This window comes from Spea bombifrons, chromosome 3 (assembly GCF_027358695.1).
Source record: "Spea bombifrons isolate aSpeBom1 chromosome 3, aSpeBom1.2.pri, whole genome shotgun sequence".
NCBI classification, from domain to species: Eukaryota; Metazoa; Chordata; class Amphibia; order Anura; family Pelobatidae; genus Spea; species Spea bombifrons.
The window spans coordinates 54,295,991-54,419,103 of record NC_071089.1 but is presented as its reverse complement, the minus strand read 5'-3'; the positions used below and the strand labels follow the sequence as shown (position 1 = coordinate 54,419,103).

General features: G+C 39.1%; 4 protein-coding genes across 5 annotated transcripts in view; all 4 read right to left on the bottom strand.

The window, feature by feature from the left end:
* TULP4 (TUB like protein 4) overlaps nucleotides 1-12,681 on the bottom strand; it is a 103,776-nt gene extending 91,095 nt beyond the window's left edge. For both annotated transcript variants that reach the window (XM_053460230.1, XM_053460231.1), the window contains exon 1: nucleotides 12,584-12,681. The gene's annotated coding sequence lies outside the window, so the exon portion shown is untranslated. The remainder of the gene's footprint in view (nucleotides 1-12,583) is intronic.
* Nucleotides 12,682-28,019: 15,338 nt separating this feature from the next.
* Nucleotides 28,020-66,245, bottom strand: SERAC1 (serine active site containing 1). Its single transcript, XM_053460858.1, has 17 exons — nucleotides 66,138-66,245; nucleotides 44,474-44,568; nucleotides 42,998-43,034; nucleotides 42,137-42,273; nucleotides 41,036-41,128; nucleotides 40,584-40,715; nucleotides 40,127-40,248; nucleotides 39,680-39,808; nucleotides 39,171-39,284; nucleotides 38,619-38,781; nucleotides 38,247-38,397; nucleotides 36,608-36,746; nucleotides 36,046-36,146; nucleotides 34,574-34,671; nucleotides 32,920-33,102; nucleotides 32,455-32,598; nucleotides 28,020-28,229 (listed from the first exon to the last, which is right to left on the bottom strand). Exons 2-17 carry the CDS (start codon nucleotides 44,559-44,561, stop codon nucleotides 28,090-28,092), a joined length of 1,971 nt encoding a protein of 656 aa, XP_053316833.1. The 5' UTR covers nucleotides 44,562-44,568; nucleotides 66,138-66,245; the 3' UTR covers nucleotides 28,020-28,089.
* GTF2H5 (general transcription factor IIH subunit 5) lies at nucleotides 58,519-66,275 on the bottom strand. Its single transcript, XM_053460866.1, has 3 exons — nucleotides 66,138-66,275; nucleotides 60,099-60,210; nucleotides 58,519-58,894 (listed from the first exon to the last, which is right to left on the bottom strand). The coding sequence occupies exons 2-3, from the start codon at nucleotides 60,131-60,133 to the stop codon at nucleotides 58,714-58,716; spliced, it is 216 nt and encodes a 71-aa protein (XP_053316841.1). The 5' UTR covers nucleotides 60,134-60,210; nucleotides 66,138-66,275; the 3' UTR covers nucleotides 58,519-58,713.
* A 1,249-nt stretch (nucleotides 66,276-67,524) lies between these two features.
* SYNJ2 (synaptojanin 2) lies at nucleotides 67,525-111,154 on the bottom strand. Its single transcript, XM_053460857.1, has 27 exons — nucleotides 110,956-111,154; nucleotides 103,093-103,179; nucleotides 99,497-99,770; nucleotides 97,804-98,029; nucleotides 93,771-93,854; nucleotides 91,752-91,813; nucleotides 90,934-91,030; nucleotides 90,471-90,643; nucleotides 88,539-88,620; nucleotides 84,242-84,394; nucleotides 83,995-84,160; nucleotides 83,457-83,648; nucleotides 82,934-83,018; nucleotides 82,161-82,301; nucleotides 81,307-81,499; nucleotides 80,451-80,609; nucleotides 79,085-79,241; nucleotides 77,179-77,296; nucleotides 75,873-76,091; nucleotides 75,541-75,619; nucleotides 75,083-75,251; nucleotides 74,606-74,773; nucleotides 73,257-73,379; nucleotides 72,807-72,871; nucleotides 70,793-70,901; nucleotides 69,543-69,742; nucleotides 67,525-68,946 (listed from the first exon to the last, which is right to left on the bottom strand). Exons 1-27 carry the CDS (start codon nucleotides 111,077-111,079, stop codon nucleotides 67,849-67,851), a joined length of 4,803 nt encoding a protein of 1,600 aa, XP_053316832.1. The 5' UTR covers nucleotides 111,080-111,154; the 3' UTR covers nucleotides 67,525-67,848.
* Between the last annotated feature and the right edge of the window lie 11,959 nt (nucleotides 111,155-123,113).

The window sequence follows — 123,113 nt, the reverse complement described above, 5'->3', positions numbered from 1 at the left end:
ATAGGGAGTAACTGTATTTTGCATTTGTGGGATCTGTAATGCTTGCATTACTCACGCCTGTTTTACTGAACTCAGAATTTTACTTTCAAACACTGCTTAGCATCTGTCAGTCATTGGTTCTAGGCATCTACATGTGCTGGTACATGTGTGTTCACACGCTCTCAATGTATTCTCCCGTTACACCGGGTTTGCTTGCGCACACTAGGTTGCATTCGAGGCTAGGGCGCTGTGTTCCAAAGAAGAGGGGCAATATTTAGTTCTGGGTTTTTTTTTTTAACTACATTGTAAATATTACCGTATTTGCTCGATTATAAGACGAGGTTTTTTTCAGAGCAAATGCTCTGAAAAATACCCCTCGTCTTATAATCGAGGTAGTCTTCTAATTAGACCTCAAAAAAATGTCTGCTGGGGCCAGGCTGCTTACCGGTGCTTTGGTCCCGATCAGCGTCTCTTCTATTAGCAGCAGGAAGCTAGCAGAGTGTCACATAATTCTGCCTCCCCCTCCTTCCTCTGGGGGCGGGGCCAGAGAAGTTGCTCGCACAGCCGGGCCCCTGCAGAAGTCTGCGAGTGGGAGATCTGCAGTTCAGCTAAGGGGGTGGGGGGGTTTGAGTGTGTGTGTATGTGTGATTAATGGAATGAATGAGTATTTAAATGTTTGTGAATGAGTGTGTGTGTGATAGCATGGATGTGTAAGGGGGGGGGGGGTGGTAGCATGGCATAGGGAGGCTGTACTCAAACTCCTATCATCCCTAGGTTCCTGCATGTACTGGCTGCCTTGGCTTGATAGGAGTTTGATTGCTGTTAGCAGTTTATATATATATATATATACCTCCAGAAATGCCTTTTAACCCCCTATATGCCACTCTGGCATATAGGGGGTTAAAAGGCATATCATGGGGCAGAATGGCATATAGGAGGGCATAAGACATGTCTGGAGGCAGAGTGGCAACCTTGGGGGCAGATGTGCAAAACTGGGGGGGCAGGTTGGCAAATAAAAGGAAATAAAAAAATATATATATTTCTCAATCATAGCTTTTATTAAATATGAAAAAAAATGTTTACATGAATTGATATTTACTAGTAAAACTTTTTTTCCTATAGGGTAGTCTTATATTCAGGCTTTTTGTTTTTTTCCTAAATTAATATTTAGATTTTGGGGGGTCGTCTTATAATCAGGGTCGTCTTATAATCGAGCAAATACGGTATTTACCATATTTATTTAAAAAAAAAAAAAACACCTTTCTTTAAGTTCTTTGAGTCCCAGGAGTCTCCTTCCTACATCAGTTTTTTTCTTTTGAAAATATAAATTTATACATATGAAATTGTGTGAGGGTGTGTGTTTCTGCTTATATATATGTGTGTAATATATATATACACATAATATATATAGAGAGAGGCTTTGACGTGTGTGTGTGTGTGGGGGGGTATTAGAACGCATGATCCCAGCATGAAAGCATTAGAGAAAGCAAAGCAAATGTGGTGAGGGCTCAATTTCACTATGTATGGCATATATGGTTGGCTCCTAGGTGTAACTGGCCAACAATACATCGCATACATAGTTGGCATTCAAACGATCGGATTTCTTAGCCCCTCTCTTCTATATGAAATTATAGTCCTTGCCTAAAGACGAAATGCCTTTTTGCTCAGTAGGTGACTTTGACATTTGTTAAGGTCCTGTAGGAGGGGGACTATTACATAAATATATATTTTACAAAAAAAACTCATACAAAACTAAATAACATTTTTACAGTTCTACAATCTTCTCCAATATACTATTTGGGTGAAGTGTCATTTTTAACATAAATAATATTCTCTAATGAGTCATGGACTTCTGCGAATGCCTACACACCATGTGGCTCATTTGTCTATTTATGGCAGTCATTGTGGGGAGCGAAATAGTAAACTGGGGAGTTGATGCAAATATTGTCAATAGGATTTTGGAATGACAACTGAATCGAGTTCTGCCACCGGTGCCAGCTTCCCTCATGTGAACTAGTTAATTTATTTTAAACTGAGTATGTGCATTGAAAATCAAAAAGCACAAGCCAATATTCATTTTTATTGCTAAAATGGGAAGGTGACAATTACCTTTTTTAATTACATTTTATGGACAGCTGCTACTGTAACAGATGAAAGGTCAAAATATTTTTAGCAAATGATTACATGACTTATACAGCATATGAACAAAAGTATGTGGAAACCCCTCCTAATTTTTGAGTTCTCGTGTTTCAGCCACAGCCATTGCTAACAGGTTTATAAAATCAAGCCACAAAGAGGTAGACTACAAACACTCCCAGAGTTGGGTCACTGAGTGCTGAAGCGCATACAAATCGCCTGTCCTCTGTAGCATCACTCAGTACAGGAGTTCCAAACTACATCTGGAAGCAACATCAGCACAAGCACTGTGCATCAAGAGTTTCAAGAATTGGGTTTCCATTGCCAAGCAGCTGCATGCAAGCTGAAGATCACCATCTGCAAGTCTGAAGGACGAATATGGGTTTGGTGGATGCCAGGAGAACGCTACCTACTGTAAAGTTTGGTGGGCGCGGGATAATGGTCTGGGGCTATTTCTCAAGACTTGAGCTTGTCCCCTTTGTTCCAGGGAAGGATTGATGGTAATGCTACAGTGTACAAAGACATTGTAGACAGTTGTATGCTTCCGGCTTTGTAGCACCAGTTTGGGGAAAGCCTTTTCCTGTTCCAGCATGACTGTGCCCCATTGGCACAAAGCAAAATTCATAAAGACTTGGTTTGATGAGTTTGGTGGGGGGGGGGCGTGAGTAGCCTGCACAGAGCCCTGAACCTAACCTCACGGAACACCTTCTGGGTGAACTGGAATGCCAATTGTGAGCCAGGACTTTTTGTCCCACATCAGTGCCTCACAAATGTTCTTCTGACTGAATGGGCCCAAACTCCCACAGACACACTCCAAGATCTTGTGGAAAAAGTGAAGGCTGCTATAGCTGCAAAGGGAGGGGGCAACTCCATATTAACACCCATGGTTTTGGAATGGGTTGGCCAACAAGCTCATATACAGTAGCATGAAAAAGTAAGTGAACCCTTTGGAATTACCAGCATTTATGTATAAATTGGTCTTAAAATATATGATCTTCATCTAACTTACAATAATGAACAAACACAATCTGTTTTAACAACACAAATTATAGTATTGTCCTGGTCCATATTGAACACATCATTCAAACATTCACAGTGAGGTTTCGAAAAAGTACGCAAACCTCTAGGCTAATCATTTTAACAAGGTAATCGGGAGTCCCATCAATGAACTGGATAGGAGGTGTGTTTTTGAGCTACTTTGACATAAAAAAAAAATTTCAATTTGCTATTCTCAAGAAGCATCTGCTGATCTGAAGCATGCCTCACAAAAATAATTTTTATAAAACCTACAATCAAGAATTGTGGATTTGCATAAAACTGATTCATAAAAATGATTCCAAAGTAATGTTCAAGAGTTTACATATTCATCAATCCACAGTTAGACAAATTGTCTATAAATGGAGACAATTTACTACTGTGGCTACTCACTAGAAGCTGTCCCCAGCCAAGATGACTCCAAGGCACATTGCAGAATGCTGAATGAGGTAAAAAAAAAAACAATACTAGTGTAACAGCTAAAGGCTTGAAGAAATCATTGGAACTGGTTGTTCATGAGACTACCATACGCAAAACATTAAACAGGCATGAAGGAAGCTGTTGCTCTCCAGATAACATTGTTGCGTGTCTGACATTTGCCAAACAGCACCTTGACACTCCACAATGCTACTGGGAAAATATTTTGTGGACTGTTAAGACTAAGGTTGAATTTTTCGGGAACAACCCTCAGCACTATGTATGGTGTATAAAGGACAACACATACCCACATGAAAACATCATGCCAATGGTGAACTACAGCGGAGGGAGCATCACGCTTTGCTGTCTCGGGCCAGGACAGCTTTCCCTCAAGTGAACGATGAATTCCCACGTTTATCAAGGTATCATGATAATGTCAGGATGGCTGCACGCAAGATAATGTCAGGATGGCTGCACGCCAGCTGAAGCCCAGCAGAGGTTGGTTGGTGTAGCAGAACAATGATCCTAAACGTCTACTACAGAATGGTTTCAAAATCAGAAAATCTGCCTTTTAGAGCGGACCAGTCATATATTAAATATTCTAAGTGTTTCTGACTTATGGGAAGTGATGACTCATTCGTCTTAATGCAATGTACAATGTCCTTTCCTCCCAGAACACATTCTTTATATATATTTCTGAGTAAAAGAAATCAAGTATAAATTTTGTATTGTTTACCACGTTTTCCTCATATAAGCCAAACATATCAAAAACTACCCCCACCTCCTTAGTACATGTATTATCTTGTTGATACATACAAGTAGACTGCACACCAAACCCTTGTATTGGACAGTACACAACATAACTAACAAGATGAGATTCAACGCCATTATTAAGAAAAGACATTGAACATCATCATTCTTGCTTACAGTCTTACCAGCCTGTAATTTTTGTTTGTTTTTAAGAAACTAAAATAGATATTTCCTCCTCCATGCAGACAAGCTGAACTCAATATGTATCAGCTGCCAAAATGTATTTTCGGTAATAGCTGTAAGCAATTCTATCTAGAATTCCACTACATATGACATCTGTAGTTTGTATTCTATGTATCAGATATGTAGCTGGCACTGTGAGGATTAATAGGTTCCTTTTCTTTTTGACTGCAACATCCCATTGTCAAACAGATGCTACTTGGATTAGTTGCACATACCTTGACTTGCACTAACATTTTATTAAACGTGCTGTCCTACCTACTGCTGCATACAATGCCATTCTTAGTGCCCGCAGAACGCCCAAGCCCTTCCCAGAAATAATTCCTCAATTATGTAATATTTTACTTCATCCATCATTTTTTCCCCAGGAACTGAAAAGGCTCCTTAAACATTTTTTGAAATCATTAAAATTTCAAAGAACAAATGTTATGATGTGTTAGCATGCTAGGTAATACAATTAACGTTTTGTCTAGGTGGAACAGTACCTTGGCTACACACCACAACATCTGACGTTATGCCTGTATCAACATGGATGAACATTCATAAAGCCTAAAAAAACATGGTTTTTGAATAAATAAATTGATTCTTATCACTGTTACCATCCAAATAACTTTCAAATACGTGGTGTCACCCTTCCAAGTGCTTCAGGGGATTCTGCACACCCCCAACCAAAGCATGTGTCCCTTTGACTGTCCACTCAACTAATTTCAATATAGGAGATCTTCTGACATAAGATATATTTACCACCAATCAGCGGAAAGAATCGTCAAACCACAGAGGAGGCAGGGGGCTGCAGCTTCAACTAAAAGATTTTTTTTTTTTTTTTAATTATGCATATTGAAAACTTACAAGGTACCGTATTTGCTTGAATATAAGACAAGGTTTTTTTTGTTTTCTTTTTTAGAGAAAATAGTCTGAAAAATACCCCTTGTCTTATATTCAAGGTCGTTTTATAATCTGAGCTCAAACAGAAGTATGACTATAAGACTAAGATCCAGATCACCCACAGCGCTGCAGCTGACCTGGATCCTTCTGTCTGGAAGCCTGTGAAATACTGTGTGATGCGCGCAGACAACCTCCACTTCTGCCCAGCCGGGTAGCAGCGGAGGTTGTCTACACACATCACAGACATTCATCGGCTGCCCTCACTAGACACCAGGGAGTCCGCAGCACAGGTGACAAGTCTGGACATGCATTGGTAAGTCGGGGGGGGGCATATAGGAGGTATAAGGTATATCAAGGAGGTAAAGTGGCATATAAGGGGGTATAAGGCATATCTTGGGGGGGGGAGTGGCAACCCGGGGGCAGATTGGGAAATAAAAGGAAATTTGTTAAAAAACAAGAAATGCATTTTTCTCAATCATGGTTTTTAGTAAATCTAAAAACATACTTTATATGTGAATTAATATTTAGAATTAACCTGTTTTCTTATAGGGTAGTCTTATATTCAGGCTTTTTTTCTAAATGAATATTAAAATTTGGGAGGGGTCGTCTTATAATCAAATACAGTAATTGATGTATTGCTTTCTGATGTCTCCACTGCTTGATAAATATTATTGAAATGGCCGCAATATTGTTATTAATTACGTTGAGTACATGCAACATGCACATAACAAGCCTGATAAAGTCAGTAAAAGTGAATCTTAAGATTTTGACCACACATAAAGACCATGGGATCCATCTAAAAAGCTTCAGAACCTTCACCCGATAGCTGTGATTTCAAGATGTACAAGATGCACTCTGATACAATCTCCCGTTTCTCAGAAAAGCATTAAGCAGAATGACCTATACCCTATAAGTCTTGTAGGCAGTTATCCCATATTCACATGGAAACAGAATATCATGCGTGGTACTTTTTTTCTTTTTTGTAATTTAAGTAATTCATTCCCGCATAAAGCTGAAAATGATGTCGCTAGAGTTGGACTTTGCTGGCAACAGAAGAGATAGGTATACAAAAAAAGGTTTGGGTTATGAATACATAAATAAATGTGATTACATCTGTTAATGTGCTATAGATATTTTTATTTGGTCACACTTCTAGTTTCAGTTTACGTCATTCCTACTACATATACAAAACTTGCCAGAACTACAAGAGAACATCCAGTAGGCTACCAGATTATCTAGATAACATTTGGGTCTGATTATTGATCATCTTTAGAAAGTCAATATAGTTAAATTCACTGTTGCACCAAGCAATCTTCATGTTAAACAACAAAAAAATTAATGTGTAGGTCTTGTCCCCACCTGCCTGAAATCTGAGAAGTGATCCAATGAGAAATATAGCTTGTAAGCTTAAAACCTTGCAGACAGGTGTGAGGTCATATGTTCGCAAAGAACAAGCTCAGTCAGCAAGTTTGATGTGCTTGTATTTCTTAGGTTTGGTTTGCTTTGCTTCATGAGTATCACAGCCTACCCAGATATTCCTGTAAAATTGCATGTACCGTACAGCTGAGTAATCCATTCTAACAAAGCTGGTTGTAGACCACCTTTTCAATAGAAAGAATGCTACCAAAATGTTATGTAAGAAAATATGGGTCTAACTACAGTTGGGAGTAGTAAAATACAGAAAGCTGTACGGAAACATGTTTATTTGTATGGCAATTTATAGAAGCTGGGGCAATTACACATAATATACTACATTTCTCCATGTGGTACAGCTGTAACGAGCTCTTACTGGACTTGTGCATCCGGATTCGTAGGAACTGCAATTTTAATAAAATATAGTGTGTGTGTGTATAAATATATATAATATATTTAGGCAATGCGTACAAAACGTGGAGGGACCCACGTAAATTAAGCACAGAGCTTCAAGATTTTAGTTCATGTTTCATTGGTTCTTTACGCTCACCTACTCTCTCATTCAAGCTCTCGCACATTCTCATTCACTCTCTCTCTCTCATGTTTTTTTCTCTCCATGCCACACAGCTCCGTTTCTGATCTTGCATCTTCTGTCTTCTTCCGCTGCTCAGAAAAGTCTTCGTTCTTCGTCCACGTCTCCATGGATAACAGGACACGACCAAAATTTGAAAACAAATGGACCCAAAACGAAACAAAAAAATGTGTCCAAATCGTTGTTGGTCCATCTGCACAAGTCTAGTTTTTACCTCCTTAGCATAGCATATATATTTAATTCTGATTATGGAACGCAAGCACATAATTTAAAATATCTTTTTTTGCTACTTCAATATGCATTAAGCCTTTAACAATAAGTATGTTAAAAGAATGTATTTTGCGTGTTTTTGATGATTTGTTTTAGAAAGCAATTGATATTCAATGATGAATAAAACATACTTTTATACAATCGTCCATACATTTGACTGCAGCACGTAAGAGTTTGCAGGCTCGTCATCATTCAGTGAGTTGAGATGAAAGTCATTAACGTCACAAAGCATTATGGAAGGTTAATCCAAGCAAGAAGGGCTAAACTGACCCTTTTCTATTGTTAGTTAACTCAGCGGGATGACACAGACTTAATCTACATTTTCCTATGTAACATGCAGGGCCATGTAAGGGCCTTTTTCACAAAAGCAATTTGACCTTCAAAATACATGATTAATTTGTTGAGCTGGTGAAGTATTTAGATTGACCTGCAGCCTAAAGGAGTAACATGCATGTGTGGTTCTTTTTGGCTGGAGGAAGCAAAGTCCCCCCCCCTAAATCCTTTAATTTGTTTTTAGTTATAACACACATTCAGCAACATCAAGAGATGAAAGGAGGATACCATGCACATCGTGGGTTCTAGAAAAACATCCCAGAACATCAGCAAGTAGATCTGCATGACATGATCAGTGAAGCAATGATCCTACAACTGGCAAACCATACTATTTCATTACATAACAATATTCAATTCAGAAATAAAACAAAATAAGAGAGGTAACCCTACATTTCGATATGTCGGTATGGCTTGTCATTTGTTTCCATACACAGAGAATCTGGGGGTGGCAACAACTGTATGAGGGCTACCACAAAGCAAGCTGTACTAATGGGGAATAACCGGAACCAATGTCAACAAGATACACTGAAGAAGACACCACGGAGCAGCTAAGTACATGCACTGGAAGCTCAATACGGAACCATTGAGCCAAGGGAGTTAGGATATTCCTCTAGGAATCATGACGATTTTGGGAATTGCAGATTTTGGCTAACTGGTGGCAATGGCTCTCTATGCCTAGCACAAACTTAAAGGATACTTTGTTTTCACAGGTTAATAAGAATTACCTGGATAAGGTATATCTGATATCATTTTACCTGTCACCTCCCTACAAAGGGCTTTGATTTGGTCATTCAAAGTCTGCACAATTGGACAAATGCGTAGGTACATAAATCAGTGTGTATTTCAAATGCATATGAGTTGAGGTAGTGTGGCATACCACTTAAAGAGACACTCCAGCCATCATATGCACTCTAATCCATAAAATAGCTGAATGGCCCCTTTAAATTCTACTACCCACAGCTATTTTCCTTGAAGGAGATGTGCATGGCCAAACACATTTCCCTGCCTGATACACTTACTGCCATTTAGAGCCCCATGCGCAGAAAGGAGAGCTTTACTGCCACTGATTGGCTGCTAGAAAAATTGTCGGACCATGGAGGAGGAAGGTAGCTGCAGCACCAAGTCTGCAGCTTCTGCTTCAGGTAAGTGTTTTTTTGGATTTTCATTTTTAAAGTGCTTCTTTAATGGGGCTGTTTTTGAAGAATTGGTTTTGTGAGTCACACAAACGGGGACCTTGAAATGTTCTGAGAAACACCATCCTCGGGATCCTTCTCCTATTTTAATATGGGAGACTGCTAGATCAGAAATGCTAAACTTTGCGGTATAAACCTTCTAGAAAACTGAACCAGTCATTCAAATTTATAACAAATAATAAATAAAAAAAAAGAGTGATCTTTGGGCATAAGGTCTGACCGAGGGGAATCGGGCAAAACTCTGCAGCAGCAGAGACAATGAGGACTATGGGAAGGGCCATAGATTGCCGTTAGGAAACAAATGCAGATAAAATAACTTGCAATTGCAATAGTGCAATGCTGCTGCATTAGATTACAAAGTAAAAAAGGGACAGTTTAATAATGTCTCTGACAATGAAAGAAGGCAGCACATCAGCAAGCAGAAATATGCTGGAGCTTACTGAAGGTAGGTATACATCGAGGAAGGAGATTTGGTCTGCAGAAAACACATCTCTTGCACACAAAATAGCTGCTGGGTGGGGAAGGGACAATGCATTTGGAAAAACTAAACCATGGAAATGGACCATGCAGCTATCATACGCATTTAAGTGCCCCTTTACTGACAACATAAAATGTATAAAAATCAACTTGTGCATTGCTATCGTACACAATAATAATGGTGGCTAAGGTTAGAAACTCCAACATCATGTTGTTTATCTTAAAATGTACTGTTTCCTCCCTTTTTCAACCTACAAATTAAAAAATAGCAAAGCAGATTTGCTTACGCTTTATTTCTAATTTGTCTTCTCATACAGAATATTCATTAGCTTTCATTTTTTGCACAAAAATAATAAAACGTGTGATTACAAAAAACGTGCCTGTGTTTATTTTAATTTTTTTCATGATTTATTATTCCCAAGAGAAGATTACAAAGCTCAAACCTATATTAAATGAATGTGGTAAACTTGTTAAAACATAGACCTGATTAACAAACAAGCATTTTTCATTTTTTTCTGGAAAATATCTTGCTTTTTTTTCTGTAATTCTGAAACACTGAATAACTGATGTAATAATCTACAAAAACATTATTCCAAATTTACAATCCATACTAACAAATCAGGACACCTCACCCAATCTGTGAGTTCATACAGACTGTTGTGCTGTATGCTACTTGTTGTGCCCTGTCTACCCATTGTACAGCTCTATGGAATATGATGGTGCTATATAAAATAATAATAAAAAAATAATAATACAACCACAGAAAACAAAGATGTAAAGAGACTTGTAACAAATATACATACACACACATGGACTGTGAAAACGTATTAAGAGGTTGCGGAAAGTCAACCGGATTAACTGTCTGATGTCTGAATTCTGTAACATATCATGTTCAAATCCATTTAGACATCCTGATGGAAGCCATACAAATACAGAGACAAAACACCCAATGCTGTTTTAGCATCAAGCATGTTAAGGGTACCTGCCCAGTACTATATCTTCTGATAAGGTGGCACTCATACCTACTACCAACATTACAACGAAAGACCTTGTAGCAACTTATTAAACATAAAAAGGCACCAACATGGTTTATGGTTTCATCAGCAGCCAATGTGAGGCTATGGCTTCATTGATAGTGTTACCCCTTAGAAGAATAGAAGTGGGGCCATTCTATTGCAGGGATAGTCAACTGGAAATCTCCTGACTTCCCACTAGACGCCTGGTCCTACAGAAATCGGAGGGCTCACGGAGAACCGTGAAGGAAGAGCTCAGAAGTCAACTGTTGGCCTCTCTCATCATTGTGATAAAGAAAAGGATAATGTGACTTTATCGTGACTTTTTTTGGTCACAAAGTACCCAAGTATTTAAGTGTCCTATATGGCTTGCCGCACGTTACACGAAGCATTTCGAGATTAATGACTGCTTGTCATTTTGTGGCCAGCTTGGAGCTTAAGCAACACAGCCATGTGAGCACCCAACCCTGAAATGGCTGTTTTTGTGAGTTATCTTTTTCATTCTCTGAACCTTTCAGGTTAGCACAAAAAAACAAAGCACATAAGAACGCTACAAACCTTGTGGGGATTGTTTATGTATACATAGGGATCCTCCTTTTGTTCATGGTAATCCTTTACACAATAGTAACAATACAAATAGATCAACCCAAATAAGGCAAGAAAAACCATGTCACAAAGGAGAAAAAAAAAACAATTAAAAATATGTGCATCACAAGCAGATGAAAATTTATAGCCGTAATAAGAGGTTTTATATTCTTGTTTCAGACAAAGGGCTTAGATTTAAGTCCCGCCAACGGTGTCATTGTTAGGTAAGTAAATTTGTCACTCTGCGCTCCCGTTATTACACACACATTGCGAGCAGAACGAAGAAGAATAAAGACTGAATACAGATCCACAGAAAACCTAAACATGCCTGATTTCCACCCTGTGTTAGCATTTTTTTTGTCACCTTGGCTATAATCATTGAAGGAAAGTCCTGACATTTAACAAAAAACTGCGAGGTCAAAGCCACATTTTGTCAAACAGTGATGTTAAGTAGCCGTTCCTTTAGCCATGAATTAACGTACACAAAAGTCAGGTTAACTCATCATCGCCACGGAACCTGTAGGTAGTAGTGACTTCACTAGCAACACAATAAAGTGACACTTCCCTTCCCTCGACGAAAAAAAAAATGCGATATCCTGGTTTTTCCAGCGATACAGAAAACATTCCCAATCCTTGCCATCATTCGCCTGATGGTGGGCTACACACACACATTTCTGCATGTCCAAGAGTGACATTATTACATCATCAGTTTGCCGGTGACCTGCTGGACTAGGGCACTGAAGGTAAGAGCAGTCTTTATCCAGATAACAATGCATATTATGTTCCCAGCAGCCTTACATGGGCTCCCTCCATTAGACTATATGCAGATACTATGTTGCCTTTACGTTTAAGCACACATTGACATGTTAATGTATACAATAATATATATATATATATTTTACACACATATATATATATATATATATATATTCCCGATGCCTGTGTTTTTTTAATGATGTATGAACGTGTTGCAGGGAACCCCCCAAGCTGCACAATTCTCCTTTTGAGCATTACTCATGGAGCCATGGTTTGCATTATAATTGGCGTACAGTGAAGGGGATAGGGAAGCAGCCTTCACAAATGCATCAATCCACGCACACAATTGCACGGCTAGACGCTGCTGCTGCCACATTACCACAGCAGATACCAATGAGAGAATGAACCGATCCCTTGTCTCTGGCTTACATCTCTCAAGCACGACAATGAAGCGACCACCGGCATGGCCAATGGTCCACACGTCCACCCATACATGTTTTGCACCTTACCTCTGCAGAAGATCTCCTCAGCCTGTCTTGTGCCTTCTATGCAGGGCCTATTTCTCCTCCTAGTCTCCCTCCCTCCATCCCACTGGGCACGTGATCCGTGTCACATGACTCCTCTTCCCAAGCCTTCCTCCTGCTCCCGGCTGTCTGTCACTTCCCTCCACCCGCCTTCTCTGCCAGCCCTCGTTCGTTGTGTGAATGTAAAAGGAGACATGATGGAAGGGGCTGCTGTCTCCCGGCAGACAGGCTGTGCTCCTGCCATTGCATACAGCCAAAGCCCCACCTCAGGGCACTGGAAGCCTTGCAATCACTGGCGGGTTGAAAATATTGGTATTTTACTCTCCACTAATAAATAGTACATCTCCCATGGCACAAATAAAAGCTTATGTATGAAACCTAGGCTGTGCCATTCTTACATTTCACACAAGGTCACAGTAGGTAAAAACTCTTTCTCCTGTGAAATATATATATATATATATATATATATATATAGTTGACAGTTCATATACCATGTGAATAATGCAATGCCTTAGTTACACCCCTGGGCTTTTTTCACATTTGTTTAGCTGTAATATATAATAATATATAATATTACATATAATATATTAATAAGGGAATACATATAAGACTTTGTTTGCTTTCCAAGCATACTAAGACTAAGGCAACAAGAGTTATTCTTTAACAAAAGTCACCCGGCGCTCGCCATACAGCTCTATTGTAATAAACGATATAAACAGGGTGATTCCAGTTATGAAGATGCATCCAATACAGCACCACCTACATTCATAAAATGTTGGGGTAGGGCATAGATGAGCGACCTGACTATTGGCCTGCCTGGTTGGAGTGGGTCTACACTTCACCAAAATATCACCAAAAGCTTCTTGGCATAACTGTGAAGTGTTCAGGTTACACCTGGAGTCTCCGAGTCGTTTTCCTCCTTTTCCAGACAGAGAAGTGGAGTTTGGCCGTGCCTTTTCCCTGCCCACTTCCCCTCTTACTCTTCGGCCACCTAAGACTGTGAATTTCGCCAGGTATGGTCATTGTTTTTTATAGGGCAAAAACTGGAGGGTGTCTATCCCTCCAACTAAACTTCCTGGTCTCTAAATGATTGTTCATTTCCAATAAGTGAACTCTTAAGTTTCTTGTTGTTGATTGGTTTAGGTAGCCTTGAGAAGGGAGATAATTTAAGGGCAGTAAATTTATTAGATAATGCTGGATGTGTCAGATTTTACCATGACTTAGCTTTGCTGCGGTAAAAGAAATCTCCAAAACGAATTCCTAATAGAATATATATATATCATTATGACCACCTGCCTAATTTAGTGTAGGTCTCCCTTTTGCTACCAAAACAGCCTTGATCCATCAAGGCATGGACTCCACTAGACCTCTGAAGGTGTGCTGGGGTATCTGACACCAAGACATCAGCAGCAGACTCTTTAAGTCCTGTAAGTTGAGAGGTGTAGTCTCCATGGATGCATCGTGGAGCCTTGTGTTCTTCAGGTAAGTGACGCACACACACCCAGCCATTCACATGACTTTAAAGAAAATGTGATTCATCAGACGAAGCCACCTTCCTTCCAATGGACTGTGTGTTCTGACACCTTTCTATCAGAACCAGCATTAACTTTTTCAGCAATTTAAGCTACAGTAGCACTTCTGTTGGATTTGACCACGCAGACCAGCCTTCAACCCCCCCACACACATGCATCAATGAGCCTAGGCTGCCCATGACCCTGTTGCCGGTTCACCGCTTTTCCTTCCTTGGACCAGTTTTGAAAGATACTGACCACTGCAGAACAGGAACACCTCACAAGAGCTGCATTTTTGGAGATGCTCAGACCCTAGTCGTCTAGCAATCACAATTTGGCCCTTGTCAAAGTCACTCAGATCCTTACGCTTGCCCATTTTTCCTGCTTCTTTGAGGTTGAAATGTTCACTTGCTGCCTAATATATCCCACCCACTGACAGGTGCCATGATGACAAGATTAATATTCATTTTACCTGTCAGTGGTCATTATGTTATGGCTGATCGGTGTATATAAATGTAAGTAACACACTGTTTCTAGAAATTCATTTATTTATTAAAAAAAGCTTCCAGTTACATTTTTTCTTCAATATATTTATGTTACAAGGTATAGGATCTTCATATTACAACATAGACTTTTATCTAGCTAATTGTGGAGGTCTCATTAAGCTGCCTTTAACATGCCACTAACACAGGGAAAATAAGATGCCACATATACAGCAGAAACAATTGGTGAAAAAATGAATTAATCAGCTAAGGAAGGTTAAAAGGCAATAGCAGAGTAGAAACTCATGGGACATGTCAGATTAGTTATACCAATTCTGTATTGTCTCTTGTGCTTTTTTTTCTGTGCTATATGTATACTAGCATGTCTCCCTAGACAGTGTTTATTTCTATAGCTAATGGTACAGAGTAGCCATGGCAAGTCTTTAAAGATCAGGGATATTAAATGTCACCCAGGGTGACATTTTTTTTTTTTTTTTTTCTTTCCTTGCAGACACAGGGCGGGTTGGGAGGGAGGATATAAATTTGTGAATACTGTCTATTTGGTTTTATTGTATTTATTAATTTGATAAAAGAAATAAAGAGTAAACAATGAAAAAAAAAAAAAATGTCACCCAGGGTATGAATATTTGGCCAGAAGTGTTTCATAGAGAAATGCCAAAGATATGAGCTTTGCACTCAAATGGCTAGGGTTGGCAGCAGGGAATTGTAAGTTTCAAGGAAGGTTAAACATTAAGAAGATGTTGTTTAGAAACAAACAAATGGGATAATAGCGACAAGCCCCAGCTCTATCAATATTTTTTCCTATTTGACAGTAAAAAAAAACAAGTTGCCACTTATCATGAACAACACTGGCATCGAGGATGATCATGGAGATAAAATATTATACACTAGACTAATAATTTTAAAGCATAAAGGTTCCCCGGGTACATTGTGTTAATGTTCAACAATGAATCACATGGAAAAGTGCAGTCGATACAAGGTGTTTTATATTTTTATTATAGTTCATAATCAGAATCAAGTTCTCTGCATGTGAGCTGAAAATAAAACTATATGACGGTATATGCTGTAAATAAATACTTGATATGTGTTTTTCCATTGAGATGTGACGTTAGATGTAGCTAGTAATAGCTATGAATGGGGGCTATGAAACCTTTGCAGTTCCCAGAACATCTACGGTATATATTATTTTAATGCTGCTCTTAAAAGCCATTGCATTATGTGTCATATGATAAAAGCGTATACACAAATCTCAATCACAGTTCTCTGAGAGCTCTGAAGATTCTGATGATAAGACACAATGATTACCACATGATACACATCACTAGCCCATTTTTGTTAGTTTTCATATTTAGAAAAAGTGACTGTACACATGTAACAACCCCACTTAAAGCATAAGTAGAACTAACCACAGTCCCTAAGATCAGCCACATCCAGGAACAGGGTAGTCTTTACATATACTATGTCACCAAAAATATGTGCAAACCTGACCATCACATCTATATGAGCTTGTAGGACATCCCATTCCAAAACCATGGGCATTAATATGGAGTCCTATCGCCCCCCCCCACTCACACACACAGCTTTAACAGTTTCCCACAAGATTTTGGAGTGTACTTGTGGGAATCTGTGCATTTATGAGGTCAGCCACTGATGTTGGACGAGAAGGCCTTGCTTGCAATTGGCATTAAAAGTCATGACAAAAGTGTTCATTGGCACCAGTTTGGGGTGATCCAGAGGGAGCAACGTCAATCTTGCGGTACCAATGGAGAGCACAGGGTCCGGAGATGTTATGGTCCAAAAAGCGACGTGATCCGTCGGAAACTTCCCAGGGAATACTCGGTAGCCGGGCCAGTGTTCCGTAGCCGCGGCTGGGTAAACCCTGGTCCTAAAGATTGGTAATAAAACCAGGGTTCCCAAACAAGCTCCCTCTCCATAACCACCATTGAGTGTTGTCCACCACAAACTTAATGTAACCTCTAAAGAGCGACGTGGTGGGACAAAGGGCATCCGTGGTGACGCAGTTCCAATTGTTGTCAGGCATCACCGCCACTGTACAGTTCCATAGATTTGAAGCAAGGTCTCGGTCAGGCACGTTTCTTGGCTTGTAGAGCCCCCATAGCCAGCTAGTTCATGGGAGTCTGGTTAGGGCAGACCAGACAGGAATCCACCAGTGCCCCCCTCCCAAACTGAAGCATACCCCTATGTGTCCTCAGCCTCAGGGGGTTACCGTGACAGTGGTATTCTATGACAGTCCCACATTTATTGTCACCAAGCTCTTTAGTCAGGGCCGGCCGAAGACTTAACGCCGCCTGGGACGAAGTTTAAAGCGCCGAAGTTTAAAGTTTAATTGCCCCAGTCTGCCCCATTATAGGGCCGGCCCTGTCTTTAGTATGACTTCAGATATAATTTGCTGGATTCATATATTTTGAATGTTTAATAAAAACAGAATCGCTCGCAACCTTTTTTTAAAAAAAAATCTGATATGTTACATTCAGAAGTGATAGTTGACAACAATATTTTGAGTTATACCTTGATTTCTCTCTGTGTTATTATAAGGAGTATGTTTGAAAACTATACAGAACAGAATATACCTGTCACATTCTGCCCAGGCTGTGGAGCTGCATATCTCAATCTTGCTATAGTTTCTCTGTTTTGCTTCAATCCATTCCTGGATTTCCGTATGCTCTGTTCTGATCGTCCATTCCTTGCTTCTAGTTCTGCTCTTTGCTCCAGCTCTGTTTCCTTTATAAGGTGTGCCCCACCCGTTATGTTTGTCTCAGTCTGCAGTCTAAAGGTATGTCTTATTGCTATGTGTTTGGGTTTCATGTTTGGTGAGTTTCGTACCTCTGCAAGTAGGCTTTAGCGTTAGTGGTGGGCTAAGCATACTATAGCCATAAGATGTGACGGAATCTCCAATAGTTATATAGTCCTAGGTTAGTTCCTGTATGTATGTGTGTCAGTCTGTGATGTAACTTGTGGGGTGTCCTCACCCGTCCCGTCCTGTTGTGTATCCCCGGTACAGGGGTGTCCTGTCCCGTTCATGTATGATCTTGAGTATTCCTTGTCTTGTTCCATGTAGTGCCCTGTATCATGTATATCTTGTCTGTTATGTTTCTTGCCTGGTCTCCCTATCCCTTGCTCGCTATGTTTCAGCTATTACTCTGCTTAGCTACCACACTCCCAGCCTGCAGCATCCCGCACAAGAGTCTAGTGCTATGTCTCATGCCTGTTCCAGGGTGCATGCAGGATTTATCGTCGTTCTGGACAACATCCGCTTCTGTATCAGAGCGCTGGTATGTGGCTGCACAACCCTAGATACTCACCACCCGGGTGAGTGCCGTTGCCCTGCACAAGGCCCTGTCCTGAGACTCCACTACTGCATATCGAACTCCTGAACTCGATCTTTGGGTGCGCTGGGTCATTACAGTAGTCTGTAAGGACCCAGTTCCTGACAATACCTCTGGATAGCCAGCATGAATAATGGTGAATCAGGAATAGTGCTGGATAAAAGTCTGTACTTTTACTTTACTGTTAGTTTTACTTTTATTCATAAAACCTTCTATGGGTACTCGGGAACGGGAATTTATTTGAGAGACTCAACTAGATCCAAGATACAAAATAAAATTTTAGCCCTGTCTGTGCACAAAATTTTAAGGTGAAATCAGCACCATAAACTTTGCATTAGTTTCTGATTGTTCCTGTTTGTATCATATTTAATTCAGTTACTTAGTGAAGCACTTGATTTTAATTTACATAAATTAAGCTTTGCCCTATCTCTGCCAATCTTCTACCTGTTTCACAGGCTGTAGGCCACATAGGTTACCTACTTGGTAATCATGAATACATAATCTGAAATATTGGATGCTTACATTTTTCTTAAACGCTAAATATTTTTGAAATTGATATTCTTGTGGCGGGCATCATAAGAGGGGCTGCTGGCCAGAGCATATAGACTGTCACCTACTAGACACGATATTGTGTTTCTGCAAGAGTTTTCATAATTACAAACATTATTATAAACTTGAAAATAAATCATTACTTGAAATAATAAATGCTTTATTGTCAACGTGTCACATGTGCATCACACCACTTTTTTTTTTGTAGTTTTTTTTTTTTGCTTGGCTATATTCTTCTATTCACCTTTTAGATGGCCAGCTACCTATGCGAGACATGGTTAGAAAAAAGGGTTATAGTTCCAAGCATGCAGCAATCATTGACATTTCTTTTCTGCTGTGTAGTAGAATTTTACTTGCTCCCAGTGGATGTCTTTAATAGTACGGTCAAGACCTCCATTAAAAAGGAAAATAAACATTTAACACGTTAACAGTAAATGTGAGGCTTCCTCTGAGAGAAAGGACAACTATGCTTATCAGTCATAGATCAATCGGCAGCGTCTCTTACTATAAAAAAAAAAAAAATGCAATATTATGTTACTAATATGTCTGCTTGCTACCATGGTAACAAATGCTGGCAGGAAAAAAAACGCCAGCATGCAATAGAAAAAATGTGACATCATAGGTGACCCATCATCCATACATTTATATTCCAAATACAAAAAAGGACTGATGACTTTTTGTTGTCCAGAGGTGCACAAATGTTGTGAGTATCTGTGTTTTCTTCCTATATTTGGTTTCTTTGGCATGATTATGGACCTTCTATAATGTGTACTTAACTGTATCATATTGTTTACTGTCACCTGTTACATGGCCTGCCTCTGCAATCTACACCCCAGGGAGCTTCCCAGAGTGTCTTTGTGAAGGTGTGGGTTAGCCACACACGCAGAGGTGGGGCAAGACTAGCCCCAGAAGTGTGTGGAAAGTAACCATGGCCAAGCATCACTCCTCTGCCTAGAGAAAGAAGAGCTCACAGGAAAGCAGGGCTTTGCTCTAGGACTCTGGGTCAAACCCAGAGAGTTCCCAGATATAGTGATCTACATGTAGATACAAATTCTTTTGGGGATATAATAGAGGGAAAAGACATTTTTGGAGGTGGTTGTAGTTTTACTTCTATATCTTGTTATGTAATGCATGTGTGTGTATGTATGCGTGTGTATATATCTCCACGTGAAAATGAAAGTACACCCTCTTTGAATTCTATGGTTTTATGTATCAGGACATAACAACAATCATCTGGTCCTTAGCAGGTCTAAAAATTAGTTAAATACAACCTCAGCTAAACAACATCACATGACATATTACACCGTGTCATGTTGGAGGGGGGATGATTTGGGCTTGTTTTGCAGCCACAGGACCTTGCAGTCATTGAGTTGACCATGAACTCCTCTGTATACCAAAGTATAGATTCGACAGCTAAAACCTGGCCGAAATTGGGTCATGCAACAGGATAATGATCCCAAGCACACCAAAAAATATTCAACAGAATGGCTGAAAAAGAAAAGAATCAAGGTGTTGAAATGGCCCAATCAAAGTCCAGACCTCAACCTGAATGAAATGCTGTGGTGGGACCTTAAGAAAACTGCGCGTTAACAAATGCTCACAAACCTCAAATGAACTGAAGTAATGATGTAAAGAGAGGGGCCAAAATTCCTCCACGAAGATGTTAGCGACCAATATACAGAAAATGATTACTTCAAGTTATGGCTGCTAAAGGTGACATTTCATAACCTTGATCATATGAAAAACTTCACACCCACCCACCAAAAAGGAAGAAAAAAGTACAATGCAAACCCAGCCGCTGGGTTGGGGATCTAAGCCAGCTGCCCAGCCTTTCTGGGGATCACAGGTGGCGACCACAGTCCCATCCGCCTGTATGGGATACATGTCCCCCAGTGCTTGTTTTGTACATTCCTCTGGTGAGGGAGGGCAGAGGCCAGCTGCACTCTGTCCTGAAGAAAGCTCTTCTATGGGGTTGCAGGGACCCCCAGTGCTGGTAGAGAGGGGACATCCGGCCTCTCTCCTGTTGCCAATACTTCTGCTGGGGTGGTCTGAGATGGCACTGCGGTCAGACTCGGGAACAAGGGGAAGGAATGGGCACTGAGACTAGCAGCACTCTGCCTTGATGCCAGCACTTCTGCTGCGGAGTGGTTATCGGGCCAACTGCCCAATATTCCGGGGACCCAGGTGTGGAGACCACAGTCCCATCCACCACTCGTGGGTTAACATCCTTAGATTAAAGTTCAATTAAATGCCCACACTCTGTAACCTCCGATGCAAGTGTTTCTGCTGGCACTTTGCCACAGAGGGAAGTGGGCAGAGACCAGCAGTACTCTGCCTTGATGCCAGCGCTTCTGCTGGTGCCATAATATCCTCTGGCTCTGGGGCAGTCCACCAAACGCGGCTATCGGTATGCCCTAACCAGCTGCCGCTCTTCCATGACCAGATAAATCCAAATCAGGTCTCAGCTCTGGGACTTCTCAAAGACCAAGCATAGCATCTCTGTATTCTCCAATGTCTTCCAGAGCCCCCTTCACTGCCGAATTCAAAGAAATCAGTGAGGCTCTGCCACAACAATCCAGGGCCGTCAAAATCATAAATGCCAACGGTGTCGCTGAAATGCCTCGATCACGAGACATTCAGGGACACCAAACTCCCACCCAGGGATGCGCTGTGACCGCTCCAGAGATCGGTTACAACCACCACTGAGAGTGATTTTGCCACTCGCAGGATGGCGGCGGTGGCGGCGGCGGCGGCATTTAAAAAAAAAAAAAAAAAAACAAGTTGAAAAGAGTTCTCGGGAGTGTCTTTCCAGACCCTCCTGAGAATCTGGCTCCACTTGCAGGTTGAATACAGGTACTGCATTCGATCATGCAAGTCAATGGAGCCCAGCTTTCTAATCACAGTGTGATTAGTAAAATAAAGAAAAAATAACAATAAAGAAAAAAAAGAAATAGTAAAATGTAAAAATAATTTCCCACTGATGTCACCATCATGGGAACCTTCAAGTTCCAAAAACATGTAAATTAAAATATATATATATATAAAAATATTTTTATGAGCAAGTCCTAAAATTAGCGCTTTACCTTAAAACAATTCTCGCATGGAAAGAGTTAAAATGAGGTGTCTACTTTTAAAAAAATGTATGATTTGACAGGGTCAATTGAATTGGCCAGGTTCAACAATGTCCCAATTAACACCGGGGGAAGGATGACCACAAGTCTAATTTTAAAAAATGCACCCCAAATGTGGCCTTTTAGCTCCCCAAAAACCGCAGTGGGGTATCACTGTACTCAGGAGATGTTGCTGAACACATTTTGTGGTGTTGTGTGACAGTGACATATACCAAGAGCTGTAAATTCATACCTAAAGTACACGTGTGGGGAAAAATACAAAAAAATACTACTGCAAACGTTGCTGGTGGTAAAAGGTGTGCATGCAAAGAGTTAAAATACCAGCATTTGAAATACCCTGGGGTGTCTAGTTTTCAAAAATATATGGTTTTATAGGGCACGCTGATATGGACAGGCTCAAAGATGTACCAAATAGGGTAAATAATATGATACAATCAAAACAATGTCATCTAAAGAACGCCTTTCTTGTCCTGAAAAAAAAATAACTTGTGTGGGTTCAGTAAACGGTTGAGAATAAAATTACAGCTAAACACGAGCAGTGCAGAAATGTAAAAACGGCCATTGTCATGAAGGGGTTAAGGAAGGATGAGTGTCATTGACAACAGGATTTTTACATACCAATATCCAGGTGTGCTTTCACATCCATTTAAGTTTGTCTTTGATGTTTTTAGGAATACTGTGTATTTATACAATTATATGGATGCACTGTGGGATGTATGCTTATTAATGCCGTGACATTCTAGTAGGAACTCCACAGGAGTCATTTAGTTGATTCATCATGAACATAACAGATACTGATCAAGTAACGTTTGTCGGGATAAATGTGTAGGATAAAAAGGGCTGTGATCATTTACAATTTTTTGTGCAACTTTTTAAACCTGCTTTGATAATTACGATGTGGGACTGGCTTAGTGTTTAAAGGAATAGTCTAGTCTAATTTGTTTTTTAAATGCATACTGTAAACATTCCAAGTATCCCTGTTTGGGAGCCATGTCCTTCTTTTTCTAGCCCCATAAAAAGTATTTGTTAAGACCTGCCATCCTGCAACACTTCATTAAAAAAAGTGTCCATCTTTGGCTATTTCAAATGTTTGGAGGTGTGATAACTGGAGTTAGAAAATGAAACTTCTGTTATGTTGTCCTCTTGAATACACCTACTGAAATAGAAAAGGAAGTGTAAGCAGGAAGTATACTTAAGTACACTTCATGCACATGCTCTGTAGCTAAGCTCCCATTGAAATCAATAGGGTCAGTTGCATCCACTCGCACATCTCCAAGTTTTTGAGCATGTGTGTTTATTGTTAGTATTTATCACTTTAATTGGTGGATTGAATAGGAAAGGACAAACGTAAGATCCAGTAAGGTGCAGGGCACCACCTTTGACGATAGCTAATGTGATTTAACCCCTTAGTATTAAGAGTATATTGTCCCATAAAACTTGGAGCTTTTTTCACATTTTACCATATTCTTGTTCAACCATGATTCCCCTTTTTAATTTTTGTACTCCAACCATTTATGTTGGGCTTACTTTTTATATCTATAGTCCCACAAACTGGGAATATATCACATAATATAAAGAAAAGATATATTTACAAAATGTAATTTTCTCCATTACTTTGATATAGTAAGTGTACCATATGTATGTAGTTGTAAATGAAGGTAGACTGCATATGCTGAAGGCAAATATTAACTAGGAGTAGCCTGGGATCATTGAGAAAACAGCTTGTTACTCCTTCACCCTCTGCCATGTCTCAGATGTTAAGACTTATCCCTTGGGCCTGAAGGTTTTCAGATGCTGCTTCATCTGCCGAAGCCAAAGCTTTTCTCCAGTAATACTTTACAGTAAGGACCCTAGTCCCTGAACAAAGTGATTCTTGCCTGCAAATGGCAAAGCACATAGTTATTTAGACACATTTGTTGCACGTCAAGATGTAGTTATAGGGCTCATCCAACAGTAAATGAAAAGGCAGCTGCTGAAGCTGTCATGCTGAGATACTCAATAGTACTGTCACAAAAAATTACCGCTGTGGACATAGCTGAAATAGTCTTCAGGACATCAGACCATCCAGAAAGTAAGTCCTTTTCTACCTGCTGAAGCCCCTTCCACTTTCGGTTGGTGTCCACCAAGGTTCAGTCCTTGGCCCTCTGCTGTTCTCTCTTTTATACTTCCTCTCTTGGCAAACTAATCAACTCATTTGGCCTCCAGTATCATCTATATGCAGATGATACCCAAATCTACCTATCTTCTCCTGATCTCTCTCCATCTCTCATGTCCCGGATCACCAGCTGCTTGTCTGCTATTTCTTCATGGATGTCACAACACTACCTGAAACTTAATCTTTCTAAAACGGAACTCATTATCTTCCCTCCCTCCATCTCCACTCCACTACCTGAATTCTCTATCACCATTAACAACACAACTATCTCTCCTACTAACCAGGCCCGATGCCTTGGGGTCATCCTTGACTCAAACCTCTCCTTCATCCCTCACATTCAGTCCCTCGCCAGATCCTGCCGCCTGCACCTAAAAAACATCTCTCGTATCCGCCCATTCCTCACCCAAGAATCCACAAAAACTCTGGTTCATTCACTTATCATTTCCCGTCTTGACTACTGCAACACTCTTCTGGTTGGCATTCCACTGTCTCGACTCTCTCCTCTACAGTCTATCCTAAATGCCGCTGCTAGGCTCATCTTCCTTGCACGTCGCTCCTCTTCTGCTTCCCCCCTCTGTGAAACCCTCCACTGGCTACCGATTACCTTTAGAATTAAATTTAAGATCCTGGTTCTGACATATAAGGCCATCCACAATACTGCTCCTCCGTACATTTCTGACCTCATTAGCAAATACTCTCCTACTCGATCCCTACGTTCCTCCCATGGGCTAAGGCTCTCCACCTCACTCGTCACCTCTTCCTTTTCCCGTCTACAAGATTTCACTCGAGCTGCCCCATATCTCTGGAATCTGCTCCCAAGGAACCTTCAGAATTCACCCTCCCTCCCGACATTCAAGAAACATCTAAAAACCCACTTCTTCAGAGAAGCATACCATCTTAGCTGCTAGAACATCCTTGTCATCGATACTCCCACCACAATACCTCTCACCCTTTCTCTATGCCTTATGTTTATCACCCCATTTTCCCTCTAGATTGTAAGCTTGCGAGCAGGGCTCTCTCCACCAAATGTATCGGTTTGTCTTAGTCTGTCAATTCTTGTCTTGTCATATCCCTTGAATTTATGTATTGTATTAAGCGCTGCGTAAACTGTTGGCGCTATATAAATAAAAGATAATAATAATAATAATATTTGACAAAACGTGTCACGGAAGCAGAGGTGGTGCAAGCTTAAAGCTAGGTGTAAATGCCTCAAAGGGTCTGTGCAGGGCTCCCTTTGCCTTACCACTGCAACATTAACCTTAGATAAAGCCCACAATTTCATGCGCTCTCCATAAAGGAAAATTAAGCCTAAATGTATTTTCCCCTTCACTTTTTGCAGAGAGGGTGTCATGAACAAGAACATTTTTAGCATTCCTGGAATGCCCGTGAAAGGATCCTCACTTAGTTTTGGGCTTTGATTCCACTTATGCACATAATGTAGAATTGAGCTTGCCAACTTCCACAATAAGCAGAAAAAGATTCTTCCATGATTTCACCTTGCGATGAGTTTCATCGTACAATGCTTTAAGGATCCATGGTGGATGAGGGTTCCTCTTTAAAAAGTATTTGTGTCCTGTAGACAGCAAGGGTGCTGAGTAGATGGCTGGGAAGAGGCTGTCAGAGACTAAATGAGGGAGTGAGCTTGGATTGTAGCTCTAACTTCATCCCTTGCATTAAATCAGACATAGAAGAATGACAGATGGAAGAAAACGCACGCATATTGCTTGGCCATGCTACACGAAGCCTTAGAGCAACCCTGTGCTTGTACAGAATGAACAACTGCCTGAACCAGTGGATACATGGTCACAAAACAAGGACTCTAAGAACCCAGGAACATGCTAGCCCTCCAAGATATCAGAGGAATTGTCCTACTTTCCTGCCCAGGACAGATACAATTTTGCAAGCATGGACCAGAAGATTTCTCCCTCATACACAGACCCAATGCAGAGGGTAAGCCATGTCCTACTGGGTATACATGGATACAGTTCCCACCAGGGAGCATAATTAAAAAAAGGAAAGAGAGAAGGCCATTCCTACCTGGTAGGACAGGAAAGACACATGGGGTAGAGTGGACAGGCTTTCATACATTTCTTTTTCCTGTCCTAACTGCCTCTGAGGAGGAGTATACTGTTACCATCAGTTATTAGCAAAATATGCATTTCTCCAGAGATTGCAGTGGTTTGTGCTTAGTTTTAAAGATTGACCCAGTTTTTATAGTATATTTTTGATAAATGTCAGTTACTATGAAGAGTTTACCAAGAAGTTTGCCATTCCACCTTTGCTATTTTATTAAAAAGTAACTGGAAGCAATAAGATATCTTTTTACCTTTGTGAACTTGCAAGTTCCGTTTTTTTTAAACGATTTGAGCAACTGATAAAACTGATAAATATTAAATATGTTCATTCTCGAACCTTTTTAATATTACACACAACTGAATAACGTCACATTTACACTGATCAGCCATAACATTATGAACACCTGCCTAATATTGTGCAGGTCTCCCTTTTGCTGCCAGAACAGTCTTGACCTGTTGTGGCATGGACTACACTAGACATTTGAAGGTGTGATGTGGTATTTGGCAACAAGACGTTAGCAGCAGATCCTTTAAGTCCTGTAAGTTGCGGAGGTGGGACCTCCATGGATGCATCCTGCTGCCATGTGTTCTCCAGGTAAGCGACGCACACACATCCAGCCATCCACGTGATTCACAAGAAAATGTGATTCATCAGACCAGGCCACCTTCTTCAATTGCTCCATAGTCCAGTTGTTACGCTTACATGCATAAGAGCTTTCAGCAGTGGACAGGGAACATCATGGGCACCCTGACTGCCTGTGGCTACGCAGCCCTATATTCAACTAACTTCGATGCACTGTGTGTTCTGACACCATTCTATCAGAACCAGCATCAACTTTTTCAGCAATTTGTAGCTTGTCTGTTGGATTTTAATAACATGAGCCAGACTTTGTCCCCAACATGCTTCAATGAGCCTTGCCCGCCCATGACCCTGTCACCACTTTTCCTTCCTTGTACCACTTTTGGTCCTGACCACTGCAGACCGGGAACACCCTATAAGAGCAAGAGTTTTGGAGATGCTCTGACCCAGTTGTCTAGCCATCACAATTTGGCCCTTGTCAAAGTCGCTTATGCTAGCCCATTTTCCTGCTTCAAACACATCAACTTTGAGGACGAAATGTTCACTTGCTGCCTAATATAACAAACCAACTGACAGGTGCCATGATAACAAGATTATCAGTGGTCATAATGTTATGGCTGTTTGGTGTATGTCACAAGTATAACCACAGTTGGTTCCTGCAGCATAATCACAGAGAAAGTGACACATTATCTGAAAATAAAAGTGCTCTCTTTTAGTTGACTGAAAGGTTCAAATATATGCTGTGAACTGTAATATTGAAGCCCGCATTCCATTACAAAGTGATATTCTCACCGTTATGCCCATGTCCCACCTATGCCTCATCCACAAAACCTATTTAATTTAATGTAAATGAGGCACTTGTGCTTGTACTTTGATAACAGCCCTTTGGCAGGGGTACTGAAATAAGTCATGGCCTTCTTATGGCTCCAATGACCCGATAATGTGGTGACATGCAAAAATAATTTTGTAGCAGTGGGCTATGGATGTCATTGCCAACAAAAGGAATGTTAAGTTTCTATAAATGGAATGATATGATAAAGGTATTTAACAATGTAAAACATATTTTTATACATTACGTTTCAATGTGAACATTTATGCAAACTGGTACCGGCAGGAAATGGATTATCACATATATGTATATGCTCTGGTTAAAATCCATATTAAACTACCACAGATTTGTAAATTTTTTCCACTAAGGGACCCTGGAAAAGTAAGACTGTGTTTTAAATGTATTACCATTATAGGGTGCTTTACAGTATAACACAATCACTAATAAAATCAGTAGAGAAATAGCCATTATGACATCACCGGCTTATTACCATTACTTAACACTAAACAAGGAGAAAAGGTATAATAATGCAGTGTGCAGTACATGCTAATGTATCCACCTAACTAGTTCTATGATGTCATTAGGAGCTGAAATAAAGTAATATTATTGGTGAAATAAAGAGCTGATTTGAATCACATGACACCTTGGCATGTTAAAATAAACATAATACATGTGCATGGTTGACATGACATATTATAGATTAATGTGTTGACATGACATATTAACAAAGTGTTAAATATATTTAGTTTAATGATTTGGATAAATAACACCAAACAATTATGTGGGGAATTTAATCCTAAAGTTTGACTGATCATTGTTTCTCAAAGTTTGTCTTCAAGGAATCACTGATAAACTGTAAAGTACGCTGGTAGATATAAGAGTCTCTGCTCTTTGGCTTGCAAATGTTGAGATGGTTTACTTCCACAGGAATAAGGTCACCGATGCCCAAATCTAAAAAAAAATGAAATAGAGAGTATTTAAAATTCATCTTTTGATATTTTATTTATTTACATTCCAAACGTAGACACAAGTGGTAGCAATGTACCAATCAGTACCGTTTGACATATTTTACACAGGAAAATAACTAAAATCATTAATCTTGGCATAAACTTATACAACAACAAAGTAACACATCAGGTCATATATATACATATAACAAAATATTACATTTCTGCAATGGCAAACAAGTTCAACATGTATTTATTATAGTTCTTACAGTATAACAAAGTGGTGAAAGCATTTTATCATAGATAAAAAAGGTCACTATATGACCAAAAGTATGTGGACACCTCTCCATCACACCTACAGTATATGAGCTTGTTGGACATCCCATTCCAAAATCATGGGCATCGATATGGAGGCGCCCCTTAATCGCAACTATAACAACCTTCACTCTTCTTGGAAGGTTTTCTACAAGATTCTGGAGTATGTCTGTGAGAATGTGTGCCCATTCAGGCAAATTAGTATTTGTGAGGTCAGGCACTGATGTTGGTCAAGAAGGCCTGGCTCGCAGTTGGTCTTCCAGTTTATCCCAAAGTGTTCAGTGGGGTTAAGACCAAGGCCTTTGTAAGGGCCACTCCAGTCCCTCCACACCAAACTCGTTAAACCATATCTTTATGGATCTTGCTTTGTACACAATCGTGTACATGTCTGTTTATGCTATGGCATTAACATTATTATTTTTTTATATAGTTATTATTAACTTTTTACTGAAACTAATGGGCCTAGTCCAAACCCTGAAAATCAGTCCCAGACCATTATCCCTCCCCTACCAAACTTTACAGTAGGCACTATGCATTCAGGTAGCATTCTCCTTCCAGATAGTGAAGCGTGATTCATCACTCCATAGAATATTGTTCCACTGCTCCAGGGTCAAATGGCAGTGTGCATTACACTATTCCATCTGACGCTTGGTCTTGTGGATAGTGATCTTCGGCTTGAGTGCAGCTGCTCAGCCATGGAAACCCATTCCATGAAGCTCCCGATGCATGTTTGTGTGGATGTTGCTTCCAGATGCAGTTTGGAACTCTGCAGTGAGCGATGCTACAAATTACAGTCGATTTTTACGCACCACATGTCTTAGTGCTTAATTTTTTTACGCATAGGTGGGTGTGGCTGAAACACACTCAATAATTGGGAGGGGTGGCCACATACTTTTAGTCATATAGTGTGTCTGCAACCTACACACTGGCTGTCCCTGTTACATACTATATGTGTGAATTTTACCACATCATTTACAAGATGTGAGGATACTGTTGTCAGTTATAAATAACCTTTTGCAATTGCTTAAACTGTTCTTACTCATCCCTTACAAAGAGAATACAGATAGAAGTATCATGTTAGAGGCAACCCAATACTGAAAACACAAAAGTAGAACTTTTAAAAAAAATAAAAATTGACTGTGTTGAAAAAGAATGAGAGCCGCTCAATAGACATTATCTCCAACCGGCATATACTTATTCTACAATCCTTTATTTCCAGCTGAGGCAAACATTAAAACTTTAGAGCTAAATCACATTCACACTCTTTGAAATAGATGAGCTATAGTTTTTGAGTGTTTGTGAGCTGTGTATGCCTCGTAATGTGCTATGACTGCACCTAAGACTTCTGTTGTAAGTGCACCTTCAACAGGACTCTTGGATTCATAACTCAGGGCCGTAAGAAGGGTGAGGCGAGAGAGGCACTTGCCGCCCGATCAGCAGCTGCAGCCTCCAAGACTGGTTGGGGAAGATGACGGATCTCTCTAACCAGCTCAACAGGGCCCCATGGTGAATCACATTGCTGCCAGCACAAAGCTCCTAAAGAACAGTAGCGTATCTATAGGGGAGGGGTCAAGCAGAAAGGCCACCTCCCCATGGCCGGTCTTCTGGGAACTGCCGAGACAACTGCATGATTGTGCTCTCCCAAACCAGCCCTGCTCATCAGGCGACCCCGGGGGCAGTGCGCACCCAGGCACCATCAGCGCTGGTCTGGGGAGGAGGTGTCCGATGAGCAGGGCTGGTTGGGGAGATCACAATCCCCCTCTAACTGGCCCAACATTAGGGAGCGTGAGGTCTGTCAATTCAGACCACGGCTTCCGCACTCCCTAATCACTACGAGCCGGCAAATGATGCAGAGCCCTGGGATATGACCTCACCCTGGCGCTCTGCATCAATAGCCAGTGCATAGTAATGTAAAGCCGAGGCCTGGAGTGACAGACCTCGCGCTCCCACCACAGGATGGAAGATAGAAGATCATGGATGATGGAAAAGTAAGAGATGGGGAGAAAGGGGTGTAAGGGCTGTGTATATGTATGTGTGCTTGTAAGCTGGTGTGTGTGTGGGCAGTGTGTATGTGTGTGTGGGCAGTGTGTGTTTATGGGCAGTGTGTGTTTATGGGCAGTGTGTGTGTAAGAGCAGTGTAGGTATTTGTGTGTTTGTAAGCTGGTGTGTGTGTAAAGGCAAGGGTGTGTAAGGGCAGTGTATGTGTATATGCGTGTTAATGGGCAGGTGTGTGTAAAGGCAATGTGTGTGTTTTTAAGCTGGTGTGTGTATGGGCAGTGTGTGTGTAAGAGCAGTGTAGGTATTTGTATGTAAAGGCAGGGTTGTGTAAGGGTATTTGTGTAAAGGCAGGGTTGTGTAAGGGCAGTGCATGTGTGTATGTGTGTTTTTATGTGCAATCGTGTGTAAGGGCAGTGTATGTCAGAACCCGACCCGCAGCCACTCACCTGAGAACCCACAGGTCGGTTCTCTCCCGCATCCACGCTGATCCGGCTGGCGCGCGTTTAGCCCTGCCCCCTTTTTTCTCCGTCGCTGTGAGGCTGTCAGCTGCGCGCGCTCCCGATGACGTCATCAGCCCGGGAACATTTAATCTCCATCTTCGCCACTGCTCGTTGCTTGATATATTTTCTCTGCAGTTCCAGTTTCGTGAGTTCCTATTTCCTGATTATTACTTCGGCTTGTTTAAACGAACTTTGCTACTTTTCTGGAGACCCTGACCTCGGCTTGTTTCCTGGATTTCGAGCACGATTTCCTAAACGGTGCTCTCTTGAGGCACGATCACCTAAACAGCGCTCTCTGGATTTTTTGCTGCATCTCCGTATTCTAGGTCAGTCTACCTTTTCCTGCATACCGGAATTCTCTTATATTCTCCCTCACATTACATCAAGCCAGCTAAGGAGCCCGCAGGATTATATGACGCCATATCTGCCCCCACTCAGAAGGTTGCAGCGCTATCACAGTCCGTTCAAAATGGAAGGGGCCATAGCATCTGAACCGCAAATGATTCTCCCAGATGAATTCTCCCAGATAAATCACTCAGGTGACAGAAAGAAAAAATGGCGCAGAATAACCCTGGGAGCCCCGGGAATGGATGGACGTCATTGTCCCTACGATTGTGCAGGTAAGTCTTAACACCAGAAAGAACACAAGGGGAATGAATAAATTAGTGAGTAAATGTATAAGTGTGTGCAAGTATGGATTTGAATGTGTAAGTGGCAAAGGTAGGGTGTAGAAATGGCACAGACAGGCTGTTTGGGACACCAATGGCACAGGCAGGCTTTTTGGGGGGCAGAAATGGCACAGGCAGACTGTGTGGGGGAAATGGCACATGCAGTCTGTTTCTTGGAAATGTCACAGGTAGGCTGGGGGCAGAAACGGCACAGGCATGCTGTTTGGGGGCAGAAGTAGCACAGGTAGGCTGTTTAGTTCTCTTTGGTTTTAATAATAAGGTGGTATTCTGTTATCACTAAGCAACAATTTAATATAATTTTAAAAATAATTATTTATAGCTATTTGGAAGGCAAATAGTATGACACAGATAGGTATGGGCACAAGAGCTCGACCATGCTATAAGATATATGGGGCTGGTGTCCAAATATTTTCAGGGCTGCTTTTCATTCCCAGTCCGGCCCTGTATGTCATCAAACATGACACTTTTTTTGCACCTCTGGTGTACTCACATTTGAGGGCTACAAGTTGCATTACACGTTTCATCATTCTGGCTGAGGGTCATGGGATTTGTAGCTTTTCATTAGCATGGATTAGCAATTTTTTCCTGCATGCTAGTCAGCTGATCTTACAATACTTGAGCTGCCAACATGCAGTCTATTTCAATGCTGTAGGAAGCCTCTGTATGTTACTGCAAATGTGAGGCTTTTCCCTTTATATATTATAAATTAATGAATGAAATTACTTACCAGCTGATTCTAATGGCACAACATGCAGTTTCATCATACTGCTCACTCGTGTTGGCAATGTCTCCACAAAACTTATGATTTTAAGGTCTTTATTTTTAGCAAACTGCAGGAACTCATCATTTAGTTCTTTTAGCGCAGGAGAATCTAAAAAGTAAAATAAATACGTAAAAAAAGATGTATATGATATTATTAAATCATGACTGGACAAAATACCTTATTTTAATTAGTGTGCCCTACTCGGCCAGAATTAAAGGTGTATTCATTAATTCTGCAGTTTAGCAGAACTTAAACTTGTCAAAATCAGTTCTAACAAAATTACATAAAAATATCTCACAATTCTTCCATTGCAACTCTGGGAAATTAAGCTAAAATACCTGAAATAGGGCTAACAATCACAGTGAGCAGAGCACATTTTGTGAAAATGTTGGCATCAAGGTGTATTACTTGCGCACACTTTAAAGCTACCTTTGCTGAGTTCCTTGACTTCTATCGATGGAAAGAGAAGTAGCCTGGCATTGACAGTGTACTCTGCGAGACGGGATCCACTGTGGGGTACACTAAAAAATGCGATTGCTTGTGTGTTCTTTACAAAATCAAGCATATCTTCGTTCTTTGATGCATTTAGCAACATTTTCTTCACCAACAAACCTGAAAGTGAAGACCAATACTTTTGATATTTTAATTAGATACATGACAGCCTGTCTTTTCACTCCTGTCCTGACTGATCGTGGCAGACTTTTAAAGTAAATTATGGGAATTTCTTTCTACAGACACAAGAAAAAAAACTTTACTATAAAATAACTATTTGTTAAATATATAATTAATCCTGTTTTATTATATTAAAAAATGTATTGTATAAATGGCTACTGGCCTTTATCTGAGGCCTTGGAATTAATATTACCAAGGACTACTCAGGCTTGTACAAAGCAAATTACTCCCTTTCTCATTAAATAATTCCACCAGGAAATGGGATGAGCCGATTTATATAGAATAATAGGAAACCGAGATCCAGTCAGAAAACATGGTTTTCACTACCCCCAGGAGTCAACACTTAGCCCCTTTTTCTTCTGGGAAAATAGGATAGCTGATGTGATGGTGTTTTTCCCTCCGATTTTTCTATGGATGCTGGGGCAGTGAAGCAGTGGTCGGCGCATGAAAGGACATCCACAGCAGAGGAATTTGGGAAGCCATAAGGTGGAGCTTCATGTTTGTGCATAAGTACGACATGGGGAGTCCGATGACATGGATTGTTTGCGCAGTTTATATTTATCTAGGGTTCATAACAAGTGAGGATGGGCACTATTTCTGTATAGTAATTTTCAGATGATGAAGATTCTACTCAGGATTGAGAAATGTCTTATTGTAAATTGTTGCTTGGCTTTTTTTTCTACCTCCTCCTTTGTATACTTTTTTCTTTATGTGGAACCAATAAAACACTATAGAATTTTGCACTTGTACTCTTTGGAAACTTCATTAGAGTTGAATTGTTTCATGCTATATTTGAAGAATTGTATTATTTAACTTTCTAAATAAACAATGTATTTGTACAGTGTAAGCCCACTATGCTTAATATCTTCCAATACCCTTTGCAATGCTATGAAATTATTATCATTTTCTTTTATTTAGATTACGACAAACCCACCTCGTACAGCCTTGTAAGACAATAAGTATAATAAACGTCTTCCAGGTTCAGGTACTGGTCAGTGTAGGTAATCTTTTGGCTGAAGGAAATGCCACTTACTTCAGATATCTACCTTAATATGTGGCTGACATTTGAAATGTTGGAGGCACTGGAAATGTTTCTACCTGGTACCAATTACCTAAACTGTCATATATGAGATGCTGAAGTCTTTCTGATGTATTCCTGTCATATTGATGGGTTCCACGCAAAAATGTACGAACATGAAAAACCTAAGAATGCCATAGTACAAAGAAGGACAAAGGAGGTATCAAATCTAACCTATATTTAGCTGTCCCTAACTTTCTAAGTACTAATACTTTTAAATGTTTTTTTTTTGTGTAAGGCGCTGGTGCGCCTATGTGCTTGCATTGATGAATATACAGAGAACTAATTTGTTAACCCATATTTTGAATGATTTTTCAGCACAAACATACTTACCCCCCATGCTATGTGAAACCCATATAATTGGCCGTTTACCAACTCCAGCAGCCTTAAGCTTGTTAAGAAGCTCACTGCTCCGATAAGCCATAGTTTTCCTGTAACAAAGAATGCTGGTGACACATTGATTTGGAACATGTTTTCCACTTCCACCACTTTTACGGTAGAGAATCAATTTTGTAACACAACTCTCCTACATAATAGTTAGAAATTGAAAATTTGCCCTATTGCCAACAAGCTTGTTCTGATACATGACCATAAAACTATATATTAACGTTTTCACTTAGCAGTTTATTAAAATTATCTGGGCCGCACTGATTGTATGTTAATATCATATGTTATTATTGCTTTTCCAATGTGACTGACTGTACCGAGGATAGATGTTCCAGCAGATGGCATTCTGGACTAGGATTATGTACAGTTGTACAATTTTCTAGTTTCATGCAACCTTTTTGGATTTTAGTAAATGTACAATATAGAATGTAATTTGATTTTAGTAAATGGACAATATAGAATGTAATTTGATTTTAGTAAATGGACAATATAGAATGTAATTGGATTTTAGTAAATGGACAATATAGAATGTAATTGGATTTTAGTAAATGTACAATATAGAATATAATTGGATTCTAGTAAATGGACAATATAGAATTTAATTAGATTTTAGTAAATGGACAATACAGAAAAATTGAAAATTATGCATTTGGGAAAAAATAAAAAAGCATGCTAATTAAAAACTGTGTATTTCGGAACCCCTCTGAAGAAAATGATCCAAGAAAATACTCCAAAAATACTCCAAATACTCCAAAAATACTTCCCCAGGCAGTTATGTAGTTAATATCCTGTATTCAAAGGGGAATGTGTGTATGAAAATGTAATATTTTAATGGTAAAACTACATTTTAAGTATTAGAATTTTGCATTCGTACTCACACTCTCACACACTCACTCTCTCACAAGCTGAGCGAACGAGAAAGAGTGACAAACGAATTTCGCTTCTGAATGGGAAAAGCACTCTGAATGTTGCCCGAACCAAAAGGGCAGGAAACTAAATTTGTTGTCTGAAAACAAATGGACCAAAAACATAAAAAACATGTGTCCAAAATATTTTTGGTCCATGTGCACAAATTTATTGAATATGCAGTACAATTTCGGGCAGCAGGTCAAAAAAAGACATTTTTGGAAAGGTTATTTTTGTCTGCTATGTTGAAAAAGACGCCTTTTTGTTCAAGGACAATGGTTGTGTTTAGAGGCATTGTCAGCGTTTAAGGGTTTTTCTGAAACTGAACAAGGTATTTAGAGGAAGAAGAATGTATTATAATGACACTATTTGATTTTTATAGACACACTTTATAGTGGCCTTTATGGCTATAAAACCCCGTGACACACTAGTTTTCACACAATATTCTGAGCTCCTAGAAAAGAGGGACAAGAGGGGAAAAAAAGAGAGATATGGGTCTTTAAGAGAGCTACCTGTGACTGTCTGCAGGACATTTGGCTCTCCATTCACTAAGCTGAGTATCATATTCCACAGAAATAATTCTTACACCAGGACAGTCTGCTGCTAGCCAGGCCTGCAAATATAAAACATTCAATTTGAGATCAAAATAAGGAGAAACGTAAAATAAAAGTGAGGAGATCGTAAAGATCATTTTGAAATGTAATGAAAAATATCACATAACTGCCTACAAGAGGTACCTCCAAATCTGAGTTTAAACAACGTTCATTGGAACGATGTGAAACAAACACAATTCTCTTCAGTGCACTTTAAGAACTGTATAAAAAACTATATGAAATTCAAAAGATTTTTTTCCATAAGATTTCCCATTTAAGCAGACTACTGTGTCTGCTTCAGCATGAGATCTAAGCAGCTTTCTAGTACAGGAGCCATCTGCGTCAATAAAACTGCTGATGGATCCTTGTGTAACAGCGACAATACTAAAGAATACCGGGGAAACGCTTTATTAAGGGTTACAAAATGTTCAATGACAGTTTAAAAATGGGTAATGTAATAAATGTAAAGGGTCATGCCTACCTTTGGCCAGCAGTCTGTATAATCATCATCCTGAGCAGCACTTTCACCTAGTTGCTCATCCCTGTCCTGCTGACGCCACGTTTTGAAGGCAGCCCCAAGTAGACCGTGGACAAATAAGATATCAGCCACAATAGGCTGGCTGAAAAGCATTATTTTAATTTTATGACTTTAAGAAATAAAAAATGTATTATTTTGTTGACGTTGCAGAAGTAATATGTGCCCCTCTTCTACTTATGACTATTTTTTCTGTACGTTTAGAATTTTTGTAGTCAAATCTGAAATAATATAAAAAGAAATGCTACAAAAAGAATAATGCAGATATGCCTTATTTTTTCAATAACCTTAACTTAAATTACCAGTTTCACTTTATGTCATTATTTTACTTTGTTTTACAGAATTTTCAAAACTTTTTAAGAGTGAACAATTACATGATTCCATACAGGCAGCCTGCTGTGCAACTACAAAATAAGGATAAGTTGATTGTCAGCCTTTTTAGACAAATGTTAGCATAAAAACTATGGGTCTGTTAGTTCTTAAGTAACCTACACACTCCATCCCTTACGAAAAATTACTGCAGTTTTTTCTGAAGTAATACTGCCGTTTTTTGGACATGAAAAAACTGCAATACTGCACTTTTACTGCAGTATTACCCATCTAAACCTTAATTGATGTTAGCAGCGGTAAAAAAAATTGCACGGTTAAGGAACACCTTGACTAATCCCTAACTAGCGATCGTTGATTCTAAACTACCACATTGAATGCAATAGAAAAAAATATCTACTAAGTCATTGCATGGTGTGCACAGATTTTGGCGCACCTAAAATGGATACATGCTTTTGGCAATTCTGGATACATGGTAGAGGTCTGTTACTATTTTCATGCTTTCAGATAACCCAGAGTACTATAACAAATCCGTAGATTGGCTTATTTTCAAAAACTGTAATGTATGAATAATGGTTTCTAATATCATTTGCACTTTACTTATTATGAGAAAGATAGGTTTCTATTTCTAGATTCCTTCTACTTTTTACAATGTTTCATCTAAGACCTTCCACATGTTGCACATGTCACAAGCATCCTTTTTTTATATTGACATATCTCATTTCCTTCTGGTACATTACTCTGATGATTGTGATTGTGCGTTGACTAAAGTATATATATATATATATATATATAGCAATGCATGCGTCTCCAGCAGCTCTTTGGAGGCTGTACTGCCTTAAAATGCACAACATGCTTTTAAAACACAGAGTGCATGGATATGATGTCTTATTTCCTTGATCCCTTACTTCTTCCATAGTCCCTTTAAGTTATTTTTGTAATGATACCACATATCTCAAATGTATTTGCAGAAACTTTCAGTTCTAGGCTATAACACCGACCAGAAGGAAACTGGACTGATTTGAACTCTCAGGGTAATTGTGTAGCTTATTCTAATGTTAGGGTTGGTAATTCACACAGTACAGGTACTCACGGTAACCTTTAAACACTGTTTGCTTCCACAATGAGCTGTATGCATTGTTAACACTGATCATTGTAATATGGTGGTATCAGGATTAAAATAAGTTTAATAAGAGACTCATTGTGTGCATGGTTGTTACACATGGAATGCTCCTGCTGGAACATCCCTGGTTCTCACCTAGTACGGCATTGAGGATGCAGTAAATATACTCCATCTGGGTATTTTTCATGTACACTATCCCTGTCCAGGTTGGCCAAAGCTCGGGCCGCATGTGATGACTGAATGACATAAGGAGACTTCATGGCTTCTGCCAGTATGGAGATCCAGCCTTGAGGGGTAAAGAAATATATCATTTAAATGCATTGTCATTTGACTTGTACTTATTACCGTGAGGTGATTAATTATTTGCAAAACAGGGGAAAGCTGAATGACTGAAATATGATGGAAATATTAAAAAGCTATTTATTGTAGGCTTTATTAGCATAACAATAAAAAAGGTACACCTTGCTGGCAGCTCCTTGTAACTATGATGTTGGTGCCCCTTATTACCTGAGTCCACAATGTCTTGGTGAAGTTGCTCATTCAAGGCCAGGTTTCCAATTATACGAACTATACTCCTCTGAATTTTCTGTGAATCTTTACGAAGCAGGTATATCCGCTGAAGGAGCTGCAGGCCTCCGTTTGATGCAATTTTGTCAGTGTGGCTAGAGATCTACAACAGATGGAAAAGAGCAATAAAGGGCAGCAGACAACCATTAGCATGGAACAAGCATTATATGCCGTATAATGTTTCAGGAGGGCAAAAATAGGATTCACAATTAGGTGGTCTGCTACGGATGCTAATTCTCTGGCTATTTCAGTTACATTTTGAGACGCCCCACTCATTCTCTTTCCCTTATATAGATTATAAAATAAGGCTACAAATAACTGATGCAGCATGAATGAACTGATGCTGAAGCTGATGAATTAGGACTTAGTGCTTCCAACCCACAGATCATTAGACCTAGATGTTCTCACACCAGAGCTTTGTGAATGGTCTATAAGAGTTTGTCTTTACAGTTGCTGTTGGCCGTGGATGAGGTTCTGGGGCAAAACGCGTACCATAGAATGTGTCAATAAAGCCTGTAAACTGAAAATCTCCAGTTTCTCTGAAGGAACCACGCTTAGACTCTCAGCATACGGTAATCCATTTCCTCCAAAGCACCATAATCCTTTCTGAAACAAAGTTATTTTTATTTCAACATTGGATACATTGGATTCAACAAGTTATTCCTTACGCAGTAGAATACATTTGTACAAAACAAGAACGTGAACACTAATACAGCTTTTTTCAATAAACTGTTTAGCCATTGCCATTGTAAAAATCATTCATTTAGTGTCACAGGGTAACAGCCAGAAACGCCATAAAAAAAGCAAAAACAAAAGAAAAATAAAGGGATGATAGAATTTGTGTGACTGACAAACTTAATTATTTTGTTCCGGAAGGTGTATGTAATGGGCATTTATAATTGCGAATGGTTGAACCACAGACAACGACAATTTCTGTACTTAAAGGACAAAGAGTAAGAAGTAAAAGAGCTACAGTGTCATTGGGAGATTATTGTATTTACCCTTTGTGCTGCAAATGAGTGACTGCTCTCTCTAAGTGCCAAAGATGTAAGGTATTTGGCACACCTATCAAGTTCAGCTTGAGGCAGAGAAGAAAGCAGTCGTCTGAGTGCATCTTCAATGGAATAATTCTGTAAACATAAGAATGACATAAAAAAGAAAATCTTAAAAGTGAACAGGGCCACTCTGTTCAAGGTAACAACCAATTAATCTACCATTTCTCTCATAGGGCTTGACACACTTTCTACAAGCTGAATAACTTGATGAGATAGATAACAAATAGCACTCCAGCGCCTGAGGACCTTCTCTTCTTGCATGTTGACTAGGAGATGAAGTTCAACAGCTGGAGTGCAGCCCAAAATTTGTTAAAGGGATTAACGATATCAGAGTGTTTCAGCCTATTCATAAATTCTTTCTAAATTACACTAACCATGGAATCATTTACTTACATCATTTACTTTTGGCAATGTTGGGGGTGGAAGGAAAAAGCGGAGATCTATATCTTTACATCGTGCCAAGCCAATGGCTGTCCTGTTGTCACATGCTTGAGCCACTGTCCTATATTGGTAATCTGTAAAAACACACCATATCTAACCATTACACCAGTAACGATTACAATGCCACCTAACCATTAAACCCTCTACAGTCAATATGAAGAGTGGAACAGAAGAATAGCCCTCCTCTCACAACAAGTTAACCCTCATGAGCTAAAATGGTTTAATGAGATGCCTATTGCATGAAAATATCTCTGTCATTCAGAAACTACTTTTGTCATGACATGTTACAGTAAAGATTTCTCTTAGTTAAGTACAGAGTACTTTATTCATGTTAGGAAGCTATTTAATCAAACTTATCAGGTATAGCAATACATGTCTCAGCCAAAAAACACAAAGACATGCATAATACCATGCCAGTGATGAATCTCTGCCAATTGCCGGACAGCATCCAAGCGGACCATTCTATCTGATGACTGTGTGTTCTTCAAAAGACGCCACAGGGGCAACTCATGATCTTCTACATTAGGATTCCTGTATTGCTCTACGAAGGAAAGAAAACCGAAAACAAGGGGTTGACCTTGTGTCCTTCACATTATTGGTTTCTACACTTTCAATTTCAAAATGTGTAATAAATCATTTACAGTTTTATTATAATACAAAAAATGCACAGAAAAATAAGTGATTTATTTAAATTGATTGTTTATGAAATCAACCTTGTGGTCATGGATATAATTTTGGATTTGTGAAACACCATATGGAGCTTCTGCATTGAATACCAGTGTATTCAAAGACTCATACTAATGATCTTTTTAGTTCCTAAACCGGCAGTTCCCAACCTAGTCCTGAAGGCACACAAATTACCTCCATCTTGTGTTTTTCTAAAAAGATTAGCTGATGCTTCCAAAGCTTTTCTTGCTGCTCTATGAAGCTCTTTTCGCACCTTATTAGTAATACCTAGAAGAAAAAAAAAAAAACAGAAAAACCAGGGATGACACATATTGGAGGGCACAGGTAGTACTTGCATAGTCAACTCGAGAAAAGACAAGGTTTCCATGACAATCAAAAATGTTACTAGAGATGTGCAGACATTCTAATTTACAGTGTTTGTGTCAGTACCATTACATAATTTTAGGTTCCAGTACCCAAAGACACATCTGCTATAGTGCTACTTGTACTATACGTATTATTCACTACAAAACTCTTTATAGAAGACACCTCGCTGACGTTGGTGGGCGGCCACGCTGATGTTAATGGGAATTCCCGCTGACACAAGCACATTTAAAGGAAAAATGGGCAGGGAGCAGGGCATGTTAAGACCCCACGACACAGAGGATTCGGGTCTTGACCCAGAGAACCGAAGGAGCGACACTCACAATTTGCTGTAGGCTACCTGTAGCTCTTTTAAGGAAGTAGCTTTGCAAGGCACGGGGCTACCCATGCATGGAGCAGGACTAGCACCTTACAGCCGTAAATAAACTAGGATTAGGATGGGTAGTGAGCAGGGAGCGGGTATGGCCAAGCGCTGCTCCCCTGCCCATAGGTGGTAATCACTATCTTGTAACGTTTATTGGAACACAATGAGATACTACGTTCTTTGCATGTCTGTAAATGTGTAGATTACATATATGGTAAAGCAACTTATGTTTGTGGCATTATTATGTAGACAGTCGACATTAATGTCATGATTGATTTATATATTTGGGTATGGAAAGGAGTATTCTAGGAAACACATTTAATAAACGTTTGTATTCCACATGTGCAATGCTTTAAATTGTTAAGCTGGATGTATTTCTACAAGCTGCCTTTAAATGACAGACAAAAGAAAAAGAGAAGAAAAATAAATGCAATTTAAGACAGTCTGGAAAATAATAAGGCACAGAGATACAACAGTGTCAGGAGGTTAAGTTCTAACCCATCTGAACACCGAGTACAATGACAAGTGTGTGCTGTGCCTTCTCTTACCTTGCAAGTCGTTCCGCTCAACTGATCCAGTATGTACGTAAATGTATGATTTTAGCTTCTCCCGTTGCACTGCTTGAGTATCAAGGGTTATGGACTTCCTCAGAGACAGGATTTCATAAGTAACAAACACACATCCTCTGGGGTTAACATAAAATAAGATGCAGTAATAGAAATAAACTTTATAACAAATGATGAAAAGGTAATTGCATACATACACGTCATTCGCCTAAATAAACAAATAATAAAGAAGTACACCAAATATACTATATAATATACATACATTTAAGCAATGTTAATGAAAATGCAAAATGGTATCCCTAAAATGACAAAAAATCAGAATACAAAGAAAAAAACAATGAACATATATGATCATTATAAATTATAAAAACATCCATTCCATTTTCTCTGAGAGAAGAGCTGACTTGGCCAGTTATGGGTTAATAAATTTGCGTCTGATTTGATTTAAAATCATACATGCAAACTCACACTTTACAGTTTAAATAAGATGTGGCAGCAGATGGATTGGCCTACTGGTGGGAGAAATAAAATATTAATAAACGGTACATACTTCTGGCCTGGTGAGAATTAGGGGCAGTTGCTAACAATGTTCACTTAATAAAGTACCTCTCTCCTGCTGCACAAAAAATCCAGAACAATTATTATAATACAATAATATTATATTATATTATACCGTATATGTAATGAATAGCATGCTGAATACATAATCACATCAACTGATGGCAATAGGAATGAGCAATATCTTGCTCAAACCTTCAAGTCCCACATCCTCAAGAGCGCTTTGGCAGAAAGCTATAATGATTATTATATCATTATTAAATTGACTTATGAAATGGATCTTACCCTAGCAAGAGTGAACCTGTAATCTTTGCAATTTTTCCTAAAGACAGAAGAAAACATATAACAAGATAAAATTATAAATGACCAAAACAGATGGTTATTAATTCTGCATTTCGACAACAGCCGTGAAGACAAAGACTTGCCCCTGCGTACATGTGAAAAACGGTACTCACTTACATGCAGTTATATCATAGAGTAAACAAACACAAAATACCAATTTGTACAACATGAAGCCACTTATATGATAATGACCAACTTTTGCATGCTATGTCTAATGATTACAAAAGCCATTGGTGGCAAATGTTATTACTCCCAGTTTCAAATGACTCACTTGTCACCTTTTGGCTAAGCTCAAGTAAGGTGGGGGCACCACGGAACTCACCACATATCTATGTGTTTATGTGGGGGCACTGTTTGTTTTGTTTTTTTTTCAAGCCTCGCTCTTTTTGTATTATTTCTTGACTAAAATATGCCCTCGCTTATGGCTAGCGATGTGTAGAGAGAAATATTTTTATAACACCAGCTATAGGGTGGGGCCAGAAATGGCACTTGAACACGTTTCACTTTTTTTTGTGCATGTGTGCCTTTTGCCACCATCCCCCTTGAAGACTTCAGTGGGAAGATCAAACTCTCCCAAGCTCTGTGGGCTCCTTACGATCTGAGGACCACTGTACAGCAGGATCTGTAGGGCCTATTTACACAGAGCTGCCAACATCCCTGACAACTGGGTTTATGTCCTTGCTGTCAGAAGCCCCTGCCAGGGCCTTGAATAGGCCAGGACTGTTGGCTGGTCTTCATATGCACACTCCCTGGGTTTCCTGGTAAAGGGACACCCATACATTGGTAAGAAAGTAAATTTACCGTGGAGAAGGTTTGTGCATTAAACAATGGGATGTTCCACAAGCATTTCAACTTGAAATAAAATGAAATGTCCAAGTGTATGTGGATGACAAAACCAGATTAACCTACCCCCTTAAAAATCTGAAAAAGTCAATTTGCAATGTGTTTCAAGAATGTCATTGCCCCTGTCTACATGCAAATCAAAATCAAAAGTGGCAGTAACCTTTGTTTTCGCACTTAAGAAAATGATTAAGCATGTGACAAAGTAAGCTTTGCACAACTGTGTCTGCTTTTCTCACCATTTTGCGGTAAACACTCTGCCACCACTCTCCTGGTCAGGAGTGTCCATAATGCAGAGTCACTGTAGGAAGTAAGGACCCAACAGTGCATATGGACTCTGCAGCACATGTATTGTCAGACAGAAGTTGTCGGCGGTCTGGTAAGCTACACAGATTTTTTACTGAAACGCTTCTGATAAACACCGTTTCATATAAGAAATGTTTGCGTAATCATTTTTGAAGTGTGAAAAATAATGTTTACCCTTTCTAGAATTGTTATAATAGCACTACTTCGCCTTTTAAACATGTAAACCGATATCCAGTGAGCAGTTAGGTACACTGTATCTGCTATGGCACTTACTGATATCCTTCCAGTTTCGCTCCCTTCTAGAGCCGTTGCCAGACGTACCAATCTTTCGACAGAAGAGACAACTGGCTACTGCTGACATGCTGAGTCTGCGGAGAAAGGAAAGCAAACTACAGTAAGATGCTACATATCTAGTGTACATTACATGCATCTGAAAGGTGAATACATGAACTATGTTTGTTACACATTTTCTACTTATGATATTCTAAGATCTATTAAGACATTATTTTCGATTTTAGACATGCCATTATATATATGTAAAAAAAAAAAATATATATATATACATATATACATATATATATACATATATACATATATATATATATATATATATATATATACACATATATATATATATATAAATATACATACAGTTTTGTGAAGAAGAAAGTACACCCTTTTGATTCTACAGTTTTACATATCAGGACATAACATTCATCTGTCTAATTAGGTAAATACAACCTAAGATGAACAATTCATGACATACTAAATTGTGTCATGATTTATTCAACAAAAATAAAGCCAAAATGGAGACGCCATATGTAAAAAATTAAGTACACCCTTTCTGCTTCCTGTCCTTAATATCCCTAAGATTCCATAGGAATTAAGATGCTAAGTACTAGACAATCATTTGCTAATCAAATGCCCTTGATTAATTGATCATAAGCAAATGTGACCACCTCTATAAAGGCTGAAGTTTTAGTATAAATACATAGTTTTATTGTATGTGTAAATACATAGACATTAATATGTAGTTGGTCCCCCCTTTTCTATTCCAGCATGACCCATGCCCCAGCGCACAAAGCAAGGTGTATAAAGAGATGGTTGGAGTAGTTTGGTGTGGAAGAACTTGACTGGCCCGCGCAGAGCCCTGACCTCAACCCCATCGAACACCTTTGGGATGAACTGGAACGGAGTTGGAGCCCCTTTTGCCTTCAGAACTGCCTTCGTTTTATGTGGCATACTTTCTACAAGGTGCTGGAAACATTCCTCAAATATTTTGGTCCACCCCATCCCAAAGGTGCACTATTAGATTGAGATCTGGTGACTGTGGAGGCCATTGGAGTACAGTGAGCGCATTGTCATGTTCAAGAAACCAGTTTGAGATGATGTGAGCTTTGTCCCATGGTGCATTATCCTGCTGTAAGTAGCTATCGGAAGATGGGTACACTGTGTCATAAAGGGATAGACATGGTAAACAACAATACACCGGTAGGCTGTCGTGTTTAAACAATGCCCAATTTGGACTAAGGGGCCCAAAGTGTGCAAAGAAAATGCCCCCCACACCATTACACCGCACCATTACACCGTTTTGGGTCATATCCAGACCCTTTGTCAAGATAATCATTTTATTTCACAACCGGTTTATATAATACACCCATCTAGCCAAATAACTACACCTGTTGAATCACCACAACCCGTGACATCCAGGCTCCCCAAATTCAATTTATATTAAGTTCCGTATTCCATTTCAGCTTCTACCACTACAGTTCTACACATTCCACCAATCCCACAGCATTTGTAACATAATAGCAACACAATACATTTTTCGAATCTGTGGTAATAAAGAGGTTTTTTTTTTTAAATACCTGAGAGTGCACTCATTCTTATGGATTTCCATTTATTTGGCGGTAGTAGCACCTGGGCAGTTTCTAAATGTGTTTGGACTGAGTGGCGTACATACGGACTCTCACACAACAGTACAGTACATATATATCTACACATACATACACATACTTCTGCCTCTCTACTCAGTGGCATAATAAAATGTATGTCCTACAAGACATACGGTTGGGATCCCCCAAGCTCCCTCTACACACAAACATATGGGATTACAATTCTGGTCATCACCACTGATGGCGACCCTGGTCCTGGGAAGAGATTTTCCAGATTTCTTAGATCTATGGGTCTCCACAGATTTTTTTTTTTTTTTTAAATGAAAACTTGGGGGACCTTTTTCCCACAGCAGACTTTCTTTTTGGAAAAAAAATTACTTAGAGACCTCACGTTAGAAGGAAACAACACTCTTTCCAGGGTAATGTGTGGAGATGTATGGAAGCCCTTGAGCTTCACCTGCTCTGACCTTTTAAACCAATTTTCTTAATTAGATGTGGGTATGGTTCATTAACACTGCCTGACCTGATTTGACTGCCAGCGACCCTGAGTGAAGCGGATAATACTACATAAATTGTTCAGAGTTGAGTCTGAGAGGGATAGATTGGAAAGAGGTCGAGTAATCACCTGTACAAGTAATCTCATGATACAATGAAAATGAAATTATAACATATTTGAAAAGCTGTCCAAAGAAGCTGAATTAGGTGTTATTATGTGAATTCTAATTCTGTAATATAATGTATTTGTGTAATTCTACCTACAAATCTAAATGACATTTTTATTAACACACACACAAACACACGCAAACTCCATGGAGATAATGGACAAAGACAGAGAATACTTTAGATTTTCTAAACCAATAAAAAAAAGGTTTATCATGGCAGGTATTTGAAGGGCACTTTGATCTTAGAGTGAAAGAATGAACCTGCACGTGTAATTTCTAACAGGTTAGCTTAATAACCCGAGCAGCAGGGTTTAAAAGCCTTCCTCCTAAGCTGATCAGTAGAAAGGTAAGGGGTCTGAGGCGGCTGTCAGTGTGATTAATGGTTCTTTGCAAGAGAACTACTGTAATCACAAAAGACTAAAGGTCTCTGAACTACATGTTTTCAATCATCACTTTTAAGACAGGAAGCTATTTTACTGACTATGTATCAGGGCACTTGGTTTAGTGATGAACAGGAGCTTTGATGTGTATTTTTGCTCTATGCTGCTGGCCTAAAAGGACAATTGGAAGCCTCTTCCATCAATATCTGGTAAAAGTTAATTATATCAATACCTATACACATGACTCTTAATGGCAACAATATTTCCAAATGCCCAAATTAGTTTTAAACAGAATTTTGTTATGAACGAACAGATCCACATTACAATTGCATGATATGCAGGTGAATATCTGCGATGGAAAGCATAATGTATACATCATATTGTTAATCAAAATAGAAAAAGAAGAAATCTGTGAAAACCTCTCATGCCCACCAGGGTAAAAACCGAAGGGCTGTCAGTAGGAGAGCAGGATATGCGATCTACATAAGCATTCCATCTAAGAAGACTAGTTCCGTTTACTTTATACACCTTATTGTAATAGCTCTCTGCTGGCTTCCCTGGAACCGAGAGGCCAGTGCTTGGGACCCTGGCTGAAGAAAGATAGCACCAGAGTAGGAAACTACCGCAAGCACATTTTTGAAATGTCAGGGGTTCCATCCTCGATGTTTTGGCCAGCCTGGTAGCCAGACAAATCGTCTGTAGCAGGTGTTTTATTGTCTGTGGAAAGTCACTTAACTGGCTTATTTAATAATGCAACCCAGAGTTGCTGGCCCTTAAGATGCCACGGTCGCTTTTTCCCCCTCTTTTCAGCCTTGGTCCAGGAGACCACTCTCTCATTCCATCCACAATCTCGTATAGTACCCTTTTCCCCCATTTCTTCTTGGGTAATGAAGGATCCAGGGCAGCATTTTGTTTTTGGGTTAACATATTGCATTAGACTATAAAGTAAGAAATGATGGAAGGGATAGTTTAAATTTGAATACTGTAATATTAAAAAGTACTATTTTAGCGCATTGTTTATACTTGTAATTATACTAACCACAAAAAAGTATTAAACTGGCCTCGCTAGCTTGTGGTAGAAGTTGCACCTTTATGTACTAAGCTGAACATTGTTCCAAACATTTTCTTTGTGGCACACTGGAAATGAGATCCAATTTTTTTAAAATTTTCATACTTCAAGATTGCAGAACAGGTCTAAAGATGTGCATCGGCGTAATATGGCACGCCTCACTATATATATAATATAATTTGCTCTCTTAACAATAATATTTAGCTTAAGTAAAACTGTGGAACGGGCCAACAGTAATTTGTTTCCATGCTTCTGTAAATTGACCTCAAAAATACTCCTATTGTGAGCCCTTATTAAAGGACATCACTTGGTAGCTGATTTTCATGCAATTTTTCACTTTTTCAGCACATTTTGGTAAGTCTTTCAAATGCAATTTCCAAAGACCAAAAGCTATAAACCGCCCTAACAAGTTTCGATACCTTAAATAGTTTCACATTGCATGAAAACAGCAATGCATTAGAAAAATGGTCAACTATATAATACTATTCTAGAGAAATTACTTTGCATTACAAAAAAAAATAACAATAACAATGCTTGCAAGTTTAATGTTCCCACTAAATTCTTTATTAGGTGCTTCTGCCAGGCTTTCATTCACAGGCCACATAATAGTCTTGTACCTAATTCATTTAAGATTGAATTGTTTTTGAACAGGACACAATTTTCTCCAGGGTGATTTATTATCCTAGGAGTTCTGCACATTATTCTTTTGCAATGCGAAATAAAAACAAATTACCGTAGAAAGTGGCAGAGCTGATTAAAATGATTGTGACAAAGGATTACTGCAGGAAGAGCGTTTACCTGATGTTTTTCCAGGTTTAGTAAACAAAGAATTTGTTTACAGAATTTTAGCTTCAGACCGCTGCAGACCGTAAACACCCAAGAGCTCCAGTTTTTTAAAAGTCGTCTAGCCATCACAATTTGGCTCTTGTCAAAGTTGATTAGATGCCTACACTTGCCCATTTTTCCTGCTTCTAACACATCAACTTTGAGGACAAAATGTTCACTTGTCGCCTGTTATATCCCACCCACTCACATGTGCCATGATAACACGATTATTAATTTTCTTCACTTACGCGTCATAATGTTATGACTCATCTGTGTATATACACTCACTGGCCACTTCATTATGTACACCTTGCTAGTACCGGGTTGGAACCCCTTTTGCCTTCAGAACTGCCTTCTTTCTTCGTGGCATACTTTCTACAAGGTGCTGGAAACATTCCTCAAAGATTTTGATCCATATGGACACGATGGCATCACGCAGTTGCTGCAGATTTGTCAGCTGCACATCCATGATGCCAATCTCCCATTCCACCACATCCCAAAGGTGCTCTATTGGATTGAGAGCTGGTAACTGTGGAGGCCATTGGAGTACAGTGAACTCATTGTCACGTTCAAGAAACCAGTTAGAGATGATGTGAGCTTTGTGACATGGTGCATTATCCTGCTAGAAGTAGCCATCAGAAGATGGGTACACTATGGTCATAAAGGGATGGACATGGTCAGCAACAATACTCAGGTAAACAATGATCAATTGGTACTAAGGGGCCCAAAGTGTGCCAAGAAACTGTACTTAACACCATTACATCACCATCACCAGCCTGAACAGTAGATAGCAGATTGGATCCATGCTTTCACGTTGTTTACACCAAAGTCTGACCCTGCCATCTGAATGTCTCAGCTGGAATCGTGATTCATCAGACAAGGCAACGTTCTTCCAGTCTTCCATTATCCAATTTTGGTGAGCCTGTGCAAATTGTAGCCTCAGTTTACTGTTCTTAGTTGTCAGGAGTGGCAACCAGTGTGGCCTTCTGCCGCTGTAGCCCATTTGCTTCAAGGTTTGACGTGTTGTGTGTTCCGCGATATGGTATTCTGCATACCTTGGTTGTAACAAGTGGTTATTTGAGTTACTGTTGCCTTTCTGTCATCTTGAACCAGTCTGCCCCTTCTCCTCTGATGTCTGATACCAACAAGGCATTTTTGCCCACACAACTGCCGCTCACTGGATATTTTCTTTTTCGAACCATTCTCTGTAAACCGTAGAGATGGTTGCGCATTAAAATCCCAGTAGATCAGCAGTTTCTGGCCCATCTGGCACCAACAAAAATGCAGTGTTCAAAGTCACTTAAATCCCTTTTCTTCCCCATTCTGATGCTCGGTTTGAACTATGTCTACATGTCTAAATGCATTGAGTTGCTGCCATGTGATTGGCTGATTCGCTATTTGTTTTAACAAGCAATTGGACAGGTGTACCTAATAAAGTGACCAGGGGTGTGTGTGTGTGTGTATATAATATGTATACAGAGAGAGGCATACGAGAGTCTAGGCTCTCTAACTATGGCAATGCTTACAATGCTATTTGGAAAATCTATAGCTCTAGGATTTCCTCCCCTTGATGTACAAAACTGAAGTACAGTAATATTTTGTAATTTTGTTTTTAATGTTGTGAATAAATTGCACCAATTTGTGCTTTGAACCAGAGATGTGAATACATTAAGTACATAAAGTTTTCTGTTGTAGGGCATGTATTTCAGAAACGACTGTTCCTGATTACTTGGTGTACTCTGTAAAAGGACTAGCACATCCATTAGAGAAATTCTGGAGTGCAGATAATTTGATCATTTTTACCACTTCCCATTACCAATTTTATATTACACTCTTAGGGACTACTTGAGCAGCAGAGACGATGCACTCTCTTCCACAAAACAATGTATTTTTATATTAAAACAATGTGGATTTTCTTTTGGTATTCCAAAGAACTCTAGCATGTGCAGCGTGGTAAAAATTTGAATACACCAGAGAATATACTAGCTGACACCAAAAGAGAAACGAGGATACAGAATTGTTTTGGAGTCCAAATTGTATTTATTAGTCCTTGGACTAATAAAATGCAGCAGTACATAGCGATCAAAGTGCAGGGTAGAAGGCTAAACACAAAATCACTAAGTAAAATAATTAAGTAAAAATTATGCCATTTCTATAAAAGTACCAGGTCCCAAGCAGGCACTAGGAACTTTTATAAAATTTCTCTCCAAATACTGTGGGATACCCAAACCCCTCAAATAATCATTGAAGCAGGAACCCCTCAAATAATCATGGAAGCAGGACCCTAAAAAAATGGTTCAATTGAATCTGTTGTCTGCCGCTTGAGATGGTCAGTTCCCCTTCTCCACTCTGTGACACTGTAAGCCCCAGGGAGATGATTTGTTTGGCATTTGGGCACAACACTATTTAATTAATGTACATGGGTCTCTAGGATGGAACAATTGCAGAGTAGGGCAGTCCATTGCTCCCCATTCTTCCCTCCACTGGAATCCATGCCAGCTGTTCTAAGAGACTAGATATCTGCAGGATCCAGTCCAAGATTCCTACAAAGCCTCACCGGGTACAGGTACTGGCATAATAACACACTGGAGCCTAACGATCAAGGAGACTGTGCAGGGAAGAGATCGAGAAGTCCCTCTGTGCTCCCAGGGCAAAGAGAGGCCCTAAAGACAACCACTGAGCCAAGTGTGGACCTGCCTGGACTTGCGTGCACTGTCTGGGGGAGGTTTCCAGAACCTGGCTGAGCTGGATCTGAAAGGGAGATATGGTTAGTGGGTGTTTAGGCTGGTCAGTCTGGACTAGGAAAGTATAGCTAGAGATGGCACCATTTGGGAGCTAGGATTTTATTTTGTGGTGTTTGATTTGTGCACTTGCAAATAAACAACACAGTTTGCTGCAAATCAGTGTTCCAGAGCCCTAAAGGACCATGCTCAGGATCCCTAAAAACAACAGGATTTGTCACAGCTCATAGCGCCATAGTCACTGAAAAGTGCAGAGACCCAAAACAAACAGGAAGGGTTGTCTATTCCGTTAGCACTTACTTAAGTATGTGATGAAGAGTAAATGAAAACAACTCTGTCAGACATTTAAACCAACAAATGCATGGGAATAGAGAAAAGCGACAAAAGGCGAGTTTGAGGTGACTACTCCACACTAACCGAGCCTGACGCAAGACATCAGCCCCTTCTGCTACACCAAATTTATATTATACACCATTCACCCATCGTTATGGTTATAGTTTTAATCCTATGAAAAATACTACACAACACATTAAAAATAAAAACACGGTCTCAGAACTTGATTTTGGTGACATTGCTATGACATTGGAGGTGATGAGCCTCGTTCTGCAACCTCGATGATGGTGTTAACGGTTTGTCACAATACATATAGGTGGGAGTATACAAAATTCACTGCGCACAGTTGATCAGAAGGCAAAAGCTACATTCCTTAAGCTAACAGACAAATAACTATACAAAACATTTACCATAATTATAGAAAAAAATCACCACTTTTTTTGGGTTCAGATTACTTAAATAGAGAAAATTAATCTTGATCATAACAAAGAGCGATATTTATCAAGATAATAAGGGTTACATTTGTACTATGTAACAAGCAGAAACATTCCATTAGTTCATATAGTTTGCTTGAGATTTAGCACTTTGTACTGGGTTTGTTTTGTTAAATGCAGTACATAGTGTGTTAGCTGGAAAAGGGTAGCTTTACATACCATACGAAGGCTTCTGTTAACGGTGATTACGCATTTGCAAGATATGCCAATAGATCAATTAGCAGAATACCGCAAAACACATTTACCAACACATCGTTGATTCAGGAACATAAAACTTATCAAACATAAGCATGGCAGAACAACAGCTTTATCTGTGAGGAAGTGACAGCATTAACGGCCCTATCACTGTGAATAGTTTAGACGTGCTTCCTTTCGATATTTACCAGACTTTGAGAAAGAGGAACTTGGATACTTTTAGTTCAACTACCAGACAGCACAGAGAATGTTAAAAAAATAAATATGGAATTATAGAATACAAAATCAAGTATGACCACAAAAGAATGTGGTTGTTATCTACTATTATACTATCACTGCTTGTCAATAGCCTCCTTGGGTTTGGGACTAGTCACGATACAAATGCCAGGCAGGATTTCAAAAGGCAATGACAGCAGACAAGGAAAAGATGTTGGTCCTACACCTCTACATGCACATGCAGTTCTGTTCTTGATGTGGCTATGCATACCTAGATATGAACATGCTCCGAACTGATTACTCACATAGCTATATATATATATATATATATATATATTATATGTCTATATAAAAATGGAGTAAAATAAATAATGCTGACAAAGTACATGCGTATTCCACCTTAACGTGCAAGTATAGAAAATGAAAATGTACTTAAAGTGAAGCACTACCTTTTATCATTTTTCACCACAAAACGCTTGAAAAACACAAAAGATGCTCAAAAGACGAACAGAAGTGCTGGCGTCATGCTGTTGTGTGCCTGTACTTTCGAACTGAGCATATGTAAACAGAGGACTGGTCCTTAATGTCTTTAAAGCGGGTTATGCCTTTAAACGATACCGCCTTCACGTCAAATTAACCCGTTCATGACAACTGACGTGCCAGGCAAGTCATTGAAAAACATCCCGTTGGCGACAATTGACATGCCTGGCACATCATGACTTTAAATGGGTGTAGAAAGTGATCTACGATCGCTTTCTTCACCTAAGTGGTGTTGCTGTAATGCCTCGCTGTCGATCACCTCCTAAGCTTAAACAGTACCGAAAACCTACCCTAGGAAGCACCGTGACCACTGCGATTTTGACAAGAGGGTCTCTCCAGATCCTCCCGAGAACGCTGGGTTCCCCCTGTAGGTTGAATACGGGTACTGAATTCAAACATGCAAGAGGCCAGCTTTCTAATAACAAAGCGATTAGTATACATATAAAGTTTATTTATATGAGCAAGTTCTAAAATTAGCACTATATCTTCAGAAAAATTCTTGCGTGGAAATAGATGAAATAGCGGCATGTTAAATGGCCACGACGTGTCTTGGTTTTTAAGAAATATAAATTGAATAGGCTAGGTTCAAAGATGTCCCAAAAATAAGACATGGGCAAAGACTGACCAGATGTCCAAATTCCAAAAAAATGTACACCTCTCAAAGGTGGCCTTTTACCTACCAAATAACCTGACAAAACCATGCATGGATGGCATCACTTTATACAAGAGATGTTGCTGAACACATATTGGGGTGTTGTATGACATATACCAGGAGAGGTAAATTCATACCTTAAGTACAATTTGTGTGTGTGGGGGGGGTGTCAAAAAAATAACAGCACAAAATTTGACAAAGGCTGGTGGTAAAATTAGTCCATGGAAAATTTGAAATACCGCGAGGTGTCTAGTTTTCAAACATATATAGTTTGATGGGGTAAATTAAATTTGTCATCTTCAACAATGCCCCAAATAACACATGGAGGCACATCACAATTCCAATTTAAACAATGCACACAAATGTGGCCTTTTAGTTCCGTAACAACCCAACACACCCATGCATGGTGGGTATCATTGTACTCAGGAGATGTTGGTGAACACATTTTGTGTATTTAAAATACCCTGGGGTGTCGAGTTTTCAAAATTATATGGTATGATTGGGTAAACTGAATTGGCCTGCTTCAAAGATGTCCCAAATAGGATATGGGGCAGAATTTTCAACATGTCAAAATTCAAATGTGCATGCCCCAAACAACTTGATAAATCTATGCATGGGTGGTATCTCTGTACTCAAGAGATGTTGCTGAACAAATATTATGATGTTGTGTGACAATGACATATAGCAGGAGTGGTAAATTCATACCTGAAGTAAAATGTGTGTAACAGGTGGTAGAATTCATGCATGGGGAAGAAGAGTAAAAATGAAAAAGAGTTAAAATACTAGCATTTGAAAAACCCTGTGGGTTCTAGTTTTCAAAAATATATGGTTTGATGGGGTAAATTGCATTGGACAGCTTCAAAGATTTCCCAAATAGCTTATGGAGTAGAATGACCATATTTAGAAAAAATTTGCGAAACGCTACTTGTAATTATTGCCTGATAATGTGCAGAAAAAATGAATTTAAAAAACTGGGTATTTCTAAAGTGAGGGAAAATAGTAGAATCCATTTAGTAGGTTTTTTCATTCCCTTTTATAGAGGCGTAAAAGATTTTTCAAGTAAAAGCCAGAAGAGATTTTTGTAAATTTTGTACCATATTTTATACTTTTTATAGTAAATTAATAATACAATCAAAATAATGACATCTAAAGAAAGTCCTTATTGTCCTGAAAAAAAAACAATACATAAAACTTGTGTGGGTTCAGTAAATGAGAAAGAAGGAAATTACAGCGAAACACAAACACAACAGAAATGCTAAAACAGCCTTTGTGACGAAGGGTATGAAAAATGAAATCAACCATTATCCCAAAGGGGTTAAACAGGTCCTGTGAATTGTTTAGTCTCTATACACTGCAGGGATACAGTAAGTTAAAGCCAAAGTTTCAGTTTTAACAATCCACAACACATATATTCTTTGCTTTAGACTTCTACCATCACATCTAAAATCACATCACATAAACAATAAACAATCACATAAACCATTCGGATGTGACAAGTTACCTTAGAGACAGGGTAATATAATTTAGCCCCAAAGGTCCATGGGCTCCCCTACCATAGAGGAAACCATTTTCTCTAAGTAATTACAAAGTTACACGTAAAATTGATTTTATCTGCCAAAATGCAAGATTTGTTGTTAAAAATTGCTTGTAGTGTGCTGAAACAAATACACAGGTAAACCATCAACCATTAAAACCGGCAACGCTTTGTAATATTAGACAAACTAAACTCTCTTCCTCTTGAAAGGAACTAAATTTAATATAACAAAAAAAATAAAATCCATCCCAATAAATGAGAATTATTAAAGAACCCTGGTTAATACACTGTAATTGCTTTGATTTTTGTTCTTTATTCAATTTAGAATATAATCTTGCTTAACAAAGAAGTTTGCCATAATGACAACTTGTCTAGATAAGTAGCATGGTAATACAGTACTAAAGAGAAAAAGAACAGGCATTATTAATGTGACCAAGCAACAGCAAAGACAGCTTTAATTTTAGAACCTTGATTCAATAAACTAGAAATACAAAAGGCTAATCCATCTCATTTAGTAAAGGCAATGGATTAAAAGCTTTTGAATTATGTAAAATAGCACACAATCTCCAAGACATACCTGAAAGTGAGAAAGCTGAAACTAAAAGACTAAGACCATTTTTTTCTTTGACGGGAGACCACTGAACAAAAAACTCAAATACAAAATGAAACTGGCTAACTAATCTTTTCAGTTTAACCGTTTAGCCAACTTCAGGGTCAAGGCAAACAAGTTGCAATTAGTGTGGGAACAACATAGAAAAACATTTGGAACTCATAAATGGTCTGGAAAACTCGAAACAGCTCAGCATGGACGGTTTTATGTATGTAAGCCCACCATGCGCTAGCAATTCTAACAAAGATTTACTAAACCTCTAGTACTCAAAACCCCCCAAACCTTTTAATAGTTAAACACAATAATTTACACCTAATATATGTGCACATATCAGACCCTAAAATAAAGCGGTACAGGGTGTGAATAAATGTAAATAATTTTTGTATATGTTTGTATTAGTATTTGCTATAGGGTTTTAACAAACCTGCAGACCATTAAAGTTGGGGTTGACTGTCCGCAGATTTGAAACTGGTAGAAACCATGCAAAATGCAGATACGGTAAGTCACGCAATAGAATGGTTTATAAGTCTATTACCTGTCATGGGTCAATTACTGTATCGGCCCGATTATACGCCGCAATCCCCCCCTCACCACTTTATGTCTTCAAAGTGAGGGTGCGGTCTATAACCAGGGTTTAGCGCAATTTGTATCGTCATGTGTTTTTCTTTTCTTTATCATCATTTAGCCCTGCTGCGCCGCAGGGGACCCGGATCCGCCTCTCCAACAGCCGGTGGACGTCTGCGCAATACAGACAACCCCCACCACTGACGGCACTTCTATAATGGAGCGCCGGCGTGACATGACCTTCCGGTGCTCCACCATAGAAGCCCCAGCGGAAGTACCGGCCAGCAGCAGCGGAGGCTGTCTGGGGGGCAGAGTGGCATATCTATAAGGTGCATTATGAATAAGGGGGGGGGGCTTAAAATGGCTATTGGTTTTCCAAATTTGTGTAATATATATATATAATCTGCGCGATGGACACACACAACCCCCGCTGCTAGCCACACCGCCTTCCGGCTGCAGCACAAGTTGTCTACGCGAATCTACACGCTGCCCGGCTGCATGACAGGGGAGTCAGAAACACCGGTAAGTTTGGGGAGGGGGGGGCATAAGGCATTTTTGGAGGCAGAGTGTTCTATGAAATGCACAGTGGCAGGGGCGTAACTAGAAACCTCAGGGCCCCGGTGCGAGAATCTCTTAAGACCGAACAAAAACTGTCAAGCGATCTAGTGTAATAGCTTCAGTGTTTAGCTGGCAAGCAGTAAAACACAACTCGAATCTCTTTCTGCTTCAATGCCAATCATCCAAATTAATAAACGGCCCAAACTGAGAAGTCTTTGAAGATTCTGTAATCACTGGTTTCTAGAGTTGACACTGTCATGTTTTAGATACTAGCGAGTTTGCCACATTCCAGTATATGCAGGACAATCACTTTTATACAGCAATGTACCTTTTCATTTAGTCAAATTTCAGAGAAAAGAAATCAGCTTTTCGACAAATACGCAGTATGCTTTGTTTTTGTTATAAAACAAGCTCATAGCACATTACCTAGAACAAACCTGCTTTATATTAACAAAAGCAGGCAGCTGTTACAAGCTGTGTTTACAAAACAGGAGCCTAGAACAAATACAGACGGGATCTGAAAGCTGGACAGATGTTACTACACAACAGAGAGCGTTAGACCATTAAATTGCCTTCTCTACCTTGCGTAAGTTATTTACTATAAAATTATCCACCTCATATTTCTCCATTCAGCAAAGGCTAGATAGACCATGTGCTACAAAAAACATCGGAGGAATAACCGTTCAAGGTGATGTTTTAATCCAACACACAGCCGCTTACTTAACCCCTTAATGACAAAAATGCATTGTTTTCAATGGGTTTAGGGACCGCCCATTGTCCTTAAGGGGTTAAAATAAGCAAATGTGACTACTATATGATTTTAAAAAAGGTACCATTGGTTCATTTTAGTGTTTTTTGTAATTTTACAAGTCAATTTATTTTGCAGATAAAAGAAAATGGGCGTATTTAAATATGTCACTACTTCTTTTTTTGTTTGTTTTTTTTTATATTTTACAGACCAACCACCAAAACAAAACACACAAAAAATAAACTGACAACTTCACAGAGTACATTTTATTGATGTATTAAAGAACCAATAAGACAAAGGGACCATTTGTCACACTTTCCACATGAGTTTGTAGTTAAATGATTGTAAAGGAATAAAACGCAGCAGAGGTAATAACATGGAAAGGCTTTTTGCAATACTCAAGCACACATAATCTGAAACTAACACAATGTCCATGTATAGATTCCAAATGAACAAAGTTTCTGAAATATTCCAGGGTCTCGTAAATTCCAGTAGCTTTACTTCTGTGTAATGGGAAAAGAATTCTGGTCCATCAACTCCCCAACCTTTTCTTGGAGGACAGCAACCAGTTCCGCTAAGACAAACACATGAGTATCATCCAAGTCCTGTATAATGAACTTCTTTCCTAAAGCATTGGTCTCATCCAAATAGAGAAGAAACTGCTTCATAGCTGGATCACTGTAAAGAAACAGAAAAAGCAATGCACTGGTGACAAAGTGTATGAAATTATACATGTGGACAATTAAAGTTCTCTTTAATGATCTCGGGCACTACTGCTTGGCTACATGCAGGCCAGAAGCTCTGCTAGATACAGTGTACAGAATTAGACATGCCATAGGGACGGATCTGAGAATTACCCTTATTGGTTTAAAACGCTAATGTTCATTTATGGCTTACAAAAAACTAAAGCGGTAGACGATATTGAAAAACATTTTAATTCATAGTAAATGCTGGAGAACTAGAGTGTTCGCGTTTTAAGTAAAACTATTCTGGTAAACTAGTTTCTCTCCATGGAACATTTTGACAAATGCTCACAAAGCTATAAGAATGAAGGGTGGGTAAGAGAGTGAAGAAAAAGAGAGTAGATGGTGTGGTAAAACCAAGAAGGTACAATGCAAGTTTGTTTAGGTTAGGAATACATTTTGAATTTAGAAGACATTTTTAAATATAAGATGCACAAATAAAATACAGAAGATAAATTAATAAACCATTTGGGCAGAGAGTATAATCAGGAGTCTTTTCAGTTTTATGATATGATTTGCTAAAGGCTTTTTTCTGAAACCCCTCACATTTTTCATATTACAGGCTATCAAAACTGCAGTAGCTTGGGGGGTTTAAAGCTCCTTGGATGGTATCAGCAAACGCAATCAGCTGTATCCGCTCTTAAATGCCCAGTGTGTCTCGTGATACGCAAACCATGAGTAAACCTAGTTTGTTAAATGAAATGTTACACACAGGCTGTAGGTATTTAACAATGTAGTTTTATATTACCAACAAAACGGCTTCCTCTTCCGTGTTCATTGTGAAATTTAATAATTGCAGAAATAAAAAAATTAAAAAAAAGAATTGCAAAATACTAAATAATTGTTCTGATGATGAACAGATTATCAACTGGGCATCTCAAACAGGAAGATGTATTATGTCAATTTACACGTTTCAAGGTCTATCAGACACTGAAACAATCCCATGTGTTTGGAAATTTCATCATCTGTTTTAGTGACGTTGCCTGAGAGGCATAACAATGCAATTACAAGAAACTTTCTGAAATATACAGCAAATTTAAGCTTTGAATATAAATTAAGAAGTGACCCTGCAGCAGCTCATCCCTAAGCAATGTCAGTTTTTACAACTTATAACTTAATCAAGATTATGCATTACTTACCACTCGACAAGGACTCCCTTAAGGACGTTCACCATTTTTACAGACAGCAAGTTCGAGAATCTTCTTTATTTTTGTCCTTTCCCGAAGTTACAGACGCCAATGAAAAGCAGCTCTAAAACAAAAAGTACCAGTGGTTATTTAAAGCTATACTTATGGAATATCGGTTTTAAACATTTTTGACCTTCAAATTCCTTAAGCTGTTTTTGGTTTCCGTTACACTAATTTCAGTCCTTAAAATGAATTCCCAATTTAGAAATTAAGGGAAAAAAAAAAAAAAAAAAAGAGGATTTGTAACAAACAAAAAACACAACATATAATTATCTAGCAAGAGGATGCAAAGAATGACAAACGCAATAATATTTTATCTATGAACACACAAAGTATCAACAAAAATGTTTAATTATACTGTTGCCAAGATAAGTCTCTCTGCGATAATATTGTTTCATAATATATATAAATTTATGAACATTTGGGAAACATACCCATGTTGGATTTCTTAAATCATATTTAAAAAAGCTAATTAACCAAATCAGGTAGAGCAGAAATGTAAGTAAGAAAAAAAGAAACACAACTACCACATGCATTGTATATTTAACAATTAAAATGCAGGGTTCACATGAGGAAGACTTTCAGATTATTACTGCTTGTTAACGGCTTTGCAGCGACAGATGAGAAGACTTTACTAGTTTTACTAGAGAAGATGAGAATTTACTAATTGCTAGTAACACCAGGGTACAAGAAGAGGGTTAGAAACAACATAAGGCCTTTCCTGTCCATAAGACCTACTGGAGATTTAACACAGTGGTTTGCAAACCCAAGGCATCTGGATTAAGATATTCAAATAAATCACCTGTTTTCAGGCACGTATACATAGAATACCTGGCCGCTTTATAACTCCTGGAGATGGCTACCACTTAATCAAACCCCTTTAGAGTAAAACTAGAAACAAGCGGGCATTATAAGTTCTGTATAATTTAGGTACTTTTCTTTAAAAAATGTAATAAAATGATACAAATTTACTATCAAGATTCCAGAAAGGTCACAGCTATGGAGTTGATTTCTAGAGTATATTAAAATGATGAAAGTTGTAAGCTCTACTTACCAAGAATTTCTTTTTTCCTTCCTCATCACTCTCCAGCATTAAACGTAACTCCATCTCCAGCCTCAAGTGGGGGAGGAAAGCCTTTGAAAGACCTCCCTTTCCTAACACCCCATGTGTAATAGAAAATGCACAGTACAACAAAAAACCCCAATAACAGGACAAAACACGCAAAACAGGACTTATGTTATGAAACATGAATTGTCAAGAGATAGGCAAGGAACAAAATCATGTATTTCCTCTCCAATCCTCAACATCATTTATAGCGAGATATTATACACAAGGGGATGGTCATAATTTTGGGTCTGAAGGACATTCCTCCCAATGACTGCTTCTGACATGGATGCCTCTGTAATGTCTATGCAACTCTGCAGATAAGCATCCACTCTTTTCAAATGAGCTCTTAGGAGATTCTTCCCCACAACCTATGTAGACCCCAGATATCACTTGCTCACTGCATCCGTCAAGATTGTTTGTCATTTAGTTTCTCCAGAGATGGCTACAAAGATTTAGTGGGTTCACCAAACCTCAGCCCTCTTAAGTTAAATGTAGGGAGATGTATCCTGCTCTAAGTTAAAAAGCTCGGACTCCAGGTCTGTAGTTGGATGTAGAGAGATCTTTTGATCTTTCGGTATTTTGCATAAAAGCAGGAAGAGATATATATATATATATCATTCTGGGGTTCAAAGCATCCAAACCTTGTGTTGGACCTGCCAGTACAGGAAAAGGAACTTCGGCAACTTCATAGTTTACCCTGTTGCCATTAGGTTGCGAACTGGATGACCCTATTTGTGGAAGATTTCCGGGTTTAAACTTCATTCCCCTGGCAGAACCCCATTAGTCCACTGTAATCATCAAAAATGCTTCTGATTAGACTTGTTCAAGTGGATGGGGTACATCCTCTCCCTCGGCTGGAGGAACAGGGGAGATTACTTAATCTCCAAGTATAGGAGGCTATGTTTTGAGGGCGCTGGAATGAATACCAGACATAAACAACCATATATTGGACAAAAATCTGGCTCAGGACAATAGATTCCTTCTAAAATATTACTTTTGAATGTTACCGTTGGTTTCAATGTTTCACTCCATAAAATATCTGGTTTAAAACATAGACCTTCTCTGTGTATGATAGCTTTAGTCATGACATGATGCAGCTTCGTGCATTTCTGCTCTCAGTAGCAGCTCTAACAAGTTTAATAATCTTGCATGGGTAATCATGGTGCATTAATAACCAGTGTGGGTTTATGCCTTCAATGTTGTATCTTAAAATTTTGTAAATCGTGTTGACCAGCTCAGTACAGAATGCACAGAATTTGGTACTCTGCGTACCAAAATGTCAAATAGGTTTAAATGTTTAATTAAAAAAATATTAAACACTGTGGCATTTCATTGAAACAGTTTAAATCAATATATAAAAGGTTTCTGATGCTTTATTGGCAGAGCTTTCATGCACACTCTCCTCTGATTGGAGGGGCGGAAGGTTCCACCTTGGGTGGCCAGAATAATTAGAGATGCATAATTAAATATTCACTGAAAAAGAGAGAGAAGCATTTTTGCATCTTGGGGGGCCACGTCCAGCTGTCCACGGAGAGGTTTCCGGGTTTCTTCAGAGGGGGGGGTTCCTCCTTATTTATGAGATTTTTCTCCAAAAAAATAAAAATAAATAATAATAATTAAAAAAAAAAAGTAGTTAAAATTTATATTTCTAAGAATATGAATGCACACGTCTACTTCTGATTAGGATGGCTTCCCATCAGAGGATATAGGCTTTCATCAATTCTATGCTTTAGCTTCTACCACCTTCTTGTCTTAGAGACTCTCCTACTGAACCGTTTTATGAGCAGACTGGCACCTCTGCCAGTGTCATAAAGCCCTACAAATTGCCAGGCATCCTCAGTAACATGATGAAAACAAATACTTTATCCAGATATAGGCCCATAAGCCCTTGCATGAGGCTGCCATGGAAGTCCTGTTCAGAAGTTTGCATTTTTTGGGGTGCCTCCAGGCTAGCAAAGCCTTTACATACTTTTGAAGTCTTGTCCGCTTGCTGTGAATTTAGGAGAAACTGGAGACAGCTCCTGACTGTCAGAGACCGGTATTAAAATGTCAGAACTTGTCTGACATCTCTCCGTCATGTGCCAAGATGTTCAGAGACACTGGTGTTTTCTATTGAATGCAACAGGATACATCTTTTTGTGCTTCTTGGGGGGTGCTAAAACTTCAGTATTGTTCTCGAAGAGGATTGCGCCTCTGACTTGACCCAAGGACATCAAGACATTCTCCTTGTCAGGAAACCATTTTGCCATTTGGACCAAAGTGGCCTCTGGGATCCTACAGCAGCATGCTTAGTTTCCATGGTAACCCAAAGAAGCACATGCTCAAAATATTCTTACAGGGCCTTAGAGAGCAAACATGTCCTTAAAGACATGAGCAAGCGCATAAGCGCCTGTTCAGCTGCAACTGGAGCCGGTGTTCGTCCGCTACATAGGGATCATCAGGAGAACTGTGCAATCACAGCCTCAGACACGATCTTTAGCAGCCAAGCAGCAGAAATACTGCTCAACCACACTAGAGACTCTCAAAACAATCCCATACAGACTGCAGTCATTGTTGCTGCCCACTCCTGGCCAGCTAGTGTTAGTAAGAATGGTCTATGGACCAGCACACCAACTCTCAAAGTAGCCCACCCATGCATAATCATTGAAACACGGAAACCAAAGCCACATACCCCTCCAAGGAGTACACATGGAATAGGATTATAGAAAACAAAAGGGGTGAACTTTGTCCTTACCGGAGTGTGTATAAGGAAGGGAAGATATTTTTATTTAATTACTTTCAGAATTGTATTGATTATTTTAGCAACTGTATAGAACAGCTGTAATCCCCAGTCACAATGTTTTGTACGATAGAACTAATACAGAAGATGTATAGTACAAAGTACACACCATGTTTACAATTTGAACCGTATCGGAAAAGACATCTTTTAAATCGCCCCCCACACACACACTGAATCACCAGAAAGAGCTTCTCTATGCTGCCAAGGAAAGTATTCTATTCTCAATCAAGAAACCAGTTATAAAGTTTACAGAGCATTTAAGTTTGTTATAAGTAATAGATTTAAATCATTAAACACAAAATGAACCAATGGCTTGCATATTGTTACTTTGTGTATTACACATGCTGGCGTATAACATTGGGTACGTCGGTGCAATCCTGAGAAAGCAGAAATGTTTTGCGTGTCTTGCAGAATGGAAAGCCTAGTGCACTTTAATTCACACGATAGCCGCATGTCCCCTTTCATGGTGTCCGCTAAACACATTGAAGTGTTCCCATTTATTTAAATAGGAGCCCTTTAATGCTTCAAGCAGCCAATCAGTGGCCACATATGTCGAACCAATGAGGTCGACAGCAGCTCCTGCTGCAGCAGGGCTTAAAAATACTTACAATGAACTTTTATAGTCATTGTTTGTTGCTTGGGCTGTATGGGGCATTAGCCTGCCCCTAGATGAATGCCATATTCGCAAAGGTTCAGTCTTATTTGCAAATTTCCAAGATGTATTAATCCATGCATCATATATATGGAATTTGATGGCAAATAAGGCTCATTTCCCCCATTTGGTCTCCCCATTTTTTATAAAAACCTCAAACCTTACTTGGTCTTATTCAGAATAATTCAGATTATTCATCCACATCTAAATTCTTTCACAGTATTTTCCCTTACCATGTCTGCAGGAAGGCCATTCCAATTACCTGTCACCCTCTGTCAAAACAGTATCTCCTCATTCAATTAAAAAGACAATTAAGATGACACGCTGGGACCCTATGCGTTACATGACCTAGTGGTAGTAGGGTGGCAGAATCTCGCACAGAGAGTGAGATCATATTGTTTAATAGTGAGACCAAGTTACCGTATGGCGATAGAGTGTGTGAGTATATGGGGTTAGCATGTGTGAGCATGTTTGTATGCGTTACTGCATTCTGTTAGAGAGTCAGGGATGTTGTGCAAGTGTGTGTGGGTGTTAGAGCAAGTTACCGTGTTAGTATGGGATTTTTTTGGTACAGATGCAGAAATACTGCATCGTTGGACCACAAACCCTAGGCTCACACCTGGCCTTCTTGGTAGAAGCACCTAAAAATGTGTTTAAAAAACAAAAACAAACATACAAATGCTAAATTACACCGTGGAGCACTAATTTTTAAAACACCACAAACCACCCTGAAGCACAAAAACAGAAATGAATAATATACACGAAACACCAGCGGCATCAGAACCGCATAAAGAAAAGAAAAAACAAAAAAAGTTTTTACCCAACGACCTTAGCTAGCAAAGCATGCCATGGAGGCCCTGATCCAGACCTAGAACCAAACACTGCACCCTACCCAGTGCTCTTCAATTCACTGCATAGAAAGCCCATAAGCAAAGGATCCAGTCAGGATGTAAATGTAATGTTAAGGCACAGAGAAATAAAATGCTAGTAGAAGCCTAAAAGGCAGTAGGCAAGGACTTCTATTAATCACTCGCCTCTATGGGTATAAAAGCAACCCCTAGAACCACAGCATGGCAACTCATCTAGAACAACAATACGGGCAATGCTGGGGATCGTGCACTCGGTACTCTACACAACGCACTGGCAGCCTGGAACTTCCATGACAAGTCAAGCGATTGCTTATGTTTACTGAGAAAAGGTTGGCATCGGTTAGTAGAACAGATATATAGGTACTCATCATTAGGACAACAAATCTGATGGCTCGGCACTTCACGGGTTAAAATAACTTTTATGCTTTTAAGAGTTTTATTACGGTAGAAGGCTCTATTCAACTTCAGTAACTGTTCCGGTATAAAAGCGAAAGGTCTTTACATGCCACTGATCCTCAGAGAAGGCATTACCAGTAAATGCATTTTGCAGCAGTTTAAACAGTTAAATAAAAAGGATACTTACCGGTTATGCTGATTCGAGCAGGACAGGTCCGGTTTTAAGTGCGTAAACCGAACAGCATCCCAGACGACAGGAGAAGTGTGCGCATGCGTTTTTTAATAAACAGCCGTGCGCTTGTGCGAGCGCCATACTGAACGCGCGTGCGCACAACGGGTTAGGGAAAGGGGCAAGGAGGAAAAACAAAACACGGTATGAGCACACGCATGCGCTCTCGTTACACAATCGTGTAAGTCTGAAAGACAAGCTTTGCAGTGAGCGCCAAGTTTACGCTCCCTTGCATCTTTGTAAAACGGATAATCGTGTTATTTCTGTTTGCATACATACATATATGTGTGTATATATATATATAGTATATGTGTACATATATATCTATATACACACACTCAGTTACATATGCATGCATACATATGAAAAGTCCCTTGTACATGTGTGCATGTGTTTACATTATGTTTACGTGTGTTGCATATGCATGAGCTTAGCTGCTATAATTGTGTATTTTATGAAGGGTGGGTTTGTTGTAGCCTCTCGTATCCTTTATATCTTCGCAATTGTGGTCACGAACATCCAATGACGGCAATCACGTGGCCTTTGAGATCAGCTCAGAGACAGGAGACACCAGTGTTTGGCACAAAACACATCAGTTGGCGGCTACTTCTAGTTTTGTCTCCTGTCTTGACTCTTGTAGCCTGCCCGCCCTTCTGACAGGGAGTGATGTTACATTTAACCCCTTCTGTGCATCCATGTATGTGATACATTGTTGGTGTGATTGACCACAGGAGTACAGGGTAGCACTGTGCATGGTGGCTCTGGCACATCTAGGCCAGTGGCATCCTGAGGATGTAAGGCTAAATTTTTATGTTCACCTAGAGTGCGACTGGGCATATCCAGCTAGTTGGCGCATGCTGCAGTACCCGATCTGCCACTTGAGTGTGTGACGATGTCAGCCGTTGGCCCACTGGGTATGTGCCCAGTATGCCAGATGGCCAGCTCTTGCGTAGCTGCATTGAAGGACCCTGTCCGCAAGACAATGTCAGTTGCCAGTTGGTTCCTCACAGCAGTGTTGTTTCATAGAAACATATGGTTCGCATTTGTTTAAAAAATGATAGAAGTAATAACATAAGATCAAAGGGTTTATAAAATAATGGGATCTATTTTACAAAAGCAAAATCGAAATTTCACTAAATTAAAGAACAAATAGGGTTGTTGGAAGTATTTTTCTGACTTCTAGTCGTAACATTTCAGCAACAATAGTAAAGGTTAATGTATTTAAATGCACAGTAGATATACAGAGAAAAATGTTTCAGAAGGTAGTGTCCGCTTTATGACAGCGTTTGATTTGGGGTCAGTTATCTTATACCCTATCCTTCCATCATCCAAGGTTACAAGACAATTTGGCAACAATAGAGAAAGGCTTTTATTTCATTCCATAAATGTGATATTTTTAAAGCAAAGAGAAGATTAATTTGTGCTTTCTTTTAATGGTTTGGTGTCAGCCTCATATTCTATGTCAGATGTCTCACAACTGTATACCTTTTTGAATATGAATTAACGAGTTTGTCCTTTTTGAACTGGTGCTCTTGTAATAGTCACTAGAGCATTTTGCTTATTTGTTCTGACATTAGAGGAGTGTATGTCATCTTTCGTCAGAAACAGGATGTGGAATGATATAAGCATTTTCTCTGTAAATGCACAAATAATGGCAGAGCATGAGTAGTCACCAAGGCGACTCCCAGTTCTCTTTTGAAATCATTTTTTTGCCATTTTCTCCATCAGGTTTCTTTAACCAGTCGTCAATAAACTGTTCGTTGGACGAATCATCTGCGGAGCAAAGAAATATCCCATCTGCACTTAAATCTAACAAATCCAATCCATCAGAAGGCCGGCCTTCTTGTAAATCAACAGACTGAGATATGTGGGTAAAAGAGATATCATTCTCCTGCGTCCTTGTAATGGAGCGAGTTGTATTTTCAATACACCCGCTAACTAATGACGCTCCGCTGGGACTATTGTTATTATTGCTGTTTAAAGTCACTTCACCGCAAAATAGGCCGTTGTTGCTTTGTAAAACCTGTAGGTGAAAAGCAGCAGGAGCCGACTTCTTTCTCCGTGGTGGGACAGTTGGAGCAAAGCTGTTATTGTTGGACATCTCATCACAAGTGTGGTTAGTTTGAGTAGTAGATGGTAATTTATCACTCGGTTTGCTTTGAGATTTTGCAGTCTGAGAGGGAAGAAGAGTTCTTGGTTTTGGTACAGGACGTACGTTTCCCGGATTACCAGATTCCACAAAGTCCACCCTTAGGTCTTGTTTGGGGACTGTTATAGATAATGATCCATCTGTAGAGCAGCTGATATCTGATGAGGAAGGTGTAGGTGCCATTTCAAAGTTAATTAGGTCAACAGCAACATCTGATTTAGGTGCAGATATTACTTTAAGCGGACTTTCAGAATCCATTATATTTGCATCAAGTTGTGCTTTATGGCTTGAGGGTACCTTTACATGGATTAAAGGATTTTCAGTTGTAACAAATGGCTCCAGGTTAGTTTCTGCAGGGATTATGTCAGGTTTTCCCAAGTCAATCCCACATTCATTAAGGTCTTGTTTGGGAGTAATGTTTGTAGGCATTTCAGAGTCGATTGCATTCAAACAAGGGTCGAGTTTTGGACCTAGAGGGACTCTAGGCGGAGGTCTTGAAGATATCACACTGGTCATGCTGTCCACATGAGGCTGTGGTTTTGGAGAACCTTGTGAAGTACTTATGGCATCTGAACATCTGTCTTCATGCTCACCTTTGTTCGGTTGTACTTTAAAAGACTTAAAAGAGAGAGACAAAATGAATGTATATAATTGGTTTAAGTACTATAACTATTATAAACATTTGTGAACCTGCACAACTAGACTGGTAGCAGAAAGGGGAGGTAATTTTAAAGATCTCTGGCCAAGCCTCACCAAGAGTACAATGTACATTTCTGAAGACCCCCATCTCCAGAGGGGGATATATATAGATAGATATGATATATGTATCCTGGAGAGAGCTCAGAGAATGGCTTCTAACTAGAAAAAAATCATGTATTGTTTGGAGGAAAGAAGTAATGCGGCACATTGTGAGACATTTGAAAATTCTAGCAGAAGTAATATTAATAAATAGTATATCACGTATAAGACTATCCTTAACATAAAACAACACGGACCAAGGACCAAATAAGGATTGGTTTTCACAGCAAGAAAAACAGGTCAGGCTAAATGGTTCCCATGTGCTGTCAAATTCTATAACGTACACAAAATAAACAAGAGGTGTCCTTTTTTCTGAGCTCAGTTACAATAGCGTGGATGACCCAAGTCAAAAATATAATTATATATGTATGATATGAACGATATATAAACTGAATACTAAGAAACACTTGTATTACAGGTTCTGACTTGACTCCAGATCTCTTCAAAGCAACTGGCTTATGAGATGGGACCTTAGGTGGTGGTCTGTGTGGCACCAGCACTGGTTCTCTATCCAGAAAATGTGCACTTGATGCCTTTACAGACACAGACTTTGGTTCTGTCTTTGGAAAACTCTGATTGCGGCACAGACTTATTTTGGGTTGCTCATTTAGTTTCTCTGAAATTCAGAAAGACAAACAATAAATTAGCAATGGTTTAATGAAGCGGGTATGATGTCATGAAATGCATGATGGCAGAAACAGAACTTTTTGTACCTATACATACTTGAACTTGTATATACTGCCTTTAGGGGTATAGTGACAGACCAGACCTGTGGCAGTTCTTGGTCACTAAACCTTTCGACAGGACCACTCTGTCTTTAACATATATTTCAAATAGAGTATTATATCTTCACATTTATTATCTTCTTATACTAAACTACACTGATTAAAACAAAGTTTGCTTAGAGTATAGAAATCTCTTCTGGCATCCAAAGAATGAGAAATGTTGCATTTCTCCCCATTAAAAGTACACAGTTAAACATGCTTTGATACTCCCAAGACCGGACAGTCACCACACACCCAAAATATATATTTTGTCCGCTTTTAATGATTTTTACTGAATGCACACATCAGTGCAGGCATTCTTTATTTAGTAGAGTTAAATAATTAGCATTTTGTCTCATTTAACTTCTCCCCGGCTGGCTCTACTGAAAGAAAAAATACATCTATCCGCTTGCACATGTTCATTGGTACTCCCACTGAAATCAACAGGAATAGTAGGAGCCTTTCACACTATATATAGCAGCTAATCACGTTATATTATGTACCGTGACCTAAAAGGGGGTGTGAGCGCAATCTATATGTATGCGCAAATTTACTACGCGGGTGGAAGCTTTTAAGAAAATTATTTAGTTACTTTTTTTTTTACTATTTGGTTTGGAATTTATAGGGAAGTTAACAGGGGGGGGTTATGTTGTGGGTTTTTTTTAATTGCTATTATATTTGATGCAAAAGTCTTAAATTAGGTATCTATAAATAGCTAAACTTGTCCTGGGGAAAATATATGTTTCCCTAGTTACAGTGTTGGCTGTTTGGAAGGTTGTCACCTAAACATAATAGGCAAAAATCCCAAAAATGTCCAAGCTGCCAACAGGTAATGTTCCCTGACACCTCAAAGGATTAAATAGCATTTTTATGATATAGAATTTTAGGACTGATAGTCTCACCTTTGCTGGTATCCATTAGCCACCTAATCGCCTCTTCAGCTTCCTTTGTGGTAGTAGTTTTAATCTGCTTCACATTATAAGGTTTGCTGATGCCAGTTTTTCCTTTGGGCTTTGGATGAGACACAGAGATACACAATTATTTGGGTCTATTCGCTAAAAAGTCAAGGCTAGACTTCAGTCACATGCCCTTGGATGCCAATACCCTAAAAACAACTTGTATAGCCGCTCATATGAGTTGTTTGCCAGTGAATGTGACTTTTGAATGATCCTTCAAATACCCTCACCTGGAACCTGAAGGCTGCAAAATTAATTTGCAAATGGTGGGAGCCTTGTGTGCAGTATGTGTAGCTTCCATACATATGTTTACTTTAGGTACAGGGAAGGTTAATGATTGTTCCCAATTGACAAGGCAGTCTCTTGCACTGGGAACCATCCCTGACCCATTGGGATATGAGTGTTAAAGTCCCCAAAAAATGCCTGCTTTGTGTCCCAGGAGGGTGGGTATTGAATTGTATGCTTTATTGACTTCCAAAGGAATTGCATACTTTGGACATTCTCTTCACTGCCATTTACAGTTATATGCATATTAAAGGCCTAGGTCAGGGGCGTCCAACATGCGGCCCGCGGGACCTCGAGGTGCGGCCCGCGTGAGATCGGCAGCCAGGATCACAAGAGCCCTGCTGCTTACTTGTGGGAGGGTCTATTGTACGGCACAGAGGAAGCGGAGTCACGTGAATGTATGTGATATCACATGACTCTGCTCCAGTCCTTCTTCCTCTGTGCAGAACGGGAGAACGCAGAGGGAGGCCGCGCCCCCTGGTGAAGTCTGAAGGGGGAGGTTGTTTGAATGAGTATGCGTGATTGAGGGAATGAATCTGTGAATGAATGAATTTGTGTGTGTGTGTGTGTGTGTGTGATAGCATGGATGTGTAAGTGCTGGAACCTAGGCATGATGGGACTGTGATTGCTGTTAGCAATCACATTCCAATCATGCCAAGTCAGCCAGTACATGCTGAAACAGGGCTAGCTGCCCCCCTTGTGTATTGATGCTGCCAGCAGTATGGGGTCTGCACTTACAGCCACCCTGTATCTGATTTGGGATGATAGGAGTGTGATTGCTAACAGCAATCTGCTAACAGCAGTCACAATCCCATCATGCCTAGGTTCCAGCATTTACTGGTTGCCTGGGTATAAAAAGTGTGTGTTTGCTGTTAGCAATCACACTCCTATCATGCCAAGCCATATTGTTGATTTTTTTGTCCAATTGTGTGTTACTTTTAATAAAAGTGTGGTTAACACACTAAAATTAGACAAAAAATACAACAACAATATTAATTTATATATGATTGTTGACAGCAATCACACTCCTATCATGCCCAGCCAACCAGTACATGCTGGAATCTGGGTATGCCTGAGATTGCAGTTAACAATAAATAATTATATAATTTTTTTGTACAATTTTGGTGTGTAACTTACTTTTATTAACAGTGTAGGATTTTTTTTATTATTTTTAAAGGTGGGGGGGGTCATTTTCGGTTTTGGCTAAGTGAACCCTGAATTTTCCGTTTTGGGCCAGAATTTTCATTTTAGTGCATCCCTAAAATAAATAGAACTATTTAATTTTTATTTATCCAGAATCCTGAATTTGTAGTCACAAAACTTTCTGGGCCCAGAAATCAGTGAGAGGAAAAGTAAAGGTTTTGTGTCATTTACTATATTTTAATCTGCATATTTTATTAAAGGCCATATTTTCTCACAGTGGAAAATGAGTGCGGCCCTCGCACGTATACAATTCTGATGAAGTGGCTCACTGCAGAAAAAACTTGGACACCCCTGGCCTAGGTAAACATTTGTATGCTTTCACAACTTGTCTTATGTATTAATGGCTGTGAGTAGTTACTGTGTTTTTAAAAACATGACAGGATATTTATACCTGGTTTCCAGAAATGATGTTAAAATTTGGGTTTTGGCTATTTGCACATTTACACAACGTTACAAACACTCTCAGACTTACAGGAAGCTGTGGAGCTCCAGGAAGAAGTTTGGTGGCTTGAGGAACGTGGGATTGAGGATTATTTTCTATTAAAACAAAGAATAATAAATACACTAAAATCATAGAAAGGCAGATATCAAACTGAAAGTAATTTCTCTGTGTGGACAGAGATGTAACAGTAAACACAGCTTTCCCTAGAGGCAAGTGGTTGCAGCACTTCTCGTATCACTTCTTTTTTAACGTTCAGCATCTATTGTTTTCACCAGGCAGCAAAACATATACAGCACCCTAAAAAGAGTTTTAACCAGAGCAAAATAGAATCTGTTTTTGAATGAACTTCTTCCCAGAATACTATCATTTTTTGGCATGTTCCTGTGAAATTATATGTCCAATGGAAATCTGGATCAGAGAAATGATCTATGTATATAAACATATACCTATACACACTCCATTCCATTGCAATTTTCTTACTTGGAGGTGGTGGTCTCTGTGGAGGACGAGCACGAGGCACAGACAATGACCTGCTTGGTGATCGAGGGCGAAATTCACTAACAGCCTCCAGTTCTTTCTTTAGGTTCAGGAGGTCTTCATCATCTAGATATTCAGTATAAAAATGAGAATATGAAATGAGAGCATGATTCATTAACTTAGACTTAGTTACCAATTCCACAAAGTAAAAGACTGTAAAATGAGTTATCTACACACACACACACACACACATTTAAATCCTTGGATAGAAAATACATATTTGCGCAGGGTGGCACCACATACTTTTAAGGGCTACAACTCCCACGACCCTAGTCATTCTCGTTAAGGGAGATGGGAGATGTAATCCACAAAGCAACTTTTTTCATTTAGAAACATTTAGAAATGTAAATTTGAATAATTATGGGTGTATTTTTACAGTAGGGAGAGTTTGTATGTTATAAAAGATCAAACATGTTCTGTGTGCTGCTCAGCAGATCTCATGTGATGGAACCTACAGTGCCATCACATGGTTGGCAGGAGAAATGCCATTCATTAAAGTTTTACAGCAATTACGTTGTTATTACTGTTTAAGGAATTTAAAGAAACATTTTTTCCTCATACAGTTGTCCTTTAAGTGAAGGTTGGCAGGAGAGCTTGCAGAATAATCCTGCTTTCGACGTCTTGACTTGACTATACATTAAGAAGGTCCATACCTAATAATCTTCTGCTGCAGGAAGTGCTTGGCTGGCACAGTATAATGAGGTTATGAATTATGCAGGATCGGCTCATTCTAGAGAACCCTGTCAGAGCTGGCCCTTTATAATCAATAATGAAGTGAGAGAACAAACACCTCTTCTTTCCTTCCAGCTCTCATTCTAGTGAACACTTATTAGATTTTGCCCAAGGTGCTACTTTTAGAAAATGTGTCTCAATAATTCAAAATTCAGTGATATAACGGAACTAAAGCAACATATTTCAAGGGCACATTGAACAAATAACAAATTACCTTCTGCACATATACTATAAAAATGCCAGTATTTTGCCAATCTATATGAAAAAATACTTTTGTTCAACCAAGCCTATGAACTTACTTGGCAATTTTAGGACAGTCTTTGTAAGATACTGTTCTTATCGCTGCCCCATTAGCACACCTGGAAACTCTCTGGATCAAACCTGGGTCCTTGGGTCGCTGGCCATGCTTACATTCCTCCTACTAGCTAATTTAAGGCTATCTGAGCCAGCCACTCATTTACACAGCAGAAGAGGGAGAGCTCCAGGTAGTCTTCCCTGGAAAGGTCACAGGCATGCCCATTCTAATCACACTAGCCAATAAGCCACCAGTTTATTAGTACCTTTGAATGAATGTGGTTTCTTCACATGAACACTGGCAGTTTTAGTTGAAGAGGTCACTGCTGAAACCAGATGTTCATTTCCCTCTGACAGATCATCAGCTGCTACAGGCCTATCAGTCACTAGATGCTGAGGTACTTGGTAATCTGAGTCATCATCCATTAATTCACCTGCAAGAAAACACTCTTTATTCTTAATGAACATCATATTAACGCAGACCTAGAATATCTCAGAAGAATGTTTTAAAAAAAGGATTATTGGAGAGTAGACAATAAAACCATTTTCCACACCTTCAGTTGAAATATTTAAAAAAGTGACACAGTAACCACAGATTATAAAAACACGCAAACTGGCATGAGCACCAATCAGTATTCATAAAATGTAATCACATCCGGAAAATAAATGTATTTTTGTGAAAAAACTTCAGGATGAACTTTTAATTGCAAATATCATGCAACCTTCGCAATTATCTCACTGACCTTCAGAGTCATAATCTATATTAGAAAAATCAAAGTTTTCCTCCAGCAGACAAGAATTAGCATTTGGTGACATTGGGGCAATACTGTCTCTATTCCGAGCAATTTCTTCTTGAAGACCTTTCAGCCAATCCTCAGTTTTAGGTCGTATTTTAACACATTTTCCTTTTACCTAAAATAAGAGGAAAATTTAAGAAATTAATGAGGACACATCATTTTCCTAAAGCACAAAATCTCTTTATTTTTCAGTTAGCATCAACAATTCACTCTGTAATATTACCGGAGCATTATAATTGCGGGGATACATATAGAGGTAACACAGCTGATACGAATCATCCTTGTTGTGCAGAGATATATGTTCCCAAGGGTGCCATCAACTTTTTAATACATCTTACAGAAAAACATGCCTGAATGTCATGAATTACAGTGTAACAATTCATATAAGCCAAATGTAAATTTACCTTCATGCCATCCAGATCAAGAACACTCAATGCTGTCCTACTATCTGCAAACGTGACTATCATCTGTCCTCTTATTAATCTATAATAGAAACCAGAAACACAGTGAGTTTCACCAACAATCCTTGAAATTAGTGTACTGTGACGTTAAACATATTCCCAGGCTTTGTGGGTAGGTGAGTGAGGTGTGTATTAAGCAGAATAACATGACCTGCTTATACATTTTCCTGCAACTTTAGGCGTAAATGCAACAAGTATCTATTGATTGATTTGTTTGGCCTAATTTTACTCAGTCAATACAATTGTATATACACTTACTGCTCAACACAACTCACCGGACAAGGACTACAATGCCATAGTTCTGAAATGTCTCCACCAATTCAGCACTAATGTCTTCAGGAAACTCTGCCTTTTCTTCAGGTGTTGGGGAAATTATATGAACCTCCACTGTGGCATCCAAAGGACCCTGAGACGTGGTTATTTCTTGGAAAATTCTCTCTCTGGAAATTACGTCGACCTCTTGGACTTCCACTTCCACAATAGCAAGCACAGGCCTGTTTTAGATAAGCACAGTTGGGAGACAGAGAAGCGTATGATTTTGCCCATTCCAATTAAAAAAATGTAACTCTAATAATCCTAATAAAGAAAAATTATGGTAAATTAAGTTCTCTGTATTCTAGTCTGTGGGCAAAAAAAAAAAGATACTTATGGGATTCAATTTATTATGAATCTTATAACAGTGAGCTAGCAGAAACAGTAGTATGATTTATTTAATACTTTAAATATTAATTAATGGCCCTTTATAATGCACTTAGGCCCTCTAAATTCTAGCATGCGTTACTATGGTTCACTCATTTCTGTTACATTTAATACACAGTAACTTGAAGAACCTGATTCCCTCTTGTAGTTGTAAGACATGTATTATTGATTTTATATTTTAGCTGTAATGTGGACAGCAGGTTAGTTAGTTAGAGGTAAGTAAATTGATAATACAGACACTACAAACACTGGTTATAAAATCTTGACTTCTTAAGATTTCCTGTTGAATCATTGATCACGCTTCAAGCCAATGTCTAATATGAATCCAATCACAGCTAATAACATGCTACCTATCTGCTTTACAAGTGTTCCCAAGATACATAGCTATGCCATTATAGTCTTTTTTCCTTAACCCGATTTCTGCAAGATGCTGCAGTGGGTATTATTACCACTTGTACGGAAAGTCAAATCTGTACCTCTACTGAGTCTTACATTCATTAATCAGTGGCAGTCTCCTGCATATTTCTTTATATAATAATATATAGTTACCTTATGTTACATTAACATGACTGTTCAGATGTAAAACAAAATGGGCTATTTATTAATAGAAATTAATATGAAAAAGATACATTTTGATAATGATATTGATAATAAAGCACTGTTTTTGACTCACAAAAAGTTACTATAAAAGTTATAGGCGATATCCTGAGCTTTGGCTTTCTGTCTATCGCTCCATTAGTAATGATGTATGAGCCATGTTATGTCTTTATGCAATATGCATTACCCTATCAGAGAGGCACATGATAAATAGCCATGCCTTTATATTGCTCACAATATAACCGTGATTCATGAACACATAGATGTTTATGTCACGCAGAGTACCTGTGGTCAGAAGATGGAAGTTCCGCTCTGCCATAATACATCAGAGCTCCTGGGGTCCACATATGCCTTGGTCTGGTATTGATGTCCACATCGCTGTCTAGAAGATTAATGTCTCTGGCTTCATGTGGGTTTCGAACACAATGCAATAGAAGATATTAGAATGTGATGTTAATGTAAATTATAAATTACCGGTATATTTAATTGACAATCATTATGTAAGGAAATATGATACTAACACAGGTATGACAACACAGAAGCTGTAGGTCAGAAAGTAAGGATTAAAGTAACAATGTCATTTAAAGCGCTAGTAATTCCCCTACCACCCGGAGCTGTAGGTTTTTCATCAATACAAGTGGTTTACAGGTAAAGGATGCATATTAAGGTGCTTATAAATTGTTTAAAGATGCATTCTCTATTGATGGGGCTGTATGTCAAGAGTATGTTGGAGGCTCAGCATTGCACATCCAGTAACCAAAGCCTTTTATAATTTCATTCTAAAGCCAACAAATTCCATTGCAAACTTCATTGAGGGATAACGGAGCCGGCAATATAATAACTCAAAATCTGAACATTTGATATACAACATGGTTCATCAGTGCAAGATTCAATTATTGAGCATCTCAGATGTGAGAAGTTTCCCTTAAAAGTTACTTTTTTCAGGACTTCAGAATCTTAGCACCATATTAAGGAATAATTCTGGATAGTCGGCTATCAATAGTTATATATGTCATCTGCATTTGATTTTCTATTTTACTGAAACCATGTCCATTTTCCCCATTTAAAAGTGAAGTCCTATGGAAAAATAGTTTGCATTCAGCATTAGTGTGCTGCATAAAGTCATATATTTAGCATCAAAGAAAAAAGGTGTTTATTTCATGTGATTCCAATAAACTTTTCTTTAATCTTTAGACCTGTAGGCAGTGTCGTACTCTGTCTCAGGCCAACTAGGCCTAGGAGAGCAGTTCCCTGAGGGCCACAGAACCAGAGGCAGAATGCCCTACTGGGTGATCAGACTCTCCAGTGCCGCTGCTCAATTGACTGGTTGGGTAGATTAGAGATACAGCCCATACACACCATGTAGCACTGAGTCTAATCAGCACAGCCTTCGTAGTCACTCTACACCGTACATTATTAAGATGCAGCGTTATATCCCGGTTGTCAGCATAGAGGGCAGGGATAAGTGGTGCAGGGGACGGCTGGTCAGGCCTAGTTTGTAGTGATATTTTGGGTGACCTTCCCTGCTCGAATGCCACACTGAGCTGCAAGTTAATGGTAATGTAAATAATGTCCTCATATTGGGCTAAGATAACTCCGCCAGAACACATTCACCTCACTAATATGTAGTGGTCGGAATTAGGCGAAAAGTGGAAAAAATCCAAGTGATTTATTTTCTGCAATTTTTCCCACATCTTCCTCTTTTTTTAATTAAAGATTATGGTTTAGCAATTACAATTAGCAACAAGTCAACTGTATTTCAGCTGCATGTGCCTTATTCACTGAATAACTCCCAGTGACATCAATGGGGTCTCATCCTGGGAGCTTAACTCATGAATCAGTTGTTTGATGCCTCTTTCAATGCGCGTTTCATTACAGAGTAAAATGTACAGAGGGATCACACTGACTTTTGCAGCTACGACTAGCCTGAATACATGAATGAATATGCAAGAGAATGAGCTATGCAGTTAATAACTCATTATTTTGCAAGCAGGCCTCTTTAAGTTACAAACTTATTTATAAATATATATTAAAAAAAATAATAATAAAAAAAAAAAATATATATATATATATAAAAAACCTCTTTTTTGTCTAATGTAAAACATATTGAAGTATGCATTCCTGTTTTAAGATAACACAGGTATCTATATTCATTTTCTTTATTATTTAAAAACAATAATTGACTAATTACCAGATTTTTCAAAAGGTAATTTCTTTCTCCACCACAGTACTCTGTCAGTCCATGCTGGTGTCCGACACTTTTCACTTGTATCATATGCTTCTGAGCCAATGTCATACTTGTACGTTGGCCCAAAATGAATAGTTCCTTCATAGAAGTCTTTAAAGACCTACATAATAAAATGCCAAATCACAAATACAAGTTAGCAGAATCAAAGTACTACCATTTCAATGTCAGGAGGTATAGTTTTTACTTACTTAAAACAATATTTACTGGGCGCCCATATCTAGAAATAAAGAAACAACCTTATGGCCACACATGTGTAGTAAACAAATACACTGCAGTGAAATACCATTATAAGGAACTTAAGTCAGGCTTAAATAGGTGTCTTAAGTTAGACCATAATATGCTTTAATGAGTCATTCATATACCTGGCCTCCCTGGGTTGGCTGCTCAGAGCTTTCCATTTTGGGTCAGCTAGCCATGCATAGGGAATAGGTGTAAATGGGCATGACCTATGTGGAACTTGGGCAAGGAGTGGGCTTAACCAAATGTCCAGAGCTGAGAAACCAGGGGAAGCTGCGCTTTGCCCAAGAATTCGGGGTTCCCAGACCATATTAATGTAGAATTTGGTTAATTCGGTCTCTGTTCTGCTTAACCAAAATTCTCATTTGGCCAAAACGGTATTTTGATTAAACCCTGCCTCAGTCAATGGTTGTTACATGCCCTTTAAATATTCTCTATTCAAGTAACTTGAGGGGAATTGTGATCTACTATTCTCCTAACAATATCCAGATTAGCCTAGAAACTCGCCAGCATAGCTCATAATGCACAATTCATTGCTTGGTGAATAAAGCATCGTATGGGTTATATGGGTCACCAAAACAGAAATATAAAAACTGAAAATGCTTCAATAAGATTCTGAATCTTGAGCCTGATTCATGTTGATGTTGCACGCACTGGCAGTTTCAAGCCACTTTCTTCAATTCCTACACTTATTATTATATACTTCTAATGACACTTGAGTCTTCATTATTGACATGAGGAAAAAAAGAAAGAAAAGAGCGCATTCAACTCATCCAGGACTATTATGTTTCTATTGTTTCCATAACATAATACACTGCAAATGTTTATGCAAATCTTTAGCACGTAAACCAGCGGTAAAAAGAAAGTTTTATTTTATTTAAAGTTTTATGTTGTTTTAAAGTGATAGCACCTCCAAAAAAACTTTCAAAATAACCTACGCAACCAAAACTACAATTGTCAACGGCTTTGATAACCAAGAAAAGGTAGGCCAGTTATTTTATGTTTTATATATTTTATTTATTAACTACATATCCCCATATGAAGTGGGTTGCATGTACTCAAAAAAACTTACTTTCCCAGAGGCTTTTTGAAGCTGAAGCTGATCAGATTCGAGGAGTTTTTTCCAGTCTTGACGTTTAATGAAATAAAAAACTTCCTCGTAGGACAGATCCAGGCGGTAGTTGAAATCTCCACACCAGAAAACATAGTCGTGTGAAAACACATTCCTTCCCTATGTTGTAACAGTTTAAGAGAAACAGGACATTACAAAAAGAACATATAATGGTAAATGGCGGGAAAATGGCTGGGTGGCAGATCTCTATTTTTTCACACTTGTGAGCAATAAGAAAATTGTGTAAGTGGTGCTTTTAAACAATTAAAACAATATTTTCAAGAAAATGATGTTGCATACTGTTTCACATACTAAATGTGGTTTTAGCAATTTAAGAATTGTCAAAGGCCCAAACCCTTTTCAGGAGAAAGAAACAAAACCAGACTGTTACTGAAAAGCTTCCTACACTTTTCTGTGTTCCATGTTTTATGTGATTCAGTTATCAGAAGAAAATGTTTTAAACTACAAGAGAGTGTCCCAGTCACCCCCCCCAGCCACAGTCTCTGTCTTTTCTGCATTAGAAGGCACACACGGCCTTCTAATGCAGTCTATGAAGGCTAAGCTTAGTCTACACAGCCTCCATAGTGTAAATGGGTCAGTTGGGGAGATCAAAGATCTACCTGTAACCGGCCCACTGAGCAGAGGGACACCCAAGAGGGCGATCTGCTCCTGTTTTGCAGCAGGGGACCAACACCACCCTGACCTGCCACCCCAGGCCTGGGTTACTGGTCCAAAATATAATTTAGTTAGCTGGGTGAACTTCTTTTGGTCTGACATAGAAAGCATATTTAGTAACAGACCATATCACATTTGTTACCATTGGGAAGCTCAGTTTCTGGGTGATCTCCTTGTAGTCTTCATTTCGTTCTTTCACCTGGTTTTGACCAGCAGTGAAGTGACTACAAATAAAACAGAAACTGCTGCTGTAAAACTGGCAGCGGATGGCTACTGCTCCTTTGTTGCCAGCTTTTCCTCCCATTCCAGTCTTCACCGAGTCCACTGCCAAATCTCTGTCCAAAAAATAAATAAAAAATAAACAATGCTGTGATTAACCCATTAATGACAAAGCCCGTACATGTACGGGCTCAAAATGCATTGTTTTCAATGGGTTTAGGGACCGCTCATTGTCCTTAAGGGGTTAACTACGCAAGAAACAGGTAGGATTTTTTTGCTAGTATTTCAACAGCTTAAATTGTCAGCAGAGTCTTAAAAGTGCAGGTATTACATTTGTATGATTATACCTTTTACAAGAAAGTATAACCCCCCCCCCCACAGAAACTAGGGATTTAAATTAACCCTAGAAATTTAAGACTGATAAACAGGGCCCCTCTCTCTCCTCCGCTTCAAAAAAACAAAACAAAAAACGCGCAGGGCGGCAAAGTGCCGCCCCTTCAAAAGTGCCACCGGGGGCAATTGCCCCACCCGGCCCTGCTGATAAATGAGGTGTGCCCACTGACTGCATACATGCGACTGCATGATATACTTATGATGATGATATGCTTTTATACTCTTGCAGTGTATCCTACCGGTGGCCCCACACTAAATAGCTGGATCTGCTCCTTAGCAGCTGTTTGCAGGGTTCCTCTTTTTTAATATATTTGCAAGAATATATGTAAAAAATCCTCATGTTCTCAGGTCAGTAAATTTGTTTAATATGTGTATCTAACTAACCTGATAAAGGGCATGTGGTACGGTCTTACAAACACAAAAAGGCAGACCCCCACGAGCTGGGCGGAAGTCAGAAGTATATATCGATGAGATCTGGAGAGAGCCTTCTGAATTTGCTCTGCCCACATCTTCTTGTTTGTTGTACTACAATTGAAACATACAGGGTTAACTTCATCATCCTAAATGGTGTATCATCAGACAGAGAGCAATCTTCATTAGAGGGTTAAAACCAGAATAGGGTTGGTATATTTGTGAGGCTTAAACACAAATCTTACAAGGAGAATTTAGTCAGCATTTGCACAATACTTTAAATTGGTACTATCCCTTTTAATATGTGCAAAATGTGTCTGCAATTAAATCCAGAGTGAATACACAGTGTTTTACTGAGGGCTACTTTCTCTTTAAATGGATCCCTCTAGAATCTCAAATATAATAATCACCCGCATGTGCATGGCTGTAGGGAACATTATAATATATGCTATATTATTTTCGAAAGACATAAATTAATCTGTGACATGACTTTCCAGAGTCAATTTGGTCCGTCACAATTCATAGGTTGAAACACCTACTGCCCACTTAAGGAACTTAAGGAATACGGTACATCTCATGGAAATGTAATGGAGTTATGGGTGACTTTATAAAAGGCTGCTTGCTTTATCATCCATGTATTTATGAATCAGCAAATCACTATACCTGGTGTTGTAGGTAAGTAACAAAACAACAATAGGACAGACAAATTAAAAGTATCAAGTCATGCTGTTATCAAAATGTCTGACCTTGCATTGACAATGTTCCCAGCATTCAGTTCAACCATTTCCTCAAATCCCACAGCAAATATATCTGGGGGATTGCTGTCGTCATCTGTTAAAAAAAACAATATTATGTATACACACAATAAAAAATCCACTGTCACAGCCATGTCAAATGTTAAAAGAAGAAGGATGCTAGGCAACCACATACATTTTTGTAAGCATTTGGTTATTCCTGAAAACAACTATGCAGCTTAGGAGCCAGTACGGAATGACACCAAAGAGAACAATATAAGGTCACAAAGTTGAGAGACCAGGCAGGCATAAGTAATGTCTAAATTCTAATGATCTTTTAAGAAAATTGTATTGCATGTTTTGTGCAATTCGCTTCTACCTATTCATATGGAACATATGTTTACTAGAATCAATTTGAACGCTTGAAAATAGTTTGCATGACCCATTTACTGGTACCTTTCTAACCCTTTATCATGGATAAATATACCAATAAAGACTTGTAACCAGACTTAATGATTGTACCACATTTACTTACCCTGAAAATCAGGAAGTCCAGAGAGCTTTGGAGCATCAAGAAGCCAGTCTGTGAGTTCACTGGTACTGAGGATATTGCTTCGAAATTGCTTTCCTCCATTAACATTCCACGTCCCCATGGCAACACGAATTCTTTTAAAATTTGTATATTCAAACTGTCGTTCTGCCATGGACTTTAAGACACTGGGAGTCACTGTGGTACCACAAAAAGAGAAGTCTTTTAGTTTAGTTATACATCACACAATGCAACATTTATACAGACACGCACATTTACCTGAACAAACAAAAGTTTTATCCAACTTTTACTAGGCAATTCCTTGTAAATAACAGTTGCTAATAAAGAATACAATCAGGTATAGAATCTCTTTGTTCTGTGTCATATTGCCAAATTCCACCAGTTGATGCGAGATGACGTACTGTTACGTACTGCCACATGAAGCTTTGTCAGGGCTAAATCCCTGTCGGTTTTTTCCTTGACTCATAGACTGCTACTGGTGGCTAACTTTGAATTTTTCTGTTTAGTATTGCTTCAAACTTACCTAGAAGGGCTGAGCTGTCCATCAGCATTCTCCCTTCATCTGCATATTCTTCACTGAAGAAATCTCCCATGAGAAGCAAATCAATTGCTTCTTGCTTTGCACCATCAAAGAAATTGGTCTGTATGGTTCTGGACACAGTCCGCGCTCCATCTTTTAGTTTTCCTACCTGTAATGTAAAAATACTAAACACATTACCTGCAGAAATTAAATATGAGGACACATTCAAATTGTATTTTTTTCTCCATACCTTAGCTTTTCCTTCCAAAGCTCTACTTCCCGTAAATATCATGCTCAGGTTGTGTCCATTGGCAGCCCACATAGACTTGTAAGATTCAATAAATCGATCAACCACAGACTTCATCTCATGCAATGCAAGACTCTGCAGTTGTGTTTGAAGCACCTGGGCACAGTATTAACGAGAAAAAAGGGATTCAACCAAGGGCACATACCCACAGCACTGGTAAGTTGATGCTCCTTCTGAAATGCAAACCTTACAGTAAATCAGTGAAAGCATATGGATTCTAAAAACAGTGCTTACTGAAATCCAGTGGCTGTTACTTAATAGAAGGAAATTTAATTGTGCAATTTAAAAACACAAAATTAATGTAATGATCCATGAAGAGCTCCAGCCACATGCTAACTTACTGTTTCCTGGCAATTAGGTTTGGATGAAGTTTGGGAGCCTATTGATTAGGAAATTAAATTTGGGGACTTCTCAAAGGCCACTGTCGGGCAGACTCATCCAGCTACAAGACTGAATTCTCTCTCCCATATTAAAACATAACAAAAATTGATCCCCCAGAGTAAGGAAGGACATGGAGGCGCAGGGACAGGGCATGGTACAGGGCAAGCATTGGTAGGCAGACAGTTGATTCAGGACTGCATTTCCCCAGTATTAGAAAACATAAAACAAATGACCACCCCAGAGCAAATAATGAGATAGAGTAGCAGTAATAATGCATGTGGCCTTGGTATGCATTGGCAGATAGGCACATCCAGGCCCTTGATGCATGTCTGAATTTCACGCAATATTAAAAAAAAATAAAAAAAAATGGAAGAATGGATCACCTCAAACCCATACCAGTTTGCCCCCGAAGCAAAACTGTCCTGGGCTCGTGATGTCCTAACACCTTAGCCAGGCTCACTTCCTTATGATAAAATGTACACCTTGCAGTGTGCCAATTTCCCACATTCTCAAACTAATCCTACGCTTTGCTAAGGCCCTGTACATCAGGTGAGGTAGTGGTGGTGCTAACGATTTGTTGTTTTTTTCCATGAGAGTATTAGTGATGCTTGTGGTGGACCTGGGGTATAGCTATCCTTCTTACACTCAGCACAGGGCACTTCTGCTGCAAGGATTGACCTTCCCTTTTCTTAGTTTATTTTGCCCAAACCGGCACCCTGTGTTGCCTGCAAAGGAATTCTTTCTGCAGTATACCTATGCAGATATCTGATCCTCTGCTGCCTTGCCTATTATACCCAGTGTCAAACTTTACCTGCCTACGCCTGAGCCTCCTCACTGTTGGAATAATCCCTATCTTCTTAGCTTCTGGAGTGAGTGCTTTTAGGTAACAGAACACGTGACAGGAACAGTCACTAAACACACTGTGTGCAAGCACAGATAAATGCTTAATTGTGTCACCAATATTTTTAATGTGTTATTGCCTTGTGTTGTCCACAAACTAGAGGTTTTGCCTAAGTTACTTTCTAAATTTAAAAAAAAAAAAAACAGCCCTAAAATAAATGAAAAAAGATCTGCTGCAGTTCAATAATGAACTGCAGAATAACTGCTGAATAATGAAGTGTCTCCTATATAGAAAAAAATTATGTTCTACACTACTGAATTGACTCGGTAGGTGGTAGATGAGCAATGTGCATCAGTCTCACACGGACACTGGCCAAAGTAAAAAAGAAGAAAAAAAGTTTTTGGAACCATCAATCACAGCCATAACCATCCCCCATTTTTTTGGCACTTCTACCGATTTATATGTACCCTCCTATACACAGTCCCTTCCCACTTTAGCTTATCAAAGAGGGCCAAAACTGGTTGTAATGGCACTAAAACAGCTTGTAATAGCAGCAAAACATGCCAAACAAATGGACTATTATTACTAAAATTTCTGAAATTTTACCATTCTTTTGCATTTATTTTGTTGAGGACCCTTCTCGTTATTGCATACACAAAGCCGGCAAATTTTATTAACCCCTTCGCGACCTTTGCCGGTTCAGGACCGTCATGACAAGAAGGTCACTAAATGACCTTTGACGGTCCTGAACCGTCAAAAAGTTAAATAAGCTTAGAAAGTGATCAAGGATCACTTTCTTCGCTTAAACGGCCTTGCTGCAATGCCTCGATGTCGAGGCATCCAGCAAGGCCGAGATCGGCATCGGGGGCCATGTCTGGCCCCTCCCCGGGGCGTCAACAGCCGCCATACATTGTATGGCGGCGGACGCCCGTTTTAAAAGCGTTTAGGAGGCGATCAACGATCGCCTCCTAAACTTAAATGGTGTCGCTGGAATGCCTCGATCAGGAGGCATCCAGCGACACCAAACACTTACCTTTAGGTGGGCTGTGACCGCTCCGGAGAGCGGTCACAGCCGCAGCTGCCGGTGATCTTCGCCATCAAGTAAGATGGCGGCGGCCCGGGAACTACAACAATAAAGACGAAAAAGTTCGCTAGAGGGTCTCCAGACCCTCTAGAGAACTGGCTCCACTTGCTGGTTGAATACAGGTACTGCATTCAACCATGCAAGTCAATGGAGCCCAGCTTTCTAATCACTATGTGATTAGTAAAATATTCAAAAAAAAAATAAAAAATAAAAAAATGGAAAAAAAAAAATGTGCTAACATTTAAAAATAATTATGCAGTGATGTCACTAGATGAACCATCCAGTACCAGCACAATGTGTAAAAAAAAATATAAAAAAAAGTATTAAAAAATATAAAAAAAATAAAAAAATAAAGTTTATTATTTTGAGCAAGTGCTAAAATTTCTCAAAAATCTCAGAGTTAAAATAAAAGCACTTCAAATACCCAAGGGGTGTCTAATATATATAAAAAAATGGCTGATGGGGTAAATTGGAGTGGCCTAGCTCACAGATAGGGCATAGGTACAGACTGACCAAAATGGAGAAAAAAAGCGCACTTCCCAAATGTGGCATTTTAAATCTGAAACAACCCGACAAACCCATGCATGTCGGGTATCACTGCACTCAGGAGATGTTCCTGAACACATATTGGGGGGTTGTTTGACAGTGACATATACCAGAACCTGTATATCTATAACTAAAGTACAATTTGTGTGAAAAAAAATTACTATTACAAAGTTTGACAAAGTGTAGTTCTATAATTGGTGCATGGAAAGGGTTAAAATAACAGCATTCGGAATACCCTGGGGTGTCTAGTTTTCCAAAATATATGGTTTGAATGGGTTAAATTGAGTTAACCGGCTTCAAAGATATTCCAAAGAGGAGATGGAGGCAGAATGACCAAATGACCACCTGGATTACTCATGCCCCAAAAGTAGCCTTTTACCAGCCAAACAATCTGACAAACCCATGCATGTGGGGTATCGCTGTACTCAGGAGATGTTGCTGAACACACATTGGGGTGTTGTTTGATAGTGACATATACCAGAACCTGTATATCTATAACTAAAGTACAATTTGTGTGGAAAAAAAAATAAAAAAAATTACTATTACAAAGTTTGACAAAGTGTAGTTGTATAATTGGTGCATGGAAAGGGTTAAAATAACAGCATTTGGAATACCCTGGGGTGTCTAGTTTTCAAAAATATATGGTTTGAGGGGGTTAAATTGAGTTAACCGGCTTCAAAGATGTTCCAAAGAGGAGATGAAGGCAGACTGACCAGATTTGTTAAAAAAGATTTGGAAATCATAAAACGCTGCTTGTACTTATTGCCCTATAACGTACAAAAAACAGCAAAAAAACATAAAAACATTGGGTATCTCTAAACTCAGGACAAGTAGTAGAATCTATTTAGCTAGTTTTTTTACTTGCTTTTTTAGGTGAGTAAAAGATTTTTCAAATAAAAGTCATAAAATGTCTTTTTTTTCAATTTTTCACCATGTTTTTTTTATTTTTTTTATAGTAAATAAGATGATACGATCAAAATAATGGTATCTGAAGAAAGCCCATCTTGTCCTGAAAAAAACAATATATAACTTATGTGGGTACACTAAATGGGTGAGGAGAAAATTACACCTGAACACAAGCACCACAAAAGTGTCAAAACAGCCTCGGTCCCACAGGGTAGAAAACGAAAAATGAGCCCGGTCCTTAAGGGGTTAAGAATAAAGTTTGTATAAATACAAATAAACAAGCCTAATATCAATTACCTTCAGGTTATTCATTTTTCTCATGGTCCCGAGCACTTATATTTTTTATATATACACAGTTATACACAGTTCATATTCAATAATGATTTTAAAAGAGTAAGTAAATGTTTACACTTTGAGTTTTAAGAAAATGTGGAATTAGATATAAACCCTGCATTGATAGAAACAGTTGCAGACAAACTTACCTCAAGGGCAATATATGCTTGAACACTGTTTGTCCGATGCAAGCAATCCAAGCAATTCATCCGAAATGCACCTTTTTGAAACCTTTGTGAACAACAAATAAACAATATATATTTTAGTTACTATGGTCATGTTTCCACAATTATCATTTAAAGCCTTTTTATAATTCAAAATAAACACTCGCTAACTTAACTTTATAAGTTTATAAAAATCTGTTGTTTCCTAATTGTCTTTCTGGTTTTACAGCTGCTATTTTCTCTGGTGCCTATATTGTCAATATATGTTTTCCTGATACTACAAAATAGTTTGTATAGGCTAACATTATTCAATGCTCCATCTGCAGCATTAGCACAGGAAGACAGAAGATCCAACAGCGGTCAAGGACATTAACCTAGTGAGCACTGAGAAGAAAAACAGTGCCGGTAGAGGTGAAAGAGCATTCAATGAAAGATCATACAGCAGAACCGTATCCATCTAAAACAGGTTGTTTTCTTAAGGTTCAGGTAAGGTCCTTTATGGTTTCCATACTGTATAGTCCTGAAACAATGGACTTGCCAATCAACCAATCCATGGTAGGGAATGCTGCTATTAACATGTTCCACATGTTTTTCTGAAACTAAATTAAATATATGTATTACCGTATTTGCTCGATTATAAGACGACCCCGATTATAAGACGACCCCCCAAAATCTGAATATTAATTTAGGAAAAAACAGAAAAAGCCTGATTATAAGACGACCCCATAGGAAAAAAGTTTTACTAGTAAATAAATAATAATTCATGTAAACTATTTGTTTGTTTTTAATTTCCTTTTATTTACCAACCTGCCCTCCAGTTATGCACATCTGCCCCCAGGTATGCCTTATACCCTCCTATATGCCACTCTGTCCCATGATATGCCTTTTAACCCCCTATATGCCACTCTGGCATATAGGGGGTTAAAAGGCATATCATGGGACAGAGTGGCATATAGGGGGACACTTACATACTCAGACACTACCCACCCAGACACTTACCTACCCACCCAGACACTTACCTACCAACTGAGACACTTACACTTCCCTACCCACCCAGACACTTACCTACCCACTGAGACACTTACACACCCACCCAGACACTTACACTTACACTTACCTACCCACCCAGACACTTACCTACCCACCCAGACACTTACCTACCCACTCAGGCACTTCACTCACCGTGATGCCTCAGCAGGCGCTTGCTGCAGCTCCCGCGGGATTACAGCATGACGCTGTGTGACCCCGCTAGGCCCCGCCTCCTCCAGAAAATTGAAGAGGTCTGTGCAGGGACAGCGCAGTACCGCCGGGTTCCGGTCTTCTGGAGGAATCTCCCCAACCGGCTCTGCTTCCCCACAGTGGGCGGGCTATCCGGGGAAGGTATGCGCTTATGCAACCTCGGCTGCTGCCGGCACTTTCGCCGGCGCTCGGTGATAGTCGCCGGCGCTCGGTGATAGACGCCGGCAGCAGCTGAGGTTACCATACAGGAGGATCCAGGTCCCCTGCAGCGGTGCGGGGGATCTGGATCTTAGTCTCCTAATCAGACCTCTATTTGAGGTCTGATTAGAAGACGACCCCGATTACAAGACGAGGGTTATTTTTCAGAGCATTTGCTCTGAAAAAAACCTCGTCTTATAATCGAGCAAATACGGTATGTTGTTTGTGCTTGGCTCTCTAGTAGTATATATATATATTTAATATAATTTCTTACCATCCTATTGGGTCTCATGGTTAGCTACCCTGAGTCCTTCCCCCTTTTGTGCTTGTTCACACACCATTACTCCAATTAGAGAAAAAGGAAATTGACCTTGGGACTCTGGGAAGCAGGGCTTCACCTAGAGAGTTCTTAGCTATGGATATAGGTGAAAAATACTCTACAAAGGCTTAAGGTACATTTTAAGAAAGAAAGGCACTAACCTAGGCGGTAAGTTAACACCACTTGTGAACACCCCAAATTCTTCCAAATTCAGCTTCAGCTGGGGCTTGAGCAAATTCTCCAGCTTCTCAATTTTCCCACCTTTCACAATCTGATGGTAGTCGAAGTTTATCATTGGTACATCTTCAGCATGCAGAGATGCCCAAAGTAATTTCTAGAATCAGGGTGGATAAAAAAAAGAGTTACAACAGAACAGAACCTAAATAATAAATGAATGCAAATGTTGATCACATTAACCATTTCCTTTGTATACTACAGGGAAGGCTGGCAACATCAGTCGGGGTGGTCGAGAAATTATATGTGGCCTAGTATTGAAAATGAAAAAGCCCAAAACACATATGGCAGGCAACATACTGCCAACATCTTCTCATCTTGTCACCCCTCCCTTTAAGTAGTCTGACAGGTTTGAAGAAACTGAGGTGTGAACTTGGACCCGTTCTATACCTTGAAGGCACGGCTTAGAACTTCCTCTCCTCCTTTACTCCGCAGAAGGTTAACAATGACTTGCTTCCCGTACTGTTCTTTCAATAGCATTATATGTCTAGCAAAAGAAAAAGTGAAGGGGACAAGTGAATGAGAAGGAACATCACCTTAATCTTTCCATCACAGCACTACCTTAAAAAGTAAAAGAAAGTAGAAAACCTCTGTGGACAATGAAGGCACAAAAGTAGGGTATATTGTTATAAAGTAATAACTCTTGGTAATAAATATAGCTACATTAGATACATTCCGCTGCAAAATATAGCAAACGTAATATTCTAGCTGGAATAGTAACATTTTGCAGAAAACATTTCATATGTACTTATTTAGTGCCAAAACAAACTAGTTCTTTCATAGAAAACAAATAACCATAACTCCTGAGCCATACATATTATCTGGTAACCACATTACAAGGCCTGTAACTATTTATATTGCTATGACTAGCTCTTGTCTGGAAAATTATGCATTTTTCAATAAAAATCTCAATAATCCTTGCCAACAATTTCTTGGCTTGGCTGGAAGAGTCATGCTGAAGGGTTACAAAAGCCAGTTAAGTTTTCGACATGTACAAAAATAAGCAAAACAAAAATAATTACATTGTGTACATTATATATTGCGGATATCAAAATAACTTTATTCTGGCCCAAAGAGAATATCAATCTTTCAGTCCCCAGAGGGATCCTCTGTGTGAAGGTAATTGTCTTTTTGGGGAATAGTCAAGAACTGTCATTGATTTTTAGTTAGACCATTTGTGCATTCTGGCAAACATTTTCCCAAATTACCTGTCAAATGCTGGAGCATTCGCCTCCAATCCTCTAGTGAGTTTAAGATGATGAGAGCCAACCTTTAGGAAAGGAGACAGTAATCAGCTGAACTGAACAGACTGATGTCATATTGCATATTATAATACACAAAATGGTGAACTATTGATTTTTTATTATCTTACAATAGAATGATTAAACAGTATCTTTGAGTTACATTAAAAGTAAAGCTCACAGTGGTATGCAAAACAAGACACTCGAAAACCTCTCTTTGTTCCCCAGACTAACATATTGTGTATATTTCCTGTATGAAACACTTAACTCCAGACGAGGTGATAATTCGTTCCTGCCAAAGCATTACTAAACGTTGGCAATGTAATGTTACATTTAGCATCATCGTCTTTCACTCCATGGATGAAAATTTTACATTTTACATGTTGCTAACACGTTACCGAATTTGGAACTCACAAGAGGCAATCAATAGAGTGGTTAATACACCTCAAATAATGCATGACAGCCCTTTACAAGTTCAGTAATCACAGTAAGTAGTCTTGCTGTATATTATCTCTGTATGGTTTAATGGGATGCACATCTGTCACGTGATTCTACTGTGGTAGTGTAATTGCTTGAAAAGGTAGCGATTGCGAGCTAGATGGATTTAAATCACAATACACCCACCTCTTCAATTCATCACGCAGTGTAGGCCCCTCTTATTAACTGAAGGGGAGGGGGTGAATCACACATAATTATAACAAGGGAATGACATCATACCTAACAAATAGTCTCCAAGAAACATATGACATACCATATAAAAAAAGGAATAGGCACTGAGGTTGTGGAAAAATCACTTTAGAACATAATTTATTAGTGAGAATTTAAATTTTATGGAACTGTATACATTTTTAATCCATGCAAAATCCACTGCTTTTTAATCCATGCAAAACCATATAATTTTAAAACTATAATATACATATTTTTATTTTTTTTTAAAAACAGATCTATAGTTCAGTATTCTTAAATAACCTCATTTGTTTGGGTTTTGTGCTCTGCATTTCCTCCTCCTCCTGGTAGCTCATCTTGTATCATTTTTTATAAACGTGGAACTAGGCCAGAAACACAAGGCAATGAGGAGAGTGTGCGTTCGTGGTTTGTTTATTTTATGAAATGAGGATTTATTTCTCTGGACTCCCACATGTTTAGTAGACATTAAGGTTATCAGCAGAAAGGCTCTCTTGGAGAGTCTTTACATCTCACTGGTGTATTATTTATAGCAGGATTTGGTTGGGTTTTCTGTTAAGCTTCTTACATCATGTACTGTAGTAATGACCACATGCTTTAAGTGGGATAAGTGTCATTGTTAGGTCAAGCCAGGTTGATGTTTGCTCAGTAAGCAAATAACCAATGGAAATATAACATGTTAAGTGCATATAAAACAACTGCAACTCAATACAATTACACACCCATGAACACACACACACACACACACACACACACGTACACATGGAGATGTGGATCAGTTTCAATGATAAAAAACATGATACCAGGTGAAAGACAAGGGCATATTTAATTATATAAAATTATATTATTTTATTATTTTAGTTATACAATCAAGTAAGCTGTTGGTTGTTGAATGTTTCAAATGGATGTATGAAAACAACACAACGTTTGATTGATTCTAGAACGCTTCAGGAATATAACATGAGGAAATGCAAATATGTGTCTTAGTTTGAAATGTAGCATTTGACACAACCAGTGACTTTTGGTGTTGTAAACTGCCCCAGATTATGTATCTATGTATAAGATTGTGTGCATATTGTGACATAAATTCTTCATCATGATTTAGGCCTAAATTTCAAGTGTCAGATTTTAGAATTAGTTTGTATTCTCATATTTTTCTTTCTTTCTGTGTCCACAAAATAAACTCAAGGTTAAGAAGTTCTGTTCCATGACTCAATAATTTAGCAAACAGAACCCCCAGGTAAACCAGATCCTTGAATAAACAATAATGTACAATAGAAAACAATGTTAAACATACTTTACCTGCAGCCCTGGTTGCTCCCAGAACATTGGTACAGACCCTCTGATCTGCACAAAGGAGGAAACTGCATCATCCATGTAAATTGTCTGCAGAGATAGAATATGAAAACCAACCCTTGTAAGCAATGTATTTTAATGATAGTAATTCACATTTCTTTTTATTTTGCATATAGTAGTCAATTGTTCTGTAACTCTTCCCCTGGCTGTCTGTACTGAAATCAGAAGTGTGCTTAAGTGCACGCAATTCACATGCTTAGCGGCACCCCCAGTGAAGTCAGTGAGAGTAGCAACAGCCAATGCTTGCAATGACAATGCCAATACAAGCTGAGCATCCATATTCAACTGTTGCAACACCTATTGATTTCAATAGGTGCTTAGCTACCATTAACTGCAATGGGAGTACTCCGGAGCATGTACCGGAAACATACTTAAGTATGCTTCCTGCTTGCAATTTGTGCTTTCCGTAGAGGCACTTGAGGGAGAAGTTAAATGAGACAGAAGTCTCATTTCCTAACTACAATAATAATAATATTGCATCTACTCATTTGCATGCAGCAGATGCATTGAAATCAATACAAAATGACTCCAATAAGCACGTAACATAAAAAACAAAATTGGTGCGGTGCTTCAAAATACAAAACTTGTATATACGAAATATTTATATATGTACTGTTGTAAGAGAGTTGTAAGATATAGGTAGTTACATCAATTGCAACATTCTGGTGTATTTATGCCTCCCACATAAAAGTCTTACATAATGATATCTCTAAGTGAACATGTACTTTTGCTTGGTTTCCTGAACTCAACAATCTATAATATGCAGAAAATATATAATGAAGCAAAATGGAATGTGGGCATACAGGTTATTATTATATGTCACAAATTACAACTTCAATAAGTTTCATTACTAGAGCAATTCTTAACACAATATGCCAAAAGGAAGTCCTGCAATAAATCTGGAATATTATAGATACCAATTGTAATAATTATAATTAGGGAAAAAAAAACTTAATTCCAAACATTCCTTAAGGACAAGCTGTTTTTTTTTAAATTTTTGTACCCTATTTGACAATGTTTCAAAATTTCCGCAGTGTTTGTGTTTAGCTGTAATTTTCTCATTTAGTGTATCTTTCAGGACAAGATTGCATTTTGATAATATCTAATTTACTATTAAAAAAACCCCCAAACTTTTTGCTTTTATTTAAAAAATATTTGACTGTTACAAAAGCTAATAAAAACTTGCTAAATAGAATCTAATATTTGTCCTGTGTTTAGAAACAATGTTTTTATGTGGTTTTGCAGGTTATAGGGCAATATGTAGAGTATTTTTCTCCAAATTTAGCGATAGTGAAACTGTAACACTGATTCCTTTTGTGAATACCTGGATTACCCCCCAACATGTACACAACTTGGGGTATTTTGAAACTTTTCATGCAGCCATTTACCACCAATATTGGTGATTTTTTCACACAGATTGCAATTCAGATTGCAAGTATAAATTTACTGACAATTTAAAGTGCTACTAAGAAACATCAACCGTAACGTAACAAATATGTGTTGAGTACAGTGATATCACCTACGCATAGGTTTGTCGGGCAAAAGGACCACATTTGGAAGGTGCACATTTTTCAGTTTTGGCGTTTTGGCTCTGGTTATCCTGCACCAATGTCCTATTTGGGACATCTTTGAACTCAGCCAAATCAATGAAACCATATATTTTTAAAAACTAGAAAGCCCTGGGTTTTTCAAATGGCGGTTGTCACGGAAGCCTCCATGCTATTGGCTCCTGGAGGGGCCTGAGGGCCAGCCTCCTTCCTACAGACTATGGGCCCTGGCCTTGGAAGGGGTTCTGTTTTTGGGGAGGTGGGTACAGCGGGGTGCATTGGGACTACTTCTTCCCCCTGGTATGTAGTGCCACGTTTCCCTAAGTACCAGGGACTCTAAAGACTGTGGAGCTCGGACACAGATTTGGGGTTACTGCATTTTGGGAGGGGGCTTCTGTGTAGTTTTACTCTCCATTAGGTCAGGGCTTACAGGACAGAGACCTCTATGGCCAGTATGTGTACCTGGATCTGATATCCAGCAGGTTTCAGCCAGAAGTCAGGAAAGCGCACGTGTTTACAATCCCCCCCACATACTACAATAGCGACCCCCTACTGGGCTGAGGTGGGCTGAGTGCAAATACTGGGCCTTGTGCAAAGGAGGACCTGATGGAGAACTTTGTGTGGTTCGTCTATTGTGTGTCAATTACCCCCCTGTACTGTTTAAATACCCCTGTGTCCTGTTTTCACTTCAAAATGTGTGTTGTCTGATGCTTGGGGTGGGCTGCTATGATACTTTATTGTCCTTTTCAGGATAATAGCCACACTGTGTAGCTAAGCTTTGGCTAGCCACAGCGGTGCCCCACATTCTCTGTACAATGCTGGTTCTATCTGGCGCTGAAGGGGTTAATCTCTGGTGTCCCGGCAGGAGGAAGCAAAGTTTGGCGGGAGTACCCAGTCGGGGTACAGGGCGTCCCGTCACAATGGTATTTTAAAACTTTCCATACACTAATTCTACCACCATACTTTGTCAAATGTATTGCTTCCATCGCTCGCTCAAGCAGCAGGATGCTTCCATAAACATAGTTCCTTTAAATATGGCGCATGGCACCCTGGAGTGTTTCTTTGATATTGAGGCACTGTAGCAACATTGGTTGAGCAAAGAAAGTGATAGTAGATCCACGCCCCCTAGCTTAATATCCCACAGGAGAAATGTTCAATCAGACACATATGCCTGTTCATTAAATACTTATCTCCAGTTAGCTCGAGGGCTAGCTGTTGAGAAAATGTATGTTCAGACCCCAGTCTGAACACAGCATAAAGCGCTGCCAATGATTTCAACAGAGCACTTTTCTGCCACTGACTGACAGCTTCAAGCACCCAATCAGTGGCAAAATCATAGTGCATGAGAGCTGCTGCAGGATAGCCTCTTCTGCACCAGGTAAAATCTGTCTTTTTTTTGGTAAAAAAAAAAATGCATATTAAAGTACTTTGACCCCTTAAGAACCAGGGCTATTTTACGCTACCGGACCAGACAATGTTTTCGCATGGAAGTAAAGGACATCTGGTGTAGAATGACATTTTTTCATGACATACCTGGTACATCATTGGTCACAAAGGGATTAATTTTACATCCTTCTTTAGAGACTATGTCAGGGATATTAAACTGTCACTTTGAGTCAGTAAGAAAATGCAAGAAAAAAATTGCTGTGTTACTGATTCTCTGCTGTTGAAGTAGTATTTAAATCCGTGCTTGCCTCATACTATAAACAGTTACATGTAAGTTGTTTTAAAAAATCAAACAAGTTATGTATACAGAACAATTAATGTGCAAACTGGTAAAATTGGTATAATCGCTATAGTGACATAGATAGTACAATTCATAGCAAAGACTTGAATCGCTATCAGGTGACATCACAGTCTGATTTTGTAATTATGCTAAATGTATAGAATACTCACGAAAGAAATGTTCTACAGAATATCCAACTATTGAAATATCTGAAACCCCATCCTACTCTGCAACTGAGCCTGTTAATTATCTACTGGGGACTTAAAGAGCTGTATAACATCTTGCCTTTATATAATAAGGTAGGGGATATTAACAAAGATTGACAATAATTCTTGGTGCTAAAGGTGCTATTTTTGTGGTTTAATGGAGCGCTAGAGTTCCTTGTGCTTTCCTAGTACTTTCAAATGTCTAGGCATGATTACTTAATAATGTAAAATGTTGCCTCATTCATAATTAGGCTTAAAATGTGTACATAGTTCATATGATGTCATATCTCAGTGCTCAGCATAGGTAGCTATTATACAGATGTATGCTCCAGATGTATGCCCCAAGCCTTCCCACTCATCTGAACACGGTGTGCCAGTTACATGGGAACCGAGATGTCACCGAGCACCAATATGCCTATTTTAACAGGGTGTAAACATATTGTTGTAACCCACCTGACCCCAGCTAAAAACTCTGCTGTTTGTCTCATCTGTTACAGTACCTGCTCAGTCTCAACAAAGTTGGAAACATGTCCATCATCGTCTACTCCTCGGATGTGAAACCTGGCACCAGCACGTACACAGCTTATCCGTGAGATAAGGCAAGCTTTGGCTTTTCGATGAGAAGCATATACTGTACGGATTTCAACGCCTCCACAGATAACCTTCAGCAGCCAGTCAGAGCAGTTCACTTGATAGTGTTTCAAAGGCACATGCAGCAGCCTATTCCTGCATTTCAAACAACATTTTAATAAGTCAATAACACTGTTAATATGAAAAAGTCACTAAAATAGCAATGTGGTTTGTTAACAGCATTATAGAGGACATTTCACTCTTGCATGTGGACCAGGTATTTCAGAACTTAATTTGTATTACCTGTGAGATGAACAAAAAATTAAATAAATTGGGAGAATACTGTTAGTGGTTACACAGTCTTAACTTTACACTACTGAATACATCTAGTTTTACTTTTAGCACAGTGGCCCTTTAACATGCTTCAGAAGTAGAGTCAGATCACATTAATTATTTCCACAAATCTTTTCTTTAGTCATTAATGACTAAATAGATAATATTGCGTTACCCACAAAACACTTCTTGTAAGTTTATTCCTTCAAAGGTTTCTCCTATTTTGCCTCAGCTGGCATTGTTTGTGATGGCTTACTGTTCCATATTTAATGACACTTTCTAATTTTCTCTTGTGCACCCTGTAGACAGGAGATTCACGTGTCTTTTAACTGGCAAGCATGAAATTTTACCCAAACAGAAACCCACAGAACTACAGTGTATATTTATAAGCAAATGATTCCAATAAAACGGCTGTTTTCATTTTGTTTTATTATTATTTATTGTTTTATATAGCACCATCAAATTCCGTAGCGCTGTACAATGGGTGGACAGGACACCCAAGTAGTATGTAACATAACAATTTGACTTACAGAGACAGCAGGTGAGGAGGGCCCTGCTCAAACAATATATTTTTGTTTAGGTATTTAAAACACAATGTTTCTCAGTTACTCCCAGGTGAAAAACAAGGTCCATTGTGTCATTGGTGGTTGGCAGGAGCATTTGCAGCTTCTTCTCACTGGTATCACTTTACATTATGAAGGGCCAACCCTAGTGAGCTCCAAGAATAGCATGGGTGACCCAGGATAAGGCATATTAATTCAATGAAAGTCACCTCACTGATTAAACCATGCATTATGCAGGCTCAGTTCAGTCATTCATGTAGAAAAGTTGGCCAGGGCTGGCCATTTATAATGTATAGTGCATTTAGGGAAGCTGAAACCACAACTCTCCTCCCAACTACAGTTTTAGAGAATAAAACCCCTAGAGTTGGCCTAGCAACAATTTGATGTAGGCTTAGGGTATATGTGAAATGATTTGCATATTCTTTTTGTTCTAAATAGTTTAGACACAGTAACATTCTACTACAAAAACCATAAAAATTACTAATAGCAGTTATATAGTAGGGGTCTTATGTCATGCAATAAATTGGGCATGCCCTGGGTGATGGCATGTTTGTTACCAGGAGTGAAAGGTCAGCCTGAAGTCACATTCAATGTGGTACATAGATGAATCCCTGGTAACAATTACTTGGGGCCTCTTTAAATGATTCAATGCAAATGAACAGTTAGTTTGACATAGGATCCGTAGTTCTTAACAATATATGAAGTAAAGGTAATTCTGAATACTAACCAGAAGAACCAATTTCCAGGCTCATAAATTGTATCACTAGCTTGTTTTTGGGCCCGCACAGTAAGGTCAAAGTTTGATCCTGTGTTTGGCCAAGAAAAATAAAACATCCCTGAATTAAGGATTTTCCTGAGAGCTGTAACACGCTCCTCTTCTTTGGTTTCTTCTTGGAGAGGACAGAATTCAGTGGCTGTAATTTTGTAAACTTCAGCATCTAAAATTCGTCCCACAGAGGTACATCCAGTTACTAAGACAAGGAAGTGCAACTGTACATTTCCTAAAAGGAAAAGGAGATCATCAATCAATAAGGAGATTAGGAATAACACTGACATTGGTCAACCATGATTCGCATTAAAAGCAGAGAGTAAAAATGTAAGAATAGTAATATTAAAGTATTTAGTGTGCGCAAATTCTGACGATTTGTTTCCTTTAGTGTTGGGTTGCTATTCCTCATGAGTTAAACACACTCCCCGTGTGCCTCCATGTGACATTCACATCCAGTCAATAGATAAACCCTGCAATATCCCAATGAGTCAAATAGTAAAATAAATACACGTGCCATTTCACAGTATTCTGTCTTGATGTAATTTACTGTTAAATGTAATAACTGATGTCCCCATGCCTCAGTCTAATTAGGAACCTATTTCAAAATAAATAAACCAAGATTAAACTATGTGCTTCCGTTCAGCAGCTACATATCCGTATTCCATCTGAAGCAATGGGAGGTTGGGATTACATTACTAAAGTACTAAATAAATAAAGCAGAACTTGGTACAAAAAAGAAAGAGGAGAGGGTTTTAGGAGACAGTTCTGGATAAATACAAACCAGGTGCTCATTCAGAGGAAAATGAGGTCACCTGGCCACCTAATTTAACCATGAGTGGAAGGTACTTAAACACCAAATATTATTGTGGATTACAGAAGAGTTGTTTCAGCAAACTATTACACCACCTCATACAAATGAGAATTAAAGGCAATCTGATTTGTGTTAAGTAGTTTCTAACACTTCCTTCACAGATTAAGGCATATATATTAAGGTGTTGATGTCTCAGTGAAATCTGGTCAAGTTAAAAGTCCCATGAAATATGCTTTAGGATGTGGCCGGTAATTAGTCTTGTCTTAAATATACATACACAAAGCCCGAAGGCCACATTTCTAATTATTTCCATTATTATGCAATTTGCTACAGTGACTTTCATTCCATTGGAAACCTTACAATAAAATGAATTCAGATAGTAAGTTGGTACATTTTGCTTTCTAGTGTCACTTAATGTTTAGGCAGTGGACTGCGTATCATAGTGATCCAGCTCGACAGACATTGTAATATACTGTCCTAACATAATTGCAAATATATATATATATATATATATATATATATATATATATATACACACACACATATACATATATATACATACACACACACACACACAAACACATATATAATGATCTATATGACCAAAAAGTACACTCCTTCTAAACATAGTGAGTCACACCCCATTGCTAACATGTAATCTCCATAGACAAACACTGGAAATTGAATGGGTCATACTGAAGAGCACAGTGACTCTAAACATGGCAATGTCACAGGATGTCATCTTTGCTACAAGTCTGAAATCTAGAAGTTTGATGGATAAATCTAGGCTTGGCTGATGCCAGGAGAATGTTATCTACTGGAATGAATTGTGCCTACTATAAAGTTAGGTGGAGGAAGGATAATAATCTGGGGTTGTTTTTAGGGGTTGGACTAGGCCCATTCGTTCCAGTGAAGGGTAATCTTAACGCTACAGCATACAAACACATTTTAGACAATTGTATGCTTCCAAATTTTGTTACAACATTTTGGGGATGGCTTTTACCTATTACAGCAGTGCTCCTGTATACAAAGCAAGGTCCATAAAGACATAATCTAAAGAGTTTGGGGTGAAAACACTCAAGAAGCCCGCACAGAGCCCTGACCTTAACCCAACAGAATGCTTTTGGGATGAATTGGAACACTGATTTGTGAGTCAGGACTTCTGGTCCAACATAAATGACTGACCTCACAAATGCTCCTTTGGCTCAATGATCACAAATTCTTACAGACACATTCCCAAAATCTTGTGGAAAGCCTTTCCAGAAGTGTGGAGGCTGTTACTGCTGCAAGGGAGGGAATTCCTTTTTAATTCCCACGGTTTTGGAATGGGATTTCAAATAAGCTCATATACTGTAGGTATGATGGTTAGGTGTCCACATATTTCTGGTCATATAGTATATGAGGTATAGCATTTGGAGAACAGGAAGTCCAGAATGGTCTTTGTTATGCTTTTCAGAGCAAGTTTGGGAATTTGATGTAGCCAACAGGTATTCTAATGCACATTAATAAAACATATAGAACCCTAATTCATACTGCTTATGGAGAGTAGCAGCAACCAGGACGTTCCAGGGCAATAGAAAAACCTATATTCTCCCTGTGTTAAAGATAGCAATATTTTCCTTTAACAGTGTGTCTAATGATTTTCAGTAGCCTGTCTAGGTAGTCTGGTAGGGAGACTAAATTAGAAGAAAGGACCAGCAAGTGCAGGACGGAGTGAGCTTTGTTTCTATTATTTTTTACTCTTATAATCTTAACGATGACAAAAATGATAGTGCTTGATTATAGTTACCACAACACATAAATAACACAGTATGATGAACCCAACCTGTACACTGTATAAAACAATAGCTCTGACTGGAGGTTATAGAACAAATAAATAAAGAAATCCACAACAATTAATATTATGTGAATTAACTAACCTAATTTGTACTGTGTAAAACTGTAAACCCCTTTGTACTTATGAGCTGAATCAGTTTTTTTTTTCTGTACAAACAATTATTGGTCTATTCAGGAACGAAACCTGAAGAGCAAGTTTCTCACAAAGTTCGAAGTTAGCTCAGGGGCACAGCATGAAAATGTTCACTCCCAAGAGAAAACATTCCTTTAGAAGCTATTTGCAGAGCCGGTTAGCATGTTGCATTACTCTGTTTTGCTGGTTCTACTCGGACATGGGCAAATTTGTAAGGGAGCACCAACTGGAAGGAGTTAAACTAGATCTGTGGTCACCACATGTGATCCACAAGCTCATCAGAGCCAAGGACACTATGGAGAACATTCCAGGTCTTCCCGCTGTGTCAACCACGACTGTTTGGGCAAATGTGGCATAAAGCGGGCTGACCAACAGGCACAAGACATTGCATGAATTGTCATTCAGGGAGGGCTGTCTCTAAGGACATTTATGCATGCCAGGGAGCTGTGCAGATATAGACACTGCCCACAGTACATTGTGGAGGAGGAGACTGCCCGTCACTTTTTCTGGCAGTGCCTGTTTGCATTGGCATTGTTCAGAGCCCTGGAGTTGGAAATCAAAGACTCTATCGAGAGAAAGTACCTGTCCTACCACTCTGTACTTTACAGACTTTTTCTAGGAATGCACTGTGGGCGCCATTGACGATACTCGGGGTCTCATGTGCTGTGTAATGGACTGGTGTTTATGGGGTTAAAAACCCCCAGAGTGGAAACACCTCTGAATTTCACAAACATCCATACATATCAAATATTGCAATACATAAATGTAATTTACCTGATTTTAGACGGAGCTCACCCAGACATCCATAGGCTTCCTGAAGACGTTCATACTGACCTTTAATTGACTCCTTTTCATCAGGAGCTAGAGGAAAAAGTTAGAGAATAATTAGAATACTTCTAATGAAGACCACTAAGCCCTACTAATGGTTTAGACTATACAGTCTGCTATAAGCTACTACATATGTATATATAACAACTTTATCAACTGAAGAACAGCTATATCTATCCATACTAGGTTGCATCTGTACTATACAACATAAGAGGGGCAATGTGTTTAGAAACATAGAATTTGACAGCAGATAAGAACCATTCGATTCTAGTTTGATTATAAAATCCTGTTGATCTCCAATCTTATTTGGTCCTTGGGCTTGTCTATGGACGACCTCATGTATGTGGTGACATAAAAAAACAACATATTCCTGTTAAGGAAAAAACACTGTGGCATGACATTAATCACTTTTTTAAACATAGAACATGAATTCCTGGCCTTGTATGTAGGTGTGTAAAGTTAACACATTTAGGATGAGTTTATTAAAACCCACCTATTTCAGCACAGTCTGAGACAACACTGAATAAGCAGCATTAAACAGTCTATATAATTGGTGACTTTTCAGATAATTACAGAAGATTGTATACATTTAAGTGGATTTTAAGGGATTGTACTGTAAAATCCTGACTAAAGCAGATTACATAACCATCTTAATTTGCATAATGATATATTTCTACATTTGCGTTTACATTGTGGGTAAGGAAAGCCTGGTAAAAGCTCGGACTTTTTGGCCACTGAAACTTTTTTGGTGTTTTACTTGCATTTGTCACATATTTCCAACCCAGTGTCAAGAGAACAAACACTCTGGGAAGCAGTACCAAATTGACTGGATCCTTCCCCCTTGTGTGAATGGTGGCAGCCTTCAGAGATTGCGGGGTCTAGCACATTTTCCTAAAGGCAGGTAATAATTTGACAAATCACCCTTACCCTTTTAAGTGTCGTGGTTTGGGATACATTCTTCCCCCTGGTTGGCCAGAGAAAGTCTTGTAGATTTGCTATAGTTACACATTAAACTAGTGAAAATATGTTTTCAGGGCATATTAAGGAAGTCATAGACACCTAGTTTAAGTACATGTTCCAGCTATGGGGAGGCAGTAACCATAGCAGGGGTCAGACATGTAGATCACCTGGCAGCATGTTGGCACTGTGCACTTTGCACTAATGTGTTACTTTTTTAACACATTATCACGCAAGCAGCAATATTGCCTTCAACATGGCTTTCAATTTCATTTGTATTTTACTCTTAGAGAAGATGCTGAATGGTCAGACTGATCAGCAGTAGAGGAAGCCTGCACATTTAAGTGTAAACACAAGGTTTTCCTCTTTGAAGGACGCCTCAAGAAGTTCAGCATGGAGGTAAGGGGAGAATGGGCAGACTTAGTATATGACAGAAATTATTTTATAGAAATCGCATATGTAGCTGGCGAATTGGTATATGAAAAGTATGCTCAAAAATGCTTTCTTCGTTCAGTAGAGGCAGCTTGGAGAAGAGTTAAGCGAGACATTATTGCTTCCTCCAATAACAAAACATGTCTTAAATGTGAATGCAGTAAAATGCACTGGAATCCATAAAAAATAATTTTAATACGCATTTGACATAAAAATATGGCTGCACTGCCCCTTTAAGCTGCCCAGAACACAAACCAGGAGACATATCTCTGTAGTGAAAAGGAGAAAAAAATGTCAGTCAATATTTAACAAAAAACATTACCAATCCATTCAATATGACCTGCAAAGAAAGCCTAGTTTACAAATACCAGAGACCATGAAATGAACTACCAGCATCAGGATCTATTGCAGTGATAGCTACCTTTTGGTCCTACACCTTTTCTGGAATATGTTTCTTACGATACCGAGCTAGCATAAGTCCTGTTGTGTGTATTTTACGGTAATCTCCACTATACCCTCATATATATGTCTGGGAAAACACAACACACCACCTGTTTCCTCCACAGACACCAACACAGCTGAGTGTACTCCTATGTTTTTTGGGTAGAAATGCTGGACATTGAAACATGTAAAGTAAATGGTGGTGGATCAGAGGAAATATTTCAAGAACATATGTACAGGAAAGTAAAATATGACAACACAACGGAAATGCACAGTGCCAGCTGAACACAGAAACGGAAGAAAAGATTCCTCTTAGTGAGGCTGATAAGAACATAAACAATATGGGAAAAAGCCAAGTGAGATCGTCCTCCCTCAACTTGTTATCCACAACTATATCTAATAGTGTGAATGTCCTCATAACAGCAAAGTTAGTGCTTGTTATACTTTGAATTGGCCCTAAACACTTTCTATTCTTACAACTGCAATTAATACGTTAAAAAATGTAATTTAATCTTACTCCTAATATCATTGAATTTTAGCATAGTACACTAAAACAAGATACAATTGGAGATCAGTAAAAAAATAACGCTGTAACTCTGTCTTATAAGACACAGCAAACAACGTGTTTTAAAATTTACACCATTATTACCATATCTGGATAAATCTAATTTTGGCCATCTGATATAATCATTCACACTTCCTTTTCTGAGTAAACAGAAAGGAAACCCAAAACAGCTGGGTTATATCTGTATCCTGTTTGCCCATGGTACATTCCATCAAATATCACTGTGCGATGACTACTTGATAAAGGAAACTGGCCAGTGGGGATATTAACAATTATGAATGCCCTTAGAACAATTAAAATGGTAAACTTAAAACTAATTTTGCTAAAGATCACTTTATTCTGAGGTTTAATCAGAATATTCTCAATGACCCTTCATAAGCTTACATGGAGGAATCGGTGGGTACCTGTTATCAAGGAGGAGTTGAATTTATTTTTTTCCCCATCAGAAAGCATGTTACTAAGAATTTTTATTTCATATCTTATTTTATGAAACACACACACACACACACATATATATATATATATATATATATATATATGAATTATAAAACAGCGTGTTTGTGTAGGATACAAAAATGTAAACTACAGATATCATGTTGTTCACAGCTCCTTTATCATGAAATAATTATCTATTTTATATTTAATAACTGAAGTTTGAGTTTCATATACCAGATTAGAAAATGTAGAGAGGGAGGGTGGCATAAAAAAACAGAGGACTTTTTAATAATTAAATTAAAAAACAGGTCTGTGAATCAGACATTGTCCTCAAGGGTTCTTTAAGGGTTCTTTCACTCTTATCACCCTAATCGTATGTGGACATCCAGATTAAAGAAAAAAACTTTAATACACTTCATAGTAGTTTATTTCTTATAGCATCTTCTTTCGCAGGCAATTCTAATTCAGAAAACTACTCTTTATTTTTTCTTAAATGCAGTATTTAAATAATAGCCACAGTCCTTCTGAGCAGGACCAAGGGATTCTCCCTCAGTAACGAATTACTCCAGATAAGCCTAGCATTCAGTATTATGAATCATAACGGTTTCCTAACTTTTCAAATTGAGCAGACTTGAGCGGTCCTGGAGCTGTCAGAGGTACAGCAGTGACTATCAAACCCAAACCATGTAACACCGCTCCAGAACACCAGAGGGAAAAGGTTCTCAGTATACAATATGGTAGATACTTCAATGAAAATTCCAGCCCTCCTCTCATCTGAAAGCACAGCAGGTGCTGCCAAATTTAAACTAATGCTCAGTTGTCTTCACTGACCTCATCCACCAGGAATGCCAATAAGTCACAAAGTGCAGCAACTGAACAAGCAGGATTCAAAATGATTCCCTCCCAAATAAATGACTGCGTAAGTTCAGACTCCTGATCCCCTGTTATAATGTATAATTTAGAACTTTCCCTTCAGCCTAAAGTTTGCCTTGTGTAAACCGTATTCTTACATTCTTTATCAGTAAAGCTAAAAATGTCTACGTTTGATCTGTTGTATCTCAAACAGGAGCCCAGTCTGTGGTTAGAATTGTTTACTGAACTGAAACATGGAGATGTTTTATGTGAAATACGACAAACACATTAATATAAATTTTGTAAAATATGCTTCTATACTTATTGGGCTTTGGCCCCATAACGGTGGTATTATAGGCTCATATCTGCGCCCCTAGTAGAAATGCCCTCTTGCTGAACTGTTGTTCCGCATAGATTATAAATGACCTGTAGTGTGACTATGTTGAGCTACTAGACTGGATATCCAACTATTTAATCTTTTACTCCCATATGGACTATATGACAACATTTTCACCTTCGTGAAACTACCATGCCTGGTGGGGCTTCACATGTGCTCACTGGATTCCCCTGTTTCGTGTGTGTTTTAAACTTTTACCCACATATTTCCATGTTGGATATCATTGTTTTTTCTGCAATCCATTAAAGTCTTACACCTAAAACCGTGCAAAAAAAAAATACATTTATACTAATTCCACCCCATCTGTAAATGTTTCAATACACACAAATACTTTGCAAATATTTTTCTTGACATCACTTTAACATGCAAATAAAAAACGGATTCAGAAACCATTGTGTACAGTACTAGAGACACCCAAAGTGTATTTTCATTGAATGCTTAGACTCTTGAACAAGACATGTTGTGGTCTCCTCATTTTTGGACATACTACTACTAAAATAAATCCTTGCATTCATTTTTTTAACCATTGTAATTTATGGAAATTGGATACCAATGCCAAGAGGACTTTGTATTTAGATTTGTACAAAAGCTTATAAGCCTGCCCTTGTTTGAAGACTGACTCATTCTTCCTTACTGATATTACTCAGCCAAACACTACTCTGTCCAATTCACATCACAAGCAGGGATTTTCATACAGAGTGATTGAACAAACCTCCTGCCCAGTAATTTAAGGACGCACAATACCCCCAAACAAACTGTCCCATTGTCCTGGACTGCCCTATTTGCCCCACTTTTACAGGAAATGAGGATCATGGATCAGCTGGGGAGATCCTCTGACCTCACCTGATTGGCCCAGGGATCTTTAAAATCAATGGAGGTCTATGCTGTTTTTAACATAGATGCCCATTATAGCTCCCATATGGCCACATGCTGACACTTTGAAGCTGAATACCTTAAGGTAGCTCTTCCTGTAAGGCAGGCAGGTGCCCATGTCCCTGACCACTTTCCATGCAGGGACTGGCCCTTTCCACCGCTTGCTACAGCCCCCAACAGTTACCACACAAGCTTGCTAAGAAGCTAAGCTGGTGGGGGTGCTACCTCATCATATAGGGAACCTAGGCAGCTGCTGAGGACACAGCCATCAGGTTGTCTCCTAAGCAAGCAAGCAAGCAGGTAGAGGATGGAAGGTGGAGACATGATTTGTCTAGGGTGAAATTGTTTATTAATTAATGTTTATTTGATTTGATTAACAGCTATAGTAATGTGTTTGGGACAAGTAGTATGATCAACTACTTCATACATCACAAAAGCTGCCTTTTTAAGGTTCTACAGAACATGCTTAGAAAAGGTAAGGTTAGAAAGGTAAAATGCTTTCTGCTGCCTTATTTGACTGATTTGAGTAGGCCACTTTATTTATTAAATACAATTATTGGAAGACAATCTCATCCATGGATATTTGCTATTGTCAAAAAGTTTGCACAATCAGTACAAGAGTTTGTGTCATAAAATGCTACTAAAAAAGTGAAATTAGGGGAATTTTCTGTTAATGATCCAGTAAAAACGGTTTATGTGGATTTCACTAATGTGACACTGGCATTTCAACACATACATATATATATATATATATATATATATATATATATATATATATATATAAATAATTTAGATTCACTCACATGTTCGCATTCTGGTTTCTGAGAATATTTTTAGCCTTTATTATTGAAGTAGCCTTCCCTCTGTTTGTGTCATATATTCATGGGGTTTGAGGAGTCCTTGCAAACTGTCATCCATTAAGGAGAGTATTGTTTCACTTTTTGGGTTCTCATTAGACTGCTTTGATGTACCTGCCGCAATTGTATCTGAGGACTTCCAGTCACTTTTATGGAAGGCTGAGGCCTCACCACCTTTTCTCTGACTGCTGTGAGTGGTGGCTGTGGGTAGGTTTGCTGTTGCCACCAACGCTGCCATTCCCCCCTCTGAAGCAAAACTGCAGTGTGATGTGGAGGTAGGTGTTGGTTTAAACAAGAATTGGTGAGATGTCCAAACTTCTTACCCTGGCTTACTTCCTTACGGCACCTTGCAGTGCCCCATCTCCCACACTCTCAAAATCATCCCACACTTTACTATGGCTCATAACCTAAATTCAGATCATCATCTTTATTAAAATAGATCTCTGAAAAATGAGACCATTAGCAAAGACAATAATCCTTTTTTTCTATCAATAAGGGTTTTGGTTATATAAAAAAAAACACTTTAAAGGCATATGAACACTCAATTGTTTACTTCATAACTCTATTGCATTGAGAAGAACTGGTCACCATCAGTCCAGGCACCGCATTGTCCGTAGGCATGGTCTGACTCTGATCCTTGTCCACTATAATATAGACAAGGAATGCTAAGAAAGCAAGCAATTCCTGTGCAGTTTTATGCATTTAGATAACTGTAAAAACGCTTTATTTTTACTATAATAGTGTTTGATTAGGCATTTTATTGATATAAAAAAGTATAATGTCTTTTTTTCAAAGTGAAAATTGTTTTATTGTGTGAAGTTCTTGAAGCTAACATTAACGTCTTTCCTAATGGCTTATTTTCCAGAGATTCATGTTCTAGGTAAACACAACTCGCTAGGGTTTATTGTTTCTTTAATCTCCAACACAAGTGGCTAAAAAGCAGATAATACAAAACAAACTGTTTTTATATTTTTAATTTCATAATTAATATTTTTAAATAATTTAATATTTGTTTTATTATTTATAAGTATCAAATCCCTCCACTTTGGCAGGAATGTTTTGCAAATATGTGTCAATGAAATATTTTAGCAGTGACTTGAATACAAATGAAATATTTTAAGTTGTTATTGCATGCTTGGTTTTGTTTACATGTACCAATATTACTATATGCCTGGTCCATCAAATACACCAGATGTTAAAATAAAGCAGGATGTGAGATGTGTTTGAAGGTATTGGTCACTTTTACATATATTTCCCAAATATTTACCAACAAAGTGCAACTTGAAAACTAGGACATCTTCCACCATACCTCAGCCACCTGTCAAGCTAGTAGGTTCCAGATGGTGGTCACAGCTTTTTGCACATGGTTTCTGTCAGAGACAGTTCACGTAGGTCAAAGATGTCCCAATGTTGGGTCCTTACAAACCTGTCACTGTCCATTCTCACTGATGTAACAACTTCATTTCAGAGGCAAGGAGACCCCCCTGAGAGAAGGGCCAAGTTTGCCATAGATAATGCACAGTTAATGGGATGTCTTGAATGTCATCTCACTGATGGGACATGAAGTCCTTCTTGTTGGAGAATTTCTCCAGGGTTTGGATAGTGCTTATGGTTGGCCTTCTACAAACTATCTCCATGCATTCAAAATGTAACTATCATGACATCATCTCCACATGAAATAATGGGAAACCTAAGCGGTTATTACGATGCTCAAGGGTAGCAAAACCACCGATTACCTCAGAAGTAGATTGTAGAGCAGGGACCTCTTCTCCTTCTCTGAGGGACAGGGAATACTCCCCCCTGTCCTACTACTACTAAATATATATATATACACAGTCATGTTTCATATTGAAACATTACAAAGCTGCCTTACATCGCCAAGTGAGGATGTTAAAATACTCCAGTCCTACAGCTGCTGTCTGAGGTATAATTTACCACAATAATCGCCCTCCCTCCAAAAGAGTGTCCTCACCACCCCCTCCATGACAATGGTTACTTACTGAGGGTGGCCACCGTTCCGGACTCAAAGAGCAGGCAGTCCTCCCTGCTGCGGGACTCCAGCAGCAAACTGTAACAGGCAGGGTCCTGCTTCACATGCAGCTTCAGACCTTTACTTAGCGCCATGGCAGCACAAGTCAGCAGTGTGGTGTCTGGAACAAGCACATACTTCTCAGGAACTGCCACCAGGGAGGGGGCAAAGAGAGGGCAATCGCTTTACTATACACGCTTATACTTGATAGGGTACCGAATGCATCTTACTCGGTCCTCAGATCACGAGGAAAAAAGGTGTTCGGGACTCGTTGGCGAGGATCCGAAACCGGAATTCACCCAATTCCTTCATGCGACTTCTTCCACTGTGTAGAAAGTGATCCCAGTCCTTTCTCCAGCCCAACCCAAACCCCTTAATCCGCAGGAAGTATATAACAACCACTAAAACCAGATCGGAAAGTAACAGATGATCCGCATTCGGCTACCGTTGTCCATGTCCCAAACACCAGTTCGGTAAATGTGTGACAGCTGTCCTCAGATTGGGTTCCAGGAACACACCCAGGATGTACACCTCATCTGCTTAAAGCTGATGCATAACGTGGATCCTAACTTCAACCCACCTTGTGATTGTATACTTATGCTAGGTCCAGGGCAGATGGCACCGGGTCTCCTTCAATGCTCTTTTCCAATTAAGCGATCAGTTCCAAAGCGTGCACGACCCGTTCGAATTCCTAACTCTTTGCCTTAATGGAAAAAGCTTGTAATTCACCAACACTTGTTTCCTGTGCGCTTTCCTGGACCCATTATGTATTCTCTTTTATAAGAGTCCTCTGCATTTACTCTGCTTCCGGGCTGACTCTTTCTCTTGTTTGTTTACCCTGTTCCCTACGGCTTGTCTCCTTTTCGGGTGAGGACTTGAACACAGGCTCTATGGGAGTTTACTACTTTGTTCTTCTACGACTCCTCCTTGCTGGCTGAGCAGGTAAAGCCGAAATGCTCCCTCTAGTGGGCAACAAAAGAAGGGAATCCTGATTTGCACAGCACAATCCGTGTGGCAGCTAAGGACACTGTAAAGTAGGGCACATCAACATAAATTAGCACATCACATTTATAAATATGTGATTGTTTCCTCCTTAACTTGTTATACTTTCATAATTCTTCCTAGCTCTCCTACACAGACTTTGTCACTACTCTATGCTAATTCTACTGGACCTTTCATAGTTACATAGTTACATAGTTACATAGGCTGAAAAAAGACATGCGTCCATCAAGTTCAACCTTTCCTATATCTGTTAATTTGTTGCTGTTGGTCCAAAAGAAGGCAAAAAAAAACCCCGGTTTCACTCTTTCCAATTTTGCACTAACCAGGGAAAAAAATTCCTTCTTGACCCCAAAATGGCAGTCAGATTTCTCCTTGGATCAATGAGCTGTTTCCCCATAATTAAAGATTATATGCCTGAATATTATGTTTTTCCAGGTATCCATCCAGTTGCAGTTTAAACGTCTGTACAGACTCCGATTTCTGCTGCTTTGGACACTGTGGATCACCCTCTTCTCCTTCAAACTCATCACCTCTATAACACTGCTCTCTCCTGGTTCACATCCTGTCCTCCTACTCCAGTAACACTTCCCCTTCCCCTCTGTTGGGGTACCCCAAGGCTCAGTTCTAGGATCTCTTCTGTTCTCACTTTACACTATATTACTTAGCAAACTCATCTCAACCTTTGGCTTTCAGTACCGCCTGTATGCTGATGACACCTAGCTCTACCTATCTTCTCTTGATGTCTCTCCCTCCCTCTTAAATTGTATAAATAACTGCTTTGCCTGTGTCTCTAACTGGATGTCTACACGATTCCTGATACTCAATCTCTCCAAAATCAAACGTCTTATTTGACAATAGGGATTGTATAGTAAAGTATCAATCTTTGCAGATGATACTAAGCTTTGTAACGTGGTTAACACAATAGAGGACAGTGCACGATTACAAATGGATCTGCATAGGTTGGAGGCTTGGGCTGGGATGTGGCAGATGAGGTTCAACACAGATAAATGTAAGGTTATGCACATGGGGAAGAAAAATCCAGGCTGGGAATATGTATTAAATGGGAAAACACTGGGGACGACTGACATGGAAAAGGACTTAGGAGTTTTAGTTAACAGTAAATTTACCTGTAGCGACCAGTGTCAGGCAGCTGCTGCTAAGGCAAATAAAATCATGGGGTGCATCAAAAGGGGCATAGATGCCCACGACAAGGAAATAATTCTACCATTGTACAAGTCACTAGTCAGACCACACATGGAATACTGTGTACAGTACTGGGCACCAGTGTACAAGAAAGATATAGTGGAGCTGGAGAGGGTTCAAAGACGGGCAACCAGAGTAATAAGGGGAATGGGAGGACTACAGTACCCAGAAAGAGTATCAGAATTAGGGTTATTTAGTTTGGAAAAAAGACGGCTTAGGGGGGACTTAATAACTATGTATAAATATATAGGGGGCAGTACAGAGATCACTCCCAGGACCTTTTTATACCCAGGACTGTATCTATAACAAGGGGACATCCTCTACGGCTGGAGGAAAGAAGGTTTCTACACCAGCACAGACGGGGGTTCTTTACAGTAAGAGCGGTGAGACTATGGAACTCTCTGCCAGAGGAAGTGGTAATGGTAAACTCAATAAAAGAGTTCAAAAGGAGCCTGGACGTGTTTCTTGAAAGCAATGTTATTACAAGTTATGGATATTAGATTAATAGGGACAGAACGTTGGTCCAGGGATTTATTCTGATATTTGGAGTCGAAAGGAATTTTCCCCCTGGTATGGGGCAATTGGCATCTGCTTCATAAGGCATCTGCTTCATTTTTTGCCTTCCTCTGGATCAACACAGTAGGGACACAATATGTATATAGGTTGAACTTGATGGTCTTTTTTCAACCTTATGAACTATGTTACTATGTTATTTTCCCCCAGTCTGATGCTAACATTCCTTAAACAGTTTCCCTCAATGTCAATGATGCAATCATCTCTGCATCCCCTCACACTTGCTGCCCTTGGTGTCACCCTTGACCACATCCAGTCTGTCTCCCAGGTCATCAGAGACTCTATGATGGCGGCACTGGCACTATTGGCATATGAATCAATAACATGTATTGTTTGCAAAATGGTCACTTTGCATTTACCTATAAACTTGTATGCAAAGTAAATTACCATACACAGGGAGTGTGAGAATTGATCCTACTGTGCATTTAGAAAATTTTCTAATTTTCCGGTAGTCAGCCTGTCTCACAATTAGATCTTTAGATAAATATGGTAGAAACATGAATAATAAAAACACCTAGTCACCACGACTGGTCTTAATACCTAATGTCCCAGGTAAGTGCCAAGGGTACCTGTATCAAGGGGGTACCAAAATCAGGGTCAGGATAGTTCTGGGTTTACCTGGGTGCATTTTAACAGATTATTATTAAAACAATAGCCGGAGGATGCTATTTGGTCTATGAACAGCCCAGGGCGCATCGTTCTCCTTATATGCTGGTCGCTTACCTTTGTTGCCAGCTGGACACACACATGTCACAAGAATGTAAGTGCATAGCGTGAGTGTGAGTGCACCAATGCAATAAATGTATGGAGTGCATGCTTTGTTGAATCTGGTTAAATAAGGACTGAGGAACGACAGCTCAGTTATTAAACATTGCACCCTACTGATACACGTTTGAAGAATAGTATCAAATTCTATATTAACATTTTGTAAACCTTATGAGATCTCTCTTCCAAATACTTGTAATAACCACACAGAAATGTTTAAATTCCCAAGGCAATAGCCTATCAGTACCTGATTTATATCACAAGGGTTTCCCAGAATTAGGAGGAGACAAAATCTTTCACGATAAAAATATTTTTCAAAAGGCTTTAAGAATTGCGCAATACCAGGGATGATGTTTCGAATGCTGCAATAATAATAATACAAGTCGTAGACGGTTTTCAGTTCTGTATTCAATTATGGCTTCCTTTTTAATAAAAAACAGCATTCAAACCAGTTTTATTGAAACGTTATTGAAAGAGTATACTTCTGACTCAATATTTCTTAATGTATTCAGCATAAAAGAAAAATGTCTTTTGTTATGATTTACGGAATATTATACCTGAAAAAGAGGAAGGAAGAGAATATTTGTGAAATAAACCTGTACGTTTGTAAAGTGAATGCTGGACCATATGTTCGCCGTTATAACACAGTACAAGCTGTGGTTCGTTATAGGGACTGGCACATACCATGAATATTTGCAAAACGGTTTTATGTGACAGGGGACTATAACACTTAGCTTAAACACTAAGTATAATCTCTAAAGGCCATGCAGATAAAGTGGATAAAAAATTATCTTAGTATCAACTTAGTTGAAATAAATGAAATGCCAAATGTCAAACTGAAGCGTCAAAGAGCTGGGCAAGTCCTCAAGATTGCAAGCTTGTGAGCAGGGCTCTCTCCACCTAATGTATCGGGTTGTCTTAGTCTGTCATTTCTAGTGTTGTCATACCCCTTGCATATATGTATTGTAAGAAGCGCTGCATAAATTATTGGCGCTATATAATTGAAAGATAATAATAATAATGTCTACACATTTATACTAGGAATATAGGTGGAATCTAAAATACAGTTTTATTATGGACAGAACTAGCCCCACATAAGGGCCAGGCAAGCCTCAAGACATCCTTCAGTGAGTGACGGATAAGTAGCCGAAGATTAGGCGTTGTAAAAACACTGACCAGGTGCTACACATTCTTAAAAGCCAGAGCTCCAAAATATGATGTCATATCCCAGCATGCAACACTAAGGACAGCCTACTTCCCAGGGTATTAGTGTTGCTATAGATCAGGGGCGTCCAACATGCAGCCACGGCAACCGATCTTACGTGAGCCGCACCTCAAGCCCTGCTACTTACTTGTGGGAGGGTCTTCTGGACTGCACAGAGGAAGCGGAGTTCACGTGACATCCTACTTCCTCTGTGCTTTAGCAGAGAAGGCAGAGGGAGGCCGCGCCCCCTGCTGAAGTCTGTAAGCGGCATCGAGGAGCTGCAGTGCAAGTAAGGGGGTGGGGAGGGAGTTTGAATGAGTGTGTGTGTGATTGAGGGAATGAATCTGTGAATGAATGATTATATGAATAAATGAGTGTGTGTGTGTGTGTGTGTGATAGCATGGATGTGTAAGTGCTGGAACCTAGGCATGATGGGACTGTGATTGCTGTTAGCAATCACACTGCTATCATGCCAAGTCAGCCAGTACATGCTAAAAACCTGGCCAGCTGGCCCCCTTGTGTATTGATGCTGCCAGCAGTATGGGGTCTGCACTTACAGCCACCCTGTACCAGCATGTACTGGCTGACTTGGCATGATAGGAGTGTGATTGCTAACAGCAATCACAGTCCCATAATGCCTAGGTTCCAGCATTTACTGGATGGATGTGTAAGTGCTGGAACCTAGGCATGATGGGACTGTGATTGCTGTTTGCAATCACACTCCTATCATGCCAAGTCAGCCAGTACATGCTGAAACCTGGCTAACTGCCCCCCTTGTGTATTGATGCTGCCAGCAGTATGGGGTCTGCACATCACTTACAGCCACCCTGTACCAGCGTGTATTGGCTGACTTGGCATGATAGGAGTGTGATTGCTAACAGCAATCACAGTCCCATCATGCCTAGGTTCCAGCATTTACTGGATGGATGTGTAAGTGCTGGAACCTAGGCATGATGGGACTGTGACTACTGTTAGCAATCACACTCCTATCATGCCAAGTCAGCCAGTACATGCTGAAACCTAGCTAGCTGCCCCCCTTGTGTAGTGATGCTGCCAGCAGTATGGGGTCTGCACATCACTTACAGCCACCCTGTACCAGCATGTACTGGCTGACTTGGCATGATAGGAGTGTGATTGCTAACAGCAATCACAGCGAGCACAGTCCCATCATGCCTAGGTACCAGCATTTACTGGTTGCCTGGGTTGCCAGCATTTACTGGTTGCCAAGTCATATTGCTAATTTTGTAAAGTTGTGTGTTACCTACTTTTATTAAAAATGTGAGTTTTTATTATTAGGTGGGGGCCATTTTCGGTTTTGGCTAAGTGAACCCTGAATGTTTTGGTCCAGAATTTTCATTTTAGTTCATCCCTAGAATAAATCTAGGGAATCCTGAATTTGTAGTCGCAAAACTTTCTAGGCCCAGAAATCAGTGAGAGGAAGAGTAAAGGTTTTGTGTCATTTTACTTTATTTTAATCTGCATATTTTATTAAAGGCCATATTTTTTGTCACAGTGAAAAATGAGTGTGGCCCGCGCACGTATACAATTCTGATGAAGTGGCCCACTGCAGAAAAAACTTGGACACCCCTGCTATAGATCCTACAAAAGTATCTGCCATAAGTGACTGGCCAGTGCCATCATCTGTTAAAATTGTACAATGATTTATTGGATTTGCCAATTTTTTGTGAATTTATTTGAATTTTTTTTGTCTATCATTCAAACCATTACTGCACTAACTCACAGGAAAATGCAATTTCATTGGAACCTTTCTGCTCAGCAGGCCTATCCTGATTCTCCCTGACCCGCAGAAACCCTTCTACTTTCAGTGGATGAATCCGCTGCTGGTACCCTTCTCTCACAATTCTCAGGTGATAAAGAGATAGAGTCGCCTATTTTTTCCTCTAACTGTCCCCTGTGGAACGCAACTAAAATGTAGGAGATCATGCATTTCTTGTCATAAAACTCGCCTTAGAGGAATGGAGACATCTACTGGGGGTAGCTCACTATCTTTTAGTGGTCAAAGAAACCTTGAATAATACCTTGAGAAACACAACCTCTCTGACCACTACAAGCTTGATAGGCCCGTTTTTTCTCCAGATTTTTCCTCCATATTACCTATAAACCAGGTTCACGTAATGGCAAGGTGGAAAAATTTACCTTCTTGACACCAGGTTCTCCAGACTTTGTACAACTCTTTTTTGCCAGGCCATTATAAGGCACAAATTTACTAATATGTCCCCATTCTTTGCGAATTATAGTTTTCACCCCTCCTAGTTTCAAAGCAACCCTGAAACAGGTTCCATTCCCTGTGCTGCTGATTGCCTTCACTCCCATTGTCAAGGATTTACTCACCTTCAAAATGTGCAAATCCTACATTTTCTTCGAGAAACATGTTTACCATTGAAGATCTCCACCTCCTTACTACTGCATCAAGGACAAGGTATGGCTTTCCACTACTAATCTCAAACTCCCTGTTCCAGCAAAAAAACTCTGCCAATTTTTCAATTTCCTATTGCTTCTTTGGTGTCAACCACCCCCCAGCTCCTATCCAATTCAATGGTGATGAAGAATATGAGGTCCAGGAAGAGGAAGACTTCAGTATCTTGTGCACTGGAAGCTGAGGAAAAATCGTTTGGGACCTGACAGGGAAACCGTCTGTGGAAACCCCCCGGATCAGTGGCTTCAAGGGCCCCCGTGTATGATGACTTTTTTTTAGTGTACTGATGTACTCCCACTCCCATCACATAAGATTCTATCTTATACAATCTGCCGAGCACTGATGCTCTCTATCCAGTACACATGGATGTCGAGGAGTTAAGATTCTGTTCGTTCTATTTTATTTCCAAAAAAGGCCCACAAAAATCCTAAACACCAGGCCCATGATGCTCTTAATCCGGCCCTGGGAACTGACACCTCAAACGCTGACAAACTGCAAGAGGGGGTGGAGACGGCAGCCCAGGGCAGCTCAACAGAGAGGGTAGGCATAGGGTAGTGCCTATGTTTACCGCCACCCCTTCAGCAGCAGAGTCTTTCCAGGTCAGGGGCAAGGGGCCATCTTGCTTTTGACCCCAGCAGCACTATAAAAAGTCTCAAGACTTACATGCCAGTGCTCAGTAGTTCTGTTGCCTCCCCAAAACTGAGCTTCTTCCTGTGCTGTGCTTTAGTGGATATTTTACCTCATTACTCTGTAAACATTGCTGGCTGCCTATGTACCTCTAACGTGTACGAACCTTGCTGTCTGCCTACCAACTCCTGCCTGTCTGCCTGTGTACCGTGTACTAACTTTGTTTGTCGACCTTGCTGCCTGCCAAATGGACCTTGGGCTACACATATTTCAGCTTTCTTGCTCCCGCTGGTTTCCATTTCCATGAGTCTCTTGGGTCTTATCAGTCTCTGTGGTCAGTGGTGTTCTGCAAGTGGTGCCTCCCTGTCTACTAACGCCAATACCTGCCCAATCCCGACAATATCAAACATGGAATATCAAACATGGAAAAGGGAAATCACAATTTAAAAAAAACAGGGTAAAAATCCCCAAAAACCACTGGACGTTAGGGTAGGAAAAACCCTCACTCCTGAACAGGTTAAACTAAATATATCAACTACACTAATTACTAAACAAAAATCATGAGCTATGGGTTCTTTTAATAAATATAGTTATGAAATCTGTAAATGAGAGTTCGATTTTAAGAAAAAAGAAATATGTCACTGATTAGATTTATTTTAACCCAATAAGTGTTGGCAGACAAGAGCAGTTATTAGCAGCCCTTAGTAGCTAAATGGCCTGCTTTTTGAAGCCAGTAAGTATGTAAAGATTTTTAAATTATAATTATACAAAATTTTAATCTTTACATTCATTGCAACAATGAAAGGGTTATATTTGATACCATTCAAATGTGTTTGTACCAGAATTTTTTGGCCCTTGATATGGGACAAATGTATTAATTTACCCCAGGGGTAAAGAGACATCAAAAAAATAATCAACAGACAGAAAGTGCTGGCACTGCTGGCTTACAACTGCAACCGTAATGAGCTTCTGCTGTGGCCATAACCTGGATTAACATCATTTGAAGATTTTCTTTGGTACTATTATAAGCAAAAACATCACATAATTTTTATGCTTGCCTATAAAAGCTATCATGCTAAAGATTCCTTCTTGATTGGAAAAACAAAAACTTTTCTGTTCTGCAAAAATACATTTAAGACAAAAATAATTTAATATTTTTTATATGCTTCCACTCCTCCATAATGATGTGGGAAATAGTGTCATAAATATGGAGGGTCCTAGGCTTCCTGGGCTCCTCTATGTCTAGTCCTGATCTGACCCCGAGATCTCAACCTCATCTTCATGAAAAATCATAGCACAGAAGTCTCAATCTTAAGAGGCTGAGGTAAAGGTTGGGAGAGGATAGGATAGGATATGGATGAGAAGGGAAAGCCTGGTGAAGGTTGTGGAAGTATTTAAAGATGGACTGCAATTCAGTCTTCAACTAAGACAGAAATTCACATCTAAAGTGGGACAACAGAGGACTGAACAAACCTTGCACTTGTGGTCAGACAGGGCCTTATGACAGGAGGCCCATGCAAGATGTTTAGTCTTGGCCACAGCCTTCCTGGGTCTGGAATCCATAGCAGGATTCTAAGGGATCTTGTCCAAAGACATATGGTACATAAAAAAAAAAATGGGAGATGGTCTCGCTCCTATCTATAGGTAGGGCAGGAAGAGCACTGGGTATGCAAAAGAGTAGCTCTTTCTTTTATAACTCTGCTCTTCCTGCCCTACCTCAGATATTGCTCCCAAGGATGACATGGAAATTATTTTAATGTTTAAAAATAAATAAAAAAAAAAGTAAAAAATATGGAAATTACATGTTTTTTATTTTATAAATATGTATATATTCATTTATAAAGAAAAAAGAGTATATGCAAAGGGGGGGGGGAAGTAAAATAAAGCAATTGTCTTAAGGTTTTATGAATTTGGAAAGCCTGGGTGGGAGATAGAGATTTTCTTCTTGAAAGAAAAAAAAAAGTCATTCGGATAGATGGAAACAGGGAAGTTGAAGGGTCACACAAGTTTTATTTTTTATTTAAAAGTACATAGAAAAGTACAGAAGTCATTGTGATCATGGATCCTCAGTGTGGGATTCTTCGAAGCTTGGCTGTTTTTATTTGTAAGTGGTGAAACACTCCACTCCGGCATAGTATGACTGACCAGCCCTCTCACATTTTTTTTTCACTAATGTGTGAGTTTACAGGTAAATTGCAGGATTCCACTTTGTATTACAAACACCCAATCCCAATGAGTTTCTCAAACCGAAAGAGCTTGATTGGTCCTGTAAAATTCATAGTTAAATTAATGAAAAGTCACCTCACCACTGGAATTATGCAGGGTCAGCTCAGCCTGTCTTGCAGGACACTTGAGCTGGCCACATGCATTATGTATAAACCCCATATATTTTTCTCTCATTTTTAAAAATCCACTTCGTATCCTGTTATTATTTGTCCACAGACGTATCAGCATAACCCCTCTTAAACCTAAAGGTACATTATATGTCCAAGTAACTAAATAGCTACATATTTATATGATGTAGACAGGGTGTAACATTAAGTCACGTCCATATATCCGAATTCTATCCTAACTTATACAATTGGATATAAAAGTCCATGGATTTTGCTTAAAAAAAATATATAGGGTATCTTTTACCCCGTTAACATACTTTTTAAATAGAACATAAAAGCTTCTCAAGCTACTAACTCTATCTACACATACAGTGCCTTCAAAAAAAGCTTTTAGGCATAATATATTACAAATAATATAAACTTACATTTTATTCTCTATCATTTTATTTTAAAACACTGAAATTCAAAATCAAATACTGTAAGGTGACATTGGTATTATTATTTGAGTAAAATGTTATGAATGAAAATTTAGAACAGAAATGTGTTTCTTTTAGAAGCGTAACCCTTCACTCAATATCTGAGAGAGCCACCCTTTGCTGCAATGAAAGCTTTACATATTTGTAGGGTAAGTATGTACCAGTTTCACTTTTTCCGAATGGTTTGGGCAATTTTTTCTTTGCATCAGGTTGTTCAGGTTAGTTGGATGTGATTTGTGGACTGCAATTTGGAAATAGTGCCACAAAAATCAGGATTTTTACTGGGTCAATAAAGGACATTAAACATCTTGTTCTTGACACAGTCGAATATTGTCTTGGCCCTGACTTGAGATCATTGTCCTACTGAAAAAGGAATTTCCTTCCAAAGCTTCAGCTTTTTAAGTGGGCTGAGGCATGTGCTCTTTAAGTAGCTCTTTGTATTTTGTTCCACCATTTTTCCTTTTATTGTAACAAAATGCTCAGGCCCTACAGAAGCATCCCCATTTACTATAACCACTATACCTGAGTGTAGGGACAGTGTGTTGTGAGACATGGGCAGTGTTAGGTTTGCACCATTCAAAGCTCTATCCTGGTTTTATCCGATTGCAGAACATTGTCCTACCTTACAGCTGGTGCATTCTCATGCCAATATACCCTTCCGTTGGTACCTTTTGATGGTTTTTTTCTTTGTCACCCTGAGTCTAGATGGATGACCTTTTCTTGGTAGTGCCTCAGTGGTGTGATGCAGCCTTCGCTTAATTATTGGGCCAACTGTGGTGAGATTTGGAGTGTACTCTTTTGTCTTCATTTTCTTTTAGGTCCCCATGCTAAGCTATAATCATTCAGGGAGTTTCTCCTGAAATTTGACAGCAATGTTAATGGTTCACAGATGGAAGCCAGTGGAAAAAGTAATTGTGTCCTTGTTTGGGCATTTTCTTTCATCTGGGTAAAGCACGGGCGTTGAATACTTATGCAAGCAACGTGTTAATCCAACAAACCCAAACAACCTTGAATTAATCTTCCATGTAAGCAAATAAATGTATGCAAAGCTGGTACATACTTACATCAAGAGACCTCAAGCGATAAGTGGCTCTCTACCATCAAGCAAATCTTGTGGGGTGATTGAATAGATATCCAAGTATCATATATCATATTTTTTCCATACATTTTTACCTAAGTAGCCTTACAATAATAGAGTTCGATTTTCTCATCATACCAAGTTTGAAATAACATAAGTATTGTAAGGGCAAACTTCAGACAATTACTTAGCCTTAAAAAACTTTCATGTTATTGTTATGGATGGGGGTGGAGAAAATCTAACTATTATACATACATGTGTGTATATGTATATAATCATGATCTTTTCATTTATGTATTCTGGGGTTTATTCACTAAATGCCGAGTTGATAGGAATGTTGTATTTTAGCCCATTAACTCCATTGTACATTATGAAGGTCTAACCCCAGTTGGAACAGCTGAGTTAGAGATAAATCTGAGTTAAAACTGAAT

Coding starts and splice junctions, on each gene's coding strand:
- GTF2H5 (XM_053460866.1), bottom strand. CDS start 60,133: ATGGTGAACGTCCTTAAGGGAGTCCTTGTCGAGTG. Junction 58,895..60,098: donor AAGGGAGTCCTTGTCGAGTG/GTAAGTAATGCA, acceptor GTTTCTTTACAG/TGATCCAGCTATGAAGCAGT.
- SERAC1 (XM_053460858.1), bottom strand. CDS start 44,561: ATGTCAGCAGTAGCCAGTTGTCTCTTCTGTCGAAAGATTGGTACGTCT. Junction 42,274..42,997: donor ACAGGTTCACTCTTGCTAGG/GTAAGATCCATT, acceptor TGTTAACCCCAG/AGGATGTGTGTTTGTTACTT. Junction 32,599..32,919: donor AGTCAAGGAACTCAGCAAAG/GTAGCTTTAAAG, acceptor TTTACTTTTTAG/ATTCTCCTGCGCTAAAAGAA.
- SYNJ2 (XM_053460857.1), bottom strand. CDS start 111,079: ATGGCGCTAAGTAAAGGTCTGAAGCTGCATGTGAAGCAGGACCCTGCC. Junction 98,030..99,496: donor CCTGGAAATTGGTTCTTCTG/GTTAGTATTCAG, acceptor TTTGAAATGCAG/GAATAGGCTGCTGCATGTGC. Junction 82,302..82,933: donor GGGAACATTGTCAATGCAAG/GTCAGACATTTT, acceptor TTTCAATTGTAG/TACAACAAACAAGAAGATGT.